The 144179-nt window shown below is 41.8% G+C and overlaps 1 protein-coding gene and 2 pseudogenes across 21 annotated transcripts; 2 read left to right on the forward strand and 1 right to left on the reverse strand.

Moving 5' to 3' along the window:
- The first annotated feature begins 33704 nt into the window (after positions 1-33704).
- Positions 33705-34547, forward strand: LOC110294912 (calponin-3 pseudogene; annotated as a pseudogene).
- A 6128-nt stretch (positions 34548-40675) lies between these two features.
- Znf644 (zinc finger protein 644) lies at positions 40676-120817 on the reverse strand. 21 transcript variants are annotated; one of them, XM_085836969.1, is made up of 10 exons: positions 120526-120816; positions 119121-119683; positions 114323-114513; positions 105382-105491; positions 60432-62650; positions 59625-60338; positions 58848-59453; positions 56955-57074; positions 43479-43581; positions 40676-42365 (listed from the first exon to the last, which is right to left on the reverse strand). In XM_085836969.1, exons 3-10 carry the CDS (start codon positions 114344-114346, stop codon positions 42173-42175), a joined length of 4089 nt encoding a protein of 1362 aa, XP_085693095.1. In that variant the 5' UTR covers positions 114347-114513; positions 119121-119683; positions 120526-120816; the 3' UTR covers positions 40676-42172. The 21 variants fall into 21 exon arrangements, with proteins under 21 accessions (XP_085693095.1, XP_085693093.1, XP_085693094.1 ...); XM_085836967.1 differs by lacking the exons at positions 114323-114513; positions 119121-119683 and adding exons at positions 90721-90781; positions 103882-103985 and having other exon boundaries at positions 59625-62650; positions 120526-120817; XM_085836968.1 differs by lacking the exons at positions 114323-114513; positions 119121-119683 and adding exons at positions 90721-90781; positions 103882-103988 and having other exon boundaries at positions 59625-62650; positions 120526-120817.
- LOC110294382 (interferon-induced transmembrane protein 2 pseudogene) lies at positions 73151-73641 on the forward strand (annotated as a pseudogene).
- Positions 120818-144179: the final 23362 nt, after the last annotated feature.

Consider the following 144179-nt stretch of genomic DNA (forward strand, 5'->3'; position numbering starts at 1 on the left):
AAGACCTTTTTAAATCCTTTATTTCTGTTTAATTTGTTCTTTGGAAATTTCACACACGTACAATGCATTCAGGGGAGACCTTTTGATGGGATCCCCTACCCCTTTTTTATTAAGTCTTAGGAAACATTTTTCAAGAAGCTGTCCTGACTTTACTCCCAGCTTTATCTGGAGTTGTGTCTCAAATCTATTCCTGAAGGTAGCTGCTGTCAGGTGAAAAATAAGTCTGACTTGGTTATTGAGTAAATCTCTACTCATCCTCTGGCAATAGACACATCCTCCCCAGAGTACACCATGCCTAAAGATCAACTACCTGGCGGGTCTCTGTGAACAAGGAAGAAGATGAGACACAGGAACTCAGAATAACTATGAGTTACAACAGCTCTTAGAAGATACTCCTCATCTAAGAAATTCAGGACACCATATGATAAGCAAGCCTGGGCCACATGAAGGACCAAGGTACCTGTTAACTGCCTTGAGACCTGACCTTCTCTCTCTGTTACAGATGGAAAGCCACACCAGTGGCCCACAAGAACGGACCAGAACTGCTCACTCCATCACTGCCAACACTTTAAACCAGAGAGTATTAAGAGAGAAGGCTGGGCACGGTGGTGCACACCTCTAATTCCAGGCAAGTGGTTAGTACACTAACGTCAGAGAAAAACAAACTCTCAATGAGCACCATGGTAAAAGAACAATGTCTCCACAACATTAAATGGGTTAGTTCATCAGAAAAACCTTACAACTGTGTATCAAAGTTAGAGTTTCAAATTACCTTATGGGATAGCTGTGAAAACTAAAGAGAAATAGAATATTTGGAATTTTAATTAGAGATTTAATGTCCTCTTACAAGTAGGCCTTGCCCAAGTCACTTAGAATACCGAAGACATGAATGGCACAATTGAGCCATGGCGGCGCTCAGGTAACAACAGTACCCGCTGAGGCAGAGTCAGCACTGCCTTCAAGGGCACTCACCATGGAAGACCAAATGCTAGAACATAAAAGATGTCTCAGTAAATCTGAATAGACTGAAATCATACAAAGTGAGTTTCCTGAGTAAAATAAGATATGTTGTAAAGGTGCCAAGATTTAGAAATCAACAGCCCGTCCTTTGTATTAGGGCTTGGAGTCAATCCACTGAGGTTAAAAAACATTTGAAAGAACACTGTATCTGTGCTGGACGTACACAGGGTGGAGCTAGGATGTAGCTCAGTCACTAAAGTCCTTGCTAAGCATCTGCGAAGTCACAGGTTCTGTCCTTAGCTTCCATGTACTGGGTGTGCTGGCACAGTGCACATCTACAGTACCAGCACCTGAAGAATGATCCGAAGTTCTGAGTAATCTTTACCTACAAGCGACCCAGTCTCAAAAAAAGCATATGGGATATGCAAAGACTGTATCAGCCTATATTTTGAGCAAATAACTGATGTGATATGACTTCTGCCTTTATAGGTTGATTTTGGTTTTATTTGTGTGTGTGCTTGTATTATACCACATGAGTACAGTTCCTTTAGAGCTGCAGAGGCATTGGCTCCCCTGGAGACATAGGTAGTGTGTGAGCGGCCTGAGGTGCTGGTGACTGAGCAGTGGGTGGGACTCTTAACCGCTGAGTCACCTTTCCAGCCCCTGTAACTTGTGTTTCAACAGTAGGCTGACTGAACTGTTGGGAATACGATGAAAGAAACAAGAAGACAGAGCAGGGCGCGCGGGACCTGAGACTGCATTAGTTAGGGAAGCAGAAACCGGCCTGAGTAGGGCCACAGGCCTCATCCGGCCGGATCAGCGCCAGGGTAGCTAGAGTGCAGGGTTGCCTGACACCCGCCAGCTACCCACGACCCCCGCCACAGGATTTTGGGACTGCTGGTGAGTGGAACACAGCTTCTGCTCCAGTCCAATCACGCGGGACCTGAGACTGCTCTGGTTGGGGAGAGAGAAATCCGGCCTACATAGGGCCACAAGCCTCTTCCGGTGAGAAAAGCACCAGGGCAGCTAGGGCGCAGGGTCAGCTGACACTCGCCAGCTACCCACAACACCCGCCACAGGATCTTAAGACTTCTGGTGAGTGGAACACAGCTTCTGCCCAAATCCAATTGCGCGCAGGACCTGAGACTGCATTAGTTAGGGAAGCAGAAACCGGCCTGAGTAGGGCCACAGGCCTCATCCGGCCGGACCAGCACAGGGGTAACTTGAGCGCAGGGTCGCCTGACACCCGCCAGCTACCCACGACCCCCGCCACAGGATTTTGAGACTGCTGGTGAGTGGAACACAGCTTCTGCTCCAGTCCAATCACGCGGGACCTGAGACTGCTTTGGTTGGGGAGGCAGAAATCCGGCCTACGTAGGGCCACAAGCCTCTTCCGGTCAGAAAAGCACCAGGGTAGCTAGGGCGCAGGGTCGGCTGACACTCGCCAACTACCCACAACACCCGCCACAGGATCTTAAGACTTCAGGTGAGTGGAACACAGCTTCTGCTCCAATCCAATTGCGCACGGGACCAGAGACTGCATTAGTTAGGGAAGCAGAAAACCGGCCTGAGTAGGACCACAGGCCTCTTCCGGCTGGACCAGCACCGGGATACCGCCAGCTACCCACGACCCCCGCCACAGGATATTGACACTGCTGGTGAGTGGAACACAGCTTCTGCTCCAATCTTTAAACAGTGACAACGATAACAACTAACCCCAGAGATTACCAGATGGCGAAAGGTAAACGTAATAATCTTACTAACAGAAACCAAGACCACTCACCATCATCAGAACCCAGCACCCCCACTTCGCCCAGTCCAGGGCACCCCAACACACCGGAAAAGCTAGACATGGATCTAAAAGCATATCTCATGATGATGGTAGAGGACATCAAGAAGGACTTTAATAACTCACTTAAAGAATTACAGGAGAACATGGCTAAAGAGTTACAAGTCCTTAAAGAAAAACAGGATAACACAATCAAACAGGTAGAAGTCCTTAAAGAAAAACAGGAAAACACAATCAAACAGGTAGAAGTCCTTAAAGAAAAACAGGAAAACACATCCAAACAGATGATGGAAATGAACAAAACCATACTAGACCTAAAAAGGGAAGTAGACACAATAAAGAAAACCCAAAATGAGGCAACACTGGAGATAGAAACCCTAGGAAAGAAATCTGGAACCATAGATACGATTATCAGCAACAGAATACAAGAGATGGAAGAGAGAATCTCAGGTGCAGAAGATTCCATAGAGAACATCGGCACAACAATCAAGGAAAATGTAAAATGCAAAAAGATCCTAACTCAAAACATCCAAGAAATACAGGACACAATGAGAAGACCAAACCTACGGATAATAGGAGTGGATGAGAATGAAGATTTTCAACTCAAAGGACCAGCAAACATCTTCAACAAAATTATAGAAGAAAACTTCCCAAATCTAAAGAAAGAGATGCCCATGAACATACAAGAAGCCTACAGAACTCCAAATAGACTGGACCAGAAAAGAAATACCTCCCGACACATAATAATCAGAACAACAAATGCTCTAAATAAAGACAGAATACTAAAAGCAGTAAGAGAAAAAGGCCAAGTAACATATAAAGGCAAGCCAATCAGAATTACACCAGATTTTTCACCAGAGACTATGAAAGCCAGAAGATCCTGGACGGATATTATACAGACACTAAAAGAACACAAATTCCAGCACAGGCTACTATACCCAGCCAAACTCTCAATTAACATAGATGGAGAAACCAAAGCATTCCACGACAAAACCAAATTCACACATTATCTCTCCACGAATCCAGCCCTTCAAAGGATAATAACAGAAAAAAACCAATACAAGGACAGGAACCACGCCCGAGAAACAACAAGAAGGTAATCCCTCAACAAACCTAAAAGAAGACAGCCACAAGAACAGAATGCCAACTTTAACAACAAAAATAACAGGAAACAACAATTACTTTTCCTTAATATCTCTTAATATCAATGGACTCAACTCCCCGATAAAAAGACATAGACTAACAAACTGGCTACACAAACAAGACCCAACATTTTGCTGCTTACAGGAAACTCATCTCAGAGAAAAAGATAGACACTACCTCAGAATGAAAGGCTGGAAAACAATTTTCCAAGCAAATGGTATGAAGAAACAAGCTGGAGTAGCCATTCTAATATCTGATAAGATTGACTTCCAACCCAAAGTCATTAAAAAAGACAGGGAGGGACACTTCATACTCATCAAAGGTAAAATCCTCCAAGAGGAACTATCAATCCTGAATATCTATGCTCCAAATACAAAGGCAGCCACATTCATTAAAGAAACTTTAGTAAATCTCAAAGCACACATTGCACCTCATACAATAATAGTGGGAGACTTCAACACACCACGTTCACCAATGGACAGATCATGGAAACAGAAACTAAACAGGGACACAGAGAAACTAAGAGAAATTATGAATCAAATGGATCTGGCAGATATCTACAGAACATTCTATCCTAAAACAAAAGGATATACCTTCTTCTCAGCACCTCATGGCACCTTCTCCAAAATTGACCACATAATTGGTCACAAAACAGGCCTCAACAGATACAAAAATATTGAAATTGTCCCATGCATCCTATCAGATCACCATGGACTAAAGCTGATCTTCAATAACAAAATAAATAATAGAAAGCCAACCTTCACATGGAAACTGAACAACACTCTTCTCAATGATACTTTGGTCAAGGAAGGAATAAAGAAAGAAATTAAGGACTTTTTAGAGTTCAATGAAAATGAAGCCACAACATACCCAAACTTATGGGACACAATGAAAGCATTTCTAAGAGGAAAACTCATAGCTCTGAGTGCCTCCAAAAGGAAACTAGAGAGAGCACACATTAGCAGCTTGACAACACACCTAAAAGCACTAGAACAAAAGGAAGCAAATTCACCCAAGAGGAGTAGACGGCAGGAAATAATCAAACTCAGGGGTGAAATCAACCAAGTGGAAACAAGAAAAACTATTCAAAGAATCAACCAATCAAGGAGCTGGTTCTTTGAGAAAATCAACAAGATAGATAAACCCTTAGCCAGACTCACTAGAGGGCACAGGGACAGCATCCTAATTAACAAAATCAGAAATGAAAAAGGAGACATAACAACAGATCCTGAAGACATCCAAAACACCATCAGATCCTTCTACCAAAGGCTATACTCAACAAAACTGGAGAACCTGGATGAAATGGAGAAGTTCCTAGACAGATACCAGGTACCAAAGTTGAATCAAGATCAGGTTAATGATCTAAACAGCCCTATATCCCCCAAAGAAATAGAAGCAGTCATTAATAGTCTCCCAACTAAAAAAAGCCCAGGACCAGATGGGTTTAGTGCAGAGTTCTATCAGACCTTCAAAAAAGATCTAATCCCAGTTCTTCACAAACTATTCCACAAAATAGAAACAGAAGGTACTCTACCCAGCTCATTCTATGAAGCCACAATTACTCTGATACCTAAACCACAAAAAGACCCAACAAAGATAGAAAACTTCAGACCAATATCCCTTATGAATATTGATGCAAAAATCCTCAATAAAGTTCTTGCTAACCGAATCCAAGAACACATCAAAACAATCATCCATCCTGACCAAGTAGGTTTCATCCCAGGGATGCAGGGATGGTTCAATATACTGAAATCCATCAACGTAATACAGTATATAAACAAACTCAAAGACAAAAACCACATGGTCATCTCGTTAGATGCGGAAAAAGCATTTGACAAGATCCAACACCCATTCATGATAAAAGTCTTGGAAAGATCAGGAATTCAAGGCCCATACCTAAACATGATAAAAGCAATCTACAGCAAACCAGTAGCCAACATCAAAGTAAATGGTGAGAAGCTTGAAGCAATCCCTCTAAAATCAGGGACTAGACAAGGCTGTCCACTTTCTCCATACCTATTCAACATTGTACTTGAAGTCCTAGCCAGAGCAATTCGACAACAAAAGGAGATCAAAGGGATACAAATTGGAAAAGATGAAGTCAAAATATCACTTTTTGCAGATGATATGATAGTATATATAAGTGACCCTAAAAATTCCACCAGAGAACTCCTAAGCCTGATAAACAGCTTTGGTGAAGTAGCTGGATATAAAATTAACTCAAACAAATCAATGGCCTTTCTCTACCCAAAGAATAAACAGGCTAAGAAAGAAATTAGGGAAACAACACCCTTCTCAATAGTCACAAATAATATAAAATATCTTGGCGTGACTCTAACTAAGGAAGTGAAAGATCTGTATGATAAAAACTTCAAGTCTCTGAAGAAAGAAATTATAGAAGATCTCAGAAGATGGAAAGATCTCCCATGCTCATGGATTGGCAGGATCAACATTGTAAAAATGGCTATCTTGCCAAAAGCAATCTACAGATTCAATGCAATCCCCATCAAAATTCCAAATCAATTCTTCAACGAATTAGAAAGTGCAATCTGCAAATTCATCTGGAATAACAAAAAACCTAGGATAGCAAAAACTCTTCTCAAGGATAAAAGAACCTCTGGTGGAATCACCATGCCGGACCTAAAGCTCTACTACAGAGCAATTGTGATAAAAACTGCATGGTACTGGTATAGTGACAGACAAATAGACCAATGGAATAGAATTGAAGACCCAGAAATGAACCCACACACCTATGGTCACTTGATCTTCGACAAGGGAGCTAAAAACATCCAGTGGAAGAAAGACAGCATTTTCAACAAATGGTGCTGGCACAACTGGTTGTTAACATGTAGAAGAATGCGAATCGATCCATTCCTATCTCCTTGTACTAAGGTCAAGTCTAAGTGGATCAAGGAACTTCACATAAAACCAGAGACACTGAAACTTATAGAGGAGAAAGTGGGGAAAAGCCTTGAAGATATGGGCACAGGGGAAAAATTCCTGAATAGAACAGTAATGGCTTGTGCTGTAAGATCGAGAATTGACAAGTGGGACCTCATGAAACTACAAAGCTTCTGCAAGGCTAAAGACACCATCAATAAGACAAAAAAACCACCAACAGATTGGGAAAGGATCTTCACCTATCCTAAATCAGATAAGGGACTAATATCCAATATATATAAAGAACTCAAGAAGGTGGACTCCAGAAAGTCAAATAACCCCATTAAAAAATGGGGCTCAGAACTGAACAAAGAATTCTCACCTGAGGAATACCGAATGGCAGAGAAACACCTGAAAAAATGTTCAACATCCTTAATCATCAGGGAAATGCAACTCAAAACAACCCTGAGATTCCACCTCACACCAGTCAGAATGGCTAAGATCAAAAATTCAGGTGACAGCAGATGCTGGCGAGGATGTGGAGAAAGAGGAACACTCCTCCATTGTTGGTGGGATTGCAAGCTTGTACAACCACTCTGGAAATCAGTCTGGCGGTTCCTCAGAAAATTGGACATAGTACTACCGGAGGATCCAGCAATACCTCTCCTGGGCATATATCCAGAAGATGTCCCAACCGGTAAAAAGGACACATGCTCCACTATGTTCATAGCAGCCCTATTTATAATAGCCAGAAGCTGGAAAGAACCCAGATGTCCCTCAACAGAGGAATGGATACAGAAATTATGGTACATTTACACAATGGAGTACTACTCAGCTATTAAAAAGAATGAATTTATGAAATTCCTAGCCAAATGGATGGACCTGGAGGGCATCATCTTGAGTGAAGTAACACAATCACAAAAGAACTCACACAATATGTATTCACTGATAAGTGGATATTAGCCCAAAACTTAGGATACCCAAGATATAAGATACAATTTGCTAAATGCATGAAACTCAAGAAGAATGAAGACCGAAGTGTGGACACGGTGCACCTTCTTAGAATTGGGAACAAAACACCCAGGGAAGGAGTTACAAAGTTCGTAGCTGTGATGAAAGGATGGACCATTTAGAGACTGCCGTATCCAGGGATCCGTCCCATAATCAGCTTCTAAACGCTGACACCATTGCATACACTAGCAAGATTTTGCTGAAAGGACCCAAATATAGCTGTCTCTTGTGAGACGATGCCGGGGCCTAGCAAACACAGGAGTGGATGTTCACAGTCAGCTATTGGATGTATCCCAGGGCTCCCTATGGAGAAGCTAGAGAAAGTACCCAAGGAGCTAAAGGGATCTGCAACCCTATTGTTGGAACAACATGATGTACTAACCAGAACCCCGGAGCTCTTGTCTCTAGCTGCATATGTATCGAAAGATGGCCTAGTCAGCCATCAATGGAAAGAGAGGCCCATTGGACTTGCAAACTTTATATGCCCCAATATAGGAGAATGCCAGGGCCAAAAGAATGGGAATGGGTGGGTAGGGAAGTGGGGGGCCCTATGGGGGACTTTTGGGATAGCATTGGAAATGTAATTGAGGAAAATATGTAATAAAAATATTAAAAATCAAAAAAAAAAAAAAAAAAAAAAGAAGAAGAAGACAGAGCAGCAGCTTGTAAGGAGCCCTGTCATTCAGGGCAGTGATGTTTAGCAAGAGGTTAAAGGTGAAGACAGCAGGGAAGAACTGGGGTCTGAAAGCCCCCTTCACTTCACTGAGGTGTAATTGATGCACGAAGCAATCCAGTCACCCGCATACAGGAGTTTCCGGATAAATCTGTGTCCCACTTTCATACTCAAGGTATGGAATGCTTGCCCCCCAAAACTTCCCTTTATCTCTCTGCAGTTGATGTGCTCATGCCGCCCTGGACATTCACATGCTTTATGCCATTAGGTTTCTCTATTCGGTACTGTTGAATAAACTGGAACTATAGCTTAGTGTGTGTGTGTGTGTGTGTGTGTGTGTAAGAATGTAAGTGTGCATGTATATGTAAGTATGTGTGTGTGAATCCGCATGTTTGTGACTGTGTATTGTATGAGTGTGTGTATGTGTGTAAGTGCAAATATGCTTTGTCTCTTTTTATATCTATGAACATGACTGTCAAGGAATGTCATGAATCATGGTCAGTTGTTTAAAATAAGCTGACAAAATGTTTTAGCAAGTGGCTGTGTTGTTTCACATTCTTGTCATCAGTGTGTGTGTGTGGGGGGGTGTTCATCTGGTCTGTACCTTGTTTATTTTAGTCATCCTGGCGAATGTGGTTTGGAAATACCTGCCCAGAACATTCTCTAACAGATCCATCTGCCCAGTTTCCTGCCTTTCAATGCCAGCTGCCTAAACGGACTTACTTTAAGTTTCATCTCCGCCATCTTTTACACACCCAGGATACTTGTGGATAGTATTTTGCTGTACAGACGCTGTTTATTAGGTGGTTCCTAGCTTGGGGCTATTATAAGAAATACTAATTGTAAAATTCATCTACAAAACTAATGGGGATTTGTGTTTTCAGTTCTTTCTTTTCTAGGAATTAACAGAGTTTCTCCTGCAGAGGAAGCTTTTTGTTTCACAGCAATATATGACATTTCCAGTTTTTCCACAACCTTGCCAACACTCTTTGCTGCCTTTTTTAATTTTTTGATTTTAAAAATTAAACCTGAGCTTGTGTGTGTGTGTGTGCACGCGTGCGCTGCCTCACTGCACAAATAGGACTTGCTTGCTGGGGAATTTGGGGAGTTGGTTCTCTCCTTCTACCATTTGGTCCTGGGGATTAAACTCAGGTGGCCAGGCTTGGCAGCCAGGGCCTTTCATCACTGAACCACTGCACATTGATTTTTAATATTTTTTAATCCACTTTCTGTCGAATTGTTTACTCTTCCTTATATATTGTTCAGTTTTGCAATATTTGGCTAAGATTTTCATGTATACAAAAGGTATTCGAGAGTAATTTTTATATTGTTTTTTGAATGAGTTATTAAGTCCTCCTCTTCCTCCTCCTCCTCTTCCAAGTCTCCTTACTAAGATTGAGGATCACCATCATTATTCTTCACATGTTTGGAAGAATTTACCAGTGAAGCCATCTGGCCCAGGACTTCTCTTGTTGCAACCTGTTTTGCTTACTAATTGTTAACATAAACAAATATACTTAATTTATTCAGAAGTGCAACTAGAAACGGGATTGTGACTGTCCTGGTAAATTGTGTTTTCAGGTATGCAACAGGAGGGGAGAGTTTTTAAGGTAAAATGAAGGAGGTGGCAGAAGCCATTGGGAGCAGTGACCCATCCAGCAAGGATGGGTATCTTGGATGACATCACTGAAGGACTGACAGGCAATCTCCAGGCAGACATTCTCACAGAAGCAACGATTGTGCAAGACCATGGTCTGTCAGTCTCCTGACAGTCACTGCCAGGCCCGTTCCCTAAGCCTTTGTGCAGGATCAGTACCAAGGATCTCTCTCTCGTCTCTGATGGCAGTAACTGAGCCTTCTTTACTCTCTTTTGACCAGATGTTGATTTAATTGTTAGGCATGTTGACTGAGTTTCTGTGAGTTACTAGAGCTATATTGATTTTCACATATTTGTGAATCTCTCCAATTTTGTATTGTTACTGACTTCTAATTTTATTGTAGGAGAATGTGCTTTGTATGATTTTAATGCACATATTTGTTGAGGCCTGTTTTCTGACCTAACATATGGTCTGACTATGCTGGAGCATGCTCTATGTGCACTTAAAAAGTGTACTCTATTGTTGAGCAAAGTAGCTTTTTTATTTTTGAGAGCAGTTCTCACTGTGTATCTATGGCTAGTCTAGAACTCTCTATGTAGACCAGGCTGGCTTCTAACTCACAGAGATCCACTTGTTTTTGCCTCCTGAGTCCTGGGATGAAAGGTGTGTGCCACCATGTTTGTCTTTTATGGAGCATTCTATAGACCTGTCAGATCTGATCAGCATTGCTCAGATCGCCTCTCCTCTCTGATGTTCTGTTTTGCTGTTTTGTTTATATTGGAATGTGATGTATTAAAAGTTTACAGACACTACTTTGAATTGTTTATCTCTCCCTTCAATTCTATTCAGTTTCTTCTTGAAATCTGAGATCCTGTTACATATACCATATGTTGTTTATATTCATAACTGTTGTTCTTGATAGCTTGATCTTTTTTCCTGCTTTGCCTCTAATAACAAGTTCCTGTCTTCAAATTTAACATGTCTGACTTTGGTGTATGCTCCCCGGTAGCTGCTGGGTTTTGCTACTTGGCTGGTTTCTTTTTTCTTCTACCCTCTTCACCACTTTCCTTCCACTGTTTCAAGCCCCTAACACAAGATAGGAAAGAAAAAAAAAATAGAGGGATAAGAAAGGAGATCCCTGACTAAAGTCAGGGATCAGAAAGGGGGCAACGTTATCGTTAGACTACTTCCTGCTCAGTTCTTTGAGGCAAGTTTGATCTTTGCCATCAAGATATGTAACAACAACATCATTTTCTCCTTCTCTTCCTCCTCCTCCTCCTTTGTGCTTGACTACTTAACAAACCACAACCACCAACAACCAACCAACTCCCACCTCTCAGGGGCCCTATCTTTATATACCTTCTGAAAAGTCCCAAGAATTCCAAACATCACACAAATTCGGAAACTATCTTCAGCTGGCAAAATCATGCTCCCACTAGAGCATAAGACAAATCATACTCAGCTGCACTCCCCAGATATATTTTAGTTATTGTTTATATAGTCTTTACTGTCCAACTATTTGTGAGTGTGTTGTGCACAGTACTGTAGTTGGAGTCTGTCTTCTCATCCATTTTGTTAAAATTTCCCCTTTAGAACTTCCTCTAGGGTCAGAAAGCAATAAAATCTGTTTTGCTTGTCCAACATTGTCTTGATTTCTCCTTTTATTACTTATTTGTATGTGTGTAGGCCTGTGTTAGTATGTGTGTATCACATGTGTGCAGGAGCCAAGAGAAGCCAAGAAAGGGTGACATCTTTTGGAAGTGGAGTTTCAGGTGGTTGGGAGCTGCCATGTGGGTGCCGAGAACTGAACCTGGTCCTCTGCAAGAGCAGAGAGTGCTCTTAACCACTGAGCCACCTTTCCAGCTCCTATTTACTTATTTATTGTATGTGTGTAAAGGCCTGTATGAATGTATGTGCACCCCATCCCAAGGAGACCGGAAGAGGAAGTTGGATCCCCTGGAACTGTCATTAGAGGCAGTTGTGAGCCATCTGATGGATTAGCCGGGAACCTAACCCATTTGCCAGTTACAGAATTCTTGGGTTTGGAACTTAGGCAGTATCTCCCACTGCCTCTGACTTCCACCGTTTCTAGGTAAAAATTCAATGTTAGTGTTTTGGGATCCCTGTGTGTAACACATCATACTAGATCCCAAACACTGATGTGTGTACCTGCTAATTTAAGACTGTTTGGCTTTTGCCTTGTGCACCCTGGTGAGAGTGTTCCAATGTTTCTGGCTGTATACGACTTGGAATTTATTTGAATTTTTAGATGCAGAGGTTAGACTTTTGGTATTAAATTTTCTTATATTATTTCTATCCTTTCTCTCTTTTCACAGATCTTTGGAATACCCATGACACTTTTAGTGGCATGCTCAATGCACCCCTCAGAGCAGTGGCATGCTCAACGGTGCCCCTCAGATCCATGGCACGTTCAGTTGTGCCCCTCAGATCAGTGGCACATTCAATGGCGCCCCTCAGATCAGTGGCCCGGTAAACGGCGACCCTCAGATTCGTGGCATGCTCAATGGCGTCCTTCAGATCTCCGAGGCTCCTTTCATTTTCTTCATTTTTTGATACAATTTTCTTCCTCAGGTTCCTCAACTGATCTTTTCACTGATTCTTTTCCTGCGACCTTAATTCAATGAAGTTTTTGTTTTGGCTACTGTACCTTTCAAGTATAGTATCTCTGTGTTTACTTTTAATTTATTCCCTTCATCCATGCACCATCTCTAAGACATTCTCACACCTTTAAAACGTCCTTTAGAAACGGTTGCCTGTGAACAAATTTAAAGTAGCTAATATGAAGTTTCTGTCCAGAGAGTCCATTGTCTGGGCTTCTTAGGACATTTTCCGTTGTTAGTTTTTTCCTAAGCATGAGTCATCTCTTGTTTCTTTGCCTGCTTTGAAATTTTGTTGCTGGGAAACGTAAGTTAGACAATCTAGGTCTCCCTTTTTTTTTTTTTTTGGAGTCTGTTGATTCTCTTTAGCAAAGTTCTGAATGAAGCCATGAAGCTGAGTTTCTGAGGTTGGAAAGAACTGTAGTATTTTCTTAGTGTGGTGCTCAGTGCTGAGACTCTGGAGCAAAAGCTCACCCGTCTTTGCTGAAGGAGTGTGATTGTGTTTGTGTCTATGTATACTTTATGTTTAGGCACAACTTCCAAGCTGTCAGGCAGTCACAAATTCTCCCTTAGTGGGCTGGAGCAGTTAAGAGCACTGGCTGCTTTCCCAGAGAACCAGGGTTCAGTTACCAACATGACATCAGGCAGCTCATAGTTTCTGTAACTCCAGTTCCATTTAATGAAATAAAACTTTTAGATTCCTCTTAGGCCAGGAGGTTGACGCAGAAACACGCAGCAGTTACTCTTCCTGTTGCCGTAATAAAGCATCTTGGCAAGGGAGAAGGGATATGTTTTGGCTTACAGTTCCAGGGTTACGTCCTTCGTGGCGCAGAAGACATGGTGAGGAACGTGAACAGCAGGTCACAAGACTCCACAGTCAGAAGTCAGAAGTAGGAAGTAGCAGGTCACATGACTCCACAGTCAGGAGTGTGATGCAGTGGGTCACATGGCACTATAGTCGGGTACAATCAGGAAACAGAGTGGATGTCAGTTCAGCTCAAGTTCTTGTTTTCATTCCTCTGGCAGGTAGGGTGGGTCTTCCCACCTTAATTAGTGTAATCTAGATAATCCCTCACTGGTGTCCATAGACACCTGCCTCATAGGTGATCCCAGAGCCTGTCGGGTTGACAATACTAACCATCACACTCACCTTCTCTTATGTGCAAGGAAAAATTAATCCTGAATTCAAGAAAAGATGACAAAGAGCCCAGGAGAAGCCAGGAACTTTAATAATTCTCACATAAAAACATTAAACTCTAATTTAGGGTATGGTAACAGGTTTGTGCTGGATTTCAGAGTGGATGGGACAATGGCTTTTGTGGTCTCCTGTTTTCTCTTTCTCAACAACGTATTCCAGGAGTGTCATCCAGACCCACAGCTGTATTGAGGTGAGGAGAGAGAATCAGTTTAGTTCATAGGTCTTCAGTTGACTTGTTTCTGTTTGGAGGGCACCCTCTGCGCCTGACTCAGACGATACATTCTTTGAGCCTGATCCTGATGTTGATATCTGTAGCGTCTTAGGGGAGGTGTAGGGGGCAATGCGTGTATTTGGGATGTAGTTGCTTTCAAGGCTTTGATATGAGCCCCTCCCTTCATATACGGACCAACCTCAATGACTGACTTCTAAAGCAGAATAAGACAGAACACCAGTGTTCTATAGGACAGGAGTGGAGCAGCTTCTAACTGGTCCTGACCCTTGGGATGCTGGAAGGGTGATGTGGAAGTGTTCAGTTTTAGCTATCATCCCAGCTAACATGTACCACCAACTGCCAAACAGAGCGAATGGGTCTGCAGACAGTCCCAGCCCTGAATCCAAGAGGGCTGAGCCAGTGCCAACCGAAGCAGAGGTGAGTTGTCCCTTAGGCCGTCCCAGTTGGCAGAGATACGTGTAGAAAACATATTGTCATTTTAAGCTACCACTTTTGAGGCTGGCTTGTCACATAACACTAGATAATTGGAACAAGATGGTAGTTTTAATTTGCATTTCCCTGGTGACTGATACTGTTACTTTTTCACATGCCAATTGGCCCTTTAAATCTTCTCTGGTAAAGTAGCTAGTCACGTTTTTGCACATTTTAATTAAACACTTTATTTTTCAGTAGTTGTAAGAATTCTTTATTATTCTGGATTCAAGTCATTTAAAATTGTCCAATTTTCTTCCTCCCTACCTGCCCTTTTTCTTTTTTCTTTCCTCCTCCTCCTTCTCCTCCTTCATGACAAGGTATCACTGTGTCACCTATGCTGGCTTCAAATTCCCAGTCCTCCTTCATTGTGCTGGGATTACAAAGCATTTTTCTAACTTGGCTTAGAAGATCTATTTATCATTTATCTGTCTGTCTACTGTCTATTTTTAACATTATCTTGCAAAATAACAGATTTTAATACAGGGTTGTACACATATTTCATTTTGTCTGATTCTCCCTGCCCCTGCTCTAGTCTTTCATCCACAAGCCCCTCTTCTACTTTGCCCTATTGTCCTCTAACCCAATGGTCTCCTTTCTCCAATCTCCTGGCCTCTTATGTGCTTTCTACCACCTGGCTATTTACAAGTTAGAGGCTGGGATCCACATGTAAGTGAGATCATTCATATAGTACTTGTGTTTCTAAGCACGTTACCTTGCTTAAAATAGTTTTCCAGTTCCATGTATTAGCCTCAAATCTTGATAATTTCATTTTTTATAGCTGAATAAAATTCCACTAAATATATTATCACCACATTTTCATTATCCACTCATCTCTTGATGGGCATCGGCTGATTTCACTTCCTTTCGTGAAAAGAATCATGTGATGTTTAGTTTTCAGACTGTTGGCACAAATGTAAAATCACTCAGAATCTCAATGTGGAACAGTCTAGATCAAGTCTGCCTTTGGGCATACCTGTGGAGGATTGTATGGATTATGTTAATCAGAGTAGGGAGACCTGCCCACTGTGGGTAGCTTCATTTCCTAGGCAGGGGATTCTGAATTGTATAGGAGCCAGTAAAGCATGCTGATGGTGAGCCCACATGCACTGCCATGTTCCTCTGTTTGTAGCTGTGATGTTCTCTTACATTTCCATTTCTTCAAGTTCTCTGCTATGACAGAATGTAACTTGGAACTGTGAACCAAAATAAAGACCTTCTCCCTTTTTGTCATGATACTAGATCATAGCAAGAGGAAATAAAATTAAGCATAGATAAACGTGGACATGGAACTGTCTTTATAGCGGAATGCAGAATCCTTCAGCTGTGTCCAAGAGAGTCATACAGCTGAGTTACATGGTAATTTGCTCTGTTTCTCTGTCTCTCTCTGTCTGTCTCTCTCTATCTCTCTGTCTCTTTCTCTGTCTCTCTCTCACACACACACACACACAACCAGTGACTTATTTCCGGCATATCCTTACCAGCATTGTTCCTTTAGTGGCCATCCTTACTGAGGGAAGATAGAATCTGAAAGCCATTATTTGCATTTCTCTGATGAGCAAAACTGTTGAAGACTTTTTAAAGCACATGTGGCCATTTGTATTCCTTCTTCTGAAAACTGTTCAGATCTTTGGCCCATTTGTCGACAGGAAACTTTGTTGCCTTGATGTTTATTGTCTGCAGTTCTTTATATATGGTAGATACTGGCCCATCTGAGGTATGTCTGGTGAAGATTCTCTCCCACTCTGCAGGCTGCCTGTTTATTCTGTTGATAGCTTCTGTTTCTGGGCAGGGACCTTTACATTTCACATAGTCTACTTGGGGCTGTTTCCTGCACTGGGTTTTGAGTCAGAAATCTGCCTATTCTTATGCCCTGTGTGTGGGGTTCATCGTGAATTGATGTTTGTGTTGGTGACAGCATGGGTGGAAGCCCCACTCTTCCGCAGGAGGGCCAGCTTGCCAGCAGCACTCATTTAAAAGGCCGTTTCCCCCGTGTTGTTTCTTGGTGCACAATCTTAATGTTGAGTCTACAAAGGCAGACATCTTAATGTTTTTATAAAGCACAATTTACCAACTTTTGAGCACTTAACGATGCCCCATGCATTTTTATTATGCATTCACAGAAGTGTTCCAAATGAAGGATTTTCGAGTGTAATGCAACTGAAGGTCAGCGGGATTGAACTGGTTCAGTGTTAAGAACTGAAGTAAGATTATAACAAGCAGCACTAGGCATCATCCAGGCATGCTTGACACCGGGGCACAGATTTCTTTTCCCATGGAATAAATTTCAACAAAACCCACATTTGAACCTTGACTCTTTAACTAGGACTCTGGAGATGGGACCGAACCTCTAGGTCTCTAGATCTCTTCCCTAAACACGGAACTGGGCCAGCAGCCTGAGCACAAACATGCAGGTTCTTTCTTGTGTTCTCTACACTTTAATTCAGATCCTCCCATTTGCAAGCACTTCTGCCCACTGACCGCTCTCCCCTGCCCATAAATGCTGTGATTTTATTTGGTATTCTTTTCAAACACTAAGCCTACTTTTTCGGTGTTTATAACCAAAAGTACTCTATTATTTTCTATGGCCTTTTAATATGTCAGTAAACATAGAAAACTGTTCACATGACCTTGCTGACATGAGAGAACAAGGGAAGGACAGACACAGGAAAGGGCAGACACATACTGAGAAGCTGTGAGCTCTGACGTGGACACACCAACACCAGCCAGAGTCCAGAAACTCAGCACACCCCCACCCCAGCCTCCCTGGAGTCCCGAGTCACACCGCCTCCACCATGAATTGCATCCTTAAACCATGAGACAGAATAAACCCTTCATCTATTAGAAGTTGCTTTTTAGTCAGTGATTTCATCAAAACAAGGAAATGAACGAATGAGTACTGGATTTACCAGCTTAATGTTTCCCATCCCAGTTTTCCCTGGACTCATTTCCCCACGGCAACTTAATGATTACTTCAGTTTCTCTTGGAAATCACTTAGACTATCACAGTTTCTAGAAGATCCAGCCATGTTCTGGGCCACCCTTGCCAACCCTACAGTGACTTTATCCACCATTCACCCTCAGGCTATTTAAAACAGCATCCTCTGTGGGCTTGGGAGATAGCTGTAGTGCATGCTTGCAAATGGGAAAGATATGGACCCCCCAAGATCTCACAGAAAAAGAGGGGTGGTATCTACCTGTAATCCAGCACTGAGGCACAGACAGCACCCCGGGGGAAAGCTTCAGGTTCAATGGGAGACACTGCCTCAATAAGGTGGAAAGAGATTGAAGAAGACCTCTGACAACCTGTGGGCTTCTACACACACACACACACACACACACAGAGAGAGAGAGAGAGAGAGAGAGAGAGAGAGAGAGAGAGAGAGAGAGGCGCCAAAAAGAAAGAAAAGAAAAGTAAAAGGAAAGGAAAACATCTTATGTGAACTAAGAAAAGGAACACCCACCATGCAGAGGGTATATGCTCTAATCTTCCACACATACTGCCATCTGGTGGTTCCACACCCAACCATGGCCTCCATTTGTAAAACTTAGATATTAGAAACAGAATTACAGCTCCAGATTTGGCTGCATCATGTTTGGAAACTATATACCTCTATACAACTACTTAACCCTGGCAGTGGCCCACCTGACCACACATTCTAAAATGGAGGGAAATTGCTTGTTCCAGAACACCTTCAGGGAAGCAATACCTTTGTGTGGCTTTTAAAATGCATATATTTATATGTGTTTGCCCACATGACTTTATGTGCACCGCATGCAAGAAAGAACCCTTAGAGACCAGGAAAGGGGCATCAGGCCCACTAGATATGGAGCAATAAGTATATGAGAATCTCTCTCTCTCTCTCTCTCTCTCTCTCTCTCTCTCTCTCTCTCTCTCTCTGTGTGTGTGTGTGTGTGTGTGTGTGTGTGTGTGTGTGTGTGCGTGCGCACAGATGCTAAGAACTGGTCTCGCGTACTCCACAAAGGCAGTAAGCCCTCTTAACTGCTTAGCCTTCTCTCTAGCCCATAGCTTGACGTGATAGAGCTCTTCATAAACAATATCCGCTAAGGATCAAGAGAGGACAAGCCCTCAGAACCGCCAAGATCGTCAATACAACCCTCAACACCAAGGAGGGCCAAAGAATGAATAAAATCACCCAACCCGAACATCAAAATTGCATGTGGATCACAGTGGTAATTTTATTTGCACATAAATTCTGTCCCAAGAAAAGACAGAATTTCATGTAGTCTAATGTGTGTTTCTAACTCCTGCCCTGCCCAAGTCAAATACACCTCTCCAACTGGACGCACTGGTCATTTACATATCACATAAAGACTTCTGAACATTGGCAGAGTCTGAGTCTGGGCGAGGCTGTGGTTACTCAGCCCTGTGCAGCAGTGGGTAGACCTATCTTTAGGAGTCAAAGAGTAAAATCCAGGATGAGTGGACACTGGGCTGGGTGGGACCTTTGCTCTCTTAGCCTCCCAAGCCTCTTTTCTTATCTGAAAATGTCACCTGAGGACTGTTCTCAAAATCAGTGCACAAAAGTGGAATGCAATACTATCAACGTTATCAGTAACTGAATGTACCAGTGTAGATATGCTGGTGACTGTGTTCTCAAAAATCCAATGCTGTCTCCTCTAAAGTTGGAGGTTTTCGCAGACACTGAATCATTTCGTCATTTAACTACAGAAAGCAGGATTTCAAATGTAAATGTGGCTAGTTTTGTCAACTTGAACACAGGATAGAATCATTTCAGAAGAGAGAATCTCAATCGAGACAACTCTCCTACCAGTTTAGCCTGAGGGGGAGCCTGGGATGCACTTTCTTAACTGATGATGTGGGTGGGTCCATCCCACAGTGGGTGCTTGGTTCTACGCCAGGCCCCAGGTCCTGGATGGCTTAAGAAAGATGACTGACTGAGCGAGCCATCAGCACAGTTGCATCAGTCGTTGCCTTGAGTTTCTGAGACTTCCCTGTGGACCACAAGCTGTGAGATGAAACAAACCCTCTCCTTTTGGGGACAACGGAAAAGCAACTGGAAATTCTACCATGCTAAACACAGACAAGCATTCCAGACCTGCCGCAGCTATTGTGTTTTCAGGCTGGCTTTTACTGGGGACATTGCTAATCAGTGTGTTATGGCTCTTTTAAACACCAGCATTTTAAAATCCGAATAAAGCATGCTTCTAAGCTTTTTGGTTTTGAAATGGGGTTTCCCTATGTTGTCTACATTGGCCTCATACTGGGGATCCAAGCAATTCCCCTGCCTCAGCATCTCATGCTTACTGCTCCTTACTGATCTTTTGATGTATAAGTCCATGGTTTCACTGGAAGGGCTTGGGTGACTTTACCACAAACAGCAATATGAAAGCAGATCTCTCAGAGGAGCCATGCTTTTGGCTTGTGTCTGCAGTTTTGTCATGAGGCACGAAGGAGAAGTTCCACTCGGTAAGGACAACAGCAGCTGCTGCCATTGATGCTGCCCAGATTGATGCTTCTGTGACAAAGGACGCCAGTGAGCTGTAGCAACAAGGTGACCTACACAACTTCCCAAGTCCCTGGTTTCATTTTCCTATCTTGTAATCTGACACAGTTTTGGGGGGGGGGTAGATTTTGGCAAATGCTACAGACAGGGTACCTGTAGCCACATCAGAGCACCAGATAGGAAACCACACATTAAATATTTATTGGCACACTGTGGCATGGGGCTGGTTTCCTGATATTGCTAGTCTCTAATTAATGATTCTTAAGGTAGAAGAGGGTAATCTATATTGCTTGCTTGACACCCAAAAGTTCTAACCTAACACACAGATCCCCTTGCATCCACAGCAGCAGAAACATTTAGCACATCAACCCAATGTCCTGAGGCCCCAAGGCCTCAAAGCCACATCCCTGGCACTGGCTCTAAGGCTCACAGTTCTTGGTCCTGAAGCCTGATTCAGTGGGCATGCTGGGAAAAGTATACAGTTTAGGGCAGGGTAGGGGTGGGACAGGGGAGGAATCTATTTTTTTAAAAAAAGAAGAAAGAAAGGAGAGAAAGAAACTTGTAGACAGGTAAGCACAGCTCTCATTCCTCATCAAAACAGCTTTATCCAGTGGGTGGAGACCATGACAGAAAGCCAGGACTGGTCAGAATGCAGAACTAGTCATGAGGTGCCCATTCCGCCAGCGGGTGCATCTATAACTCAGTCTGTGTACCCAAGCTCAGGGAACCTCGTGGAAATGGAGGATGAGGGTATCTTCCACAAGACGGTGTCTTCTAAGACTGGCAAGCCACACCCATGAAATCTAATGACCCGGCTGTCCTAAACAAGCCACTACCAGTTGACACAATGTGGATGGAGGAAATCTCACAGGGCCTGGTCTCTAAGGGAAGTGCCGTAGGCAGCCAATGACAGCTGAGGGAGAATCAGTTTTCCTCAGGGATGAGCCTCCTCCTTAGCTACCCAACACCACATGGTCATCCCTAAACATATATTCAAATGAGCAACACTAAGTGGGCCCAGCAGGTTGTATTTACATATTTATATGTGTGGGTCTAAGAAACAATTATCAAAATTTAGAGGTCATCAGTTTGAGAGGGAGTGGGGCACAGGAGAAGGAATTGGAAAAGGACGGGAAATGGTAATAATTCTCAAAACTGGATTCCACTGATGTCAAATGTTTGTTTAGAAATACCAGGCAGGAGGCAGCTGTTCAAAGCTGCACACATAGGAGATGCCAAAGAGAACTAGATTTAATTCAAAATTGTGTCAACCAAGAAAGCCAAAACAGAAGACTCTTGCGCGCTCCAAAAGCAGTTTCCTGGGAGGCTAATTAGCTAAATGCAAGTGGTGAGGCTAACCCTTGTTCCTGCTCCCTTCGCTCTTCCCTGGGTGTCTGTACAGCCGGCTGGTGCTACAGATTCCCCAGCATCCCTTCCATAGGGCTCCCCATGTCAACGTGAGGGAGAGAGTCCTTTTTAAAGACTTCCACAGAAATTTCAGTCACTAATACTCTCATTCTTGGACCAAATCCCTGATACTAAGCACACAAGCAGTCCTTATTGTTTGGAACTCAGGGGACATAGAGAACAGCTGGTCACCCTTCTCTGCCTAATGTCCTTCACATTTGTGGGGGTTACACTCAAGACAGAGGCCTAGGGGCTAAGATTTGTCTGGCCAAGGCTTTATTCAGAACTGCTATTACCCAGTCTCCTGCTCTTGAATTTCAAGTGTGTTATGAATTTTGCCCTACCCCCACCAAAGTCAATGGTTTTTCCATGGACAGGAAGTGACATTGCAGGAAGGACCCTCCTTTGCCATCTCCATCCACCCCATCAGCTTTGTTATCATTTGGCTCCAGGTATTTGGGATAATTCTGTGAATGTAGAAGATGAGGCAAGCTATCCATGCCTGTAGCTCAAAGTGGGCCAGCATAGGAAGGCTTTCTCAAGGATACTGGTCCATTGACTTCATTAGTCACGGGCTCTATTGACACTGTCTCCTAATCAGCGATTCGCATAAAGTAAATGGTAAACTTTGTTGAGTTGTTTTTCTCTTATTGTTTCTGGCCTCTTCTGTCAGTTTTATGTCTGCTGCACGTACAAAGATGTTGCTTCTGTTTTCCTTTGCTTTTATTAATTGCAGCTCAGCTCCCAAATATATTACAATAAAAGGTCACAGTTTCATACAGCAATATACCATAAAATGGTTCCTCTTTCCCCCCATGAGCACATATTACTATTTCTATGGCATCTATCTCATTGGGAAGAGCACGACAGACAGACAGACAGACAGAGCATGACTCAGAAGCGTTTTAAGGACTGACTAGGGATCTTTAGACTTGGGGTGCTTCCTAAATAATATTGATAATATAATTCCACTCCTTCCAGCAGCAAAGTCAGTAAGGTATTTAGCAGCTGAAGGAAGAGCATTTTCCACGCAGCAGATCACACTGTTGCTTCTCAAATGCAGAAGAAAGCCCAGAAGACTCCATCTCAGGGACTGCAGGAGTCTCCCGAGCTCATCTGAAGGTGTTTTGGGACAAGCTTGACGCCGTTCCCTGGAAGGTGTCACAGTGAACCAAAGACTGAGTTCTGGAGTTCTCTGTTTAACCTCTGGTGCTTGGATGGTCAGAACGCCTAGCCTGAAGTGGCTTTATAAACAATGTTCTCTATATTTGACCTCGTGAAGGACACATTTTAAAGCACATGTAAGACAAAGGGGTGCCTACAAGTTGACCAGAAGTCCCCCGTTGTCAGTGTTGTCTTGGTAATCCCCACAACAAAGCTCCCACAAAGCTGGGGTGATGCTCAGCCCCTGTAATGAGGGGAAGACAAGCCTATGTTTAAGCGAATTTGGTGCATCCCACTGGGGTCCAGCCACTCGGTGAGACGTGTTCCTTGAATGGGGGACAGATGGTGGCCGCGGTAGTCTTTTGCTGGAATATATCTCCATAGAGGATGATGTCGCATTCAACCCCATGATTGGGCTGACGCTGACTGCAACTCAGTCACGGTATCTAAATCACATTAAGGCCCTCTTCTGTCCCTGGCTTGCCTCGTGATTTGTCTGGCTTTTTAATATCTAACTGCCGACCTCCATGTGGGGGATTATGCTGTGCTATCAGCTCAGATTTTTATATTTTTGCCAAAATGAGTGTCTGCACATGTTTCAGAAGTGCCATGCCTCCCCCCCCCCATGAGTTACACAAACTAATTATAATTAAACGCAAACAATTACAATTAGGCCTGAGTTGAGTGAAGAGATACTTTGCTTTTCATAAGCCATTTTAAATACTCCTGATGCTGTTGTAATAGCCTAATTTGGAGGAGGAAGGGCAGGAGGACATCTCCAACAGTCCCAGTGTGAGAGAAACTAACAGCACTACAGATCTGGGACTTTGTTTGGCTAACACAGGAACGACACACGCCTATGAGCTAGGTTACGACACTTGGTTTAGTAACCTGCCTCTTTCTGCAGACTTACTCCCAGCAACCGCCATCAGACTTCAGACAGGCCTCCACCATCAGCATCGCAGTCAGCTTTTGTCATCTTCTCACCAGCAGCAGATCACAGCTGTGAGTACTAACAACTCTGCCTTATGCTGCTCATAACCTGCTTCACATAAGAAGGAATAAGATAACCAGAATAACTCTTTCCCTACTGATGAGTGCCCAGGAAGGGATGTGCCTGCTAATCTCCCTTGGTCTCAGAACTTCAACTCATAGCTGATTTTCAGAATTTACTATTTCAAATTTTCTGAATCAGTAATGGGAAGATAAAAAATGAAACAGAAAAGGTAGAAAAGAAGTGACCTGACAGAAGTGCTGGGAACTAAACCGGCGGTGGTTTGCAAGAGCAGCCAGGTAGAGTGGCTCACACCTTCCACCCCAGCACTTGGGAGGCAGAGGCAGGCAATCTCTATGAGTTGAAGGCTGGCCAGGGCTACATATAGGCCCTGTCTTGAAAACCAACCAACCAATCAACCAACCAACCACACAAAGCAGTGAGTGCTCTTGAGCAGTGAGCACCACTCCAGCTTTGGCAGGCAGGTCTCCAGGGAGGACATTTTATAGGGACCTAACTTAGGGCCTGAAGAATAACTTTAATCACATCACTAGTGGGTCTCTTTCTTTCTCCTCCCATATCTTTTGAAAGTACAATGTCTTGGAATTTATTTTTTCAAATTTCCTACTTATCGCTACCACCAAATTACCCAAGAATTGTACCAAGTAATAGATGATATGTAGGTAAACAGGCCCTGTGTACTGCTCATGCAGTGCATGTAATAATAAAAACAAAACAGACAGACACAGCCAAGGGGCAGTGGCCTGGATTATAGATCAAGGAGAAGTGTCTCCTCCGACTTGTCCCTCTATACGGTAAGGGTAGTTTCTGCTTCCACACACAGCCCACAGCCAGAACCTGCAAGTGGCATTCCTTGTGAGTAGTGAAGACTGAGGTCTGATAAAACGTGGAAATGGGAGTGTGCTGCTCAAGTGTGTAGGGCAGACAATCTGAATGCGCTCTGTGGCAGCGGAGTGAAGGGCCCTGGACCCGAATTCCAGCCTTACTGTTCATCAGCCCTTAGGCAGCTGAGCTTCATGTCTTACACTGAAAAGATGATACTTTCTAATTCAGAGGATTGCTATTTCTCATAGCAATAAGGTAGGATCAATACCCATAAGACATTTACAGCACTAACAGGCACAAGCCAGGTGTGCACCAGGCATGCACCACCAGCTAGGCAACAGATTATCCTGTCTGGAAGGAGGTACCCTGCGGTAACATGTTATCCTGTCTGACCACAAGAAGCTTTGCTTTAGAAAGAAGAGCAGAAATGGGTAATGGCAAGAAAAGACACTGAGAGCCCTCAGTGGGGAGAAGGATCCCTGCTCGTTTCAAGATGGGTGCACAGACCCCTGGAAGTGTGGTGGGTCGGTTAACTGGGGTTGGGATTTGGACGAAGCTCACAGGTGAGCAGGTGAGAGGTTTGGAGAGCATTCAGGAAGTATGTTGATACAGGACCCAGGGACAGTTTGGGTAAAGGGGGAAGGCACAGCGTGGAAGACCAGGGCCCAGTAGAAAGCTGGAAACAGCAACGCATTACAGGCCCCCATGAGGTTCAAGTTGTACTGGGTCAGGGCATCCGGGACTATACGTCTGGGAGAGAGCGAGCAGCAATTCAGAGTATGGTCACTGAGCTTAAGCTATAGATAAAAAGATTAGCATGGCCTTGAAAGTCCTGGGCCACTGCAGGGTGCAGAAACCTGTTAGAGCCTGATTGACCATCTCCCCCCTCCCGTGGCCTAAAGGCCTGAGCCTCAGCAGCTAAAATCCCTTTCTGCTCCTGGAGAGCGCCTGGGTTGGACCCCCAGGATCCACATCATTTTGTAACAAAATGAAATCTATTTCAGAAATAGCATTACTAAGGTTCTAGAAGTAGGGTGTGTGTGTGTGTGTGTGTGTGTGTGTGTGTGTGTATGTGTGTGAATTGCATGCATGTAGGTACCCACAGAGGCAGAAGATGACACTGAAACTGGAGTTACAGGCAGCTGTGAACCACCACATGGGTGCTGGGAGTCAAGCCTGGGCCCTCTACAGGAGCAGTGAGTACCCCTAAGTGTTGAGCCCTCTCTCCAGCCCCTGGGGTATAGTCTCAAATGCCAGCCTTAAAAGCAGATGTTCTCATAAGGACAGGAACGTCTCAAGTACAGAGTAGAATCAAGAGGGAAGATCTGAAAATTGATAAACACATAATGGGAGTCTTGGAGGGAGAAAGAGTAAGTGGGGGAAAGTTATTCACTGGGTTAAGGCAGAAAATTTTATCTGAATTAAGGATAAGCCTGGAGTCTGCTCATTCAATTTCAGGCTAGGTTGAATACACACACACACACACACACACACACACACACACACACACACATTGCACACAGATGGGGAGAGAGAATGTTTGGTAAAGTTCCTGAATGCTAGATTTATAGAAACTTGTAAATACCCAGGCAGAAAGACTAAATTACTTAAGGAAAAATGTCTACCTGGCAATGAACAACCACCCATATACCCTGAAGGAGGACTACCCACGGGAGTGCTCACACACCCTGAGGGAGGAGTCCTCTACTCAACTTGTTCTTCACCTTTTGAAGCAAAAGGAAAACAGGAACTAGGAAAGAAACCTTAACTCAGAATGAGACAGAGATACGGGAGAACTGGATAGAATTACATTTAAATGCAGGATTTTGCTGGGGCGTGGTCACACACACCATTAGTGCCAGCGCTCATGGTGGCAGAAGCAGATCCTGGCCTAAATAGCAAGTTCGAAGCCAGCCAGGAATACAGAGTAAGAAACCGACTCAAAGACACACGAATGAAGGAACGAACAGACAGCGATAGGATTTCTCAGGGTTATGAAAACGGGGTCTCAGGACTTTAAAACAGACGGGAGTGAAGTCACTGTCGAGACCGCACCATGAGCAGGTGCTGAAGGTATACTCAACAGAGGGTAGGAAAGTGGTTGAGCACATTTTAAAAAGAACAAAGTCTGTTTTGCAAGTTATGAAACTGTAACAAAATAAGCACTGCTCTGACTTAGAAAAGAGAGGCCAGGGGCACCCATTTCAGACCCGTCCCTAGGTAGCTAGAGTTCATTTACTGCCTGACGGGGTAAATGGGGGCAGCGCTACTGACCGCCCTGGGAAGGGGACAGATGTGGACTGCAGGCCACCAAGGATCCCAGGAACTTTAGAAAGCACGCATCTCAGATGAGACCAGAGGTGTTTCTAACAGTGCGGCAGGAGCAAGTACACCCAGCTAAGTCTCCACATGAACAGGGATGCGCTGTATTCGTCTCAGAGGGAGTGAGGTCGTAAAATCGACCTATGTGTTCACGACATAAGGCAAGCCTAGAAGGCACGCAACAGGAGGGGGGAAAAGACAGCTTTCTCTTTTGGTCTCTGAAATACCAAACAATCTACTAAGTAGATTAAATAGTTATCGACTTCTACACACTTAAAGTCTGGAAATGTAAGAAGCAAAGCTGAGGCTGGGGAGAAATGACCCAAGCTGCCCCAATACCAAGGCCCTAACCAATCTTTCAGGATCTAACAGGTAAAGCAAAAGCCGTAGGAATATAGTATGGACAATTTTAATGGCTCCGCTTAAATCCTGAATATGTATATTTCAGTAATCTAAAATCCAGAGTTTGTTTTCAAATATAATTATTACTAACATATACATTTGTATCTTAAACCCTGAGAAAATTTTTACGAACTCCCCTGTGTTGGTTATTTTTATGTCAACTTGACTCAAGCTATAGTCATTTGAGGAGGGAATGGCCATAAGATCCAACTGTAAGTCATTTTCTTAATTAGTGATTGATGGGGGAGACCTAGCCTATTGTGGGTGATACCATCCCTGGGCTATGGTCCTGGGTTCTACAAAAAAAGCAGGCTGACAGAGCCATGGGGAACAGGCCAGGAAGCCGCACCCTCGGTGGCCTCTGCATCAGCTCCTGCCTCCAGGGTCCTGCTCTGCTTCAGTTCCTGTCCTTGCTTCCTTCAGCGTCATACCGCAATGTGGAAGTGTGAGCCAAATAAACTCTTTCCTCCACAACTCACTTTTGGACATGGCATTTCACCCCAGCATCAGAAACCCTAACTAGGACACCCCAAGTAGAAATCGGTTAAAGATTAAATCAATGCTGAGCTAGTGTGTAATAAGTGAACCACGACATCTCTAATGCATCTAAGTCTGCAATAAGGTCAAATGGATGCCCACAGCAAACAACTCCCCTCGTGTTTACTAGACATACAAAACAAAACAAAACCAGAAATGATAAAAAAAGCTGAGCTAATGAAAGTAGAAAAAAAGTTTAATGAGCCATGATTGTAGAAGGAACAGTTCCTGGGTGAGAACCAAGTCCGTAGAGAGGCAGTAAGCTGCAGGATGTGAAGACTTTCAAAACGTGGATAAGGTCAAACCTCTCAACATCTTTTGAGGCGAGCCCAACTTAGTTTAACACAAAAGCCAGACAAGTAAAACAGAAGTACAGATCAAATTTACCCATAAACATCTATAAAAGTTTTCAATAAAATAGATGTAAATCAAGCTCACAATATTAAGGTAGGGAGAAATTTAGAGATGGGATTACTTGTATTTTATTAACATCAGCAAGTTAAAGAAAACCCACGCAGCAACCTAAAAAATGGTGGAGAAGCCCTTGCTGAAGCTGATATAGCTTTCTTCACCACAATGGGCAAAATCTCACCGAGAGAGAATCACTTGTAAACATCACCAGTCAATAAAAAAGGCCAATGGCCAATGAGCTGAGGCAGGAAGTAGGAGGTGGGACACTGACAGGAAGAGAGGATTCTGGGAAATAGTGAGTGGAGCTAGAGGTCAGACGCTGAGCAGAGGTAACCAGCTGCATGGATGAACTCAGGACAGAATGAAGGCAAGATTTGGCTGGAGGGCTGAAGAGACAGACAGATGCCAGCAGGGACCTGAACTCAGGACAGAGTAAAGAGGATTCGGCACTGATTTGGACACAAGAAGCTGAGAACAGGTAACTATAACCATGTTAAATAACAGAACAGGTAACTATAACCAGGTAAATAAGTTACTAACTTGTACAAGAGAACAAGCTATCTTAGGCTGCTTATGGCCAGGGCATTTATTACTAAATAATTAATCTCAGGGACGTCTTTCCTTGAGCAGGGGCTGGAGAGAAAAAAACAGATTTCTTTTTTAACAATCTTATCCCGTAAGAACCACCGTGAGGCACACGTTTGCCTATTAGAGTCACAAGCAAAAGAGGACGGGGCTGTCTCCTTGTACACACAAGACAACATGAAAACTGTAAACCAACAGGCACTGCTGCAATCTTCCCAATGATACCACTGACAAGTTTCAAGGGAATTAAGTGAAATATACAAGAGTTCAGCAAGATGAAAGCCATGGAAGCAGATACAGACAAATACTGGCACACAAGAGAATCATAGCCACACATCCTAGCAGCAAAACTAGGATAGCATTTAGGGAGGAAATCTTATTTACAATAGTAAGAAATCTAAAACATACACAGATAACTTCAAAGAAAACGTGCCATTTTCTGTAAAGAAAACAAGACTTTCCTGCCACACACAATCATAAAGCAAGATCCTACCAGGCTCTTCTGCAAGACTGTGCCATCACCATCCCTGGAGTACAGCGTCCTTCCCAGTGTTTCCTCTGGGCTCCATAGACATATGTCAAGAGCACAACAAGGAGAAATGAATTTTATTGGTCTTTAAATTTTCCTTTATGTTTCTGACTCACTTTGTCATTGGCTACGTGTTTTACTAGATGTAAACTCTATACCAGAAATCTTCAAAGAGAACAGAGGTGAAAAAAACATACAAAATCCCCACTTGGAAAAAATTATATAAGGATTTCCTAAAATGCTCGATGAATATGGGGCTGGAGAGGCAAGCATGTCCGTTCTTCCTGACCAGTTTCCAGAACCTAAAACTACGTATAACTCCAGCTCTGGGGGATCTGATGCCCTCTTCTGGTCTCTAAAGTTCACATAAACAAAAATAAAGCTTTTTAAAAATGTGAATTAATAAACAAATATTTCACATAAGCATTAAACAAGACAGTGAAGAAATGTTGAGCCAAAATCTAAAGACGAGAAACCTTTTCAGCCACTTGCAGTGAAACCTGTTTTTTTCTCAGGATAAGACCTAGAAAGAAAGCTTGGAAACTAGGTTGGAGCCCATGGTCACAGGGGACCAATCAAGACAAAACCAAAGAGCACACAAACTAGGTTTGCCACAATCGAGATCTTACTGCCTGTGGGCCATTTGATTAGGCCAAATAAACTCAAAAGGTGCCTTACCCTGTTCTAAAGCGTTAACACCCGAACACTTGGCAGAAGTGAGTAAAAATCTTAAAGGTAAAGATGCTCTTGGGGGGTGGGGACAGACGGATGGTTCATCGGTTAATGTTCTTATAGCTCTTGCAGAAGATGCAGGCTTGATACCCAGCGCTGACACGGTGGTTCCCACCCACCCATAACTCCAGTTCCAGGGATCTGCCACTCTCTTTTAACCTCCGCTGGTAGCAGGCACACTTGTGATACACATGCACGTATGCAGGCAAAGCATTCAAACATATAAGTCCTTCTTTAAAAGATAAACCAAAAAAGAAAAAAAAAAGAAAGAAAGAAAAAGAAAAAGAAAAAAAAAGATGCTATCTTAGGCTGCAAGATAGTTAAATGGTTTTCAAATCTAATGTCCAGCATATAGGCAAGCATTTGGGCACAGACAAGGAAGACCACAGCACATCGTGCACAGCTTGGACACAGGGCAGGAAAGGCAACTAGCTATAGAATCTGATCCACAGCTATTTCAGATTCCAGACTTATCTGGCCCAAAGGTGTGTGTGTATGGGGTGGGGGTGGGGGTGGGGGTGGGTACCTAAAACAGTAAAGTATATCTAAAGAGAGAACCAGACAATATTCTAGGCCTCCATTAACTGTACAAAATTAGGGCATCAGTGGGCAGGCTTAACTGGAGCTGTGAAATGAGGAAAGGTCAAGCGGTCAACAGACAAAATGTGGCTGACGTCGGCTGGCAGGCTGTCCTCTACAGTCTGAGTGCACCACACAAGTCACACATGTAAAAAAATTTAAAAGAAAGGCTATAAATATCCCACAGAGTGGAATGAGGACTTAGCATCTATTTAATTGGAATCTCAAAAGAACAAGAGGAAAAAAAAAGTTTAGCGATAAGAAATTTCCAGACTTCAAAAGAAATCCCAAACTTGACAATTAAAAAAAAATCCTCACATACATAGAGTGTATGAATTTAAAACAACTAGCATTAAGTATAAATACCTTAGGGCTGGCCAGGGAATTTAGGCAAGCTTGCAATTCTTCCTTTGTTTTTAGAGACGGGTGGTGGTGGGGAGTTTTCTGAGGGGCCGTGTCTCCGAATGTAGACCAAGAGGACCTCAGAGATCTGCTTGCCTCTGCCTCTTTGCGATGGGATCAAAGGCATGGGCCACCGCACCTAGACCTATATATAGCTTATTTTAAAATGAGCAACAGCTGTCTTAGGAGGGGCAGGTGGATAATGGTAGAGAAACAAGATCACTGCAGTGTGTCTGTTAATTGCCAATCTACAACTCCACACTCCAGGGTTAACTGGGTGATGGTGGTGTACACCCAGTGCTCAGGAGGCAAAGATAGGCAGACCTCTGTGAGTTCAATACCAGCCTGGTCTACACAGAGACCCAGTCTCAAACAAACAAAACCCCACACCAAACCACACCAAAAAAGAATGTGAAGGGGCTGGAGAGACGGCTCAGTGGTTAAGAGTGCATGCGGCTCTTGCAAGGGACCAGAGTTTGGATTCAAGCAGGGTCTTAGGGTTTTACTGCTGTGAGCAGACACCATGACCAAGGCAACTCTTATAAAGACAACATTCAATTCGGGCTGGTTTACAGATTCAGTCCATTATCATCAAGGCAGGAGCATGGCAGCGTTCAGGCAGGCATGGTGCAGGAGGAGCTGACAGCTCTACATTTTCATCTGAAGGCAAACAGGAGAAGACTGGCTTCCAGGCAGCTAGGATAAGGGTCATAAAGCCCATGCCCACAGTGACACACCTACTTCAACAGGGCCACGCCTCCTAATAATGTCACTCCCTGAGCCAGGCATATTCAAACCGCCAGAGTCTACCTGGAAAAGCCATGTGAAGTGTCTTAGAGGCTAACTCTAAAGTGCAGCTGACATTACAGCAAGCACCTTAACATGCAAAGTCATATACTGTTTCATCCATCTCTCAAAACTGAGCAAAACAGCAAGAATTAGAGCTGTTAAATAAGTGAATGTCAAGACCAGAGTCCCTTAACCCATCCTCCATCCGACACTGTAGGATGTGACGAGGTGTGCTTTCTGAACAACTGCCATTCCCGTGTAAAGCCTCCACTGTGTCAGCACACCAGCTCTTTGATGTACCACTTAGAGTACTAGGACTGTTCCCTAAAAAGCAGCCCAGGCTTTTCTAGCCTATTTACCTGTTCATGCTGCCGTGGACAACCCTGCATTTACGCACAGGTGGGCTGCACAGCTAAACTCAATGGGTTAAAAAAATGAAAGAAGAAAAGGAAAAAAAATGAAGACCTGAATTTGGGAGAAACATGTTAGAAGGATCAGGGAAGAGTTGAGGGGAAGGGAGTGGGGTGGATATCAGCTCCAACCTCTGGAGCCACGCATCATCTGTGGAATGCTGCACCCTCAACACTTTCAAGCTCTTCCACCTACCTGACCTCAGAACTGACTCCCTCCAGCAGTGACCAACATTTTGGAGGAACTTGAAAGTACAAAAAAGGCAGCCAGGCGAGGTAGCACACATCTTTAATCCCAGTGCCTAGGAGGCAGGGGCAGGTGAATCTTTGAGTTCAAGGCCAGCCTGGTCTACAGAGTGAGTTCCAGGATTAGACACTGCTACACAGAGAAGCCCTGGGGTGTGTGCGTGTGACTCTCAGTGTGAATAAGCAAGTGCAGAGGCTGCTTCTTACCCTCCCAATCAATTTGGAAGCTTCACTCCAACATCATCAATCAAAGCAGGGGATAAGGACTGGCGTGAGGACCTGCCCAGCTCCTCACAGACTGCCACGCTAAATATCACAAGCAATGTGGAAAACCCCCACAAAACTACTCAGGTGAAGTCAGATCTGGCAGATATCAACTTGTCTACTATGGACTCAAAATCAACGTTTAGGAAAGACAAAAATCTCCGAGATCAATGAAAAGCAGCAGGCTCCAATTTTCTCAGAGCCAGACCAATGGGTTACAGAAAGAGGAAAGGGAAACAATACAATGGACAAGCTGCATTAGGGTTGCCTGTTGAAAACAGGAGGTGGGGAGCCTGGTGGTAATGGTCAAGACACACTGTTGACATATATGGAACTGCCAAAGAATAAGCTATTCTATTAGAAGTCAAGGGACAGAAAAACTTCCAAATATATACAGAGAAATGGCTATCCAGATGCAACAGGAATTCAGATCGCCAGATGTAGCCAGAGCAGTCTGTCCATAGCACACTACATCAGAATGCCAACCTTAGGGCAAACACATCAGGTGACACACATCTCTTACTAGTAATCCTCACAGCCAGCAAACCTTGGAATGACCAGTTCAAGCCAGGAAGGAAGTAACTACCAAAAAAGACTGCAATGTCCAGCAAGTCTATCTTTTAAAGTTGACAGAGAAAAAGTCACTGCTAGACAAGTACAAACTAAGGCAGTTAGAAACCACCAAGTAGGTGACATTTATTGGAGTACCATATACATCGAAGATAGCTGCAGTCACAGTTAAGTTCCATAGGAACAGTGTATGTGTATGGACAGAGGCAGCCAGCCAGAGCAGATCTGAGCCTCCACATCCTTTCACCACATTTCGACTTCTCCCTTGCTGCTCTGCACTTTGCTATGCAGAGGAGCAAGCTCCTGCATCTCTCCCGGACATCTCCATCCCACCCTGGCCCCCCATGCCTCCACTAGGGCTGGGAGCAGGGACACCGAGGGCCACTAATCCTAATCCAGCCCCTACCCCCTCAGAGTAGGCATAGCCTCTTCCTGTCATCCCAACTGCCATGACACTTCAAAAGGAGCCCTTCCTACAGGGCCTCCACCGAGGTCAAGAACAAGATTGAATCCAAGTATTGACAGGCAGAGGAAAAATCTGTGCAACTGGCATAAAACTCTGCAAACTCCTACACAAGCTACAGCCAGGCTCTGTGAAGAAATTCAACAAATCTTCAATAAACTAGCCTCAGTTGGAGACTACTGGCAACCTTATTAAAGCTATTCAGGGTTAGCCCCATTGAGATATTTGAAGCAAATGATCTTTTTTAGAATAGCAACATAACCCAAGCTCAGACTATGTTGGTAGCTCTAGCAGATCTGGTGAAAACAAAGGATTCCATACAACCATTGACACTGGAACTAAGTACACAGAAAAACAAATATGTTTTGATGAAGGCAAATTAAAGGCTAGCCATAGTGTAATTGGTTTACAGATGGGAACCAGCAAATGTGCCAGCCAGGCTGGGATCTTATACCAGGTACCAAGAGAAACATCTACTTCTAGAGGCTAACATTACAGCCACTGGACAAGTCAACTCTTTCCCTACAGATGGGTACCAACAAGATTGTTTCCCAGACAGGAATGATTGTGTATAGCCTTGAGTGGCAAGTATATGTCCCCAAGTACTGTGCTGCCCTCACAGAACCTGTCCTTCAAAATGGAAGCCAGGGCATAGGGACAAATGGTCAGAAGTCAGTGACAGCAATTATCAGGCAGACTACCTGTATGAATATCATGGTGGGAAGTATGGCAGCATTTGGGCAGACAGGGTGCTAGAGGAGGAGCTGAGGGTTCTAGATGTTAACCCAAAGGCAGCCAAGAGGAGATTAGATTCGCAGCAAAGAGGAGACTAGATTCCACACTGGGCAGAGATTGAGCTTAGGAGACCTTCAAAGTCTACCTCTACAGTGACACACTTCCTTCAACAAGGCCCCACCTACCCCAACAAGGCCACACCTCCTAATTGTGCCACTCTCTATGGGTCAAGCATTCAAATACATGAATCTTTGGGGGCCATACCTATTCAAGACCCCACAGGCGTGCAGCCCTGACTTATGTACAATGCATTTAGTCCAACGTCACAAGTCCCCATAGTCCACCACAGTCTCAATGATGTTTAAAAGTCCAAAGTTTAAAGTCTCTTCTGAGATTTATGCAATCTAACTGTAATCACAAAGCAGGTCACATACTTCCAACATACAATGGCATAGGGTATACATTACCATTCCAAAACACAGGAAAGGGAGCATATAATACTGTCTTGCGCGCATCCGACTTGCCAGCAAGAACAACACTGCAACAGGATCCTTCTGCACACGTTTATTGGGAGAGCTTGATTGCAGAGGTGAAGAGACCCCAAGCCCAGAACTGGTGCTGCTTATATAGGCCTAGGAGAGGCGTGTCTCACACCCGGATTGGTTGTGCATTCTACCTCATTTGCATGTTCCTCATCTGATTGGTTATTCTCTCTCAGTACCTCACAAAACCTCATTAACATACCTCATTTGCATGCCTCACATCTGATTGGTTATCCTCTCAGTACCTCATTATCATACCTCATTTGCATGTCTCACATCTGATTAGTTAACTTTCTTAGTACTTTGCAGAGCCTCATTATCATGCCCAGGCCAAGCAGTGTTTTGGCGAAAAAACTTTACTGCATAAGTACGCATTGGTTGTTTGCCCAAACTTATGTGTGGTGGCCAGCAGTAGCCTGCACCACCCTGCAACGGCACATGTGGCTTCCCACAATACTGGGCCAAAGAAAGACTGAAACCCAGCAGAACAAACTCCAAAGTGCATCACCATGTCTGATGTCAATGTACCCTGCAGATCTCCAACTCCTTTCAGTCCTGTTGACTGCAGCACACTTCTTTCTCCCATGGGCTGGTTTCACTCCCAATTAGCAGCTTTCCTTGACAGGTATCCCATGACTCTGGCATCTCCAACATCTTGGAGTCTCTAAGGCAATCCAGGCTTCACCTTCATAGCTTCACACAACAGCCTTGTATAGTTTCACACAATGGTCTCTCTGGGCCTCTATACGGAACAACCCTGCCACATGCCTGGCCTCTGTGGCTTTTCTTAGTTGCAGTGAGAAATTCCATCCTTGATTCTAAAGCCAGAACCACACAGCCAGTTCTGCTGCTTGCTTGGGCTGGAAGATGGCCCTCTCATTCAATTCCATCTTGACCAGCATTGTTTTCCATGGTTTCCTTCACTGCCCAAGCTTTACTGTCATGGAACCTGCTCTGTAGACCAGGCTGGCCTTGAACTCAGAGGTCTGCATGCTTGTCTCCTGCCTGAGTGCTTAAAGCATTCCACTGTCGGGACTATCATAGCAATACCTAAGTTCCTGGTACCAACTTCGGACTCACTGTTGGCTTCTATGTCTGTAAAAAGACACCATGCCACAGCAACTCTTATAAAGGACATTTAATTGGGTCTGGCTTACAGTTTCAGAGGATCAGTCCATTGGGAAGCATGGCAGCATCCAAGTAGACATGGTGCTGGAGAAGTAGCTGATAATTCTACATCTTGTTCCAAAGGCAGCCAGAAGTCTGGATTCCACACTGGCCAGATCTTGAGCACAGGAGACCTCAAAGTCCACCCACACAGTGATATACTCCCTTCAACAAGGTCACACCTACTCCAGCAAGGCCACACCTTCCAATAGTGTCCCTCCCTACGGGGCCAACCATTTAAAACACGTAAATCTCTGGGGGTCACACATATTCAAACCACCACAGAGAGCTGGGAAGAAACCAAACATTCCCAGTATAGCAAACTAGCATACTCCTCAGACTAACAGGTAAGAAGGAAAAACGAGTAATAAAACCATCCAGAAAACAAACAGGAGAATCACAAAAAAATTAACCTCTCTCAGCAATAGTTTAAAATGTAGCAAAACAAAACCAATCCACAGAGAGATGCAGACAAACTGATGATTAAAAAGTGGAAACCAGTGGCCAAGGCAGTGACTCTGTGGGTAAGGCCACTGGCTGCCATACTGGATAAGCAGAGTGAGGCCCCTGGAATCTGCATGGTGGAAGGAGAGACCTGACACATAAGCTCTTCTTTTACCACGTGTGCCATGGCACACAATGCCCCCCCCCCAACAATTAGCAAAATACATCTAAAAAAGTTCAAATCCATCTGTTGTGTACAAGAAAACCCAACTGATAGATAATGAGCCTAGGACTCAAAGGGTAAAAGTCAATGAAGGAAACAGAAGCTAAAAATAAGATGTCGGACCTATTCTTATCTAGTAAAGACCAGTTAAAAAAAAAACTAGAAAAGGTCAGCACATCTGAATAAAGAGGACATACACACAGACAGACAGACAGACAGACAGACTGCTGAGGGTTATGCCTTCATAACACAAATATTAATAGGCTTGAAGGGTCCTGAAACACAATAGTGGGTACAGTGCTCTGAGGGAGAATGGCCCCACAGGCTCATGTTTGAATGCTTAGTCACTGGGGAGTGGAACTGTTTGGGAAGGAATAAGAGGTATGGTGGCCTTATTGGAGGTGTGTTACTGGGAGTGGCCTTTGAGGTTTAAAAAGCTCACACTCACACACACACACACACACACACACACACACACACACACACACCTCCATGCTGCTCGAGTGTCTGATCAACAGACTCTAGCAATCGGTCAACACTCTGATGCCAAAAGCCCTGGGCAATGACCTCAAACTCTGGGACAATGACAGACTCAGGAAATTAATCATCTGTCTCTGTCCCTCTCAATTACTTCTCCTAGCGCCTGCCTCCTGCTTGATCAGCATGTCTGCCTGCTTCCCACTGTGATCGGAGCTAACCCTCTGAAACTAGAAGTAAGCCCTTGGTTAAATGCTTTCTTTAATGCTGGACCACATGTTCTCTTCTCAGAAATACAAATGTAACTAAAATAGTGGGTGAGTTTAATGCCCTATATTTATCCTTAGACAGATCATCTAAACAAACAACAAAGAAACCTGAGGGTTAAGCTACACACTGATCAAATGGTCTAACGGGTCTACAGAATACGTCGCTCAACAGAAGTGGAGTGCATACTTGTCTTAGCAGCCTGAGAGCCGCATTCTGAGTCACAAAACTCTTAACAAATGCCAAAGTCAAATTATTCCTCTTTTCTCAGTAGGTCATAGTGGTATAAAGCAGAAATTAATAGCAAGTAAAACCACATAAATGCCTGGGAAACAATATATTCCTCTTATAAAAAGAGACTGTATGTGTGTGTATGCATGTCTCTGTGTGGGTGTCTGCACACGAAGGCCAGATGCACCTCATCTCTTCTGCAGCTGGAGTTAAGGTGGGTGTGCGTCAGAGAGTGGATCCGGAGAATCACATCCAGGCCTCCTACAGGCTTGCAAGCCATTTCTGCAGCCCTTGAACATACACTCTTGATTCATCAGAGGATCAGTGAAGTAATCAAGGAAGCTGTTTTAAAATTCGTAGAATCAAATGAAAATGAACACAATCTGCTAAAATGTAGGACACAGGTAGCTCAATTCTCAGGAAAAAAAAAAAAAAACCTCAACAAAACAAACAAAAATAGCCTTTGATGAGAATGCATAGTATCAATCAAATAAAAAGTTCATTTATTGAAAAGACAAACCAGACTGACAAGTTCCTAACCTAAACTAAGGAAGAGAGAAAATATTAAATTAAAATATAGAAAACAGGCTGTTACAACAAACGCCAATGAAATCCAGAGAGAAGATTATAAAAGAATTTGAAAACAAACTGGAAAAGCAAAACTAGAGAAATACAGAAAGAAAGAAAAAATGGACCCACTCCTAGACAAATGAAGATGAAAAAGTTAATTTCATCTTCTTACTCTCAGGTCAAACCCTTTTTCACTGAGGGCAGGAATTCAACCAGGGGGCAACTGAAACACAGAGCACAGAGGGACATTGGGCTTCCTGGCTTGCTTCCCCTGGCTTTCTTATACAAGCATAGGTTCGTCTGTTTAGAGATAGTACTACCCAGAGTGGGCTGGGTCCTCTAATATTAATCAATAAGACGCCCCCTGAGACGATGCCGGGGCCTAGCAAACACAGGAGTGGATGTTCACAGTCAGCTATTGGATGTATCACAGGGCTCCCAATGGAGAAGCTAGAGAAAGTACCCAAGGAGCTAAAGGGATCTGCAACCCTATTGTTGGAACAACATGATGTACTAACCAGAACCCTGGAGCTCTTGTCTCTAGCTGCATATGTATCGAAAGATGGCCTAGTCGGCCATCAATGGAAAGAGAGGCCCATTGGACTTGCAAACTTTATATGCCCCAATATAGGGGAATGCCAGGGCCAAAAGAATGGGAATGGGTGGGTAGGGAAGTGGGGGGCGCTATGGGGGACTTTTGGGATAGTATTGGAAATGTAATTGAGGAAAATATGTAATAAAAATATAAAAAAAAAAAAAAAAAAAAAGACGCCCCCAGACCAATCTGATGGAAGCAATCCAAGTTCCCTTTTTACAATGTGTCAAGCTGGCAATCAAGAGAGGCAACACAGCACAAAAATTCAATAAAATCCACACAAACCATTTGGTATTCAAGAACATAGCAGTAAGAACAAACACATGCCCTGACGATTTGATTCCACCACAGGTTTACACTGAAATGTTAAATACAATGTACAGACTTAAAGGCAGACAGCATACAACTGGAGAAATGGCCTTTCTCCACTTCAGAACTCCTGAAAAATAAGCCAGGCAGAGAGGAATGTAACAATGGATGTGAACACAAACCTATACCCAACATTATAAATACTGAGAACTGAGAGTGTTTCCTTTTGAAGCAGGAGTGAGGCAAATGTACCCACCCTAATCACTCTCACCCGATACAAGGTTCAAAACTCGGCTAGAGCAATAAACCGAGATCAAGAAACGGAGGAGTGTGGGCTGGCTCAGCAGAGAGTGCTTGTACAAGGCACACAAGCCACATCTGACCACTGAACCTGGGTGGTGCAAGGAGTAACTACAGCAAGCGTCTTCTGACTGCACTCATGTGTTGTGCCCTCCTGACAAAAATAAGTGAAGAGATGGTTCCTAAAAAGTAAATAATGGAAGGAAAGGAGATACGGAGGAAAAGAGAGAGGAGGGGGGCGGGGGGGACACGAAGTCCAAGCATCCTGATTTGCAAAGGACACGACTCTACACTATGTGGGAAGATCTTGGGTTTAATTCTGAACTATGTGGCTATACTAATTCTTCCTGCATTCCTATACATTGATAGCTGTCATGATTAGGAAAAAAAAATCATAATTAAATCTAAGAGGCTCTAAAAATTCCAAGTCTTCCAACTAGGAATCCTGTCAACTTTTTTTCTAAGCTTCTGAATTCTACTTGCTTTGTTTCCATATGGTTCAGTTTCAAAAATTATATTGAGCCAGGGATAGTGCACACTGGTGTAGTCAGACTCAGAAGGGCCAGGGGTTGAAATGGAGGATTTTGAGTTCAAAGCCAACCCAGGGAAATCGGTGAGACCCTCCCCAAACAAACAAACGGAGCGCACACACATATGGAAATACACATATGGAAATCCAGTGGGACATCCTCAGTAAGAGGTGATCAATATCAACAAGGACTTGGCATATCCTCAGTTAAGAGTAACAAAAGGTGATGTTTTAGTTACACCTCATAGTTTCAGACAAAAGCAAAGTTTCCCTCTGGCCTTTTCAAGAGTTCAAAAGTCCTTCCATTATCTCATTCCTTAGGGTTCGCAGGACCCTTGGCTCAGATAAAATAAAATACAACCTCCTGATTTTACACACTAATTAGCACCTAATTAAGATGTTCAATAACCATAACGGGAAAATATTTATTCACATGAAATATATTGACCAATGTAGTGTTTTTAGAGAACAAAAGTAACTTGGTAAATATAAACAATCTAACTAAATAAAACAACCTTATGGACTATTTCCCATGAAATAAAAAAATAACAAATGTTTCACATTAGAGGCACTGTAATTCTTGAAGTCTTTTTATTTAGTGATTTCTGGCAAGGAGATATACCATAGGAAAGTAATTTCACTGGCAGTGAGGTATATATACATATACCTCTACCAAACACTCCTTTAACTGTTTTAAACTTTATTTACAAATGATGAAAAGTATCAATGCATATCCTTGGTTCAACTATATTAGCAACACCATGAAATGAAGCGGAATGGTGCTTGCATACAAACTGCTGTTTGTAAACAACGCTCATTCAGGATGAAAGGAACTAAGTTGTTTTTGGAAAGTGTTTAAAAGAATCATCACAGTTTATCATGACCAAGACACCTGCACCGTACTGTCCATTCCTCACAGCACATTTATTTCGGTAATTCTGTTATGTCGGTTCTTAGCATGAGCATAGTGTTACACAATTTTCATACATAGAATCACATCCAAAAACAAGTTCTAAAATTGAAATTGTAAACATTCTCATATGTAGAAATATTTTGTGTATCAATAGTTTTCCTAAATGATCAAATTTGGAATATAAATGAGAAAGCCTATTCTAAATTGTGTAGTGAGCCTTGTTTATTAATTACATTTCTACAATGTTAAATAAAGAGACAACCCTGTCCTGTAAGCATGTCAAACGTATGGAAAACGTTACAAAGAAACAAATCTGTTAACAAAAGTATGTCTTGCAATAAAGAACATTAGATTTTTAAAATCTATTATGATACAAATGGAAAGGGTAAATAGCATCTTTGTTGACAAAGCAGGAGGTAGCATGGACGCACCACTTCATTGTCTGAGAAATGCAACTGGATTAAAGAATATTTCCTTACCACAAATAATTTCCAGGACTATGTACAATATTTCTTTTAGAAATACTTGTTTAAACAAATCTCGCTTCAACTTTTTAGTATATATATATGTATATATATATATAAAAAAAAACGTTCCATTATGATTTTAAAAAAACACTTAACACATCTAGATAGAATAATACTCTGCCCTATTTGGGGGAACAGTCTCAAACTATGAAGTACATGATATTTAATGCCCTAAGTTGAGTAAATTTAGTTAGCAGTTCCTGGTATTATACAAAACACTAAATACATACCAACAAAATATAATTTCTTATTTTTCTATGTAAGTGTGGGGAAAAACCAGAGCCTTGATTCTGGTAACACTGTAGAGAACATAATCTTTCAGTAAGTCTGTCTGTAAGGATTCATGTGCAACACTTTACAAATGGCTCTCAGATGTAGGACCTTCAGCTGAGTAAACTCAGCCAACAAAACTTAGTAAACCTTAAGAACACATCTCCACCCCATATAAAATATATCACTACTTACTGTCTTGTCTGAAGTATTGTTTGCTCCGATGCCACTCTAATTTACGGTCCCTCATTCTTCCTACTTTAGTATTTATAATGGATACTTTCATGTGGCTTACAAAAAAAGACACAAATTTTAAATTTACATCCAATTAAATTTGCTACTGAAAAGGATTCCTGGTTCTATGATGCTGCTTCTGCCATTAGTAAAGAAAACGACGTTTCTGTGATAGAGGCAGGCTTTTTAAGTAGTGATGTGACTTCCACCATGCCAGCTCCAGTCCGTGGAAGATTAGCGTTAACAATGTGACGCTGTAAGTGCTTAATCCAGTCTTCCTGAACAGACAATGGTCCCCGAAAGACTAGGCCACAAAACCTATAAGGGAAGTAGATAATAATAGTTTTCTTAACTAAACGAACTCTATTTAAAACTAACGTATATATAAAGCCCACAATGTAAGAAATACATCTCACCATATACCACATGGAACACACCTAAGTTTAAATCAATGGTTCTCAGCCTGTGGGTCGAAACCCCCTTGTAGTTCAAATGACCCTTTCACATGAGTCACCAAAGACCACCCTCCATATCAGATATTTACATTACAATTCATAACAGTGGCAAAATTACAGTTATGAAGTAGCAACAATAGTTTATAGCTAGGTCACTACAACAAAGGGGACTCTATTAAAGGGTCTCAACATAAGGAAGGGTGAGAACTACTGGTTTAAATTAACTTAAACCAATCAATTTACACCCTTGTTAATAGACTTAGGAAATGTCAATATTTTTAATAGACTGGAAATTATTTAAGATTAATAAGCTTCTAAAAATGTATGTGTATAATGGGTATTTTGCCTGCCTGTATTGTCTGTGCACCAAATGTGCATGCCTGTGTCCTTATAGGCCAGAAAAGGATGTAGGATCCTAAGACTGGAGAAGTTACAGATAGTGCAAGGCATCATGTGGGTGATGGAAGTCAAGCATGGGTTCTCTGAAAGAGCAGCCAGGGCTCTCAGCTACTGAGCCATCTCTCCTGCCCCAGTAATCTAAATTCATTCACAGGAATGATTCCTAAGTGCATCTCTTCAAAGACCCTTTTCTAGTTCAGAAGTACATGATGTCTGTGCTTATATCTGTAAGGTGCATGAAGGGGGGTATGTTAATGAAGGAAAAGAAAATGTGTAAATATGTTCTCAGTAAGCAGGAACAGTAGAAATAAACCAAACCAAATTCATCAAGTATATAAAGCACAACAATCAATACACCACTTCTACCAACTGCAGTATAACACAGCATTTGGCTAATGTACAGATGTAATTTTATTAGTTGTTGAAGCAAACATATGAATATAAGTTATGATTCTAAGCTGAAAAATCATTTATCACTTTATTGTTGAGCAAGCCACAAAATAAAAATGCCAATTACTGTGTCTCAAAGGACCCCGGGAAAAGGGACCGTAGCACACATAGCAACCGAGGCGTATACCTGCATCGGAGAATGTAAACCTCGTCAGCACCATGAGGCAACGTTAGCATTTTCTTCTTGCTTCCAGATCTTGACCTTGATTTCTTCTGCTTACAATCTATGGCTAAAAAGGGAAGAGAAAAACTTAATTCCTCATATATTTAAAACACACCTACGTAACAGAGAGGTCACAACAGCTCAACTACACCAGGAAAGTCTCTGTTCAGCTCCGTTTTCAGGGTATGCACTAAATTAGTGGCTTCCAGAGCAGCTTCTCCTGGAGTCGCTTTCTCCAAATACGACACTCAGGTACAACTGAGAAAATATGACTAAAGAACTGGGAGCTCAGTTAGTCAATAATTACAATACAGAGAATCTTTAACTTCTGAGCATACATAATTCTAGACATCTTATTTCTAGGAAAATCACAACTTTTTAATGTTACTTAATTAAATATGCACTTGATTATTATTCTATTAAGTAACCCTAGCAAACTGGGCAATGGAATATCAACAATGTAATACAAAGCTCAATGAAAAAACAATTTCCACTGAAATTCAAGACCAACATAGCTCAGTTTTCCTTTGTAAACAACCTGTTACATGTACAATCATGCAAACGTGTAAGCTTTATAAGTAACTATAAATTTGCATTATCTGAGTTCACAGCTGGATCCAGTGTTTGATGCCAACTATTCTTTCCATTTTTTCACACTATATTTTCTCCAGTGGTTTGTTTTTAAAATGTGATTTAAACAAAAAGCTTTTTTTAAGGGTAGACCAAATATTTTAGTGTTGGTTTTGACATTTTTCCCATTACTTTTCCCTTAATTATTTATTCCAATCTGTGAGTCACTGAAAGAAAACACTTTATCGTTGAACTAGTGGGTAGGACAGTGCTCTACAGTCCTTGGATCCTCTGGACATAGGGGTGGCAGTGACTGCAGATGCTGCTTGTCAGGGAGCAGGGAGAGAAGTAAGAGCGCATCCCTAGGGCTGCAAGTGAAGGATCCAAATACAACACCAGAATCCTTCAAATGGCTTCTCTCATCCATGAAATCCCCGGAAACAATTCCAAGGAAGAGAAGAGGGATGGGCCGCTCCTCATTGGACCTGTCATGTGGGCTGTTCCAAGTCCAGATTCCAAAAGAACAGGTGCTGCTGTTACAGAACCAGAGAGCACAGTTCCTCACAGCAGACAAGTGGGAAGGTAACAAATGCACGCAGCAAACTACAAACTGCGGTAAATGGAAGAGCTCAGTCCTGATGGCCAGCTTCTTGTCACCTGTTTATTTAAAAGTAAAAACTAAGACTCACCGGGTTTTGCTTTTTTGTTTTTTTCCTATTAATCATTAAAACAAGAGACTAACAGTAAGGTATTGAAGAATAACTAATTCAAAGATAAATAACCCAGCTCTGGAAAATTCTAATGTTGTCATTAGTTATGTCAGTCAAGAGCCTGGTACATAGAAGAGACTCAACAAATGCTTCTGGAGCAAAAATAAATAAATAAATAAAGTAAAACCTAATAATTTATCTATTAGCATTGTGATGGAGTGCGACCAGAAATCTCTGCTACCAAAATGCAATATGGGCAACACCCCTTCCTACCACGGCCAACATGTGCTTAAATGCACTGTTGAAACCACAAGTTCTGCATTATCTTGGCTATGTATCACAGAGCAGTCTAACTTACAGCAAGTAGGTTCTTCATCACACCTAATATGAACGACCAGACACCATACACTTCTTTTCCATAGTGGCTGCAGTGGGCAATTTAGAATGTGAATGACTTTTAAATGATTCGTACTCTGGAAAGAGTTCAGAGAAATGCTAGAGATCAGTTACTCCCTCCACCTCTGAGGTAAATCCACAGAATGTCTGCCTCTATGATGTAGGACACAGCAAGGGTTAGTGTTAGATCACAGATACAATCTTTCTTTGGAGAGCTAGAGAGCTTACGGGTTGTTAAACTTGCCACATTACAAAAAAAAAAAAAAAAAAAAAAAATCGTTGTAGAATGAAAGTAAATTCCTGTGAATACAAACAGAATGCACTGGCAGTCCTTATAAACGGTCTTCACATAATGCCACTGTCAGCAAATGGGGAGAGGAATAGTAAGAAGAGGTCAGTGATGTGTCTTATGCTACCAAACTCAGTTGAGGAGACATGCTGTGATGTCTGAAGTATGCACCTGGACAGCCTGCACTTATAAAGAGTATTTACATGAATGAGCAAGAACAGTATTTTCTGAATTCTGATGCTGTACGACTCTAAAAGCTGTTTATGAATGATCACATCAGAAACTGTAAATAAAGCCATCAAAATTCCAGTGTTATTATTTGAAGGTGTCATGACACCAGAAAATAGGGCAACTGTTATAATGTAGCTGATAAACTCTGTTAACTAGGTTTCCAAGTCATGTTACACAAGTTCTTAGAAATTCACCCCTTTACTAAGATTAAAATATTTCAAATCTCAGACTCCTGGGAATAAAACTTGAATGTCTAAGTGTCCACGTCTTCATTATTTTAAAATCCCTTGGTTCCCAAAACATTGTTTTGTAGGTGAAATGAGTCCGTTGAACAAGCTTAATTACCAGCATCCAGCCCATCTCTGTAATGCTGTCCATACATTTAGAAGAGACAGGTAAAAAACCTGAGTAACATACACATGCATGCAAGGAAGACATTCCTATGGCACCTGCTGCATCAGAGACAACTGTCACAAAAACGTTCCCTTGAATGCAAACAATAGTGTACCAACATGTCTGTCACAGCAGCATTCCAGATCAACCAATGTTCAGCATTTTAACTGCATGTTTGTTTTTGATGAGGGTTGGTTTCCTCACTCTTTAACTATGCCACTGCTGTGGGGCACAAGCAGGCCCAGGAGTGAGTCAGGCCCTCACACGCCACTTAGAATGCAGTGAACCAGGGACCCAAAGGACTTGGTTAAAAATTGGAAGACTTCACCCACTACTGCAAAATTACTGGCCGAGAGTGAATTGAGCTGCAGAGCCATATACAGAGGCTTTACAATCTTTTAGTAAAGCAGCTGTGTTTTACTAAATATGGAAGAACCTCAAAAGACCCCACAGTGTTGTGCTAAGCACTAACCAGGTGACAAGCATGCCATGAGATGATACAACACACCCAGAGTCAAGTCTCTTCTGAACAACTACTTCATTTTATATACAAGAAACACAGGTTACTTTCGGCACTGATGTCATCATGAGATATCTTCTGCATTTCCATCGTTCTGCTCGCTGTGTACCAGCAATTGCTTCCGCGAGGAGAGTGTTTCTTTTTGTTCTTCATTGTACAAATGACTTCGGAGGATGAGGACTTATTCAGTGTTACCTAAAACCTCTGTGATCAGGAAGTACACCAGGACTAAATTAAAACTCACCACTAACATTTTTAATTACTCTTGTTCATCCCTACCCAATTACTTAAGGGCTCCACTTCATCTTCTTCAACTGACTACTGGTATATTCTGTGTGCCTTCGTGTGCTGTCTGCTGCTGTAACAGAACACCATAGACTGAGTGAATAGAAATCACCAACGTGTATTTGGTTTACAGTCCGGAGGCTGGAAAGTCTGTGAGTGTGGTGCCATCTTCTCCTGCTCAGCAATAACATGGCATTAAGATGGGTATGCATACAGAAAACCAAAAGGCCACTGAACAAACTCATTCTTCTCATCACTCCTAAAATAACCAGTACATTTACACTGTAACAGCAGTAATCCCTTCATGAGGACAGAGCCCTGTAGCTCCAATGGTCTCTGAAGACTCTTTTTTAAAAAAGACAAAATTTTAATAATAAAAAACACCACTCACTGAAATAAACCAAAGACTGCACATCAGTTAAAACAGAGTTTTAGAGGGAACATTTAAAACCAGACTTAGACTTCTATCCTCCTAAATACTTTTATCTTCCTCAACACACCAGACACCTCCTCTCTCTAGGCTGAGAGCTTCAGAGCCAGCTCCATTCACATGAGTGGGTAAGACTGGAGCCATGACACACCTCCAGGCATCTCTCCAGAAGCAGTTCTGTGACCTTGCACAAGCATTCTACCACCCCCTGGACACACTGAAGAGCCTGGTCCCTCAGGCATCTGGACAGTGCAACACCTACAGCTCTGCTCTACTCTGAGCAAAGTTCCACTCTCGTCAGTGGAAGCCTCACACCTGGAGTTGTTTGTCCCAGGCACGTGTTCCAAAAGACCTAGGGTCTAGAGGATTCTCAGTCCAACAACTCGACGCTCTGTTAGGCTAAGTAGGTTCTTTGCAGCAGTTTGGTCCCTGTGGAAGCTGCTCCTGCAGTTCTCAGGTTCTGAGGGCCACTTGTGAACAGCAGAGCTTCCCACATGTATCCCATGTGGAGCAGTGAGTCTACCAGATCACATAGGACACTTTAGTGTGAGCTGTCACAGGCCCATGGGCTGTTACAGGCTTCACACTGTAAAACAACAGTGTCAGGATTCTTCCCATCTAAAACTCCTTCCAGCAAAGGGTCTCTTGGCACATTGAGTATTTTCTCCCAAACCTATCCGTACTCTGTACCTGCCATTCAGCCTCACTTTAATTACAAGGAGCTCTAGGCAGGATACTCCGCTGCCTAACACTGCTGTCAGGAACTATAAGGCACCAGACAGCCCAGTCCTCCGTTCTGTGTTCTACAGAGTCCAACAGCGCAGACTTCCAGCCAATTCTTCGCAGCAGTGTAACAAAGATGAGTTCTACACTTAGCTTCCAATACCTCCTTTCTCGTTTTTGTTTGAGCCTTCAACACAATGACTTTTTCTGTCCATATTTCTACCAATGTTCCAATCACAACCACTTAAGAACTCCGGCTTTCTTCTCATCCCTCATCAGAATCTCTCAGAGATTCCACACATAGCAACACAAGCTTTTTTGTAAGCAGGATTGCCTAAATCTTCCAGCCTCCTGGGGACATGTAGCTCTAAAGGTGTTTTCACATTTCCAGTTATTTGTAACAACAGCCTTACTTACTTCTTGGCAACAATTTAAATCTCCAAATAAACACACTTCTAGTTCTGGAGGGTAGGAAGTCCTCTGTTAACACCTGGTGAGGGCCTCTGTGTTGAAGTGCATCATGCTACAGGAACAAGTGAGCACATGGGAGGCATAGACAACTGGACAAAGTCATCCTTTCTATGAGACACTCCTTCAATAATAAAGGCCTCCACTAGCAAAAGCCTGCGTGCTCACGGCTTCCACCTCTCAACACCTACAACAGTAACTAAACTTCAACCCAAATTCTACAGGGGAATCTTCAAACCATACAGTGCTGGGTTACTATGAAGCATAATGGCCACATTAGATAGAGCGCCAATAGAATGTTATAGCCCAGCTAGGATTTTTTCCGATGCATTTGCATGTTTAAGTTGGGGAAGCAAAAGCAACTAGGAGTTTATTTGGAAAGAATAGCAGGAATTAAGTTATCAAAAGGAGGTAAACACCATTCTAGCACCATTGAGAAGCTGGTGGTGAAGGCCAATGCAGCAGCTGTGAGGTGGGGAAAGATACATGTCCCAAGATGTCCTCAAGTATGTGCTGGTGAACTCAGTTCTCATTGCTGCCAGTAATCCTCCAAGGTTCAAGACTAAAGCAAATAAAAGACTGTTCAAATAAGCACTTGATTTTTCTCCATTTCAACTTAAAAGCAAACAAAAATACCCTAGGTTTTGGGAGGGTAGTTATTTTTAAAGAAACATGTTAGCTGGCATAAGAATTAAGGGAAGGAGGGTTGTTTTCATTTAAGCTTTCTGTCTGCATAGAGTCCAGAAGACTAGCTCTAGTAGATGTGCAGCTGTAAAGGGCTCCACTTATGTATGTAATGCTCTGTTGCTGAAGCCTTCAAACATTTCATAACTTTCAAAAGCTGCTACATAATCATTTTGCACAGGACCATACAAATGTACCCAGTGCCATCTCTTGAGTACCTAGTCCCATAACAAGGAAATGAGGTGCGTCATGGAGCACCCATGCAAAAGGAGGCTGCTAAGAACAATGGTGCCTGCACCCCCTCCCATCACCAGCACAGATTCTTGGCATATTCCTCCACCACCACATTTCTCTTCTATCCAAGAACTAAACATAAAGACAGTTAGGAGATAGATAGATAGATAGATAGATAGATAGATAGACAGATAGATAGAAAGAATCATCTTTTGTTTGTTTTGTCTTTCCAGACATTGTTTCTCTGAGTAGCCCTGGCTGTGCTAGAGCTTAGAGGTCCCTTGCCTCTGCTCCTGAGTGCTGGCACTGAAGGGAAGGATGTGCCAGCACCACTTCCCCATGATATTTTCACTCTGAGATTGGGGAGATTTCTCCTTAGCATCCTAAATTGCACACAACAATTTTAACACTTTAGTCTCACTGACTTCAGAATAGTAACTGACCCCAAATCAAAAGAAATAATCAGGGACAAGTGTACCTAAAAACATTTTAATATTTCACCTGGAAAGGCTGATATGTAAATGACTTGGAAAGTAGCATTTTATTTACACTTAAAGTCAATGTGGTGGTGGTGGGGGGGAGCACAATTTGTAGATGTACACACACTGTTTCAAAGTACAAACATATCCAGATATATGAAGGATAACTAGACATAGATGACAAAAATAGGACAACAAACGTATTATTTCTTTGTGTTAATAAGAAACAAGTTAAATTTTTCTTTCTAAGATGAGTTGGAGCTACATGCAGTTTTATTCAATAGTATTGGCAAAGCAAGTATTTGCCAAGGAGTCTCACTACTTTTCTTAGACCAAGACACATACAAAATGTAGAACCACAAAACAATAATAATGAATCTGTTTGAGTCACCTTTTAAAAAAGAATTACTTAAAACATTTTAACCAAATCCCTGCCCTCTATAAGCTTCTGTATTTCTAAGACATCATTTTAGGAACAATTAAACAAGTGCTCAGTAAGAAAGTCAAATCTACCTCCTATGCAGTCACATTCAAATTCAATAGGCGGATAAATCTTAATGCAGCACATTTTTGGTTTCAATGAATTTGATTTGGCTTTTAATCATTTTTAAGACTTTACATATTCCAACAAAGTTCAAAAGTAAAGGCAGATATGGTATTTTCTTTATAAAGAATCTTCCAGCTAAGGCCACGTGCATGTTTGTGTGCGTGCGTGGGCATTAAGTATTACACTGAACTGAAAGAGTTAACATTATTCTTCAACCCCTACATAAATCAATCAATCAATAAAGTAAATCCTACTGTTGCACTTCTGAGTGAGTAGTGAAGTCTCCAACGAGCCATTGTGCTGGCCTGACCTCACATGAGGCGGTCCAAGTCCGTGTGTACGATACCTGTCTTAGGGTATCTGTTGCTGTGAGACGACACCGTGACCAAAACAACTTGGGGAGGAAAGGGTTCATTTCATCTTCCAACTCTCAGGTTATCACTGAGGGGATCTGGGGCAGGAACTCAAGGCAGGAATCTGGAACCAGGAACTGAAGCAGAAGCCAGAGAGGAACGCTTCTTCCTGTCTGGCTCCTCACAGTTTGTTTAGATGTCATACCATCAAGGCCCAGACCCTCCTACATCAATCGTTAATCAAAAATCGCCACACAGGCCAATCTAGTGAGGACATTTTCTCAACTGAGGTTCCATCTTCTCACACAGCTGTAGCTTGCCTCAAGCTGACAAAAAGTCCTAACTAGGGTAAGACTCAAAGTCAGCGTCAGCCAAACACCTACATTTAGTTCTCACTAACAATACATTCTATAAGCATACCTTAATCCAGATCACAAAAGCACTCAAGAATTCATGTTAGATGAGAAATCCCAGCACTCTAAAAAAAAAAACCTATAACATATAAGAAGTAAATACTAGAAAATCAACAAGTAATAAAAGACTGGAGTCAGACAGGGGTAGAGAAGAACACAATCACATAGAATTAAACTCTAACCGGAAACAAGCAAAAGCTGGCATCATAAAATTGAATTTCATCTGTGGTGCTCTGGTGGTCACAGAGCCACACTGTTCCTGTCACCGCCACTAGCTGTCTAACCGCTGATCCTACTTCACATTCCTATTGTCATTACTCTTAATGACTTATGTATTAAAATTATTCTTAATTTAAATCTTAAATGAATTTCTCCTTCTCCTAACCAAATCTTTTATTCAAAAAGTAGTTTCCAAAGCATCATGTAAGTCCTTTTAGGAAGGATTTAAAAGGGATTTTGAGCTTGGCATGGTAGCACATGCTTTTAATCCTAGTACTCAGGAGGCAGAGGCACACAGATCTCGAGTTACAGCTGCCTGGTCTACAGAATGGGTTCTAGGAGTAGAACTGCATAGTAGAGACCAAAGACACAAAAGGATTTTGCTTCATTACAAAGTAAGTTCCAGCATTTAATTATCCCTATGTCTTCTACTTGACTTACTTCACCATCTAACTTACTTAATTCCTACTCCTACCTCCCAGTATTCTTAGTAAACATTTCATTTTCCCACGATACTCCCTCCTTTTTCAAGTATGATTCCTTTCCTTTCTAGACCCTAACTTTCTGTTCCAGCCAGCTGACTTTGAGGTTCAAATCAAATGACACATGCTGGGATGGGGTATAGCTCCTTTTTGATTTTTAGCACACACACACACACACACACACACAAAGGATCAACTCAACCAAACACACAAACAACAGCAACAACAACCCAAAACCCCAATAGGTTAAAATTCCAGCATTTAGAGAGTCAATGACAACAAACCCATCCTTCTCTTCCTCTTCCTCCTCCTCCCCCTCTTCCTCCTCCTCCTCGGTGCATGCACTCTACCTGCCTGTCAGAGCCTTGCTAGTCTGGCTCAAGCCCACTGTGCATCCTTCTTCCCTCTCTCTCCCTCACCAGCGGCAGAGGGAGGAGTCCACAGAGCCCATCCATGGCCCTTGCCCAGCTGTCTTAGTACCACAGTCATGTTTACATACATGTGCTCCTACCACATGGAAAAGTCAACCTGCCCCTTAGCACTCAGCACAGTGCTTGGGCCACAGCAAGAGCTGTAGGAATGCCTGCTAACCAGTGAGTAATCTGCCAAACATCTCTGGGTGCCTTTCCTGGCATAATAAAACAATTACTGCATCCCCTTGTAGGTTATACTAAAGGGGATAAGGTTACATTTACCCATACATTTTACAAGGCAAAAATAACATTAAAAAAAAAAAAAAAGAATCAACATTGGCACTAAAGAACTTATCTTAGAAAATGCACTCAACCAGAACAACTCATTATGTTGCCCAAGTCTGAGTAAATGATACATTACTGCCACATAAACACAGACTTACTGAGTGAACTGTACTGAGGCAAGTTACAGCTAAGATACAGACACTACCACAGACAGCTTTTAAAAAAAAGTTGGACTGTACCACATGACCCTTTTTTCTGTGTATGTGAATCCATGTGCATGCTCATTTCCATGCAGGTATTTAACAAACAAGGTAAAAGGGAAGCAGGGCTAAACTCTGCTAGCCAATACTTCTTACTCATTTCAAAGCCAACCCAGTCAAGAATTATCAAGGTATCTGGCATTTTCTGTTTATTTCCAGAGGACACACAGCCTTCAGCACTTAGGAGTAGAAGACTCCGTGAACGCACAAACCAATGATGCATAATGAGGAGCTTCAACAATGTCCTGGCAGAAAGCTTGCCCACAGCATTTCTAGAGCACAAGAGTGACTATCCTAATGGTCTATGAGCCCACTCAGTACCTGGCTGGGGTCATTAGCACTTGTAAGAGTATTATATTATTAAAGCTGAAAACAGAAAACAAACAAGAAAACCCATCAGTAAGATCCAACCTATAATTACATTTTAAAAGTGGATGATTTGAAAAGTAAAGTATTCTTTTTAAAGCAGTCGTAATGTACTAGTGGCACTGACTAAGGACTAATACTCATTTCTAAGCCCTTTTCTTACTTCTCTAATTATGGCAGGCTGATCACTTTGGATAACTAGTATGCACTACTTCTAAAATGTTATGAAAAATGTGTTCTGCAGATGGACAAGAAAGACCCTTCCCCAACATACTTCTAGAATAAAAACAATTTCTTCCAGTAATTTTAAATAAGTAACTAGGAATTTCCACTTTACATTAGTATCTAACTTTAAAAGACAATAGCTGGTAGATTAAAAAAAAAAAAAAAAAGAACAGGTTAAAAGAAATAATGCAGCTGTTGCCACAAGAGTTAGGATTCTAAGATACTACTTCTAACCCATACCAGTCCCTAGACAGAAAGAAACTTAGGGCAGAGGATTCAAATGTAGGTAGCAGCTTTTCAGTGCTGAGTAGAACAACCTACTGGGTCATACTCCGCACTACTACCAGAGTGCATCAGATGAACAGATGAGCAGGGATAGGCTACAGGTATAAATGTGAATTTATACATGCAAGTCGAGATGTTAAAGTAAAGAAATCATTACAAGTATTTGAATCATCACCAAATTGATATTTTAGGAAGCAGACTTTTCAGTCTAAGGCTAACTGGAAAGACCTAAGTTAGAAAGGACTATTTCTATCTCTGGAATACCACTAGATCGAATGGAAGATGCCAGGAGCTGATGGCTTCTACAAAGGCTTAAAAGCTCATTCTACCTCAGGTTACCACAGAACTGTCAGTCTTGAGAATGTCTAAGCTTGAGTTTGTGTTGTGTGCATGTGTGTGCATTCGAGTCCATGCAATGTGGAGCCAGAGGCTGAGGTTAGATGTTTCTCTAAGTTGTATCTTCATCTTATTTACCAGTTTACTCTGAGATGTTCTCTCACTGAGCCTGAAGGCTGCAGCTTCAACTGCACAGAGTGGCCAGTATCTCTCTGCTTCCCACACTGGGGTTGCAAATGAGTGTTACCACACACACTCAGCTTATGTACTTGGATACCAGGATCCAATCTCTGGTCCTTGCATATGTAGAAAGCACCTTAAGCACTGAGCTACTTTCCCAGCCCCTACTGAAGCTTTTTCTTCAAGACTGGACCACACAAGTAAAACTATTCATGAATGAAAGCTGAACTAGGAAGAAGCACACTAGAGTCTTAGAGGCTTCATTCCTACCATTTTTTCGTTTTCATTGTTCCAACTGTGTGATATACTTGTGTGGATGTATGGTTTATAAATGAATGAGATCTCTCTCTCTCTCTCGTCTCTCCTCTCTCTTTTAAAAAGTTAAGCCTGTTACTCATATGAACCAATGAGTCCCTTACAATAATCTAGAACCCTCTAGGGCCCTTGTAATCCAAATACTGGGAAATAAATAGGCATGTGGAGTTTGTAGATACTAATAGGAGTCTCTGTCTGGGAAAGAAAAACATTAATAATGCTGGATAAAAATGTCTTAGGTTGGCAAGAGAAAGCGGGAAGTTAACTTGAAACTGGAACACATTCTTTCAGCGTGTCTAAGGAAGGGACGTGGCTATGAAGAGCACCACCCTAGACTGTCTACACAGTGGTGTTCTCCCTTCTTCATGCCTACAACTAACACACACTTGATTTTCCAGGACTTATGACATGGTAGTTAGGATTTAACTGCAGTGTCTTCTTTTTCTTTAATGGCCTAGACTTTACCCAGTTCATTTTATGCTCTTTTCTTTTTTTTTTTTTTTTTTTGGTTTTTCGAGACAGGGTTTCTCTGTGTAGCCCTGGCTGTCCTGGCACTCACTTTGTAGACCAGGCTGGCCTCGAACTCAGAAATCCGCCTGCCTCTGCCTCCCGAGTGCTGGGATTAAAGGCGTGCGCCACCACGCCCGGCTCTATGCTCTTTTCTTAATGAAGGGTTTTTGATTTGCCTTTGTTGTTTTCATGAAAGGTAGTATCAATTACCAATGCCTTAAACTATTATTGTTTTTTGAAAAGTTTTAAGGTTAGACAAAAATATTTTCTAATGAAGCAACAGTCAAGTGGAGGAACACTTCACCCATTAAATATCAGAGGAGAGTACGTTGTTAAGTACTCTGTGAGACACTCTCAAAAGCCCTCCAAAGTCTAAAGCAGGCCTGGTCAATTTCCTGGGCTCCTGCTGTCTCTAATTAGACTCACCAGAATGTTCCCCACTTTAAACCCACTTTCATTTTAGAATTATCCAACAGAAATTCAAGAATACACAATAGTAACTAGGGGGAGAAGCCAAGGTCAGATAAGTCTTGATTTGAACTCTAGCTTTGCTATGCAGGAACTCTCCAAGTGCAGACAAATGACCAAATTTCGGAGCACAACTTCCTTACGCGATGAGAAGGGAAGCCTAGACCTACAGCTCACAGCGCTGTCCGTAAGCACCATGCTTGTGGAAAGCAGAGCATGGTGCTCTCAGCGCTGATTTGCCAGTTCAGCAGCTTCTTTTGTTGCCTCCTGTCTTCCATGTCTACAACTGCATACCTAATCAAATACAGGTAAAATAAACTTAAAACCTTAGTTGAGCTCTATGCCAGTAAACTAAAACTGTTTTCCTCCTTTGTATATAAACAGTATCTCTGTCTCTGTCTCTGAATCCAAGAGACAAAGCGAAGAAGCAAAAGAAAGAGCCCAGTATGAACACAGTGTTTCTTTACCAGCAAGGACACAGTAGATATAAGTTGTATGCACAAGGAAGAACATAAAGGCCAGGTAAACAACCACTTGAGAAAACATACAGTCATGACTTCAAAAGAGCAAGAGAAATAAAAATACTACAAAGAGGATTTTAATGAAAAAAAAAAAAGATTTGCGCAATTCTATTTAGAAAAAGAAGTTTAAGATTCGCAGGGAATGGGATTCAGTAAAGCAGGCAGCTTGAAAGAGTACAAATCAAAGAGCAAAGCATTTTGCAAGGTGTCAGAAGCATATTACATGGATAAGCTGACAAACGGCCACAAAAGACGTGACCTGCAAAGCTGGACTAGCCAACCAAAGTAACACAGAAATGTGCACTCCGCATGCATGTGGAGGCTTAGGTTTATTAATCCTAAATGTAGGTTGGGGCATTAAAAGAAAACTCTGTACAGTGGTCAAAAGGGGGCATTATTAAGACCTGTCCCCCTCTGAAGATTCAACTTATAGACTAATGAATTATTCTATATATTGGAGGCCTTACTGTGGTTTCCTCTTGTAATAAAGCACCTTTTTCAAAAGCAGCATCACTGTAATCTTTCTCATGTTTGTTAACCAAGTAGGTGATTTTACTAGAATCTACGCATAGAAAAGTAAATTCAAAAATCAAAGATTGTATGCTTTTTAAAAAGTAGAATACAGACTCAAAAGGTCACCTCAAATAGGCTACTTTCCCCCAAATCAAATCAGTATGAACCAGATGGAAATAATCATTTATTGAAATGCTATCTAAAAGTTTACAAGTTGCTGAAATTTAATGTGCATTCAATTGCTGCTTACCAAAAGGAGCTATAGATATCATCTAACATTGCCACCACTGTGGTGAGGAGTTAAAACAGACTTGCTGTGACGTCTGCTCAGACATACCTGCACCAGTCAAAAGTCCAGCACTCTTCCTTCGTGCACAAGCGCGTGAGTGGTTGGACAGGCTAACAGCACTTGTAAACGCCGTATTGCAATGCACACATGTGAGCTTCACAGGCACACCTATCATTCAAAAGAAAACTATAATCCAGTTCTCACTTCAAAAAGGGAAACATTTTCTTAGCTTAGTGTGTGTAGAAAAGTACCTCAATAAAGATGGCTTTTATTTGCTCACTGAGTTAGCTCAGCTTGAATGAAGGAAAGGGAGTTAACTCTTAGTAGCTGGTGGTTAGTACGTAGAGCCAGCAGCTCCTCTAGGTTGAACCTTCTCTCACTTCCTTGCAGAGTTGTACAGATCCTTTCTTAGACATACTAAAATCCAGTTTTGTGATTTGAACAGCACAGTTCTGTTGGGAAGGTTCAAAGCGTTTTACCAATAAAGAGAATTAAAAAGTCTAGTTGAGAAAGTGGTAATTAAAGTGTTTTACCCACAAAACTGTAAAAGGCTGGATTCTAAATGAGGCTCTGCGATGAAGGCTGGAGAGGAGGTGGTGACACCACGGAGCAGCTGCTAGACACGCGTTTCATTCAGGGCGTTTTACCTTCATTACTCTGAATGCACCATCAATAATGAAAGCTAATGATTTCAACGTTTGTTTTTTTTCCCTAAAATCTTTGCACTAAATAAATGATCAACAAGCCAATACCATTACAGGAAAGGAAACACGTAGAAAAATAAACTCTAAACTTTTCCAACAACCCTCACTCTCAAAACATTTCAATCGGTGTCTCAACAGTATTATGATGGCCACTAGAAATACTGCATAGAAATCAACACATGATCACTCAACTTTGCCCTTCTTAAAAAGAAAAAAAGAGACTACTACTGACTTCAAAAGACCCGCTATAGGGAAGAGAGTGCCCTACTACCCAGAATCCTAAATCAGAGAAAGCACTTTCTTCAGACTACTAACATTCCCCGAAATCAAAATGGCAATAAATATAGAGATATTCTGTGCTTGCCAAGAAGCAAACCAGAATTACAGTAACTTCATCTTTTATTAATACACTGATCAATTTCTATTTGGCTAAGAACACAGTCAACATAAATACATAAATCCCCAACATTCTTAACCTCAAAACAAACAAACCAAAAAACAAACCCAACAAACCCTTCTAGTGTTTGAGTATAAACCAGACCTAAGAATACCAAAGTATTTCTCTACCTGCCACATTGTTTCCCAGGACATTCAAAACAGCCCTTCAACAGAAAGCAGCAGCACTAAGCCAAGCACCTGCTCTGTTGCAGTAGAGCACAACTGTGACACTCACAAGGCCAAATGAACATTCGTATTCACTACAGTTCTCTAAAGTCACACAATACAACACAACAAGGCTTCAGGGAGGAGACTCTTGTTTGGGTTAATAGTATCACACAACAGGTACCATCCTTTGGTCTAAAGCTGTTCTGAACTGCCTTGCCTTGCCTTGCCTTAGCAGAGGGACACCAGCAGCTCAGTTCTTGGTAGCACTGGCAGAAACACGTCAGAGGTCTTCCAATAACACTGCTGTGCTGCTAACCCTGAGCCTCCCGTACATACATACCTCAGCAGTGCTGACTTTTACAGGTCAGTTGGCTTAGTGTAGGGGTAGGGGAAGTGTGTGTGTTTGTGTGTTCATGTGCACACGCTTTGCTTTTGTTGTCAACTTACATTCAGACCAAGAATGAGGCAGAGACTCAGTACTGCTGGGCATCCTCTGATGAGCTACAGCAGAGCCAGTGTGCCCCGCCATGCAGCAGTTTGAACAGGAAGATGCTCAGAAGGCACTTCACATGGATGTTCTACCTCACAAAGCACAACTCAACTGTGTTGAAAGACTCACAAGTGTCCTTACCTGAGTGCATAGTCAAGTCCATTTTTTGTGGCTGATAGATCAACGGACTGTCTTCATTTAATGGAAGAACACATTTCTGAACAAATCTCTTTCTTGCTGTCTGGTTATGGGTCTTGTGAGGAGAAACAGCAGAATTCCTTTCTTCGCCTAGCCTTCTACTTTTAAGAAGTTCTATCAGTGTAAGAGACTGGTTCTTTCTCCCACTGGGCAGTTCAGGCTTTCTTTCACCACACTCACTTAAGAAATGCAGCCCTTCTTCCTCTGATGCAGACACTGAGAGAGCCTCTGTCTTTAGGCCATTGTGGTATTCATCAAGAGGTAAGACATTGTGAGATAGGAAGTCATCGCCTGAGGAGAGTTTCTGAGCTACAAACGGTCTGGGGATAATACGGCGACTGTTGAGCGCCTTCAGGATCTTTTCATACTTCTCTTCGTTTTGCATCATCTCATTCAGAACACAGATTGGAGATTTGTGAGCATCCCATTTAGTTTTCCCAAGTCTTTTCAGATGGCCTCTGACATGATTTGATAACCCAATCTTTGTGTCAAACCAACCACCACAGAGCTGACAAGTATGTTCGGAAGTAGTTTCAGACTTCTCTATAGCTAAAAAAAGATTTTCAAGAGTAGTATCAGACTCTTACAAATCACTGTAAATGATTATATTCATAAATGGAAACTGTGTGATTCTAAAAAGGACCAAACTCAAACAGTTTTCACCTCCTCTGAATCTGAACAGATTTATTAGGCCCCAACTATCTCCAACAGTGGACTTACCTTTTCTAACTCGTTTCACAGGCGTCCCGTTGCCAGTTCTTTTGAAGTGCTGCATCTTGTCACTTGTGGCTATTTGTTCTGGTGATACAACATGACGGGCTTCATAGCTCAATCCTGCTCTGTGAAGATGTCCTCGGACGTGATTTGACAACCCAACACCCGTTTCAAATGTTGCTGGGCAATAAGGACATGACTTCTTCTCAAGAGACAAGTCAGTCCAATGAAAAACAGAACTATGCTTTGACAAAGGCGTTTCTGGGCTTTCCAAATGCTGAGGATCCTGTATATCCTGTAAAAAGCTGTTAGTGCCACCGTCTTCATAATATTCAAAGTAGAAGCCATCATTCTGATCGTAACTCAGGGCAGCACTTTCTCCAGGGCCCTGGCCCTCTATCTTGCTTTTAAACAGGGGCAGTAAGTTTACATGTTCTTGACTAAGGTCACTGTAGGCTTCTTCTTCCATGGCCTGTGTAGTGTAGTCACCTAACTCAACGTTATCCCAGGAGCTGTCATCTTCTGTTTCGTAACTATCTTTCTTATCAGAATGAAGCTTTTGCAAAACAACAACAGTCATTTTATGCAGAAAGTCGGGATAGCTATCCAGGTCCTCTCCAGCAGAGCTGTCCTTCTTTGAGGCCTTAACTACTCTTTTCACAGCTACACGCTTGTGGTCTTTCCCGTTTTCTGGCCTTTTGGTGTCTGCATTAAGAGGGTCTGAAATAAAAGTATGAGAGTTACTGGATGAAAATAGATGTAAAGAGTTTAATGAATTAACCTCTTTTTTGAAAGGAAGTGGGTATGAGTCACCTGATTTTCTGATCGTCCGGTAGTTGTTATACTTGTGTCTATATAAATAACTGCTGTCTGCCCTGGCGTTAGGTTTTTCTCTCGGGGCCTGATGGAAATACTTTGGTTGTTGGTCAGTGCTGCTCTTAACCATAACGTTCTTATGAGGAGACTTGTTTTGACTGCACGCATTTACACCAGATTGGGCAATGCTTTTCCGAGCTTTTTGTATTCTATGTGGCCGCTTATGAAATTTTGAAAAATTACTTGACTGTGAGCTTGATCCAAATGTCCGTTTAGCATCCTGTTTTAAAGCAGAGTTCTTTGGAAATGTACTTGCCTGCTGCTTTGCTAATGACTTGGTGCTATCGGCATCTCCGGACTCCTCAAGGCTGTCACTTTTTCTTTTGTCAAGTCCCAGTGGATTACCAAAGGAGTCAGCACACGCCGAGGAATGCAAATAGTCCATGTGCTTCTTCAGAATACTTCTGGCTGACGTAGTGAAGGGGCACATCTTACATAGGTAAGTAGCAGGTTTTTTGGATGATCCTATAACAGAGTCTTTCACTGAAGTCTTCTTTTGTGTTTTTCTCTGAGTTACTTCTGAACTCACAACAGGACACTTCACTGCTGCTCCATGGGCGATGCCCCTATGACATTCCAGCTCATTCTCCGTCACTGCCATGAAGTTACACTCCTCACAGCAGTAGTACCGTTTGTCTTTCTCATGGGTTTTTGCATGTTGCACAAACGTCTTAGGGCAATTGGTACCAAACACACACTGAGGGCACTGGAGTCGAGCACTTCTGCCTTCATCCTGGAGCTCTTTCAACTCACGAATCTCTTCCATCAGCTTCTGCCGTCTTTCTTGGTGAATGATCATATGCTTTAGCAGTGAATTACGATCTCGAAATGTCCGTCCACATTCTCTACAAGCATATGGCCTGGGGACATTAAGGTGGCGAAAGTGACTATTCCCATCTAAATGATACATCATATGTCTGTGGAGATGCTTTTTCTCCCTAAAATTCACATTGCACTTTGTACAGGGGTAGAATGATGGCTCTTCAGTACTGAAAGCAACAGGTGACTCAGGATCACTCTCTTCACATTTCTTTTTTAAGGTATTTGAAATTAAAGTGCGAGTATGAACAGGTGAATTATCTTCTCCACATTTATCTGAGTTATAAACTAGATGCTGAAAAGTGTCCACAGACTCCAAGTGTCCATCAGCTGACTCAGGTTTCACTTTTGATAATGTGTAGTTCTGTGAGTCTATTGCTTGTATCTCCTCATTTTGCCCTAGAAAGTCAACCTGAAGAATTTTTGATTTTCCAGGTGCACGGCCTGAGTCACTGTAGCAGTCCTCTGTGTAGCGAGTGATCTTGCTCACATCCATTTTTCTCTTTCTCTTTTTTTCTAGACCTACTACTTTAGAATGAGCTGGGGATTTATCCACCGTCTCTTCACTAGTCATAAGAAACTGAATGAACTCTTTTTGGGGATCCCAGTTTGTATCATTTTCTGACCTAAATTCGTCTGTACCTGAGGAAATCACTGCTAACGCGCTGACACAGTCGTCTCTGACCACTGCGGAGGCGTCGCCCTGACCCACCTCTGCTTGACTTCGTAAAGTGCTCTCTGACTTCATGCTATTCCCTACTGAATTCTGAACATCACAACCGACTAAAGCAGAGGTAGGTGCTTTTTTAATGGAATGGGTTGGATTCTTAGTATGTGCTACATCTGATAACAAAAACAGAACTTGGTGTTGACTTGCTTTTTGTGGTGTAGACAGCTGATGATCAGCTGCTGCCTTCAAAGTGGAGCAAGACTCTGTTGCTAGTTGACCTGCAGGCTGTCCAGTGGTTAATAAAACACTACCTTCATTCATACTGGAAGTCTTTGTGGAAGAGGAGCATGAGACTGGTCCATTAACAACAGCTCCTGTGGGCAAGGTAAAGTTCTCACTAGGAACAGCAGGAGTGCTGGCAGGGATAAACAAAGCAGACTGGCCTCCACTTAAGGCTTTTTCTGATCGATCCTCTGACGATTCTTCAGATAGAGTCAACGAACTGTTTTTCTGAACTGATGTCTGACAATCTTTTGGTTTATGAACTCCACTGTCTTTCTCAGAGATAAAATTGCTGTCATCTTGGAGTTCTTCTTTAGCACCAGTAATGTCGGTGTTTATCTTCAAATCATCCATATTGTTGGCAAGATCATTTAACACATTTAGTCTAGAAAATGGAAAACAAAAATTTAGATTTGCATCAAAAAAGTACTATTGGAATGTATGGAAAATTGGAAGTATACATTTTCATTGGTTTAATTTTCTACTCTTTATATATTGAGATATTAATAACTTTATAGGAATTAGAAAACACTTCAAACAATGAACCACTTTAAAAATATTTTCAAAGCAAATATTGCTATTTCTGCTTCCTAGAAATTAAGTATTATACATACACAAACGACCAAGGAAAGGCAGCATACGCTTACATACAATACAAATGAATGCATTACACACGGAAAAAAGTTTAAAATATCATGCATAATTTTATAATAAAAACAATTCCCTGGCTTGAACAGATTCCCCAAGGACAGTTACAGTAGAAGAACTGGAATCATCAAATGGAAAGAACTATTTTATCACCTGAAGCTCGTTTCTGGAAGAAGGTAACAAAACACTTCAGGGTAAACAATGTGGGTCAAATATAGTAATTGCAATCAACATCACTGGCTTACTTATATATAAATAGTAATTCTTATTTCTAAAATATTTAAAACTGTTTTGCTCAAGATAGTGTTCTGTCAAAATTCTACAAAACTGTCTTACTCATAAGGTTCTAGTCATTCTTTATCCAAGTTATTCTTAATTATAAGTTACTAATGTTAAAATTAGTGAAGTTTTATGTCAAAATTTCATACTCTGAGATCCCAAATTCTAGGCATTTCCAAAAAGCAATTATATCACTTATAATCTAACAGTAGTGTAGAGGCCTAGAATTTTCTTATGAGATGTTATAAATAGTGTATTTCATACATAATGTAGATTTAACATGGCAAAGTGCTTTTGATCATATATTGAGCTGTTATAAGAAGACAAAAGAAACTTAAAAGAAAGGAGCCGTATGAGGCTGCCCGGAGAGGTGAAGATCACTCCCCTACATCACAGGGCGCTTGCTCTTCCACATGGCTCTTTGGAAAAGTGGACACACTGCACTACAACTGCTTGTCCTTAACTCATTAAGGGCAGGGACACAACCTGGTCACCATCATGTTTCCCTGAACCACCAGGCAAGGGTGCAAGGCAGCGCTTGTTGAATAAAGGAGTTAAGTGTTGAATAAGTAAAAATGCAACTGCAAAATCAAAAGAAAAAAGAAAACAAACAGCTTTATATCTATGAGATGTACACACAGCCGCTCACTCAAGTAACCAGGGCAGACTTGGTTTCTGCTTTGCAGACAAAAATATATCCTTCGCATTATCTTTGCAGTTTTTGTTTTTAATTTGTATAGTGAACAATACTATTTTAAGACAGCAAGAGTCTAAAGTTCAATTCAGAAATTAAGATATTTTAAATAATTTTCACTTGGAGTAGAAATTTCATGTTTTGTAAATCATTAACTCTAGCACAAAAAAGGATTTGAATAACTGTCTCATTTCATAAGTTACAGAAACACATTCTTCTTTCAACAAAATGCTTAATAAACACATCAAAGATTACAAACAAGTTATCATAAAGATCTTTCCTTGGCATTATTTATACCAACAGTCATTATTCCTTCCCTCACACAGTTTAGAATTCTGCTTTGAAGCTGGCAAACTTCCACAGTAATAAAAATAGACTTCCAATAAGATCATATTCAACGGTATCACCCCAAAGTGGTGCTAATGCAGCACCCAGCAGGAGTCGACATCACAAACACAAGTTAAAAATGGGCAGCACATAAACATGTGTGAAGAGAGTGGGGCTGATGCTGTCCTGGTACCAAACCCTGGGATTTCAGGCCAAGTTCAGGAAACAGTCAACTGCCTCAGTACTAACATCCGCACAATGCTGGGATGAATGACAGGTTTTTAACTAGCCTGAAAGACACTTTCTGTTTCTATTTATTATAATCACAGAGGTAGTCAAATATATGCTCAGTCAATTTGAAGCCTGTATTAGCTTTTCTCAACAGGAAGCAACGTTGCTAACGAAGTGGTAAATTCAGTGTTAATGAGTGGCTTCACTGTTACCACCTCAGAGGTAAAGCCTTCCATGTTCTGTGTTCTACCCATCTGTTCTGGTGTTAGAGGTTGAAGGATGAACAGACGCCTTCCATTTAAAGCAACTTCACTGGTGCCCCCTGAACAGCAGGGTGACAAACTAGGGGAATATCATGTTGATTTGAAGGCTGCATCCTTGTTACCAGAATGGCTTAATAAGATCTAACTTCACGTTCTGAAGATATCAAGCCATTTTGCTCAAAAACATATTTAAAATACATGTATAAAAACATATTTGGTCCACAAAACATATCTAGTAAACAAAAGAAACTAAATCACACTGCTGAAACATGAAAGCAGGTCTTTACCAGTCAGTTTTTCTTCATGTCCACATGATGAAATGCGACTTAACTATCTACTAATTCATAATTGTCTCTACTCAGGAGAAATTAGAAGGCTTTCTTAGGCCACTCAAAAGAGCAATTTATTTCATCAACTGGAAAACATGATGTAAGAAATGGAGTCTGAAGTTGGTGTTTACACACAGCTAACATTTTTCTGGGTTTAATTTTCCTAATACATTCTGACTATAAAATGCTTAAAGCATTTTATACAAATTTCAGGGCACAATGAAAAACAATGCATCATTACATTCTGAAGGATCTTTATCATTACATTCTGAAAAATCTGTAATTTTTATCTACTTCCTTGGATTAAAAGAGGACTGTATTCATCCAGATAAAACAACATTTGACTTATACACTAATTTAACACTTCTCCAAACAGTTTTCAACTACTCTATATGGACAAGTACATAGAGCTGAAGAACTGACACCAGTCTGTTGATGTAACAAAAGAAACATACTTGTAGATAAGCATTACTCACTCAATTTAAGGACGCTAACCAGGGCTAGAGGGGTAGTTCAATAAGCTTTATTCCAGAGGACCCAGGTGCAATTCCCAGCACCTATATGGCAGCTTACAACTATCTGTAACTCCAGTTCCAAAGGATCCAATGCCTTCACACAGAGAAACATTCAAGCAAAAACCAAAGTACATAAAATAAAAATAAATCATTAAAAATATATTTAAAAAATAAATATAAAGGAAGCTAACAAATTTAAAACATACTAAAATGGTATGATGTTTAAAAGATTTCAATGTTTAAGAGAACTTGAATTTGATTAATTCAAAGTACCACTTAAGATTCTTTAAAAACTGTTTAGATAGCACTACTAAAATCCTTCTATAATCATAGAATCACAGAATCTTCCTCTTAACTGAATTTAAACATGTTCTTTAAAAAATGCATACTTTTTTTAAAGCTGCAAATGGGGGTTTAAAATCTACATAAAGCGTACTTCAGCTTCTAGAAACATAATGAGTTCTGCAGCTATAGCTGCCTCTAGTCATACACGGTGAGCACTGCACAGCACAGAGGTCAGGCCTGTCTTCAAGATGACAGATCATCACTTACACGCCTCAAGCTAGTCTTATTGTCTCAGAAATCTCAAACATCAGTATTTTTGCAAACTATCAGCACTTGCTATAACACCCTCACTACACTGCATCTTGAGGTTACTACAGAAGAAATGAGGTGATAATTGCATATTAACATAATTATTCTGTAATCCCTCTGAGCAAGCTTCCTAGGTCACTCAGTAATTCAGATTAGATACAACCTTCTTGTCATCAAATCTATGCTGTCCACTTTCTGTTCATGAATAATTCTTTTTTGATAAAAATTATCTTAATTTCATTCTTTTATGTACATTATTAATTGTATTTATTGCAAGTAGGTTAACATTTTATGAGTACTTATTACATAATGCCAACCTTTGTTATATAGTATAATTTCACAAAAAAAAAGTAGTATAATTTTGCCCTCATTTTAAGTTAGTTCATTAGTAACTGTATTACATAGCTATAAATAAATTATAACGTTGCCCACTAGCTGAGTTCTAGTCAGGTTTTCAGAAACCCTATGTTCATTTACATTATCCTTAGAACAGATGACAACTTCAGCTAGTAAGGTATAAGACTGGGTCAAAGAGAGAAAACCATTCACAAACTGTCATCTTAACTGCAAAATAAATCCCAATGAACTACATTTAAATCACTTTAGCATTTAAGCCTATAAGTACTACACACACTGTAATGACATACAAACCTAATTCTCACCCAGATTCTACTACAAGACAAAGTGTATTACATAATCCTATCAACTGGGTAGTATCTTAATGTGGATGGGGTGTCACGCTGACTGGAAATACTATAAAAAATAAACAACTTACAAAAATAGAGGCTAATACTAACCACCATGCCATATAATATAGCAAAGAAGCACGTTAGTCTGCTTAGCGTCACAACCCACAGGGTTAATAATCTATAAACTACTGAAAGCCTGTCACAGAAAGCAGAACATGTAGTCAATATGCTCAAATTATAATGGCAGAATTTCACCTTAAAATTAAGAAAAGCCAGGAAGAGGAACCCTTGACACAAAAGACGGCTGTCTTATCTAACGACCAACTCAAATGGCTCAGCAGGTAGCTATTTGCCAGAAACACTTAAGAACAGAACTAGAGGTTGAAGATCAAATAAGATGATCTGTAACTAAGGTCCTTTCTAATATGTACGATCATGTTAATTTAATTGCATCACTAACCAGCAACACTATTTGAAACTAAGAGGAGAATTTAACTACAGGACCTTAAACACTCTAATTTGAACTACTGGAAACAATCTTTTAATGACAACTGGAATACACTACTGATGACCCTCAGGCAATGAAAACACCGTGCTAAGTGAGGAACACAGGAGAACCATAAAGCTGTCTGCCTCTGACCATGTACACTTTAAGAAGCCTAAGGCCAAATGGCGAACACATGTAGGTAACTACACAACCGTCGAGGTGTGATGGGGCACAGCATGAAACATAAACAAATATTGTACACAGGCAACTTAGACAGAGTCTTGCTTTCATTCAAAATAGCTCAAGGTGAGATTTCAAGGTGTGTCTCCATCTCTTGTGCTGTTCTCAGCACACATGTGCAGGTGACAGAACTCCCAGGAGTCTTATCTGTCTTTCCACCATGCGGGCCTGGGGACAGAAGTCAGGTCTGTTAGCTGGTAGCAAGTGCCTTTACTCACTGAGCCACCTCACCAACTCCTTCCCTATACAGTTATCTTACTACTTCCTGGTCTGAGATTCAGAAATTAGGAATTCAGCAGGACTAAATCTTCTAGAAAATGCTCATCTGGCTTGCAAATCTGACCAAGAACTCATGGTGAGGGGAGATCCTAACTACTGTCATTTTGCCAGGTGGACACTTAACTGTCCTCTTAAGTACCCACAGTAAGAGCAGATCTCAGAGCCACCCAGAGAAGCTCCTGTGTGCAGTGGACGAGGTTAGCATGCACACTCAGCCAGACAGAACACCTGCACCCCCACCAGTCCTTCCGAGAGTCAGGAAGAGAGGAACAGTCCAGGAGCTGGGCATCAGGAAGCACCACCAGAGTCAAGCACTGGATTCTGGTCAGGACGGCTGTGCTCATCAACTCTCAGCAGCTGGCTGTCCGAGCACGGCCAGTACAGAGGAGCCAGGCAGCACTGGAGCTGAGGTGCCCCTGACAGATGATGGCTTCTGTGAGGACAGTCAAGTTTTCTTTAAGCAGGTGGCCTCACACTCTTCAATTTATGGACAGCACAAACCAAACTCACTAAGGGTAGATCTAGGAGTTGGGAGGAGGTCACTATGATCAAAATACATTACATCAATGTATGAAATCAAGTAACTAATAAAAATATTTTGTAAATTTAAAAATCCTAAGGTTTTGTAGAAATGTTCCCCTTTCAACTCATCTTCAATTCATGTAAACTTTCAAAAAGCCCCTAGATAGCAAAACTAGTATTAAAAAAGACAAGGCAAGTCGTGCTAATTTCAAGTTGCTACGAAGCTACAGTAGTTAAGTGGCAGTGGCAGAGGCAGGGATACAGACTGATGGGATCTATTTCAGAGTCCAGAAATCAACCAATCCATCAGTCATCCATGGCAAACTAATTTTCACCAAGGTATTAAAAAAAAAAAACTGAACATGAGAAGAACTGCCTTTTGAGCCAGATCAGATATTAAAACAAAACTGATCAACATTCTGAATACCTGGCACTCAGAGAAGAGGCAGGAGGATCTCTGTGAGTCTAAGGCCAGCCTGGTCTACACAGTGAGTTTCAGGCCACAGGTATTCAATGAGCCCATGTCTCTAAAACTAAAAACCAAAAAATAAGCAAACAAAACAAAACAAAAAAGCAATCTGAATGTAGGAGTCCAATTTGCAAAATTCTTAGAAGATGTCATGGAATATGGATGCTTCAGCATCAAAAGCACAGGTGGGGTAAAAACTAACATGGACTTTATCAAAATAAAGGACCTATGTAGGGCATAGTGGTGCTCACCTTTAATCCCAACACTTAGGAGGCAGAGGCAGATAGATCTGTGTTCAAGTCTAGCCTAGACTATAGAGCGAGTTCCAGGACAGCTACACAGAGAAACCCTGTCTTGAATGAATGAATAAATGAATGAAAGAAAGGCCTGTTTATCAAAGGGCATTATTTAAATGTATTAGATAAATGTTAAATAACCAAGATATATAAAAAGGTCAACGAGGAGGACAACCAGTAGACTTGATCAAATTGTCTGTTTAAAGAAGATCTACAAATAGCCAACAAGCCAATGAATATATGTTTCATTTTATGGTCATTAAAAATCAAAGCCTCAAGAAGATAAATTCTTCATACCCATAAGATCCTTAGCTTTAGCGAACAGTATACTAGAAACAACCAGAATAGAGACAAATGTGAATCAGAGACTCTCACACACAGATGATGAGAAAGTGAAGTGCCCATGTGCAGAAAAAACGTTAGGTGATTCCGAAAGGGCTAAATGGAAGCATGTGACCTAGCTGGTCAACATCTAGATAGTTAATAATATTAGATAATCTCTGCAAAAATGAGAGTTTGTGTTCAGAGAGATTTGTTTTCCAGTGCTTACAGTAAACCTGGAGCCAGTGCTCATCAGTGCCATATCCTCAGTCCTCGTTTTTACTGTGAGGAGTACCCACAAAGTTGCCTGCCAAGTCCAGGCAGGCCTTTAACTTTCAATCCAAACTTCAGTTTCAAAAGTAGCTAAGAGCAGTAAGCCTGACTCACAGGGGAAACTTACATTAAAATATATGTACAGCTTGTATTTACAAAACCCAAAAGATACAACAGAATGCTATTCAACCACAAGTAAGTAGCTAATCCTAAAAGGTCATCAGAGACAGAGGTAACACACCAAGTGAAGATGGAAACAGGGGAAATGGAAATGGTTATATAATAGGCTATGTATTTTATGGAGTGACCAAATGACTCAGCTATGCGAGCTGATGGTTGCCTCCGAATGCAAATACACCATACATCACAGAACCACACTCTAAAAACTGTTAATTGTATGTCGTGTGAATTATTTCAATTTTTAAAGAGAACAATCATACAATGTGGTACATTCTGTCAATATCTAATGATGTAGAAGAAATTTTTGCTTCCTAGATCTGCCCAAAACCACCCAAACTCTAAGTCACATAATGGCTTCTTTGTAATATTAAATTAACAAGGTGTCCCATAGTGCATGGTCTTTCTAGTTGGAACATGGGAAAAACTTTTTCAGTTGTATTTTGCCAGGCCTTTCTGGCTGGGAAGCATGCAACAGCAATAGCAAAAGCCAGGACAAAGGACTAGTAGCATCCTAGTACAAACAATGCCAGCAACAGTAGGCGTGATGGGCAGAGAGCTCAGGGGCAAAGTATGTCCTCAGTTCCTGTGCCAGACCACAGCACTGGGAGGCAGGCATGAACAGACAATGAAGCTGTAAGGAGAGCTGTCTGGGGATGGGTGGGTCAGAGAGGGCAGGGCTCTGCTCTCCCTAGTGCCCTGTGAGGCTTCAGCTGCACTTCAAGGCGGCACTCAAGGGAGCAAGCACCTCAGTTTTGGCCATCCTTGTCTATGGTGTTATAAAGGAACCAATCTGAGTATTCTGTTAAAGCAGCACAAAACTGGATGAAGAAAAATGAGTAAGAGGGGAGAGAATACAAGTGGTATTCAAGTATTCTAGATCTCTGCATTTCTCTAAAAAGATTAAAATGACATAATTAAATTAAAATTTTATAGGCAAGAATGCAATTGTAATCCTCAAGGGTAAGTCTCAAAAGTGTGCTCTAAGAAGCACTGGGGATCCCCAAAGCTCTGCACAGGAGTCCTCAAAATTAAAGCAATTTTCATACTAACACCTTCCCTGCCAGTTTTGCTCTCCTTCTCTCCTAAGTGTATAATGAAATTTTCCAGAGGCTGTATGATTTGGGATAGCCCAACATATTAAAAAAAAAAAAAAAAAAAAAAAGACAGGTAGACGAATACAAGAAAGGTCTTCAATTAAGACATTTAAAAAAGTTTCTTAAATGTAAAGTAATGCTAGACTCACTAAATTTCTACTAGAAATTATATTTTATAAAACTGCATTACTTATGCAAACATGTTTTGAAATATTTATATAGTATCTATGTAGCTTAAGTATTTATATAGCTTCTGCTCACATTCAAATAAAATAGCTATCCTTCTCAAATACCTAGGGACACCCTGGACTGCCTGACACACTGGGTAGGCAAGGTAAGGGCAGCTATGCCACCAAGCATCTGTGAGGCAAATCCCTCGTGATACCTGGCCTGCGCCTAGATAACTGCACTGAGGTGGAGACACTGATAGAACCATTGAGACAAATCAGAGTTTTATAAAGGGTCAACAAATAATTTGAGACTCACTGACTTAAATAGAGGTAACATTCATAAAAATTGAAAAACTTAAGACCATAGCATGAAAATATGATTCTACTTCACAGTAATAAATACATTCAATTTTATAAAACCTAAAATATAACAAACATTGATGGAAGTGTAAACAACAAAGAGAGCTTGTACTTCTTGTATATAAAGACTTACGTGTCACATAAATCAAGGCATGGTGGCACTGAAACCAGAGTAAGCTGACCAAAGATAAAGCACAGAAAGAGAAACAAGTCCATGTGTGTGTGTGTGTGTACAATCACCTTATTTATGACAAAGTAATATATATCAACAGCAAGTCTTTTTAATACATATAAAATGTATAGTCATATGAAATAGTGACAGTTTGTAAAAATCGATTCTAGCCAAATAGTAAAGCTACTAGGATAGTTTCCCAACTGTACTGCCAATACTGTACTCCTGGTAGCACCCCTAACCCAATGTATAGAATGCCACAGTACCCTATCCATTTGCTTGTGAAAGCATTGCCAAAGCAGAGATGTGGGATCAAAGAGAAGAGAACTGCCTGCCGCTGAGAACCACTGTTATACAAGAGACTATAGACAGTCACATCCTTAGAACAGGAAATAAACAGAACACAACAAACACTACCTAGAAAGCAAAATGACGACCTACTAGACTACACTAAAATGAAAGTCTCTGTTTCACAAGGCAACAAGACAGTGAAAGTCTGGCCTAAGTAGGCCTAAGGTATGTTTCTGAGCAGTTTCTATCTAGAAGTAATTAAGCAAGCTCATAAAAGGGGTGGAGGATCCTAATGAGGAGAAGAGAGAAGATTAATTGTAACTAACACAAGCAAAGAGGCCTGGAGAAATGTCTCAGCAGTTAGGAGCATAGAGTGCTCTTGCCGAGTATCCGAACCTAGTTCCCAGCACCTACAACTGCTTACTAACTCCAGATCAATCACTTCTTTTGGCCACCCTGGGTATTTGTACAGTATCCAGAGTACCCAGAGAATATATTTGTGTATACACTAGTGTATATACTAGAACTGAAGAGACAGAGGAACTGGGGAGTCACTATAGACATCTGGTAAGACCATACTGGGAAACAGTTCTTGTGTTATGTCCAATTCCAGCCTATATACACCAACGATCCAACAAACATGTTACACTCTGAAGCATGTTCAACAGTGTAACTCAATCCAAAGGTTCTCTAGTAAAAAATCAAACCATTAAGAAGTAAATGTGGACCATGGCTACACCTGACAAGATTCAGACTTCCCCAACATGCTATTGAGACAAAATACTATATAATTCTACTTGCATGAAAGTTGTACTGCAAGCCTGCAAGGCTACTCTGAAAGAAAGGCCTAGTGACTGGCAAGGTAAACATGGGGTGCCCCAGGCTGGTGGCATCTGTCCCATGACCTGTAGTCATGAGGTGATTACTGTGTGGTATCCAATGAGCTGTGCCTTACACTTTGTGCACTGTATACACTGTGTGTGATACTTTATTAGAGCTGTGCAAGTCTTTTGATGGGAGTAAAAGTGCATCTGGAAACACAATTCACTTCTCACGCTTCAACTACATGACAAATAAAAATGCATGAAATATTTTAGAAATAATTGCTGGAGCCCTCAATATGATGTAGGAAGACTTAATTAAGAATATTTAATTCTGGCGATTGTTCCAGAGTCAGTACCATGAGCCACAATTCTCAAGCCTTCTTGCCTATCAATGCCGGACTTCCTCCAAGCTATGAGACAATCAAAGAGGAGTACGGGCTGACTGAGCTGGGTGAACCCAACAACTCAGCTGTTGTGAGGACCACCGTGATCAACATGCCCAGAGAGTTCTGTGCCTGACCATGTGGTCTGGTCCCTGTTCAATACACTTCAACGCCTGCTGCCTGGGCTTCATTGCCTATGCCTACTCTGTGAAGTCTAGGGACAGGAAGATGGTGGGCGATATGATTGGAGCCCAGGCCTACACCTCCACTGCCAAGTGCCTGAATATCAGCTCCCTGATCTTCAGCATCCTTATGGTCATTATCTGCATCATCATTTTCTCTACCACCTCTATGGTAGACTTTCAGTCGTTTGCACAAAGAACACCCCATTCTGGATTCTAGCTGCTCTGTGCTCCACGGTCCACATCTGCCCCGCCCCCCGCCCCGCCCCCAGGCTCCAGTCTCGACCCTTCACCCTACGCATAAGCAAATGTTACCTTCACCTATCTGTCCACAGTGGATTCAATAAAGTGCACGGGGTGGAAAAAAAAAAAAAAGAATATTTAATTCTCTCTATTTTCCAAATGTGTACCTTGATTACCTAAACATAACTGATCCTTAGCTTCATAAGAAAATATAAAATGTTCACCTTGAAAAATACTGCTAATAAAGAAAACTTGAAAGAGCTTTCTAGTACTAAAGTCATTTTTCACGTTTAGACTAAGAAAGACTTCAGGCCAGATGACAGGCAGTATCTGAACTAATGGAGGTCTCCTGCAGAAGACTGCACACTTCCCTACCCATTAAACTAAGCCTTGGCTTAGACTTTATATAGTTTATGGCATTTTTATAAACCCTACTTTAGGGTATCAGTAATTATTAATAAATCAGAATCAAATACAACATCAAGTTTCTCATCTTAGTTTCTTCCCTGAATGTATCATGTGTAGCAGAGTACAGTTAACATAACAACAATCTAACTCATTTTTAAGCCATGTAGTGCCACCAAGTGGCAACAGTTATTTTTTTTTTCTAAAAATACTTCAAGTAATTGAAAGTTAACTACAATATTTTATCAAAATGGAGGAGGGGATCAATCTTACAATTCTAGTCAAAGTTGAGAAATCAACTGTCTTTTATCTCTAAAGAAGCACATAGCACCATCTAAGAGTTATAAAGTTACAACTCTCCTGGAAGGCAAGTCCTACTTAATGTGTCAGCCCTGATCTCACTTGCTATGCTCTAACCAGCAGTTCCATAACCTGCTTTACAGACTAACAACACACAATAAAACAATGGGAAGCTTCCCTACCACCCTATTACCCTTGTTAAGTCTGGGGAAAGAATCAGGAGAAACAGGGTAAAGTAACTTCTGGCATTAGCAACCTAGGACTGCTTCAACCAAGTCTTATATACTAGGTAGCTTAAAACAAACAATCAACAACAACAACAACCTGTATCACAGATCTCCTTGGCTCATAAACAACCATCCTTCCCCTCTGACTTCACATCCTGTCGCTGAGTCTTCATATCCAAACTTCCTCACTTCAAAACCCACCAGCCACAACTTATCACATCTACTCTAATAATCTACTTTAATTTGATTACAACTGTAAAGGCCTATCTCTCAATAAGGCCATACTCTGGGGTATAGGAGACTTGGAGTTTAATGTGTAGCCTTTAAAGAAAAACCACAATTCAATCCAAAACACTACACCTTCTGTATTTGACTGGGTTGGTTTTTTTTTTTTTTTTTTTTTTTTTTATGTTTTCTTACTTGAAAGAACAAAAACTAATTTAAATCACAGAATCCTATTTTAAATTATTAAATTTTACTAACTTATTAATTGAATTGAAAATCTGTACATAAAAATCATAGGAAATATCACAGCAGTGACTATCACGAAGCTCATGTTCTGTTTACTTCTAGTATCCTTCATCATAAACTCCACACCACTTTACTCATTACTCACTTTACTTGAGCCTTTCTGCTGTTCTTTAGCCATGCGCCAAGTATTCTGCCCTCAAGTTCTGCCTCCAAATACTTGTATGGATCACCCTTGTGCCTAGCTATCTCCAGCTTTTCCTAGAGCATCCTATATAAAGTGCAACAGCACTCTTAGTAACTACTGTCTCTGCTAACACACGGTGCTCTAAGACTGGACATATCATGTCCTTATACCTGATCGCATGTTATTCTCCTGACTACAAAGCAAGTTTCTGGAGAACAGGTTTTTCTTCACAGATGGATAGATGCTCCAACGATTTAGAAATATCAGAGACTATCCAGGCAATCAGCTGACTCTACAAACTAAATAAGATATGGAAGCTATGTCTTTGTATTTCCTACATATTCAGGTAATTCCTTCTCAGATCTCTGATGGGGCTGAAGACTATAGTCTCATAATTGAAATTAGATTTTCTAACATTAAGGAAGATATTTCAGATTTGAAGGGACGGTTTTCAATTGGTAATACAAGCTAAAAATCAAACATGTTAAGTACAGAATTGGAAACTTTTTAGGTTAGATGACAGAATACTTGCCAAATATGATGGACTGGATAAGTGTATATCATACCTTACAATTTACATACTCGTTATAATTATGTTCAATATATATATCTAAGAGATTCTGAGCCCTTTTTAATTGGACAAAAAGGAGGAAATGTAGCTGCTTATATTACAAATGCTAATTATGCTTCCCCAAAAAACTGTACCTCCATGAAACTTCTGGGAAACCTGTCCCATTGGTTCTGATTGGTAGATAAAGATGCTAACAGCCAATAGCTAGGGAGTACAGACAGAAGTGGGATTTCAGGATTCCCAGGCTTGGGACCAGGAGAAGAGAGAGGAGAAGATCAGGAGAAGATCCGCCCACCATGCCAGGAAAGTGTGGTAGAGAGGAAAGATGCCATCCATGCCTGAGAAGAGTGCAGGCCAGAGAGGTACAGCCGCCACGTGAAGGATCTGGAAGAGCCCGGCCGAGAGGGCAGCCAAGGTAGAACACAGAATTAGTAAATAATAACTCGGGATTAACAACATGGAGGTTAGGAAATGGTTCAGCTATTCTGCTGTCTAAGGCATATTAAAATATAAAGGCTGTGTATATGTCTTTCATTTGGGAACTTTTAAAGCATTGAAGCGGTTAGCAAACCTGCCACCAAGATTTATTATTTAATTATTACAACAACAACTACCTTTCATGTGTGTTTAATGGAAAAGAAAGAAATCCAAACAGCATCTCAGACTTTAAATGGAACCCACTAGTAGTCCTCTCTTTGAGAGACTCTCTCCTCAGGTGTCTGTCTGACTCCTCGGTGCGGAGATGGCAGGCAGCCCCACCAAGCTCAGCCCTTCTCCAACCATTTTCTACTTGGTAAGCACAATGGACCTTTGTCCTTCTTCACACTTTCCTCTCAGAGCGTCATTCAAATTCTTAACCCAGCTGAATCAGTTGGACTAGGTCCTCTTCCCGGTGTCCCTTCCGGTCACAGGCCATGGACATGCACTTCACTTGGTCTAGAGTCCTCTTCTTTCCTCAGCTCAGCTCTCACTCACACAAAGCCGGTTACCCTTAACTCACAATGTTCCTCAAATCAGCTCAAGGCTGCTTACCACAGAAGCCTGTGTGCTCCTGAGCTCCTCTGTTATATGTTCACGCACAACAGTTTCTTCCAGCTGTCTTTCAAACATCTGATTGACGGATCCTCAATCCTCTCCTCTAACTTACCTGTAAAATCAAGAAAAAGCTTCTCCATGGCTCACAAGGACAGAGCCAACAGCCTCTGCTATAGTCACTGCATTGTGAGCGGTCAGGTGACGTGGGACACACAGAACACAGTGAAGGTGACTATATAGGCCTGTAACCTGAGAGGGATTCATGTTTTCTTTATTCATGTCAGCTGGTTTAGTCAAGTATGATGAATGTTTCTGTCAAGTGTCTAGCTACCAGTGTGTTCAAAGATCACACTCATCTGACACAGTTATGCAACTCTATGGAAATGTGGTGAACGTGCACATCTCTATCAGGCAAATACTAAGTACATACCCAAAGTCGGGACTTCACTCACAAGCTTCAAAATTCATACGTAGGAAATTAATCCACTTTGAAAGCTATGTATGTAATATAATTTTCAGCAGTATAAAATAAAGACAAAAGACTGTATTGAGGGGAAAAAATTTACTTCAAGCCCCCAAACTAAAATTTCATTAACTGTCTTAATTTCTCTTTTGGTAAAATGTTCTCTAATGTATATCAATTTGAGCAATGAGTCTCTCATTTTAATATAATTTATGAGAAATGAGTAGACTGTAATAGAGGTTCTAATGGTAACCATTCCGATCTCCTGAGAAAGTCAGAACTCTGTAGTACTCATGTTCTATCCACAGCCTGATAAACAATGACTATCTCTGCTTTAAGCTGTCATTTTGATAAATACTGTAAGTCTTTATCTTTTCTTTCCAGTCAGTGTCATTAGAATTAAAAAAGCTCTGAGTGAATGTGTAGGGTTAGGAATGTACCTCAGTGGCAGCCAGAGGACATGCTCCGCACCCTGCATCCAATCCCATAGCAACTCCTCCATTACCATAGATAGTACAAAATAAAGCGGTCCTAGAGCTCTCCTCAGAGGGATGGCTCTTCTCACTCTGTGAGAATGCCTCCCAGATATCGACAAGTAGACACATACTTTATCGAACACAATAAAACACAAGTCACAAATCTAGTCACTGTGTTGCATCTGTCATCTCATTCTAGGGGATTGGTTAAATATATATTCATTACAAAATAAAAGTTACCCTCTTTGGCAGACGTTCCTCAGTAAGCAGTGTCTGATAAACCACCCTGAATAGTCACTTCAGCACATGCAACCATTCGGTTGCGCAAGAGAAAGTTCCTTACAAATCAGTGCCCATCCCAAATCTACACGTTGAAACCCTAACCTCCAATACCTCAAAAAGACAGGATCTAGAAAAGGCTCTGAACGGCTGATGTTGAAGGAAACTGATAGGCAGGCCCTAACCCAGTCTGATGTATCTCTTTAGGGGCAGACTAGTACACATGAGAGGATACCAGAAATCTTCCAAAAAACAAAGACAGACAGCGACTATCTACAAGTGAAGGTGACAGGCCTGGGGAAAAGCTACACCTGCAAATACCACACTCTCAGATTACCTGTTTCTAGAAATGTGGGAAGGCAGCTGAGGGATCCCATGTGGAATGCTCTGTGGCAGCCCAGTTATACAAGCACACTAAAAAATGTTTTCAACCAAACTTTATATGAACATTCAACTGCAACGTAACACATTAGTGATTTATCCCCTTGTTTTTCCTTGTTTCTCTGTGAAGTTCCTGGTTGCCTTAGAACTCCTTCTGTACACCAGGCTGGTCTCAAACTCAGAGATTCCCCTGCCTCTCTGCCTCCTGGGTGCTGGGATTAAAGGCAGGCGACATCATGCTTCACCCAACACATTAGTGATCTCTACTCTCTAAAAATACCAAACTAAAATCACCAACCTCTACCACACTAATGTTGATATCAACAGAGTACCCGCTAAACCATGAAAAGTGATGATCCTTGTTTACACATTATGTCTACAAACCCAAGAGCAATGAAATGGACCCCAGCTTAGACAGGCATCCATGTCAATTTCCTTAATTGCAAGAATAGCTTAACTTCTAAATATCTGATATAGAAATACGTGAATATCCACTTGATCCACGTTATAGAAAACTTAGACCTAGACCCCTACTAAAGGTCCTTTCTTGTGCCTGAAACAATTCTAGGTCAGTATTAAAAATCCTAGATGTGACTGGGCAGTGGTGGCTCACGCCTTTAATCCCAGCACTCGGGAGGCAGAGGCAGGCAGATTTCTGAGTTCGAGGCCAGCCTGGTCTACAAAGTGAGTTCCAGGACAGCCAGCTCTATACAGAGAAACCCTGTCTTCAAAAGACAAAAAAAAAAAAAACAACAACAACAAGATTGTATAATAATCCCCTGCCCTGAAATTATATTCTATGCCATTAAAGCCTTAGGCAGCCCACTCTAGCCTCAAACTCTTGTGCTGACATTACCAGTATAAACCATGGTCTTAGTCAGGGTCTGCATTGCTGTGAAGAGACACCATGACCAAGGCAACTCTTATAAGGATAACATTTAATTGGGGCTGGCTTACAATTTCAGAGGTTCAGTCCATTATCATCATGGTGTGAGCATGGCAGCATCCAGGCAGGCATAGTGCAGGAGGGGCTGAGAGTTCTACATCTTCATCTGGAGGCTGCTAGGAGAAATGTGACTTCCAGGCGCTCAGATGAGAGTCTTAGAGCCCATGTCCACAGTGACACACCTACTCCAAGGCCATACCTTCTAATAGTGCCATTCCCTGGGCTGAGCATATACAAACCATCACAACCACCATTCCCAGCTCCATTTTTATAATTAGATAGCCAGGATCTCTTAGGTCACATTCTCAAGTATGTTTGTACTTAAAACCTTTTAAGTACTGATACTCAGTCCTTCTCTAAATCACTCTTTTGTTTTGTTTACTGAGACAGGATCTCTTTGTAAAGCCTTGGCTGTTCTAGAACTAGTTCATGATCAACAAACTCAGAAATAAACCAATAAAGAGACCACAGCTAATTCCATACTCAATGGTGACAATGATAAGCTTTCTCTCAAAGACTAGGGATAAAGCACACAGCCATTTGTTTGTCTCTTGTACTTTAGCTGGAGAGGGAAGGAGGAGTGGACCAGGACAACAGGAAGGATGGGGAGGGCTGAAAGGAAAGGCAGCCAATGGGCAAAGTCACAAGGAAAATTATGTTTGCACACATGATACTATCGTACATGCAGAAAACTAAAACATATTCAAAACCTGTTAGAATAAAGAGTTTAACAAAGCTACTACACAAAAATCAATATAGGAAGACAAGCTGTTTCTATTAGAAACTAACAATGAGGGGCTGGAGAGATGACTCAGTGGTTAAGAGCACTGACTGCTCTTCTGAAGGTCCTGAGTTCAAATCCCAGCAACCACACGGTGGCTCACAACCATCTGTAATGAGATCTTATTACCTCTTCTGGTGTGTCTGAAGACAGCTACAGTGTACTTATTTATAATAATAAATAAATCTAAAAAAAAAAAAAAAGAAACTAACAATGAACAAACTAAAAAGAAAATTAATTAAACAATTCTGCTTCCTATAAGTATTCCAGAGACAGAAATACTCAGGAATAAACCTAACCAAGACTGGCAGCTTGCAGACTGAAAACTACAGAACAGTCCTAAAAGAAATTAAAGACAAATGAAAACAGAGGTTGTAAGACTTATTGAGAAGCTGTATTACTTAGGGTTCTCTACAGAAACACAATTTATAAAGTGAGTATATACATGAGTATATGTCAGAAGATATATGAATATATATGAATAAAATTTATTACAGTAGCTTACAGGCTGTGATCCAGCCAGTCCAACAATGGCTGTCTATCAGTACAAAGTCCAAGAATCCAGTGGTTGTTCAGTTCACAAAACTGGATGTCTCAGCTGGTCTTCAGTATGTCAAAATCCCAAAGAAGTGGGCTCCAATGCCAGTGAAGGAATGAACTTTGCAGAGAGTGAGGGCAAGCAGGCAGTGAGCAGGAACTTCCTTCTTCTGTGTCCCTTATATAGGCTGTCAGCAGAAGGTGTGGCCCAGGAATGAGGTGGATCTTCCCATATCAAAAATGGGATCTTCCCATTTCAAATAATTTGATCAAGAACAATCCCTCATGGGTTTATCCTGGTTTAGTTAATTCTACATGTAGTTAATTTGACAAAAATTAATCATGACAGAAGTCAACATTGTATAAAGAAACCTACAGATTCAATGCCATTCCCCTCATCAGAATCCCAATGACATTTATGTCAGAATATAAGAACCCATTCTGAAATTCACATAAAAATCTCGATGGGCAGGGTCTGGAGAGAAGGCTCAGTGATTGAGAACACTGGCTGCTCTTCCAGAGGATCTGGGTTCCATTCTCAACATCCACATGGCAGCTCGCAATTGTAACTCCAGTTCCAGGGAATCTGACACCTTCACAAAGACACACATGCACACAAAACACCAATGCACATAAAATAAAACTAAATTATAAATTGTTTGGACAGCAAACAACTGAAACAACATTAAAATGAATAAGATCAAACATACAAAAACTACAAATAGGGCTGAGGACCTGCATCAAGTAGCAGAAGGATCAAAGCCTTGGTTCAATCACAAATGCTGCATAAACCAAGTATGGTGATACCAGGTGAGAAGCAGATGGAGCCATCGCAAGGTCAACATAAACCTCAGCTACATTACAAGTTCAGGACCACCCTAAGGCAAAACTACCAAATTCTTAGAGGAAAATAAAGGGAAAGCATCATGACATGTGTTTCCTGGATCATGGCAATGATTCCCTGGATGTGATCCCAAAAGCAAGACAGATGTGAGTAGAGAGAGTACAGCAACTGTCACCCTTTTCCTCAAAACAGTCCATAGTGAGGTGATCTTTGTGGAGAGAAAACATTTTCAAGTCATATACGTAATAAGAAGTTTACACTCACAACATAATGAGCAAGGAATCTGAATAGACATTTCTCTAATACTGATATACAAGTGCCAGCAAGCACATGAAAAGATGCTCAGCATCAGCATCATCAAAAGACCCAGCTTGGCAGCTCAACACTACAGAGGCTAAAGCAGAAAACTCTCTTGAACCCAGGAGTCTGAGGCCAGCTTGAAATTACAAGACTCCTTCTCAAATAAACAAAAGTACAGTGAGGCACCACCTCACACACACACACACACACACACACACACACGCACACACGCACACGAGAACATAAGGGATGAGCAAAGACACAGGAAAAGAATCATCTGCCCAGTGTTGGAGGCAACATTAAATGGTGCAGCTCTCACAGAAAACTGAAAGCAGATTATACACTCACAGCATGTGTATCATTCACAAGATGAAGACTGAGGGCAACCTACATGCCCACTGGCAAATAAGCTTGATAAAACATAGTTCATACACACAACCGCCTTAAAAAGGAGGTTGGCAAAACATCACAATATGGAAAACCTTAAGCACAAAGTGAAACAGGTCAATTATAAAAAGGAAAATATTTAATGGTTCTATTTAAATGATAATTAAAACCAGTTTAAAAACATAATGCCAGTTTATATTAGTGGGGACCAATACCATGTCTGTGCTTTCCAGAATATCCTGGGGAAGGTGCATAAGCATGCGGATGGAGTTAACAATTTTAATTGTGCATAGTTTTTGTGGGGTTTTGTTTGTTTGTTTGGCTGTTTGTGTTTCTGAGACAGGGTCTTCCTACGCAGTTCTGGCTCTCCTAAAACTCACAATGTAGACCAGACTGTCCTTGAACTCAGAGATCCACCTGCCTGTGTCTCCCAAATGCTGGGATTAAAGGTGAGTACCATCAAGCCCACAGTGATGGCTATTCCTGGTTGTCACCTTGACTACATTTGGAATGAGTTACAGTCCAGAGATGGAAGGCTGTGATCCAGATCTTGAGGCAGAGCGGTCATGGGCTTAGGCCCAGGGCAAGGTAGTTCATGCCTTCAATCCCAGGAGGCAGAGGCAAGCAGATCTCTGAGTTCAAGGCCAGCCTGGGACAGAGCAAGTTCCAAATCCAGGCCTGGAGATACACACCTCTACTCTGGGCCATACCTTCTGCTGGAGACCTACATAAGGACATTGGAAGGAAGGCTCGCTCTTCTTTGCCTGCTTGCACTTTTACTGCCAGCACCTCTGTTGGAACCTACTTCTTCAGGATTCCAGCTTATACAGAAGACCAGCTGAAACAGTTAGGTTCATGGGGCTGAGCAGCTACTAGGTTCTTGGACGTTCCGTTCACAGCTGCCCATTGTTGCATTAGTTAGACTGCAGACTGTAAGTCATTCCAATAAATTCCCTTACTATAGAGACATCCCATAAGTTTTGTGACTCCAGGGAACCCTAATATAACCCCTCCATTTTAAAAACTTTATTTCCTATTTAATTTACTGCCATAAGAGTGGTATAACAATTATAATCTTGTTAATTATAAAACAAAGAATAAATTATTAATCTTTATAAAATATTAGTAACAATGGTACCGATACAATCTGGTACTGAATAAATGTTAAATAAAGTAAGCCTGAATATCATGGTTTTGCTAAACCAGGAAAAAAAGTCTAAAAGCTTCTCAAGTATAAAAAACAAGAAAAAAAAAAAAAAACCACACAATAATTCCTGTTAAACACGTAAAATGTAAATCTGGGGACATGATAACACATTGCTGTTGGGTGGGGAGTGGGAAATAGCAGAGTGTGGGACACTGTCTGTGGTTCCCCATCTCCTGGGCACCCAGGGGCCACTGACACAGCGTTGGGAGTTGGGAATGGGGGTCCCCATCCACAGGCCTGCCGGGAAGGGGGAGGCAGAGCCCCGTTTGACTCCAAGTGAGTGCTCAGAGTAAGGAGCGGCTGGAAAAGAGAAAGCCTCTACAAGAGATTTAGGCACAGCTCTTTAGGATGTAGCAACTTGAGGCTAGCCAGGGTTACAGACTGAGATGCTGTCTCAGAAATATAAAATGAAAATTAAAAAAAATATCTAAAAGCTGAAGACATAGCACAGCAATTAAGAGCCCTGGCTGGCTCTTGCAGGGACAAAGCACCCACAGGGTGGCTCGCAACCATGCATAACTGTAGTGAGAAGTTTTGGTTTCTTTTAAAAACAGGCTATGCTATATGAACGTGTTTTTGTTTTAAACCCAGGTGTGGGATGTGGCTCTGCATCAGACTGTCCACAGCGGCTGACTATGATTTGTCTTGTGCTCTGGCACAGGTGTGGTTATGCCAGCTGAAGATAGTTTACTCTAGAATTCTGGGGACTCTTGAGGGGTATAAAAAGGCCAGGGCCCTGAGAGAGGTGGTGGCGGCTGCTCCTCTGCTCCTGATGGTTCCTACTGCTGCACTCGCAGTTTTGCTGCTTTTGCTAAATTCCTGGTTTGCTGGTTAGATATCCTGACAATGGACAGTGCACTTGCCCTAGGAATAACGGCTCTAATCAGCAGGAAGTAGTCTAAGGAGATGGACACCCCCTTTCCCCTCTAACCTTCTTTCTCAGCCTAATGTTGTGGGCTTGGAAGGGATTGGGGTAGAGAAGGATAGTAGGTAAAAGAATCCAATAAAGTCACCAAAAGGTGACTTACACATAAATCTTGTTCCAGAGGATCCCATGCCCTGTTCTGGCCTCTCTGCCCTACAGAGGCAGGCACTAGGCATACATATGTGGTATACAAACATAAACATGCAAAATCATTATATACATAAAATAAAATCTTTTAAGAAATAGTAATTCTGAGCTTACCACAATCTTACATTTTAATCGGAGAATGCAAACTATAAGCATCTGGGAAGCTACAGAGGGTGCTGCCAGGAGGTATCAATATTTTGTACTTTTTCTTCTTGCCACGTGTCCTCTGGTCACTGCTCTGTTGCTGTGCAGAGACTCACCATGACCACAGCAACCCTATAAAGGAAACTCTTAACTAGGAGGTTTATTGGTCCATTACATTACAGCAGGAAGAGAGACACCAGGCCTCGCTTGGGCTTCTGAAACCTCCAAGTCCACTCTCAGTGGCACACTTCCTCCAACGAGACCACACCTCTCAATGTGTCTCAAGTAGTGCCACTAACTAATGACTACATATTCAAATATATGAGCCTCTGGGGCCCATTCTTATTCAAACCACCATCCCAAGGTTTTAAGTCATTTAGTTCATCAGAGGCTTGGTACATGTACCCAGGATGAGCAATAGGCCCTGATACACGGGAAGGTCATTCTTTGACTTTCTCCTGTCTTCCCGAAAGAACTTTTTATGACAGGTACCTTACTTTATAAAGATATCAAAAGAAACAACATCTAGCCAAAAGGGGACGGGGGGGGGGGGGTGATGTCTGCACAGAGGTTTAACCAAAACAGAAGTAAATCCATTTTCAACAATCTTTAGGTCAAATACTAATGAACAAAAATGAGTGTATGAGAAATAAAGGCACGGATAACTCCTGGGTCTCTCTTAGAGCTCAATGCCACCTTCCACTTAGGCTCACCTGGCTCTCAGGCTGTTTCAAGTTCAATTAACTTAGTTCTTGTCTGTTCCAAACACTCATCACCCCCACGGTTCCATTTATGAATGCAGTCCCACTGCCAAAGCTAGAAGCACAAAGCATCCTAACTGCTACCTTAACCTCCCCAGCCCCGACTCCACTGTAAGGAAATGCCAAAGCTGCGGCCGCATGTTCATAACTGCACTTTACTGCTGTCAAGTCAGTCTAGACATCTATCCTCTTATGACTGTTCCTCCTGAACATCCCTAGCATCCCTGTGATGTGTTCTCTAGTTTTTCACTGAGATGTTTAAGGTAGAATTTAGCATAAGAGCCTGGGATCAAATCCAAAACAGCAGCCCCTCAGATGTATTCCCATCACTTCCACATAAGCGCCTTCAACGGCTTATTATTATTCTGTTAATATAAACTCTTTAAATGGTTACTATGACCCGTAATAAAATGGCCCCAGCCTTCTTCTCTACTCTATTCCCTGGTACCAAGCACTACACCCCCTCCTTCTTACCTCATGATGAGCAAGCGCTACACTGAAAGTAATGTGGGTCTCTGGGTCCCACCAAGTCTCCCTTTTCTTATCTCACTTCTTAGTTGGGCTGTCTCTTCTGCCATAGGTCCTCTAGTGTATCTAGATAAGTCACAAAGCTTTTCTTCTATGGGAGACCCTGAAGTGAGCAGAATTCAGACTAATTCCAGAACTTCCAAAGCTTGCATGTTAGGTCAGCCTGGGATATATAGTGAAGTTCTAGGCCAGCCCGGATTTTGGGGCAAGATCATCTCAAACAAACAAACAAACAAACAAACAAAAAACCCAAACTTCTACTATGAGTAAGGTACTATATATATATATATATATATATATATATATATATTAAATGCTCGAATATAGATTAATGTATGTTATAAAGCCCATTGCCTTTGGCTTTCAGGAATTCAAGACTGTAGTACATATCCAATCATCCTTCTCCCTAAGTCTAAGAACTATTATCAAGGATAGATTAAAAACAACTTAACTACAATAATAAATTCAGATGCCATTAAATGAATTAACCGATATTTAAAAACATGTGGTAGGAAGGCTCCACAATCCTCAGACTAGCTAGAAGCTTTACTGGTTTTCTCAAAAGAATAGTATGGAAGAAGTCAAAAGACCTAGGTTCTTGCTTTGCAATTATCCACCTGGCCTTAAGCTAGTCATTACTACTTCTGAACTTCATGACAGTTAGGATTTCACAGTGGAAGAATACCTTGGTGGATGGGAGCCAAGGAATGCCACAAAGATCACAGCAGACAACAGACCTCACACAAGAGACTTATGGGGGGAGGAGGTAGTAAAAGGTTACATTTGAGTAAGGACAAAAGCGGAGAGGGAGACAGACAGACAGACAGGGAGATAGACATGGTATGTGTGATTATGGGAGATTTATAAAGACCACGTAAATCGTGAGCACAGTGAACATGTGTCACATTTAGCAATAGTAATGATGTGGCTCTGGCTCTCAACTGCGGAAGGCAGGCTCGAGGAGCAATGGCTCCCTAGCAATGACATTAGCTATAAACTGAAGTAATTATGTATCAAGATGAAGACAATCACTACATTATTTTTTGATGAGTTCAAACTCAGACTTGTTTAAACAATCTGAAACAAATTAACAATTCAAATAATTCCTAAGTTTAGTACAATATAACCATAACATCTGAGAATGTGTCAGTGAGCCAGGTCTGCCGACACGCCTGCCATACTAAGCACTTAGGCAGCTGAGGCAGGAAGACTGCACGCAGCAAGTCTGAGACCATCCTAGGCTACACAGTGAGACCTTATCTCAAAACCATGAAAAAATAAAATGCCAATAAACTTGGCAACATGAATATCTAATTAAATGAAATCTTTATAAAGTAACTTTTGACATTAAAATTTTACTGCAAGCTTCCCTCTGCGCATAATTTCCATCCAACCAATGAAACAGTTCTTTTATTCAAGGCCATATTCAAACAGGAAAAATCTGAAACTGAGGTACATCTAAAGACCTCTGAAGAGGAAATCTAGTCTAAACTCTCTAGACATGCAAATCAAGCAGTCTACCACCACCACACACTTTATACCCAGAAGGAAACACAAGTTAAGGTGATATATATTCAACAATAACAACAAAAATCCTTCAAGAAGACAGAACAGTACGAGAGAGGGTCTGTATCGAACTCTGTATTTGGCCTTTATTGCCAAAGCTGCAATGAAGAAAAGACACAAATTGATCCCAGTGGGGAAGATCCTCTTCTTGCTTTGGACTTGCCACAAGGCAGTCTAGTTTCTAGCATAAAAACCCCAGGTGACTGCTGTGATAGCCAACTCAACTAGCCAAGTTTCAAATATTAAGAGAAAAAAACTGTCAAAATACTTTAACTTTTTAAACAAGTCATTCATTAATAAGTTATGTATATGTATGTAATGTGTTTACAATGATAAAACACAAGTGCCCACAGCTCTGGGTCACGGGGCTCTGGTCTTTACTCATCCCCACCTTCAGGGGCACGAGGGAGCTCCCTTCACTCTGACTTTTATGGCCAACCTCCCTCTCTCTTCACTTACATTAGTAACACATTGTTTTAAATTTTCAACTTAAAGATATAACCAGTAAAGCAACCCGGGAATACTCTACTAGAAAATAATACTTCAATTTTTATAAAACAGATTAACACCTCTGCATGGAAACTGTAATCAAAAATCAATGCTATTCATGTTAGCTTAAATCTAAAAGTAAGATTATTTACTTCAACTGAATCAAAAGACTGAAGGCACATCCTCATTCCAAGCGGTCTCCATGCTGTCCTCACTGGCTCTTTCCTACGGCCAAATGACAGCTGAAACGCCGCCCAGCCCGTCATGGACACAATTCTGAAATCCTATTTGAGAAAGAACTGTTACTGACCTAAGCTGAACAAACATTCACTGGGCTATTTAAGATGAATGCAACAGGGTTGGTGTCTACCTTCAACTGGATCTCGGTCAGGTAAGAGGATCACTGTGGTGGTTTAAATAAGAGTGACCTCCACAGGCTCATATTTTTGAATGCTTGGTCCACAGTTGGTGGGACTGTTTAGGAAGGACTGGTTGTGGCCTTGTTGGCGGAGGGTGGGCTTTGAGGTTTAAAAAGCTGTGTCTCAACATGTAAGCTCTCAGACACTGCTCCTACAACATGCCTGCTGCCTCCTGCCATGCTCCCCGCCATGATGGTTACAGACTCTCTCTCTGGAATTGTGTGCCCCAAATTAAATGCTTAATTTCATGTGTTGCCTTGACATGGTGTCATTTCACAGCAACAGAAACAATGACTCAAACAACATACTGCAGAAGGCCAGGCCTGGCTCCAGGTTTAGGAAACAACACAAGAAATAATGAATGACCACTACAGAAGAAAAGCTGTAACTAGAAAGGATCCTGGCAGGGCCTCTAACCCAAGCATGTGGGCACAGATAAGTACTCACATGCCACAGCACTTTACATCTTCTTCTGCTATTAATGGGGCAAAACAGAAAGGAGTCTAGGAGGGGGCGCTAGAAGGGATAAGAACTGGAACTGAGAAAAATGTTTACAGAACACACAAGATAAATAATGGTATTCTAATAACATGAATGAAACAAAAATATCAAAATAAAACTTTAAAAAAAAGCATGAACTATATCATTCTATGTTCATGAAGTTCAAAAACAGCTAAAACTGGGCTGGAGAGATGGTTCAGCGGTTAAGAGCATTGACTGTTCTTCCAAAGGTCCTGAGTCTAATTTCCAGCAACCACATGGTGGCTCACATCTGTAATAGGATCCAAATGCCCTCTTCTGGTGTCTCTGAAGACTACTACAGTGTGCTCACATAAAAACAATAAATCTTAAAAAACAAAACAAAGCAAAAAAACCCAGCTAAACTAAACCAAGCTAAATGAAATTTAATAAGACTATTAGATTCAGATTGAAAAGAGTTAAGGAACTTTGAGATAATGAAATTTTCTATATATACATGAGTGGCTCAATGTAAATTACAATATAGTTATTCATTTCTGTCCTTTAAAGTTCACACATCACTAAAAGTTAATTATAATATGACAAAAAGAACGGCTCGCCGGGCGTGGTGGCGCACGCCTTTAATCCCAGCACTCGGGAGGCAGAGGCAGGCGGATTTCTGAGTTCGAGGCCAGCCTGGTCTACAAAGTGAGTGCCAGGACAGCCAGGGCTACACAGAGAAACCCTGTCTCGAAAAACCAAAAAAAAAAAAAAAAAAAAAAAAAGAACGGCTCACATCCAATGCTGCATAATCCCAAATAAGCCAGATGTATGTCCTTGCAGACGTGTAAGCACAGGGGAAGGTTCTTCTAGGCACTGCATATTTAACAAGCTACTGAGACACCCGCAAGACCTGAAAGTCCAGTGTAAGCCTCTTCTCTACTTCAAGACACTCAGCAGCTTCACTGTATGTTGTCCTGTTACTCTATATTCTAAGGCCATGTTTATTGACTCCTGTATTTTTATCATTTCAAAAGCTTTACATTTCTAAAAAGCATTCTTTCGCATATCAGACACAAAACATCAGCAAAATTAAGTTTTTAAAAGCAACGGTCCTTAGAAGGCCAGTCAGAATGTTCCATGAGAAAAGTCACGACAGAGCTGAGGAGAAGGTTGGTGGACGAAGTGCTTGCTGTGCAAATGTGCAAGTCTGAGGACCCTGGCTCAGATCCCTAGCCTGCGCAACAGCTGCCATGGTGGCCTCCCTGTAATCCCAGTGCTCACAAGGCAGAGACAGCCGTCCCTTTAGTGAGCTGTCCTCCCTAAACAAAATGCAAAGTAACTGAGGAAGACACCTCACATCAAACTCTGGCCTCCACACACATATCCACATATGACTAAACATGCCAGTTCTCAACATTACAGTAACAGAAAGAAGTTATGGCTTAATTTTTTTGTTAAGGAAATAAAGTAAAATCAACAAAAGGATACTATATTCTCTTTACTACAGAAAAACAAAAATCAAAAACAAACAAACAAAAGTCAACACATCCTGTACTACCTAGTGGGAGATCACTAGCAGTGGCTAAGGCAACACCAACTACATTTTCTGACACGCTACAACGCTCGGGCCCTGTAAGCATCAGGAGACCTCAGTACTAAGGAAAGAACCCTAAGACTGCTTCTCCGCTCGCACCTGCTTACTCCTATTAAATCAACTGAACCAAAGCGGTCAAAGAGGTAAGAGCATATTGCAAAAGTTTATTGAAATTCTTTAATCCTAGACTTGTAGACACATTTTTAAGTTATAAAAACTTTTTTATTATTCCTACTTTGATATGTAACATTTAATAAAGTATTCTACTTACCTAAATTTTGGCTTATTAACATCTTGATGCAAGAATAATCTCATCCAAATTTAAATCAAGCCTGAAACAATACATATAAAAAACAATCGCTTAGTTTTCTTTGGTTCATTTCAGGTAGGAAAAAAAAACCACTGTATAATACACTATTTTAAATTTAAAACTATAATTTCTTTTTTCATAAAATATCTAAAGTGTTCAACAATTAACATGACTAATATAATGCTCAATAAATTGTTAAGTACCCTTTCAAGGGGAGCAATAATCTATCCCAGCAAGAAACTTAAAAGTTTAGGGGGCAGAAGTGGCTCAGTAATTCCAGGCAGTTGCTGTTCGTGCAGGGGACCAAGGTTCGGGTCCCAGCACCCATAGGGCAGCAACAACTGTTATCTGTAACTCCAGGACCTCTGATGCCCTCTTCTGACCTTTGTGGGCACTGCACACACGTGGTGCACATACATACTTGCAAAAGGAACACTTGTACATATAAAATGTTTTTAAAAGAAATATAATTTGCAGTTCTTAAAAATATTTATATTAATTATTTTAATTAATTTTAACAACATTATTGATAATATTTATATATTTTTAATAAATGCATGTTTATTAAATATTAAATATACCCATAGATATTTAGATGATATATTATTTATATATTTAGTATATACTATTAATAGTATTATCTTTTTTAGTAATAAAATAGCAATGGTAATACTGGACTTAAGGCTATGAGCCATCAGTTCTGCACCTACATGGGTATTAAGGTCTGCAGATGGTCAGATCCCTTATATATAATGGCATAGTCTTTATGGGCAACCTATGCACACTCTTCCTCTTCCATGTACTTTATACCATTGCTTCAGTACTTCTAAAAATGAGTACCATGTAAATGCTACAGACATGTTGTTGCATTTAGAGACAAACGTTAGGAAAGACAACTCTGTACCTAATAGGTACAAACTCTACGTACTTGGTACAAACACAACCTTCCCCTGCCCCCACAAATATTTTTAATATAGGGTTTGTTAATCCATGGATACAGAGCCCAGGTATGAGGAGAGTTGAGTGTTTATGAATAAAACATACTTCTGAGCCATTTCAGTGTTAATCTAATATTGTGTCCACACCAAAAAAGAATTGTGATAGCAGCTAACAGCAACTAAGCATAAAATGTATGGAATGTACCATTAGAAACTCTGAGACTTCAAGCTAATATTTAACACTTTTACTCTTAATAATCCACTAAAAGTACATTTACCAAAAACTTTTTCTACCAATTTTGAAAACTGAGTTTTGTGTTACCGAAAATCCTATAATCTCCTACTACTACCAAAAGGCAACCTGTTAAGTTTAGTATTCTCAGAGGTTGGAGGACACCACACATATTTCAACTGTCAGCCTAGATTACTCCAACAGTTCCATTCTAAGACTTACTAGCCTCTAATTGTGAACTCAATAGTCACTTTAAGAGGTCATCCTACACAGACATCACGTTCTCAACAGCCCATGCACATACCATTCTAGACATTTCCAGTTTCTAGGACAGACCAAATGCTCAGCTATCAGGCTTTTTCACATATTGATCTAAAATTCTCGGGCATCACCTACCTTCTACTATCTTTAACTTTGCAAATGCCTTTCCTGGCAGTAATCCTGACAGACTAGATTTTAATCCCATCAATTCTATCAAAAAGGGTTAGATCAATTGATTCACTGAATTGTGAAACCTGTGTAAATTCTAAAATAGTGACTACTTTTTTGCTTGTGCATTTCTTGACCTCCAGTGTGAACAGATTAGAGACATAAACTCTCTTATTTCAGTTTAGTACCTCAACTAGCTGGTATACTTATTGGGTTTTTGGTTTGGTTTAGTTTAATACAGTTTATTTATTTATTTATTTATTTATTGACAGGGTCTCTCTAAGTAGCCCTGGCTGTCCTCAAACTCAGAGATCCACCTACCTCTGCCTCCCACAGGCTGAGATTAAAGGTGTGCATGTGCCATCGTGCCCTATTGACACACTTTTAAAACCATAGCAATGTAGACTGATTAAGAGATTCACATTTTCAAATTCTAACATGTATTTGATATAAAATAATTAAGTAAAACTCGGGGTAATAAATTCAGTTCACATTCTCAAGAAATAAAGGAAAGTTTACTTCTATTTCTGGATATATGAGCACTAAGAAATAACCACATTAACTCACAATGAAGCTGATAACAGCCCAGAGGTATCTTCTACTGAATCAGTCTATTCGTTAGGACCAGGAATTAGTTATTAAGGGGTTCTATCTCTATAGAAGTTTGTGAACCAGAAATCCTAAACTCATGTTAGTATCTTGTAGGAAAGCCTGGAGACCAACAAATACAAGATGCCAGTACTTTAGAAAAAAGGTTCTAAATGTGCAGAGAAAGACAACCTGGAGGCTTTCTGTACAGCCTGCTCTGCCACTGTCTTTCTATTTCTGCAGGGTCTACACTAAGACCTGCAGGTTTGCCCTTCTGAGAAGTGGTGTGTGTGTGTCCTGAGGTAATGCTGTTCTGGAGATTACACTGAGGACCCACAGACCTCCATTTCCCTGTGCTGTCTGCATGAGAGCACTCTCTCCTCCCCAGTGCCAGGGCTACTCCACTCGCCTGGAACTGCATACCATGACCTGTCAAAAAACAAACAATGCTCTTCAAGGTCCACTATAAATTTCTGTGTGATAGGCTAAAGCATGTCTCCATAAAAGACACCATCCTCATCTCTTCAACCTGTGCATGCTGTCTCCCATAGGAAAAAAAGTCTTTGCAGAGAAGACTGATAAATGGTTTGGAATATTACACGAAGAAGTTAGTAGACCCTGACAAAGATGGAAGGAGTCCTTGGGCCTGACAACACACACAGTTAAAGTGTTGCCACCTGCCCAGTGCCATCCCATAGTAAGCTTTTACTTACTGTTGTGGCCTGAGAATGTTGATTTGAAGATGGGAAGCAAAGACTGCAACACATCTACAGACCCAGATGCACAAACTCATGGGAATGATTGCTTTTTTTTTTTTTAGAGAATTATTTATTTCATGTCTATGAATACATTGTTGCTGTCTTCAGACACACCAGAAGGGGGCATCAGATCCCATTACAGATGGTTGTGAGCCACCATATGGTTGCTGGGAATTGAACGCAGGTCCTCTGGAAGAGCAGCCAGTGCTCTTAACCACTAAGCCATCTCTCCAGTCCCCATGGGAATGATTTCTATGCAGAAATCATTGGTGTACTGTGTAACCAGTGCATCTGGTTATGGAGAGGGGAGGGGGACAGCTGGATTATCTGTTGCATCCTGAGTGAGAATGCACATAACTGTGTGAGGAGGCTGGAGGAAAACAGAATACACACAGGCAAGGAGAATACATGATGGCCTTGATGACTGGGGAGTACGGCCACACGCAGGAGTACCACCAACAGCCTCATGAAGAAGCAAGAGATGGGTACAACTTCAGCCCTCTTCTCTCTGCTAGGCTATGAACACACAAGCAGACACCACCCCTTCCCCCCACCCACCCCCTGCACAGGACCTACAACCTCACACATACAAATGCTTGTATGAGCATTTTTTGATTCTCCGCACCTCCACCCCAGGCTTTTCATTTTGTAGCTCAGCCGGGCCTTGAACTTGCCATCTTGCCCCAGCCTCCTGAAAAGCTGTAACACCTGACTCCTAGCCTCCACAACTGGCCATCCATTTGTTCCTTCAAATATCCTACATGGAAGCCCCAACCCCTGACTATGTGTGGAAGAAGAGCACTTTAGGAGGCAAATAATGAGCCGGAGCCCAAGAATGAATCCATAATCTAGTACTGGGAGTGACAGCATGAGAACAAACACCAGTTGTGCACACAAGGAAAGGCTCCCTGCAAATGCCTCAGCAGAGAGAGCTTATACTCATCAGCTTCCAGCCTCCATCACCATGAGGCATTGTTATCACAGCAGGCCAAGTAGACTAATACACATAAAAGGACACTTATGGTTAGAAAAGATTGTAAATCTGCCTAACAATAAGTAAAAATTATTAAAACATTAGATTGTGCTAAGTACAGGTACCCCAAGAGGACACAAAACCACAGTACAAATGAAGGAGCTCCTGCTGCCCTCTCACTGCTCTGCTCACAGTCACAGCACGAGTGAAATAACTCCTGCTGCCCTCTCACTCTTCTCCTCACAATCAGGGGAGAAGAACAAACTTTTCCAATGTATGTTCACCCAAAGTCACACACTGCAGAAACATTTATGCTTTAAAACTTATTTTTAGCTAACAAATAATAATTGTTACTATATATGTTATATAAAGGGGTGGTAGTGCACACCTTTGATCCCAGCATATGGGAGACAGAGGCAGGCAGATCTGGAGTGAGGCCAGCCTCGTTTATAGAGCAAATTCAGTGACTGTCAAAGCTACATAGGAAAACTCTGTTTCAAAAAAACCAAAACCAAACAAACAAACAAACAAACAAAATCTGACACATTACTGAAGGGGTAAATGCCATGCTTTGACCTAGGTTTACACTGACAGATAACTTAAGTTTTAGTGGTAAAACATTTTCCTCTACTCTTAGAAACTCTGAAATACACAAGGCGTTATCACTCACCATTCTGTGTAATACATTTTATCTCTTATTCTAACAAAATATTGTGTTCTTTGATCAATATTTAATGCTTTCCCATACATATCTACATCCGGCTTAAAGCAAACCATTATTGTCCTCTGAGTTCAACTTCCTGCAGCTTCCCATAGGAACACATGGGAAGCCATGTGCTGCTGTCTTTTCTTTGGCTCCTTTCTTTCCCTCAGCATAAGGTCCACCGTGTTCATCCACGTAGTCTCAGCTGAAGGCTGAACAGCAAGCAGTCCATTCGGTCTGTACACACTTCCTTCCTCACTCTTGTATGAGACGATGGACAACTGGCCTTCGTCCATGTATCTAACTATCATAATTACTACTACAGCTGCTTGGGAGCACAGACAGCTCTGTGCATGCATACTTCAATTCCTGTGGAAATAAACACAAGCACAAGTGGGGCTGCTGGACTGCACTGACCAATCTGTTCCCACTCCTGCTCTCCATAAAGGCTCTATTAAATTACATTCCACTGCAGTCCACAGGTGTCCTCTTTTCTCTGCACTCTTACCAAAACCAGCACCTTCAACTTCTCCTGTTGTTTTGAAAGGAACACTTTCAAGGTAGTACCTAACTGGAAATAGAAGAGGAATATTTCTACATAAGCAGTAGGGAAGGGACACAGGAAAAGAGAAAGCAACAGCGGGCAGCATGGCTACTGTAGCTCAGCACGGCTACTGTAGCTCAGCACGGCTACTGTACCTCAGCAGGGTTTGGGAGAGGACTGGAAACTGTCAAATACATCTTCCTAACACAACACACTATATTCTAATCAATGGAAAAACAAATTCCAACAGAGATCTTCTAATGTAGCTAACCAATACATCTCAAAGTGTTAAAGCCATTAAAAATGTCATGAGAAATCTACAGAAAAATGAGGGGCACATGTTAGGTGCTACACTGAACAGAAAGGAACTAATAGGGAAGAAAGGTCTTTAGTTAGTAGTATGTGACAAGATCTGCTCAGTAATGATAACAAAACTGCCATAATAACATCTGCTGTGAAAAGGGAAAATATGCTGTACAGACATATATATTTTAGAAATCAACATACTTCAGAAAAGTAATCAGACATTCAGATACACATAAACTACCAAACAAGTGTCAGGAATTTAAGGATATAAAAGCATCTATCTGACTTTAATACAATGAAACTAAAGCCAATAGCAGAAGGGAAGCAGAAAATTTATACATCAGTGGAAAAGTTAGCATCTTGTTCTCTCAGTAAATCTATGAAATGTACCTCTGAGACAAGTCCTGAATAAAAATGTAGCCCAGGCTACCTCAAGTCCTACAATTCATAGGCATTTGCTGTACCACTGACCTAAAACCTCACTCTTAACCAATCACTGTATCTAAATAGACATCACTAGGGAATTTAGAAACTATGCCAAGGAACTAGAAAAAGAACTAAACTAAAACAAATTAGAAAGAAGGACAGGAAAAAAATTAAGACATTGATAAATGAAAAAGGCCTGCAAAACTAAAAACCATGAAGACTCTACTAGAAACAAAAACGAAAGAGGACACTGCAAAAAAGCTGATGTTGGGAGGTCATACTCAAAGGCTGTGAACAACAGTGACCAACAGATCAGAACACCCAGCAATGAATATATAAAGACACAACTACTAGGGATAAGAAATAGCAGTTAACAGAATGTGTTGCCTTTCCAGCAGACCCAAGTTTAGCTCCTGGTACCCAGTTTGTGTGACTCACAACCTGTAACTCCAGCTCCAGGGGATACAATGTCCTCTTCTAGACTCTGTAGGCCCCTATACTCAAATGTTCATATCCACACACAGACACAGTATATATGCATACACACACACACACACACACATATATATACACACACACTAAAACTTAAGTCACAAGAAAAGTAAAACCTCTGAATAATCCATAACTATTGAAAGGATTAGATGCTATTATGGTTTGAATCTGAAACACCTCCCAAACACTTGTGCTTTGAAAACTTGGTCCCTCAGCTAGTGATACAATTTTTAAAGGCTGTGGGACCTTCATGATGTAGGGCCTAACTGTCCGATGTAGGTCAGCTGGGGTGAGCCTCTGAAAGCTTACAGGTTCCTGTCACAAACTGCACTGCCAAGACCTGAGCCGCCAGACTGGCAAGCTCTACAATCACGTGCCATAAGAAACCTGCCTCCCCTAAAGTTGGTCTTGTCAAGCACTTCAGTCCACAGAGACATGAGTAACAAGATGCAGAAATTAAACATTTCCAACCAAGGGGCTAGAGAGAGGGCTCAGTGATTCAAAACACTTGGTACTCTTGCAGAGGACCCAGGCTCAATTCCTAGCACACACACAGTGGCTCACAACTATCTAGCTCCAATTCCAGGGGATCTGACACCCTCATCTAGTCTCTGTGATGCACACATACACATTCAAGCAAAACTCCTTTTTAGAAAATTTCCAACTAAAAAAAGCCTCTAGAGAATTCTACCAAACACTTAAAAAGAATTAACATAAGGTTAACATTATCTTGAAACTAAATGAAGACAAAGGCACAAGAAGAAAACTCATCTAATATCTGTAAAGGAGGATGCAAATAACTTGACCAAAGTATTGTGAAAACAATCCACCAGCACAGTAAACAAGTCTGCACCATCACCAAGTGAGTCATGTTCCTGGGCTGCAAGGGCAGCTCAACATAAGAACAATCAACGTCGGCAACAGTAATGGGGGAGGAGGGGTGTTTAACAGCTTACTCAGTTGTATCCAACCTTCTTACACCATAGCATGATGCTGTGATCTACAAACATGGCAACATTCACAGCTATCCTGGACACCTGATGTGCACAGACCACAAACTGGAAGGATTATATGTGTGAAAAGCCCACAAGTAACACACACAAGAGTCAAAGACTGAACATGTTTCCGTTAAGATCAGGAAGAAAACACAACTTCCTATTCTTCCCATCCCCATCCAGCCCAGCACCAGAAATTCCTATGTAGTCATTAGGAAAGGACTAAAGTGCATCCAATTCAGGAAAGGGAAAATTTTCTCTATCAATGATATGATACTAAATGAAAAACACTCTAAAGAGTGCAAAATAAAATCCTGTTGCTACTAATTAAGAAACTGAGCAACATAGCAAAATACAAAGTCAACACATTAAAAACACCCATTACTTATATATACAACAATGACCAATCAAAAAAACTGAAAAAGCAACTTCATCTATAATAGCACCAAAAATACTTAGGAATTAACCAAGAAAGTATACTATGAAAATTGTAATAATGATATTAGAGACATGAATAAACACATAAAGTTAAACTAGCAAAATCACCTAAAGCAATCTACAGTCAATGCAATCCCTATCAAAACCTCATGACAGTTTTGTAGTAATAGAAAGAGTCCAAAGAGCCAAGACAATCGATCTTGAATAAAAGCAATGCAGTTGGAGACTTGACTCTTCCTGATTTCAAGCCATAGTAAAAAATCAGTATTATCAACAGAGTAGTATAATGGCTTAAAGGAGACTTGACTCTTCCTGATTTCAAACCATAGTAAAAAATCAGTATTATCAACAGAGCAGTATAATGACTTAAAGACAAACCCAAGGAACAAAACAACCCAGAAAGATACCCAGCATAAGGCTAAATGGTTTTTCATAAGAATACCAAGAATAGACAGTGGGGAAAAACATCTCTTCAAAAATGATTTTGGTAAAACCCAATAGCCACATACAAAACAAAGACAATTCACATCATATGCAAAAATTAACTCAAAAATGGATAAAAATCAAGACACACGGTATAAAAAGATGAAATGCCTAAAAGAAAAACTAGGGGGAAAGTTTCAGGTCGTTGTCCTGAAACTGTCCATAGCTGCAGTTCCTTGATTCAACAAGAAAGGCAGACAGGATTCCAAACTCAATTGGAAACAGTAATATTTGTGTGGGGGGGTGAGGGTGGGGATGGGGAAAGATAGGGTGCGAGTAAAGGCTTTGAAAAACATTCTCCAAAGACAAGTAAAAAATAAGCCTACAATAAAATATTCACCATCATTTATTACAGAGCATTACAGATCAAAACCATATTGAGACATTACCCCACAGTCAGTAGGACAGCTACTATAAAACAGAAACAGAAAGCAACATTGGTGAGGATGCAAAAACACTTGAACACATGGTACACTGTCACCCATATAAGAAGATGTGACCATTCTGGACAACGATAGCAATACCTAAAAGAATTTAATAAACTAGCATGTGCTTAGCAAGTGTATAAGAAAAAAAAAAAAAAAAAAAAACTCACAGCAGAACTTCATGTATTTACATAGCCATAGCCACAATGTTCATATCATGAAAACAACTCAACGGTCCATTAAAGGACAAATAAAGATTATATAGTTATATGTAATAAAACACTATATAGTCTTCAAAGAGTTAATTATGTATATGTCATATATAAGAATATGGATGAAACTTGGCATTATTCTTACTCAAATAAGATGATTAGAAGTGTTAATACTATCTGGTTCTATTCCTATGAAATATCTAGTCAAAACTAGTAACAGAATAGTAACAGAAAGATGGTTAACAAAATCCAAATGGAGAATGGACACAAAAAAAGCCAAAACTTACTGGGAACCGAATTTCAGACTTTAGTACTAAAAGCTGAAGAGATCTGCTGCATAGGTGATTAGATTAAGCCTAGCCAACTGCACCCTTGAGAATGGTTAGGGTGGGTGTGCCTTAACTCTATGCTCCTGGAGCTCAGGAGAGTACTGAAGAGTACTGGAGCTCAGTAGTGAAGAGTGTTCTTGCAGAGGACTCAGATTTGATTCCCAGCACCTACCCCCTGTAAATCCAGTCCCAGAGGATTCAATACCCTCCTGTGGTCTCCTTGGGCGCCAAATATGCACATGGCACACAGATATGCATACAAGCAAACATAGAATAAATTTTTTAAAAACTTGTTTAATGTTACATTACTTAACCAAATAAAAACATAAGGGGAAAGAGTACATATAATGCTCTTCTGCTGAAGCAGCCTAACAACCACCCCCAAAAAGTGCAGCACAACGGTCTTCAGGGTGAACCTACAAGGGAAATAAAGGAAGCAGCAACATAATACCTGAAAAAGACACAGCCCCAACTCACAGAACACACAGCCAGAGAATGTGGTAGTCTCTGACAAGAGACTCAGCTGCAACCACACAACCAGCAACTTAAGGGCAAAGTACGGAAGAATCGACTAGAGAAAGAACACCTGTGTCGAGCCGTGAGCTAGTGATGTAACCCACAGAGAAACGAGTCAAACCTGGAAATCATCCCCAAAGAAGACAACAAAGATTGCCCTTGACTCAAACAAGCCAGAAATAATGCCTGTTTCCTTCAGAGAGCGTAGAAAACATCCATAATTTAGTTAACACTCGGTATAAAAGGAGACCTTGACTCAGTAAAAACAGAAGGTAATAGTAAATAAATGACAGGCTGTTTAAAAAAACACAATAAAAGGGGAGGGAAAGAGAAGGAAAGCGGCTCACACAACTTCCCAGCACACACTTTGGAGAGCACTCAGCTGGTGCCAGGGATTAAACAATAGAGGAGGGTATGTTAAAGTTAAATGTCAATGCGAAACCATTTCATAGAACTTTTGAACATCATCTATTCTGGAGACTTTCAGGGTCTTGTAACTAACACTCCATGGACTTAAAACAGGCTACAAATAAGTGCCTGCTTTATTGCCTGTTGGTACACTTTCAATAACAAAACAACTACTGTAAAATAGGCAGAAGATTTTGAGATTTTTTTACTTGATTCATGAGTGACTTATTTGAAAAGATACATGGCATCTTTATCACTAGCCACAGTAAGATATTATACAACTGTTAAGATCAATCATACTAAGTGTCAGTGAAGTGGATGTCTGAATCTCAAAATTATGCTGTGTGAGAAACTCCACACAAAAGAATTCTGATTTCATCTAATAATAACATTTAATAAAACTTTGAATATGCAAACTGTCCCAAAAATGCCAAAATGCAATCAAGTCAATTCCTGGACACAGAGAAGTACAGTAACAAAGGATTACTTTGATGGGACACAAGAATTCTGAAAGTAAAGGACACGTTCATTAGCATGACATAGTGCTAATTACATGGGTGTCTATAGCTACCAAATCTGTTCAAGTTGTAATTTTAAATGTATGATTTGACAGCTACTTCTCAATACTTGAAATATTCACATTATGCCATTTAAGAAAAATCCAATTTCAAATAGAAAACTTGAAAAATGGTAATAAATTAACTCAAAAAGAATAATGCAATTGACAACCAGAAGGGTCAAGTACAAATGAGTTATCGCTCATAATCTGTAATTTGCCAACATTTCAACAATTGGAGAGATTGTAATCCAATATATAAACAAAATCTTCCAAAGTCTCATTACATACTCTATTAAACAAACATAGTGAAATCACCTGTACTATTAAATGGACAACATAAAATTCCTGTTAAATTGCAATAAAAATTAACCTACTTTAATAGGCAGAATCAAAACAGAATTCAGGAGCTGAAGAAATGGCTTATCAATTAAAACTAGACTGGCCACCCTAGGAAACCCTGTAGCTGGAGCTGACCTGAACACCCCCCTTTGAGGACTGGCTCTCGTGGTACTAGAAGGCACCATTCGAGCTTCCAGAGGAGGGAGACAACCAACAAGCATACACAGCTAAGGGGCCTCTGAACCCCATCAACAGCAGCAGGGTACAGTCACACTAGGGAGCAGCAGAGGCCTGCGAACCTTGGCAGTAACCAGCGACTCTCTAATAGAAGTTAAGACCATTCAACAAGAGGGAAACACGTCTGGAAACCTAGCTAACTGTCCAGTGCTAGGGAACTCAATTACTGGAGGAGAACCTCCCATCACTATTAAATCAGTATAATCACTAACTACTTTCTGAACATTTGTCCTTAAATCCACAGATAAGTGTGGTCCTTATCCTTCATCAAGTAAACTTCTGTTTGCATCAGGCAGAGACCACTACAGGAAATCACAACCAATCAAAATGTAGAGCTGTGGAGTCTAGCCCCAGTGGACATATCTACAGAACATTTCAGAGAGGAGGCAGAAAGATGTTAAGGGCCAGAGGATCAGGGAGTTTACTGTGAGACTGTGTCTCCCAGTGATGTCAGAAGCTGCACCCACAAGCCTCACCAACACGACTGCCAGAACATGAGCTGACTCAGGATGATATCGATGGACACACCACAGCAGATGGAGAAAGAAAAGCCCACGGGGCCTCAACTCTACAAAAAGAACTCTAGGCAGCAGAGGAAAGCTGGGAGTGAGAGTCTTCCCTAGAGAAAAGCACACCGACTGGTTGTCCAGTCCCAATGGTCAGCTCTGAAGACACAACATACAATGTATGGACTGTATAGAATATATTTAGGAATATATAACATGTATGCAATAACAATTAGTGGAAAAAGGAAGTCATGAATTAGAAGAGCTGGAGAGGGTATACTGGAAGGTTTGACCAAGGGAGAAATCTAAATATAATCTCAAAAGTAAGATTTTAAAAAACAACAACAACAAAAAGGCTGTCTACTCTTCCAGAGGACTTGGGTTCTGTTCCCATCACCTACAGTCACACCCACCTGTAACTTCAGTCTTGGTGACCCAACCAACAGGCCAGCCAAGCACCCATACACTACACATATAAATAGAATAAAATCACTAATGTATTCTGTTATCACCCATCAAGACTCCGTCAATGAAACCCACCCCAAACCCACCAGGAGGTAGTAGGTGGTCTTTTCTCCAACCTCAACGGTTCTTGAGCTGACCCACCCTGTAAGGAATGGTAGTAGAGTCTGTCACGGGGGTGCAGCATGTCACAGGCATACAGACTTCAGCAGGAGGTCACAGGGCACATAGACCACTTCTCTTTTTCAGAATCCTGCCACCACCATTCAAACACTCTACTCAGCTGGAGTCTGACAAGCTGTCTCGCTGCCTCACCCACTGTAGAGCAGCTCTAGCCAAGGAACGTCCTTAGTCATGGGAAGGAGGCTAGTCAGGATCCACAGAGACAGTCACCTTCCTGACATGCTGCTGAATGAGACTTAAGGCCACAAACACTGCTGGCCAGCTCAGCTCAGCCACTCATTCTAATAGCACATTAATTCAATCTTCTCAGCCACCAAGGTACTTTACAGTAATACCTCACCTAAACTTCTTCATATTAACATGGCCTACATGCAAATCGTAAAATTCCCTATTTAAAACAAGCATATACCGCGCAGTGGTAACATACGCCTTTAATCCCAGCACCAAGAGGCAGAGGCAGGTAGATCTCTTTGAGTTTTGAGGCCAGCATAGTCTACAGAGTGAGTTCCAACATAGCCAAGGCTACACAGAGAAACTGTCTCTCAAAAAACAAAACAAAACAAAACAAAAAAACAAAACATAAAATAAGAACACAGACTGCCAAAATTGACTCAAGATATAAGGACTCTAAATAGACCTACCAGGAAGAGGTTCAGCTGACATCTCTGAGGTTGACATCTATGCCAGAATCTGAAGAATGAGCATCACTCTTCAAAGTTTCAAAAAACTAGAATATTCCCGAACTCTGCTAGGAAGTCACACGCCAAAAGCAACCATTTAAATATATATATATATATATATTTAATACCCCTTACAAATATAACCCATAAAATTTCACTCTATAAACACCCCTAATCCAAAAATCTGAAATCTAAAGCTCCTAAATCCAAAACTTTAGGGGCATCTGATGTCAACTGGTATTTTCCACTTAAATATTCAAAACAAAAAAAGCACCTCTGAAACCTACAACAGTTCTGGTTCCAGGGGTTGGAAAGGGCTCAACCAGGGTTTTGTTTTCCCCAAAACCACGTAGAACTGTTTATCCCCCGCCCCAATCTGAACCGGCTACTTGGCTACACATTCGGTCCTTGGTTCCCCCTCTGCCTCCACTGCAAACATTCTATGCACTCCTGTCTAGAATGGGATCGTTCCTCTCTGCATTTATCCCATCATTTATTTAATGTGTGCATTTCAGTGACCTCCTGAGGCATACTGCATCTGAACTAAAAATTCCAACCAGGTTTTAGCTTTATACCTGCTCCCACACTTGACAAGTTAGTAGAGTACAAAAGGAGGAATGGAGTAACTTTCCTGCAGAGTCCTAAAAGCATTATCCCATCACCAACTACTTCCCAATGCTAATTTGTAATCCTTTCATGACTAAGGAAAAGCACTTCCCTTTATTTCTGTTGTCTACAACTTCAACATGGTCATGTTTTCAAACACTATACTAAACACTCTGTAAGGCATCTGTGTTTTCCTGGGGAATGAATCCAAAGCCTTGCACACACTAGGCAAGTGCTCTATCACTGCGCTACAGCCCAGCTCGACCACACCCTCACTCCTTTTTTTTGGAGACATTGTCTTGCTACACCACCCAAGTTGAACCTCAACTAGTTCCATACCCCACACATTTCTCAAAACTGCAATCCTGCTTCAGGTACAAGTGTACCATCATCCGGCTCCAGTGAACCCCACCGTTATGTAAAACTCAACTCTTGCTCAACCACTTAGTTCTTCCATCCATTTCTCCTAGTCTGTAATTGGTTTTCCCATGTTAAACCTCCAAAGTGTTCTAATTTTACCTTCTCCGCTGTGCACCCCTTTTTACTTTTTGTGAAGACTTGACTTTATCATTCAACCTTCTATTAAGATTTTGAACTCCCAACTCTTTTCTTAGGTGTGTAGTGTTTTCAAATTCCCATCCTGTTACTCCACATTTCTATGACTCTTCCTTAATTTCTAGACATTTTACTGTGTTCTTGCAGCATTTCTATGTCTACTTTCTTCTCTACCATTCTTGGCCTATTCTCAAATATTGGGCGATCCTCAGTTCTGAGAGTAAATACTTCTTTTAAAAGCTGCTCAGAAGCTGTGTGTGCGTAGGTACCACTACAGTGCAGCCAATCTGAACCATTTACCTGGGTCTTCTGTTATCAACTGAGATTTGTTTTTTCTTTATCACATCAGTGTGCTGGAGGAGGAGGAATTTTCCAGTCTTGCATCTGGGATAGGATCCTGACAGCCAAAACTGAAAAGAGAAAATGGGCTGGTATTGATTCCTAGCGCAGCGTGTAGCTATCTGGTCTACCCTCTCTGAGTTCAGGTATGATATCCTTTCCCTGAGCTTTGCCTAGTTATTCTCATCTACACCGATCTTCCAATTCAGAGTAAGAAAAGAAATTTGAAGGGAAAAGATCCGTGAGTGTTGCCTGTTCACAGACTTACTAGTCCCTGCACCCACCAACTCACAACCAACTCCAGGCCCCTTCCACTGAGCATTAGCAGGTCTCTCTACAAGGGTAGTCACCACTTGCTGCCAGGGTGTGCTTTAGCGATCACTCTCTCAATCCCGTATTATAAGTCTGGTGGAATGCTGATGCTAAATGGCTCTTTGACCGACCATGTTCACATAAAGGATGCTATTGTTTTCATGTCCGAGCAAAGCACAGTGGTTACTTTGATTATTATCACTTAACACTGAGTTTTACTACACTACAGTAAAATAACAGTTCATAGAATGTCTCTTCTATAAAATTAAAACCCTCTTTGAGGCCAATATACAACCTTCTTTAAAAGATTTCTATGAAGGAACAACAAGTGCTCAAAGTCCACAAGTCATTTCTCCAACCCCTAGTATAAAACTTTCCAAAACATCTTTTAATAAAACAGAAGGAATCACAGGAATTTGAGAAAATACATTTATATTCAAATTGGCCCAGTCTTTAGTTATGGTTTACTTGACTTATAAAATTCGAAAGGCAAATTAAAATCCAACCTTAGGGTGGTTATCAACTTGAGAAATATTGTTTATGTCTCAAAGCTATTTTTTAATCACAAATTTAAGCCTAGTACTGTGTTTAATGGACTGAATAATTAAACAATTAAATTCTTCTTTCACTCAATCGGTTTAGCACAGAGGTATCATCCATTTGCTTTTGTGTTTTAGTATGGTTTTTCCATTTTTTCTTTTCATCATTAGTTATCACTTGTTAAAAACACAGCAAGGCCAGGCAGAGTGGCACAAGCCTTTAATTCCAGCTCGAGGCAGGTGGATCACTGAGTTTGCAGCCAGGCCAGCTTAGTTTACAGAGTGAGATCCTGCCTTAAACAGAGAGGTGGGGAGGGGAAAGGAAGAGGGGGAGGGGAAGGAAAAGGGAAAGGAAACGAAAGAAAAAAACAAAACAAAATCCAGCAAATTTTTAATGGATAAGGAGTAGAAATCAATTCTGATTGAGTCTCAGGTAATTACATTTGAAAAGAAAATTGGTGAATCAGGCTTAGAAAACAAGATAACCAGGAGGCAGCCAGAAAAGCAATTCCCCTAGCAAATGGTGTCTACCTAGAGTGCCACCTTTATAACAGCAGAGCAAGCCTAAGGTATTCACCAGATCACACATGACTTCTGAGATTGCCTCTAGGTCCTCCACCACTCCTAGGCTAAGTGCTTCCACAGTTTCTGACAGTCACGTCATGTCCTGGTGCCCTTCACAGGGTGCCGACTGCTCCTGTGGGTACCCATTTTTCATTACTACTCCACTGACAAGGACCCAAGGCCACAGCGAGAATGCCAGTGGTCTGCTACTCCCACAGCTCAGGAGCCACAAAGGCAGGAGTGAGACCTGAGGAAAGCTTTGCCTCCTGTGCCCACACACATTCAGAGAGGTTGTCTGCTGCCTCTCCTCACCCATCCAATCTACAGAACTCCCAGGTTGAAAATACAGATGAAACCTCTAGTTTCCACTTGACAGCAAGGGAAATGTCTTTCCTTTAGTTAATTTGGGGGACAACAGGTAATTCAGACAGTCAAATTTAACTATTTTCCCATGTTTCTAAAAGCTTCTGTAAGCTAATACTATTATGGCTAAAATGTAAGTTTATTTCAAAACTACCATGTTACCAACTTAAAGCTGTTAAGACTCCATTTACTCCAATATTTTTGAACTCTTTAAAAAGCAAAATATTTAAATGTTGTTATGGCTGTAACTTTCATGTTTCTCCTAATTCTATTCCAAGAATAATATTCTACACATACACATTCAATTAAGCTTTTAAAAATTCTAGTAAAGATAAATGATCTGAACTATAAAAACACGTACCAGTCATGGAAGTAAATGTGTAAGTATCTCCGCCTAATGCTGAGCACAGGCATAGCTCAGAGGCAGAGCACCTGACCAAGCGTGAGACCTGATTTCTTCCCACCTCTAGTGCAGGGCTAAGTGTCTCCAAGTGCTCTAAGTTTTCAAAATAGGTACCTATTTAATAATGATGGTCCAGATCATTAACTTTAACTATTGCCTGGTTTTCTATCAGCTCTTATATCAACTATCTCTTACACTATGACTAACGTGCTTTTTTAATTAAAATTCAGCATCACATTCCATTGAACTCAAATATTTCATTCAAAATTCAATCATTACAGTACAACTTTCTTGGGTATTAATGTGGGTTTTGTTTTTGGAGCAAGGTCTGTGTAGCCCTGTCTTGGAGCTCACTATGTAGACCAGGCTAGTCTCAAGTGTTCTTACACCAAACTTAACAAAAACTCAAGTCACTGAGTCTTTTATGGAAAAAGACCATGAATTCTAAAATTTATAACTAAGGGCTAGAAAGATGGCTCAGTGCTCTTCCAAAGGTCCCAAGTTCAATTCCCAGCATCTGCATGGCAGCTTACAATGCCTGATGCTATCTTCTGGTGTGCAGATATACATGCAGAAAAGTACCCATATCTATATAAATGTATAAATTTTAAAAATTTATAGCTCAAATGTAAACTCTATCACCAACTAAATAGTTGAATAGCAGAAAATAGTAACATTGTTCCACTTTGTGAATAGTACCCTGGTATGTATATGTTCCTGTGAGTGCATGTGTTCTGTCTGGTCATTTATTCACAGGTGTGCCTGCCTATAGAGGCTGGAGATGTCCTGAATCTTGTCATTTCAGCTAGACTGACACTGGCCTGGAAAGGAGGTCCACAGACCCACCTGTCTCCTCAACCACCACCCCACTCCACCCACACCCACACCTCTCTCCTTCACACACACACCTCTCCTTCACACACACACACCTCTCCTTCACACACACACGCCCCTCCCCCCTCTTTTCTTCTCCTCCCCCACAGGAACTTGAAACTACAAATGCACAAATCTGTACTCAGCATTTATTAAATTCAAGTCCTCACCCTTGTGTTACTCACCAAGCCACTTCTCCAGCACCAAGTGGCTTAGTTTTAATTTAGCTCTGGACTACATGATTAGGAGCCTCACCAGTTCATATTATCAATTGGGCTTTGTTGTTATTGTTTTGTTTTGTGGTGGTGACACACAGCTTTAATCCCAGCACTTGGGAAGTAGAGGCAAGTACATATCTGTGCATGTAAAGTTGACTTCGTCTACACCAGGTGAGATTAAGGCAGCATCTGGAAAACTGGTCTCAGAAGCATGCGTATCACCCATCCTCCCTCTCAGTGTCTCCTCTGCTCTGCCTAGCCCTTCAGCTTCACTCACCTCCCCAAGCATATTCTCCCTACCTTTTTTTTTTTTTCATAGAATTCTGGTCAATCAATGATCAGTGAAACCTTTTACTTCAATTCTCCAAGGAAAATTTCAGATCCCTCCAGTTCAGGCTACAATGTATCAAGTTTATTTGTGTTACCTTTGTTTTAAAATTAATTCTAGTAAAGAAAAATTACTACATCTTATAATTCCTACCTCCGACTTTCTCTGAACTACCATTTCTCCCTGCTAAGTCCTTGTATCTCATAGCACTTCTTCAAAATGTAGGTACTACAACATTATTTTACAAAGCAGCTTTACTAAACAATCCACACACATTTACACAGCTCTGCAGAGCACCCTCAGCAGACACTGAATCAACTACACAACCACCCCCTAGATGAAGACAGTGCAGGGCAGCTGCAGCATAGCTGTGTTTTCTGGGTTTGGTAATTACTTCGGGTCTTTAACAAATAGTTGGTTGAAGAAGCTGTTAGAGTTTGGATTCCCATAGAGAAAATTACTTTTTAGTCCGGATTTCTGCCCTGCCTCTATTTTTTAAAAGTATAAGCACAGATTGCCAATTCCAACTGATGTAAACAAAACTTTTAAAACATAATAAATAACATAAATAACTTATTCTATCACTCCAGGTTCAAATACATGTGGTAGGCAGATTTCCCCTGTAAACCATATCACTTTTACTGATATTGTAATTTTTTAAAGAATTATTATTATTATATCTAAGTACACTGTAGCTGTCTTCAGATGCACCAGAAGATGGCATCATTACAGATGGTTTTGAGCCACCATTTGGTTGCTGGGATTTGAACTCAGGACCTTCGGAAGAGCAGTCGTGCTCTTAACCACTGAGCCATCTCTCCAGCCCCCCTGATATTGTAATTTTTAACTCTGTAATGTTTACAGATTTGTTCTGCATTTAATCTCCCTGGCTCTGACTTTGATTTTTGTTGCATCTCCTGCTTGTTTGTCAAGGTAGGCTGCTCAGGCTCAGGTACAATTTAAAGTGTGACATACTGACCTTCAACTAAAAAATGCAACAAAACACATACTGCAGTAAAAACTATTTTTTGCAATAAAAAGTTTCAAACAGTTAAAAAAAAATAAGGCTATGAAAAGTGGAGCATGCCATAATACAAACAATGTTTCTGAAAACAAAATCAACTTTCTCAAAACCAAACTCACAAATGGTTATCACACAACACAGTGACATAAAACACTTCTCTTCAGGTTTTCTACACAAAAGCTTCAATGGCATCCGAATTATTTTGTGAATTCCTAAATCCAGTACAAAAAGACCCCCACCTTTATAAAAATCTTAACATTTTGAAGTCAAAGCATGTACTTTAATGTCTGGTCTACCCAACTGTACATTAGCCCTAGTTGCCTACCCTAAGAACATACAGCAGATACAGTTAGCCTTCTCTTCAAGACAACTATGCAAATTCTCAAGAGCAGCAACATATTAAATACATTTATTCAAAGCAAAAGACAAAAAAAAACAAAAACAAAAACAAAAATTTTCACATGGAATACAAATTTTTATTCATTAGCTCAAACACATTCATAATCTAAATATTAATAATAAAATATTTTATGGCAATTTCTACAGAATATACAAAACATCCATTCTTCAAAACTAAGTATAATAAAATATAAAGATGCATATTTTCTTTATCATATACCTTTACAATTCTAAGTCTTCTAGATTTCAGGGAAAAAGAAATTTTCTCCAAAGCACCAGCTTAATATTATACCATTATAAGACTTCTACTGCTTAGCATTAATGAGTAACAGTCATGTAATTACTGCTTCCAACTGAAGAGAAAATTCAAACAGTGTATGCAAAAATCATGATAAACAATTACATTTCTCCATTTCTTCCTTCTTTCTGTGGAGATGAGGGGTGGGGAGGAGGGTTGAGACAGGCTAGCGTGGCTCAAGATGGCCTCATTAACCTTGCAGCCAGAAGTTGACCTTCAATTCCCAATCCCAAGTGCTAGGGTAACAGGCCAACATCATCCTGGCCAGCGGTCCCATCACAATGTCTAGTTGGTAAAGCCTCCTTTATAGGTTTTAACTATTTATACTCATATGCAACAGCCTATAAAGTTAGGCTCCAGTTATTCATAGGATAACAAATGCCATAATCCTTTTATTTAAGAGGTAGATATTTAAATTGTAAAACAAGTACAATTTGTTACTACCTCCACAATTACAGTAAGAAATCGTCAAATACCTTATTAAGCTCCCTCAAAAACCTCACAGTTCATCTAGAAGTGACTATTAAAAAGGGTCCAAGAGGCATCAATTAAAGGGACAATCCACATACTTCTTGTCTACATGCATAAATAATACTATAATGAAAAGACAGCTGTTATCTGTAGGGGAAATTCGAATCTCTAAATTCTAAATAAACTTCCAGCTCATAACACTAACCACTAAAGGATTACTGCCAGTAAAAAAGCTGAGACGCTCCTCTCCAACATAAACCACAATGGGGGTAAAAAGCCATCTTACCAAGTGTCATCTGACGTCCATCTAAAGTCATACAATGGCAAGCAAGGACATAAGACTCATTCATTAACTCTTCCCACCCTTCGTAAGAAAGCTAGGTATGCCATCAATAAGTTCAGAAACAAAGCCAACCTAGGTGATAAAAGGTCAGAACACTGGCTCTGTCTGACAGGGAATTACGACAAGGCAATACACAACACCTTTTTTAGTGCAGAAATGTTATTAAGTTTTGAAATACAGAGTATAGGCTAGCCTTGAACCCACAGAGATCTGCCTGCCTCTATAAAAGTGCTAGAATTAGAAAAAAAAATTTTTAAAGATTGTGTGTGTATGTGTATGTGTGTATACACACATGTACCCAGAGAGTACTCTGGAGCCTCAGGTTAGGTAGTTGTGAATCTCCTGATATGGGTACTGGGAACTGAACCCAGATTTTCTGGAAGAATGGCAAGTGCTCTTAGCCATTAAATCACCGCCCCAGCCCCTGCAAAAAATGTCCCATTCTCATGATCTAGATTTTAGGGAAAAAGCTACCTGTGTATATTCTTTGGTATTTAATAGACTTGGATTAAGCTTTGCCTAAATAAAGCATTTAAAAACAAATCACTGTAAATCACTAAAATCTATTCCTTATTTTTCAATCTTCTTGATCAGTTGCCATCACACAACATTATCCCCACAAGCCTTTGGTATTTTTTCAGCATTTTACTTATTCTGCTCTGGTATTAATTCTCCTAAATACCAGCCTAATATTCATAAAGTAACTAATAGATTATGCACATGCCACTATATAATTATTAGCCTGTGTCTCTATACCTTACATATCCTAACCCAGAATTCCAATCTATCAGTTGGGTACAACACTTTAAATTTCATCCATATTTTTAAGTGACATTCTTCTCAGGCATTCCTTTTTCTCAACCGCCATTTAATTAAATTTCAACTTGACACTTTCTCCAGACCCTAGAAACGACTTTCTATACCCACACAGTCCAATTCAGTAACAGTATGTGTCTAAATAGAAATATGTGCTTTATGTCTGTAGTAACATGTGATTTTAAAGATTTGATATGGATAGCGAATGTAAATATTTCAGTTATATATTGGAACAGCATTTTGGATATACTGGACTGAAATATATTTACATTTTGGCCAATTTCTTATTTCAGTGTGACTACAATTTAAACTCTTATAACCTCTATTGTGCAGTACTGACCTGTACTGAGAGTCGCGTGGAGACCAGAAGCTGGAGTGTCCCCTCAACTGCTCTACCCTTTACTCTTTGAAAACAAGGTCTCTCACTAACCAGGAGCTTACAGACTTGACTAGACTGGCTGCTCGCAAGCCCCGAGAATTAACCTGTCTACACCACCCCAGCCCTAGAATTATGGGTGCACATTGTCATGCCTTTTCTTTTTCAAATTGACAGAAATTGCCTCTGTGTGTGGGGGGGAAGGGGGGTTTATACACACATACATATATATATGAAATATATATATATATTGTAGAATAGCTAAACTAAACTTAAAGTATATAATAGCTCACACATTTATAACAGTAAGAGCATCTAAAATGTACAACATCCAGGAATAAAATACTAACCCACATTTGTGATACCCCACAGATTATCTTTGAATATGTAAAATTTTTCCTCCAAAAGAGAGGGTAAAAGTAGATATAGCTATTGTTTGTAAAACAATTCCTTAAAAATAAAATAATCTAATGTACCTCTGATTTTTAAAATTACAGCTATTTGCTACTTTGTTGTTTTTGAGATAAAGGTTCATTCACTGTGTAACCCAGGATAGCCTAGAGCTTACTACATAACCAAACACTTAGCCTTGACTTACTAAGCTCTGGAATTAGAGGCACAGGCCTATACTTGCCTATTTTTAATATTATCTTAATGATTTTTAACAAAGATTATGGCATTTTAGAGTATAAAGATACAAGAGGGCTGGAGAGATGGCTCAGTGGTTAAGAGCACTGACTGCTCTTCTGAAGATCCTGAGTTCAAATCCCAGCAACCACATGGTGGCTCACAACCATCCCTAACAAGATCTGACTCCCTCTTCTGGTGTGTCTGAAGACAGCTACAGTGTACTTACATATAATAAATAAATAAATATTAAAAAAAAAAAAAGATACAAGAGAGCCAGGCATGGTGGTGCACGCCTTTAATCCCAGCACTCGGGAGGCAGAGGCAGGCGCATTTCTGAGTTCGAGGCCAGCCTGGTCTACAAAGTGAGTTCCAGGACAGCCAGGGCTACACAGAGAAACCCTGTCTCGAAAAACCAAAAAAAAACAAACAAAAAAAGAAGATACAAGAGGAACTAATTTCAGATGGCTACATTCAGTTTGCCATGCACACTTTACCTGTATCTAATGTTGAATTAAATGTCCTCCACAGAGCATGAAAGCATGATTAAACTTGTAGCAATCCTAGTCCACTGAGATTCTGTTATAATGAATTTTGTACATCTTAAGTCACTCAGCAAAGAAAAAGTAGCTTCAATTTTGGCCAATATCATCACACCAATATCCAGCTATTGAGACAATGGTCATAATTAACCACAATGGTCATAATTAACCATAATGGGCATCACGATACTACTTAAAATAAGAATAGGCAGAAAATGCTTCTTATACTGCAGTTTTAGAACCAGGAGATAAGCACTATACAAGAGGGTAAAGGGATGGACAGACACACACAAGCTGAGAAGATAAAAGCGTCCCATCTCTGGGATCAAATTCAAACCTGGTGATCTGTTAACTAGAATGCTTTAACTCTGAGTTATTTCCTTATATGTAAAGTGGAGATATATACCTCATTAGCATCATAGAAACACATAATAGATGAATGTCATTACTAGATGATGGTGCTAGGATCAAAGGCAACATTTCAGGCCAGGAGTGATGGAAGACTTGTTCCCAGCACATGGGAGGCAGCAGGAAGGTCAAGGTCGCCCTCAGCTATATGATGAAGTGGGCTCCAGCATGGACGACATGAGACCCTGTCTGGAAAAAAGATTATTCGAGACTTTCCCTTATTCTTTAAATTGCCAAAAACAACTTATAAATAAAACATATTTCATCTTCACATACCTCCTTGTATAAAATAAAAAATTTACTAGCTTGTACAAGATTGTTTAGCTTAAGAATTTGTGTCTGTGATGGGGAAAAAGAATATTAAAAGGGGGAAAAGATAGCATCATATTAAATAGGGGTGGGGGGGACAGAAAAAAAAAAAAAGAGGAAAATGGGCAAAGAAATGCTCTATTCAGAGAAATTAAAAATCCCACTCTGGAAAGATCTCATTTCTTGCCTCACCTGTTTTTGTGTGTGTGTTTCTAGGTGGTGAGTGTATACATGTTTATGGAGGCGAGAGGTTAGCATCTGGTCTTCAATAGCTCTCCATCTTTACTTTTTTGAGACAGGGTCTCTCCTGACCCTGAAACTCAAGATCCAGTTTCTGGGAATATGTCTTCAATGGCCTATTACTGGGGTGACTCACAGGCACATACCTTAGCTGGCTTTTACATGGGTACTGAGAATGTCATTCAGGGTCCCCACGCTTGCACAGCAGGGACCAAATGAGCCACCTCCCTAGGGTGTTTGTGTGTGCTCGTGCACGTGTTTGTGTGTTACACTGAAACACACATAACCAACTTACCCTCTTTCCTCTAATGGTCACAGCCACATGATCAAAATGTTAAAGGGGAGTAATGAAGTTCAGAATGGTGTAAACAGAGGCATTGACTCTAAAAAGTAGTCACTCCCGAGTCTCTGCTCATCCACTTTCAGTAAGTGGAGTATCATGAATTTTAACCTGGTTACAGGTTTTACTCTATCATCAGAGGAGGTACACTTTTATGCCTGCTCTAAGATGCTTTTAACATTCTCATTTTTGTAAATATAGCCTAAAAACAGGACATTTACAAAAGCCAGCAATTCTAACACTACCACAGTAAGAACTGAGTTCCTCTGGGAATGAACAATGACAGTTAACTACTGTTGATTAGGAAAGCTAACTTTACTTGACTTCTACAATTGATGGTGATGTTAGATCTACTCAGTGCTTGCAGTGTGAGTGTGAACATTGCCAGTTTCACCTGAAGGTTCACATTGCTAAACTTTTCTCTCTCCCTGCCTCAGCTGATTCTGTACGCGCATGCTTACACACTTTAAATCTATCAATATTAGCAAATGCAATCAGTTCCAACTCCAGCAAGATTTTCCTCTAAACCTTCATAAACCATGTGCAAATAAATTGGGAACCATCTCCCTCTCCAGTAATGGTGGTCTGATACTAAAAAACAGAAAGCATGTGTATGTGTGTCCGCAAGTAAACACCATGGAGGAAGAGAGTCAAAGACTGAAATAACTGAGCAAGGAGTGGTACAGTATTGGGTCCCAGCACCCGTGTTACACACCTTTAACCCCACGCAGAGGCAAGAGGATCTCTGAGTTCTAGGCAAGCCTGGTACATACAGAGGTACAGGACAGCCAGAGCTACGTGGAGAGACAAAACAAAACAAAAACTTTTAAGTTCAATACCTGATAGAATACAGGTAAGCACGTCTGGTAAAAGGTGCTTTAGTCCCAAGACTCGCCCACCCTGGGTTTCTCTAACGCTGCACAGGAAGAGAGTGGTGTGCATGCTAAGAAAGGCACACTCCATAAAGTCTGTCGGACCTCAACTCTACACACTCTATGTTAATAGAACCAAGTGCCATAGAATGAATCACTTATCTACACTTTTACTTATGAAACTACAGACCCAAGAATCCTCAACAATTCCCTACAGATAGAAAAGTCTGTCAAAGATTAGCAGAGGCAATTTCTCAAGACAATCTAGCCTAATCTAGCCTCCTTCCCCAACCTCAAGAAAGTCACTCTTTTTCCTCTTGAAATCTCATCGTTTCTTCTAAGAGAGCAACCGTTATATCACAGGACTTCTTGTTAATATTGACCAACTGGGGGTGGGGGGGGGAGACCAAGAAGATGGGACTGTAGGGGCCATGGAACTTTATAACCCAGGTAGGCCTCAAATTCACAATCCTGCCTTAGCTACACCAGTGAGAGAACTACTAGTGTGGGCTTCCAAGCCTGGCAAGTCTCAAATCTCAAGAGATCTACAATTTAAAAACACAGATGCATACAAACCCCATCATCACCTAAGAGTTCCAAGTTAAGTTCAAACACGAAACCCCACAGGTCAACTACGGAGGGCTGAGAAAAACCAAGGAGCAGAGAAACTGAGACCTTCAAACACCAGAAAAGATCCTTTCACACAGACTCCATGCCCTGATGAAACACTCAACTAAATGTGGTATTCCACCCTCCATATCTAATGAGGTACTTGTTTGTGTAAGAGAAGAGAGATACTCCAGCCAACCAGCAGGGTGAGCTATCGCTAGAATCAGTCATTTTCAAATTCTCCAAAATTCAATGACATAAATGGCAGTACTAAAAGCAGCTATCTCCCTCTAGTCACAAACAGCACCGTTAGGACTACAACTCATACATAAACTGTCCGATGTTTACACATACAAAATACATCTATACCAGATAAATGCAGAAAAACAATGACCTCATAAATATCCAAATTACAAAATCCACCATTAACCCCATTGTTAATTTTAAATCTTTTTTTTTTTATATTTCTAACAGGGCTGTAAAACACTCAGAATGCTCTATAAACTCAGACTGGACAACTCGACAAGCCAACTTCTACACACCAAGTCTCTACTGTGTGGCTGGTACACTTAGCAAGTAACCCTTTTCCTCCCAGTCACACTGTGAGAAGAGTCCAGACTCTTAATCCTACACAATAACAGTGCCTTTGGTATAACAGACCTTCCACCATTTGTGTCTCTCAAGCTTTTCTTCTGCTACCCAAGCTCTCCTAGAACCTGAACAAACTCAAAACCCTGGAAGGCAATTAAGGCATGCAGGTGACACTCACTCTATAATTACAAAATAACTCAAAGTAACCCTAATACGTGAAAGACTAAGTGTAATCAAATACACACAGGGTTGAAAATTGTGAACTAGCCTTTCAGCCCTCTTAGAGTAAATTAAAAAGCACTGTAAATGACCCACACGAGCCTCACACCAAGCAGCACTGTGAACTCCACCATGCGTGATCTCACCACTTGTTGCATTTCCTAAGACTTACACTAGCAGTAGCTGGTCTTAAAAAGTCACTTAACGCCGGGCGTGGTGGCGCACGCCTTTAATCCCAGCACTCGGGAGGCAGAGGCAGGCGGATTTCTGAGTTCGAGGCCAGCCTGGTCTACAAAGTGAGTTCCAGGACAGCCAGGGCTATACAGAGAAACCCTGTCTCGAAAAACCAAAAAAAAAAAAAAAAAAAAAAAAGTCACTTAAGGGCTGGAGAGATGGCTCAGAGGTTAAGAGCACTGACTGCTCTTCTGAAGGTCCTGAGTTCAAATCCCAGCAACCACATGGTGGCTCACAACCATCCTTAATGAGATCTGATGCCCTCTTCTGGTGTGTCTGAAGACAGCTACAGTGTACTTACACATAATAAATAAATAAATCTAAAAAAAAAAAAAAAAAAAAAAAAGTCACTTAAATAGTAGTGTGAGAGGCCTGTGTGTTTATCCAACAAAATGACATTACCAAGTGAGAGATACTAGCATGGCCTTCAACATTCCTTGGCCTTTCGTAGCAGTAACAGCAATTATCTCCAACTTTCCAAGATTAGTTATCAAGCATGTTCTTTGTTTTTAACTTTTACATTTCTGGGTCATGTCAGTGTTGGAAAGTCCTCAAAATCTACATAAGCAGCACTGCTAAAAATTACATGACACTTTAATTAACCGGTATGCTCACTAATGCCCCTTGTTTTTAAAACCACTACCAGGTGCTAACAAAACTAGAACTAGGGTAGGAGTTAGAGACCATCTTCCACCCCAGCATTAACTCACTCACTACAGGGCTAAGGCAATGAGTAAGAACAGTAGCTCTTGGCCATCTTCCTTTCTAATACTGTATGATCCAGGGGACACATCTGATTGTTAGCATATCTCCTGCCTCCTAATACAAAACTTCGCTGTATTTGAAAGAAAGCTAAAAAACGAGGAAAACTAAAATTTTAAGTAATGTTAAAAAGTTTAAAGATCTAGCCGGGCCGTGGTGGCACACGCCTTTGATCCCAGCACTTAGGAGGCAGAGACAGGCGGAACTCTTGAGTTCCTGGGCCTGATCTACAAAGTGAGTTCCAGGTCAGCCAGGGCTATACAGAGAAACCCTGTCTCAGGGAAAAAAAAAAAGTTCAAAGATCTAAAGGTGTTTTAATATTCCTTCATGTGATTAATGGCACATACAAGGCACCAGCTCTTTTGGAATTCACACTTCAGTATTACTTGAAATACAATGCATGATGCAAACACAGTATAAAGTACTTAAAACTTTTTACAGCCATATTTTCAACAGCAACATACAAACTGCATTAGTACCAATCAAGCACTCAGATTTCACCAATTTAAAGGTCTACACTGAGTTATAACGTCAGTATAGAATCTCCATTTCTTTCTTACCAAACCTACTGGAAATAAGGTACAGCTGTAGAGCTGACACCTAGTTCCCTAGATACTTACACATGGCCCTGAAGCAGGTTTTCTTGATCTGGGGAACTTTAGTTGTTTAGGTTCTGAAACACTTTCCTTCGTGGGGCCAAAATTAACTAAACTACAACACGATTAAGGCAAATCCAACACATCTCCCAGATGCAGTAAACTTGGCATCAGTCAGGACTGGCCACGACACGTGATGGTGTTTGGGTACTTCTGTGGAAATTAACTTGTGCACACAACAGGACCATCATCATTTCAGGGCCACAAGCCGTGGGCATCCCCTCGTTGAGTTTTATCACATAAAATTTGAAAACTAATACGAAAGTTTTATAACAACTACATTTAAGTCAGTATTATTTAAACAGTTGAAGAGAACTTTTCCACTAATGTCGCTAAACCATGGATGGATCCCAACACGAGAGTCGTCTGTGGAAGTCTCGCAACAAGAAACCACCTAAGTTTCCAATCACGGGGAAGGGTCTGGGACAACTCATCTTCATGTTCTCGGGAAGAGTGGATGGAGCACACACCTGCTTTCCTCTGGCAGAGATTAAGCTCCCAGGGACACAAAGGCCAGGGAATCAGACCTGGAGAGGCAAAAAGCTTTAGCTAGATACCCACCAAGCCCCTTGGCCACCCAAACACTTCGAGTGATTTTTTTTTTCTTTTTCTTTTTTTTTTTTTTTTTTTACCTCTTGGAGTTACTTCTCAGGCACTTAGCGGCACAAGATGTTGCAGACCAGTGGGAAGAAGGGGAAGGCTATGCGCTCTGGTCCCAAAGTCAGGGGAGGGGTGTGGACAGTTACCGCCAGGGCCGGGGCTCCAGGCCGGGACGGAGTAGTCTAGCCGCGCACGGGGCGCCGCCTGACTGTTCTCGGACCGCCCCCGTTACTCGGGGCGTTACAATGGCGACCGCAGGGCTCCCCGGACCTCCGGGTCTCGGCCCCCTTCCCCCTACCGCTCACTGGCTGCTCCGCTACATGTGACTAAACAAAACCCCCCGAGTCCGGAGCCCGGCTCGGCCCCTTTGTGTCCGCCACCGGATCCGCCGCCGCCGCCGCGGCGGAAAGGCACCCCCCGCCCCGCGCGCCCGCCTCTGAGTCCCGCCCCGCGGCGGCCGCCGCCGCTCACCTAAGGTTCCGCGGCCCCCCGCGGCCGCCGCCTCCCGGACCCCGCGGCCCGGGCTTCTTGTGCAGCAGCAACTCCGCCTCCTCGGCAGCAGCCGCCATCTTAGCCTGTGCGGCAAAACGCGTCCTTTCCGAGGGTTGGGAGCCAGCCTAGGGCGTAGCTCCCCGGGCCCGAGCGCCGCGGGCCGGGTCCCCCCACAACTTCTTCCGCCACCCTCAGTCCCGCCACCGCTTCAGCCCGGACGTCCGAAACGCGGCCGGGGCCGGGGCTAATCCGACCGAATAAGACCCCCGAAACTCACAGTTTGGTGCCGTGTGCGTCAAACCGGGGCGACGTTGGGAGCGCGCGGCGTCCCCGCGTCACACGCCGCTCTGTACGCTACTCGGCTCCAACGGCCCCCTCCGCTCCCCGCTTCTCGCCTCCGGCCTCGGTTCCCACGGCGCAGGCGCGCGGCTTTCCCGCCTCTGCCTGGCCGCCGGCCGCCGGGAGAAGCCAGCGAGGCGCGCCCGTGCGCTCGGGCCGCCGGAGCTCCCGTGCCAATCAGACCCACGGGGGGCGGCAGCAACGCTGCACCGCTGCTCTCCCGTGCCAAAACCAAACAAGGTCACCTCCCCCAGCGGTGACCTAACCACTCCGGAGGAGGTTCCCGCCCCAAAGTAGGCACGCTCCAAATATGGTGGCGACCAAACTCTGCAAGACCCAAGTACCAGGAATGCCTAGGCCCTTTAAGGTGGAATAGGCCCATCTCTAAACCCGTTCCCTTTTCCTAGTGTTGAAAGAACCAGCAACATATATCAGGCCTACCTTGGAGAACTGGCACAGACAGGTTTTATGATGTTAAACAGGCCAGGTGGCAAAAGCATCAGGTATAGAAATTCAGTTACCCAGACAAGACACCCAAAAAGAAGGCCCGGATTCGGGTTCCTTGGACTCTGCGAGCGCAGATTCTACACTAAAGAACATGCCTTGATTGTCCAAATTGGAGTCATGAAAAGAGACGTCAGAAATGCTGGTTAACTCTTGAGGTAATCAATAGATTTCCCAGAGGGTCTTCTAAATCTCCCTTTTAACAAGCGTTCAGCCATGGGCTTCTGAGGGAAGCGGCACACTAATTAGAGGTATTCACTTTGCTTTTGAAGCGAGTCAACAAGTTCCTAACCTGTTGAAGGTGAGCTAAACGTTCTAGAATACTCTGATGGGCCTGCCTTACTAAATTCTTTGGTTTCGCTGAACTTTTTCTCATGAAAAACTTTAAAAAGTTTTTTAGTAGTTAAGCAGTAATCATGAACTGTGCACCTCCAAACCTTCGAGATATTATTAACATTTACAGGAATACACCATAATTGCATTTATTTGTCAAGAATGGGAGTATCTTTCCTGAAAAACGGTGCCTTCAGAAGCAGCAAATGTATCCCAAAGAATGAACATTTTACTATCCACTCTAACTATTTCGCTTGCTAGTAACTCCTGACAACTAGAGTTCATGCTGTGTGTGTGTCAGGCATTCTTGTCACCTGTTCAAGTTCATTACAACCTAAAGTGGCAAAGAGAGATTAGACTGTTGAGCTGTTTCAAAATGAAAGCTTGCCTTCATATACACGAATAGATAGATACACAACAAATAAATGTGTGTCCATTTTTAGCCAATTGCTTGGGGAAGATGCACTTTAGAGACTTATTCTCATCTCATGAGTTTGGGTTTTGCTTGAATGTGTGGCTGTGCACCACATGCTTCATGCCTGGTACCACAGAGTCCAAATGAACCTCAGGAAGAACCTGAAACTGGAGCTGCAAATGACAGGCCATCATGTGGAAGGTGGGACCTGATCCTGAGTCCCCAGCAAGCACACAAGGTACTCAGCCAGTGAGCCATGTCTCCTGACCCACCAGATCTGTTAACCTGCAGAACTCAAAGGCCTATTACCTGGAACCAAGCCTTGTATACTTCAGGGCACATTTCTGATATATAAAATATATCGATGTATAGGATCTCCAGATATTGTGTGTGTGTGTATTCAGATTATATAAAGTGTTGAATAAATGAGTTTCCATAGTTCTAAGAAAAGAATCTACTTTCAACTTAGTAGGGAGTGGGGAGGTTAAAAACATAAAGCTTTTAAAATTATAAACAGAGCCGGGCGTGGTGGCGCACGCCTTTAATCCCAGCACTCGGGAGGCAGAGGCAGGCGGATTTCTGAGTTCGAGGCCAGCCTGGTCTACAAAGTGAGTTCCAGGACAGCCAGGGCTATACAGAGAAACCCTGTCTCGAAAAACCAAAAAAAAAAAAAAATAAAAAAAAATAAAATTATAAACAAAATCTCTCATGAGAGTCAGGCATGGCGGTGAGTACCTTTATTCCCAGCACTATGGAGGCAGGGGTGGGGTGGAATCTCTAATTTGAGGCTAGCCTAGTCTATAAAGAGACTTCCAGAATCGCTAGGGCTACACAAAGAAATCCTGTTGAGAAAAATAAATAAATAACCCCATAAAACAGAAAATAGACTCAGTATACAAATACTTTCCTATAAAATATATCTAAAGTTTAATTGAACTGGGGAGATGGCCCAGGGGGCAAAGCGCACTGTTCAGTGTGAAGACTAGATGGAGTTCAGATTCCAGAACTCTTGTAAGAGCTCGATGGCCATGACATCAGGTCTGTAACTGTAGCCTGTGAGGCTCAGAGACAGGGATCCTTACAGCAAGCTGGCTAGCCAGACTCACTAAATCTTCATGCTCTTGGTTCAGCAAGAGACACTGCTGAATACATGAGATAGAAAGCAATCAAGGGGGCTGGAGAGATGGCTCAGCGGTTAAGAGCACTGACTACTCTTCCAGAGGTCCTGAGTTCAAATCCTAGCAAACACATGATGACTCACAACCGTCTGTAATGGGATCTGATACCCTCTTCTGGTGTGTCTGAAGACAGCTCCAGTGTAGTTATACATAATAAATAAATCTTTAAAAAAAGAAAAAGAAAAAAGAAAGCAATCAAGATGTCATATCAACCTCAGGACTCCACAAGCATGATCAATCCAGCACATAGACATCGTACCACCCTCGAGACTCTAGACATGCATGTATGCAGGTGCACCCCTCCACATATGTGTAATTACTCACTCAAAAAAAAAGGGGGGAGCATGTTTACTGTCGTTCTCTTTAGCATCTCAAACTCGGATGCTGAGAGAAAGGAATACTGAGCCAGGGAACCTTACACGTGGAACGTTGAAGCAGTGCACACAGAAGGACCTGTTAGTTTTGTTAATTTCAAAATACCATAAGGAAACGATTTAAGAGAGAAGAGAACTGTTCTTAGCTCACAGTGTTAGTCCATGGTTAACTGGCTCCACTGCCAGATCAGAGAATGGCAGAAACACGGTGCAAAGTCACCAGTCACTGTCAGAAAAACTAGCCATCGTGTCAGAGCCAGAAGGCAGAAAGAATGGAAAGATGGGGTCAGAGTCAAGATCCACTCTTCCAAGGAACACCTCAGTGACCTAATTCACCCAAATAGACCCCATCACTATCAATAATGTCTTCAAATTGTGAATTCATCAATGGGTTGATCTACTACCGATGTTAATCCTCATGATCAAATCACGTCCCAAAGGCCTATCGGCTGGGGACCAAGCCTCTCCTGCATGAGCCATCAGGGAGAATTCAGATTTAAACCATAACAAAGCACAAGAAAACAAATGAAAGGACTGAAGAGAAAAAAAGAGATGAAGCAAGAGAGTAATACCGCAGTAGCAAAGGAAGTACTGGTAACAGCTTCGTGTTATGACAACTGGCCCCAAATTTCAGTGGTATAACAACAGTAAGCATGTTTGTACAATACTCCTCTGCAGTAGGTTGGAGAGGAGGCCACGGAGCATAATCAGGGCATAATAATCAACATTATTATGCCCTGTTATTCAGGGCATAATGTATACATCAGACACGGACAGAAAACACTTCTCAGTTTCAGTAGTTAGCCATCCAGGCACGTGACCCTCTCACTGAAAGACAGACTCCAGAATGTAGTTTATTCTATTCCACTGAGGTAAGTGAGAAAAGTAGAGTTCCTAAGTAAATGTATCGAAAGGCTCCTGAGAGATAGGGATGTCCAAAGCTGGGCGGGGGCGGCGGCGCATGCCTTATATCCCAGCCAGCACTTGGGAGGCAGAGGCAGGTGGATTTCTGAGTTCGAGCCCAATCTGGTCTGCAGAGTGAGTTCCAGGACAGCCAGGGCTACACAGAGAAACCCTGTCTCGGAAAAACAAAACAAAAGATAGGGGAGTCAACAGTATGTACAAGGTCAAGGAGGTAAGTTCCAAAACATGAACGATTCCAATGGTTCTTGGTAATAAATAAAAGGCAAAGAGACAGACAGACAGACACACACACACACACACACACACACACACAGAGAGAGAGAGAGAGAGAGAGAGAGAGAGAGAGAGAGAGACTACTAGTTATAGAAAGCTGATGTGGTGGTTTGAATAAGAGTGAGCCCCAAAGCTCATATATTTGAATGCTTGGTCATCAAGAAGTGTCACTGCCTGAGAGGGATTGAGAGGTATGGCCTTGTTGAAGTAGGCATGGCCTTGTTAGAGGGAGTATGTCACTGGGTGTGGGCTTTGGATTTACAAAAACCTAAGCCAGTCACAGTATCGCTCTCTTCCTGCTGCCTATGGACAGATCTAGAAGTAGATCTCTCAGCTACTTCTCTAGCACGGTGTCTACCAGCACACGGCCGTGCTTCTCGCCATGACTGTAATGAACTAAAACTTGGAAACTGTAAGCAAGACCCAGTTAAGTGTGTTGCTTTATAAGAGCTGCCGTGGTCATGGTGTCCCTTCACAGCCATAGAACATTGGCTAAGACAGCTGATAAGATCAAGCCATTGGCTTACACAACTGAGAGAAATAGAAAGTTAAAGGTAAATACCCAGAGGTTCTCTACATCAAAGCAGCCAGGCTTCTCCTGGATAAGAGCACCTCCAGAACACTTTCACCAAATTTCCACACACAGAGAACTTGACACATGACTTTGTTTCCTTTTTGTTTCTTCTTATTATTATTTTATTTATTTTTATTAGATATTTTCTTTATATACATTTCAAATGCTATCCTGAAAGTTATCTATACACTCCCTCTGCCCTCCTCCCCTACCCACCCACTCCCGCTTCTTGGCCCTGGTGTTCCCCTGTACTGGGGCATATAAAGTTTGCAAGACTAAGGGATCTCTCTTCCCAGTGATGGCCGACTAGGCCATCTTCTGCTACATATGCAGCTAGAGATACGAGCTCTGGGGGTACTGGTTAGTTCATATTGTTGTTCCACTTATAGGGTTGCAGACCCTTTCAGCTCCTTGGGTACTTTCTCTAGTTCCTCCATTGGTGGCCCTGTGTTCCATCTTATAGCTGACTGTGAGCATCCATGTTTTCTTTTTTCAGTCAAAGATTCCAAATATTCTATAATATTTTCTTGACATCCGTGAAAGGGAAAAAAAAAAAGGTACCTGTAATTTCAGCTATCCCATCTGCTTTATTAAGAAAAAGTGTAGAGCCGGGCCTGGTGGCACACGCCTTTGATCCCAGCACTTGGGAGGCAGAGGCAGGCAGATTTCTGAGTTCGAGGCCAGCCTGGTCTACAAAGTGAGTTCCAGGACACTAATTAGGAAAGTGACTTACAGCCTGATCTTACAGCTGCATTTTTTTCAATTGAGACTCCCTCCCCGAGAAGGACTTTATTATGTTAAAGCTGACCTAAACCAGCCAGCACGACTGGCCCCTTGTCAACATGATGTGCAAACACATCACTGTTAAGCCGCAATCTTTCCTCTCTTACTCATTCCCCAGAAATCACACATTAGGACTAGAGAGATGGTTAAGAGCACTGACTGCTCTTCCAGAGGTCCTGAGTTCAATTCCCAGAAACCACATGGTGGCTCACAACCATCTGTAATGGGATCTGATGCTCTCTTCTTGTGTGTCTGAAGACAGCTACAGTGTACTCATTCATACACATAAAATAAGTAAATAATTCTCTTTTTAAACAAATACATTAATAAAGACATCACAATATAAAACATTTGGCAAACGTAAAACATCCCTCAGCCTTCAAAAATTCAAACATTTAAAAATGTAAACATTTAAGCCGGGGGCGTGGTGGCGCACGCCTTTAATCCCAGCACTCGGGAGGCAGAGGCAGGTGGATTTCTGAGTTCGAGGCCAGCCTGGTCTACAAAGTGAGTGCCAGGACAGCCAGGGCTACACAGAGAAACCCTGTCTCGAAAAACCAAAAAAAAAAAAAAAAAAAAAGTAAACATTTAAAAATTCAGTCTCTTTTAAAATCCAAAGTCTCTAACCATATAATCTCTCTCAGCAATGGGCACCTATAAAATAAAAAATATGCTAAATGCTTTTCTTCAAGAGAGAAGAACTAGGCACAGTAACAATACAATAAAAGCAAAACCAAACTCCAGCCGGGCAGTGATGGCACACGCCTTCAATCCCAGCACTTGAGAGGCAGAGGCAGGCAGATTTTTGAGTTCAAGGCCAGCCTGGTCTACAGAGTGAGTTCCAGGACAGCCAGGGCTACACAGAGAAACCCTGCCTTGAAAAACCAAAAAATAAAAAAATAAAAATAAAAACAAACAACAAAAAACCAAACTCCAATAACTCAAAGGCCAATGTCTAGGACCCACTCACGATCTTCTGGTCATCTAAAGGGCACAGGTCACTTCTCTGTCCCCGCCCTCTGCAGCACACACAGCTTGGCTTCTATACCCCAGTTGGCTCCACTCCACCACAGCTGCTGTTCCTGGTGGCCATACCTTAGTACTGCATCTCCACAATGCTGGGATCTCTGTTGCAACTGGGCTGCACTTTCACCAATAGCTTCTCCTGGAATCTCTTCAGGGACTCCAGCCCAGCCATACACAGTGCCAAGCCACAGCTGCTTTCCATGATGCCTTCAAAGTCAGTATTACCTGGGTTACTCTTACTCTACCAAGTATGGCTGCCAGCACAAGGTACAACCTTGACTATTTCTGGAACACAGCTTCTGAGTGCTGACCCTGAGGAAAACATTCCAGAAGATTTACCTCAATGATTTTCTCTTCTCTTAATCACCATCAATTTCACAACTCCAGCCGAACAGCATCCATTGACCCAGTAACTCAAAGGTTTTGGTCTCTTCCCTTTGAAATTTCACAAGCTAAGCCTCTGTTGTCTGCACTGATCTCAGCTGTCTTTCTTTCTTTCTTTCTTTCTTTCTTTCTTTCTTTCTTTCTTTCTTTCTTTCTTTCTTTTAGATTTATTTATTTATTTAATGTATATGAGTGCACAGTAGCTGTCTTCAGACACACCAGAAGAAAGCATCAGATCCCATTACAGATGGTTGTGAGCCACCATGTGGTTGCTGGGAATTAAACTCAGGACCTCTGGAAGAGCAGTCAGTGCTCTTAACCGCTGAGCCATCTCTCCAGCCCCGTCTTTTCTTCCAAGCTCCTACAGAACACCCAACTAAGCTCTCAACACTCAATGGCTTTTCTAGCCTAAAGTTCCAAAGTCCTTCCATAATCCTCCCAAAACATGGTCAGGTCTATCAATCAAAACCCTATTTCTGGTATCAAAATCTGTATTATTCTGGGTTCTCGAGAGTAACAGAACTAACTATATATATTAGAGAGACATAATGCATATATTTGTATATATTTACTTATAGAATATATATTTACATATTTATATTATACATATTTATTAGAATGACTTACAGTTTGTGGTCCAGCTAATCCAACAATGACCACCTATGAATGGAAGTTCCAAGAATCCAGTGGTTGTTTCACAAGGCTGGATGTCTCAGCTGGTCTTCAGTAAGTGCTGGGATCTGGAAGAAGTAGGCTCTAATGCCAGTGAAGGAACAATTCATCAGGCATTCATAACCTAGGTAAGTCCCAAAAGGACGCAGGACATCAGGGTTACTTCAGCCACAAGTGTATTCCAGAGGCACATACCACCACACCTACACAGTGCTGAAGATCCCACCCAGGACTTCATGAATGCCAGGACAGTACTCTGCCAGCTGAGCCACAACCTCAGTCCCAGGACGATTTATTTTTGCCCTAAGAAATAAGTCTTCCACATGACAAATTCATAAAGGGAGTCTCATTAATTAAGAACCTTTCCCAAAGTTTTACAATGTAGCCTCAAGCTAAGGAATTCTGACATAGCAGGTCCTTTCTCTTCAGGCATTTTATCTTCAGGACTCTTTATAAATATCCATAAAGACAAGTGATGAGGCCCAGGCAAAGTGGGGCCAAGGATAATCAGGCTAAGAAGTCCAGGCAAGCTGAGGACTTCATCGGGACACTCTGGAGGCATAAGGGGATCAGAAACACAGAGCATGACATCAGAGAAGGGGGAAGAAGATAAGTTGCACAGGGCATTGGGCCAAGGAGACAAACCACTGACCTTCGCCAGCTGCCTAGGATAAGTTCTAATCAGAGGCCAATGCCCCAACAACACAGAGGTGACGTAGACATCACTGTCTTCAGGGAAGAAGGAGCCAACAGGGCCACACTCTTGCTTTGTCTGTTTTAAAAACACTCCTTACCTCCTCTCGGGTAGCTATCTGTCACTGTCTGCTGGCAGCATTACCAGACTGAATGATTATACCGGTTATTCATCACAGGTATGGTAGGTATGTGAAATGTGCTGATGACAGCCTGTCTGCTTCCCAAATCATGGGCTTTGTACCATCTGGATTGCTGGAGAAAGCAGCCTGCCTACCAACTGATGTAAGCACACACTCTGATTTCTTGGTGTGCTCAGTACTTTATCTGTCTGTCTGTCTATCATCTAGCTGTTGGTCAGTCAATCCATCTGTCTATTGTATGTCTGTCTGTGTGTCTGTCTATGTGTCTGCCTGTCTGTACTCTCTCTCTCTCTCTCTCTCTCTCTCTCTCTCTCCTCTCAGGACCTCAGGCAAACGTTTTATCACTGAGGTACATCCTACCCTTTAATGTTTAAATGACATGTGAAAAAATGACATGGGAAATGACATGTAAATGACATGTTTAAATGACATGTGGAAAACTTAAAAACTATACATAGTAATAGAGTGCCATGTGATGTTTTGATATATGAATGCATCATGGAATGCTTATATCAAATTAATCATCTCAGGAGTGGTGAGATGGCTTAGCAGTTAAGAGTGCTTGCTTCTCAATCATGAGGACCAGAGGTCAGATACCAGCACCCTTGTCACAAGCTGGGCATCTGACATGTGCATTTAATAGTAGCTCCTATGACTCCAGAGGAATTGCTGGCAGTAGCTAGCTTAGCTGAGAAAACTGTGAACTCCAGGGTCACAGAGAAGAGACTCTGACTCAAAGGACTGAATGGAAAGTGATTGACAGGGACAGTTGACACCCACTTCTGGTCTCTGTGGGCATAGGCACACATGTGTGCACATACTGTCACACAGAGACCTATGCAGAACATGATAATTAATAAGTAAATCCCATATCTATCTTCTTATTCATTTATCATTTCTTACAGGTTTTTGAAATACACAGCATATTAGTACCTACAATCATTTTACTGTGCACAGCAGAGCTTCTGATTCCTAAGTTAGTGTCTCTACATCAACCTTCCGCCATGGCTTCCTATCTCACTACTCCATCTCAGATAACCACCTAGACAGCACTGGTCTCCTAACATCTTCGACATTTGTTTTTGCCATATCAGTTAGACTGTGCAATGCTTGTCTTTCTGAGCCTGGCTGCAATATGAGAGTACAGATGTTTCTTCAATATTTTGAATGTCTCTTTGTTGTACTGCAGACCTGAGAGGTTGTGGAAACATTAGGAGGTGGGGCTTTTCAAAAGACGCAGCTTACTGGGGGTATGCACTTGAGGGCTATCTTGGGACCCCAGGATGGGTGTTTGCTGTCTTTGCATCATGAGTCTCCATCCACTTACTCCTGCCTCTGACATGCTATGTTCACAACTAAGTAGAGCCATCGTGGACTGAGAACTCTGAAGCCATCAACCAAAACAAGTCTTTCTTCATTTCTCCTCTGTGTTTAGTCTCTGTTGTTTTGTTTATGGACAGTTTATTGAATACACTAAGTAAGGGTGAGGGACTGGGCAGCAGTTCAGACACTGCCTGCAGCCAGTCCTTTTTCTCTTTTAAAGATGGCTTCCTTAGGCATTTGTCACAGCAATAGGAACCTAACGAAATGGCCTTTGGACCAACACACACGGAGGTTTTTTTTTTGTGGCTCCATACAAATGTTAGGACATTTTACTAGTTCTTGTGAAAGCTTGGTGTTTTAGTGGGGATCCCATAGTAAGTGCTGAAATTGCTGGTCATCAATCCTACCTTCTCCCAAGAGCACAGTCTACCGTGCCTGCTTTCTGTTGGTCTTCATTTTTGCTTTGTTTAGCTTTTCTTTGTTTTATGATAGGGAATCACTATATAACCCTCGCTGACCAGGAAATTACAGAGATTCCTGTGCCTCTCCCTCCTGAGTCCTGGGGTGAAAGGTGAGCGCTGCCATGCCCAACCTCTGTTGGTGTGTGTGTGTGTCTGTGTGTCTGTGTCTGTGTGTATGTGTTTGTTTGTTTGAGACAGGGTTTCTCTGTGTAGCCCTGGCTGTCCTGGAACTCACTTTGTAGACCAGGCTGTCCTCGAACTCAGAAATCTGCCTACCTCTGCCTCCGAGTGCTGGGATTAAAGGCGTGTCTCAGTCTCTCAGTCTCTTAAGACACAATAGAAACAGATCCTGTTAATTATCTTACCTCACCCCTGCAGGCACTATACAGTAGCCACTGTGACCCTTCGCTGGAACTCCCCTGCATCACTAGAACAGTACCATCACTGTTTGCCAGGAACCTGCACAGCCTCAGCTCATGGCCCAAGCTAGAGCTGAGCCCTTATTCTGAGCATTTCTTTTCATACACTATTCTATAAATGTTTGTCTATGAAGCATTAGGGCCCACCATTTCAACGGAACATCCCTCCCTCAGAGAGGCTTTCCTCGGCCTCTCTCACCCTCACACTGCATGCTGTGCTTCTCGTTACATTTATTCTCCTCATGTGACACTCAGTCCCACAGTACTTGAAAAATAAAAAGGGCTCCAGGAATTCAATTTCAGAAAGTATGAAGTCATTCTGCTGTGAGATTAGTGACGTGGCTGGAGCAGGCCTGCAAGCTGCAAAGTGAATTCTAAATACTACACTTACATCCATAGACAAAAGCAGCCCCCAGCCCCAGTCAGCAAAACCTCTTCTAACAGTTACAGTGGCCAATTCGGAGACCCATGGCTTCCCAGGATACAGAAACTGCCAAACTCTGCCAAACAGAGTGATGGATGTGGACCCCAAAAGAGTAACTTAAGCCACCTCCTCCAAGGCTCAGGGAGTGTGGTGGGAGAGAGGGCAGAAGTATGTAAGGGTCAGAGAGAGGCTGAAGGCTTTGCAGTACTACTGTCTGGATTTCACAGACGTACTGAAATCATTACCTCACATCAACTGTAGTTGTCTGTCTACGCCAACACAAGACAGTTGGGTAGCTGGGGGTTGCTACAACCGAACTATTAGCAATTGATAAATCCTAGGAGTGGAAGAATCAATCTTTAGTTGTGTGTTCTCTGGGGCACACCAGGCTGCAACAGATGGCTCCAAAGCCCCCAATTACACAAATGGACCTGGTTAATCTTCAGGGAGGAGAGTCACAGAATGAAACATACAAACATGAATGTGCTAGAGAGTGTTGGGCAGGGAGAAGGTCAACATGTGCTCAGTACGTAGGATGTATAGATGTGAAATTGTTACATATATATATATATATATATATATATATATCCATAGACAAAAGATATATATGGGCCTTGAACTCCCGAGCAGGCATGCCTGGTTATGTGGGTTGAATCCAGGGATCTATGCATGCCACACAAGCACTTTACCAACTGAGCTACATCCCTAACCTTTGGTTAAAGATGGATGCTAGGGCTGGAGAGATGGCTCAGTGGTCAGGAACTCAGATTGTTCCTGCAGAGGATCAGAATTCAATTACTAGTACCTGTGTTAGGTGACTCACAACCACTTGTAACTCCAGTACCTGGGGATCCAATCCCTTCTTCTGGCTTCTTTACCTACTGCACTTGCATGTGCAAGCTAGCTCTCAGACAAACACATATGCAAATAGCTTTTTAAATGCTAATTTTAATTTCAGCCACAGTTTGGATAACAGATTGTTAGAAAGCCTGCATATCACATAATTAATTATTATGCATCAAATGGAAGTGACAGGTTAATGTATCCCTTTATCTTCTCAAAAGAGGGATGTCAGGGGCTGAAACTATAGCTTAATGGTACTCAGCTATTGAAGTTCCTGGGTTCAATCCCAGCAATCCCAGCAACAGAGACAGAGAACAAATACAAGCATGTTTGGAGCTCTGTAGGAAATCCTACACAAGATGACTCTGGGTGAGAATCTAGTCAATTTGCTGTCTACAAAGGCACAGTGGAAGTGAATTAGAAGCCATCACATAAGGACAAAGATGTGTGTTCATACTCCACAGGCCTGTCCTCCCGGGAGCAGGGCAACCTCCATCTTCATGCCTGCTTGCAAATGAGCGCCACAGCTGAACTTGTTCACTGTGAGCTCTTATAAGCAGGGTCAGCGTAATTCTGCCCCAATTCCTGGGTGGCCTGGGCTTTAGGGAAGGGCGAGAGTATATGGTAGGGAACTCTCTCTCTCTCTGCACCTATGGGAGGAAGCCACCCTGCTGGGCGCTGATGTCCTTGTATAGCTACTTAGATAAGCACGTGCTCCGCCCACAACCTCTCACCAAGAGAGCTTCTCACTGGCTCCCAAAGGGGAACTGTTTGGTTTCGACAAGGGGACAAGAAACTGAGGGGCATATTTTACATACCAAAGCAGTCCTGGCGTCCAGGGTCTCCCAACATCCTCCACTCCGTACCTGGCACACCCTGCCCCCAACCCTAAACTTTCCAGCCCAGCGGCTGGGCTGCCCTTCCCCCAGAGGCTCTTCCCTATATAACCAGACATTTTGCTCTCCTCTTTTTCTCTTCTCCGACGCTCCCCTTTCTCTCTCTCTTCCTCTCCGACCCCCTTCCCTTTCCCCATGACGACTTCCCGGGCCTTGGTCCTTGGGCCAGTGAATCTGGAGAGCAGCTTCCCAATAAACCTGCCTTTAATATAATCTAATCTGGTTTAAATTGGCTCACGTCACCGGTAACCTATCTGGAACTTTGGCGGAATCAAACAGTGTTTTGTTGTTAGGATCTTACATGTGGGAGATAGTGCCTCTCCTCCTACCACACCCCTACTCTGAGGAAGATTCTTGAAACAATACTCTTTCCTCTTCAGTTTTAAGAGGAAAAAAAGAAAAAGAAAGGAAGGAAGGAAGAAAGAAAGAAAGAAAGAAAGAAAGAAGAAAGGTAAGAAAAAAAAGAAAAGAAAAAGAAAGGAAAGAACAAAGGAAAAAGAGAAGATGCTTAAACACATAAAAACACATACAGGATGACTCTGTTAGTAAGGAGGAAACTAAGGCATAGCCCTAAGGGTTGGGAAGAGAAATTGATGAGTTTGGCAGCCTGCTTTGGAAATGAGCAGCGGAGGCCGATCTAGCTAATATGAGAAGAATGTTGGAAGGAACTTAGAAAAGCAACATAGTTTTTGAATTGCTTAGGAGTGAAGAGGTCTTGTGACAGCCCTATCCCAAGCTTTGACTAAGGAACAGCACAGAAGGAGGAGATAAAGGGCTGGTTCTCAACCCTCCCAAGGCTGCCACCCTTTGATACAGTTCCTCGTGCAGTGTTGACTCCCGACCTTAAACTTATTTCATTGCTACTTCAGAACGTCCACTCCTGTTATGAATCCTAACGTAAATATCTGTGCTTTCTGATGGTCTTAGGCCACCCCCGTGAAAGAGTCCTTAGACTCTTAAAGGGGTCTCGACCCATAGGTTGACGCTGAAATAAACTCAGTCTCTCTAGGCAGCAACACTGACTGCTGTTTGATAGTAAATGTATCAGGTAGCTGCCTGCGGTGGGCCTGTGCATATATTCTCCATTTTGTCATGAAAAGTCGTCCGGTCAAAACTTCCAGGCTGCTCACCATCCAGAACTAAGTGTTAAGTGTGAACTCTAGCCAAAGTTACCCAGCACGCAGGTAGATGTACCAGGAGAAATCGCTGAAATACTGACGGAAAATAAGCAAGGGCCAGTGAAACGCCCTTTAAAAGTCGAGAAGGTTTGTGCTGGGATTCATGCTTTCCTCCGACTATTCGGAACTTTTTGTTTTTTTTAAGAGATGAGACCTAGGACTGGGGCTGTTGCTCGGTGTCAGAGAGCCTGCCTTGCATGCATGAGGCCCTGGATTCAACCCTAGCACAGAAGGAAGGGAGAGAGGGTTGGGGGAGGGAAGGAAAGGAGGAAACAGGGAGGAGGGATCAGGGAGGGGTGAGTCTCACACTAGGCCTCTTGATGGCCTGCCTCCAGAGTAGCTGGGACTACAGCCTTGTGCCACTACACCCAGCTGGGACCTTACCTAAGACAGGAAGTATTTGCCATGTTCTAAGCACGCTCTCGGTGGTTTTCTGCTTAGATACTAGAGCACGTACTTACACAAACGGCTAAATTCCTCAAGACGTTTGTCACCCCACCCCCGGTGGCACCGTGGCTTCTTCTCTTCACAGGAGGGAGGGTTGATGTCTTGAAGGGCTGACCTGCCAGGTATTTCAGGCTAACCTTCATAAAAAAGGAGTTTCTCTGCCGAGCTTTTGTCTGGTTAGCAAGGGTTTAGGCGTTTACTTTCCCCGGAGCAGCCTGAGTGCAGAGCTCTCAGGGAGAGCCACGCCGTCCCTGATGGAGCCTACAAGCCAGCTTGTTGATGGTGTAACACCACACTAGGTGCAGGTAAAACTACTATGAGTACTTGGAATTAAAGGAGCCAGAATCTCCAGGGGCAGGCAGGCTGAGGGGAGGGGATGAAGGGGAGAGGGGGGAAGGCTGCTCAGAAGGGGCCTGGCTCAGAACAAAGCATTCTTGGAATGAAAGCAGGCTGCTCTTCCCGTGCTATAATTTGAGATAAATTAGGAAAGCTGCCAGTTTAAAAAAAAAAAAGTCTCCACAGATGTCTGGAAGTGTGAGCATTTCCTTCTTTGGGGAGGTGTGGTGGCTGAAAGCCTGGATTCTGGGATCTGGAAGGCCTGCCTGTCAATCACCTCCCTGCAGTTTATTGTGTCTTTGGAAGACCCAACTGCTTTATTGGCTTCAGTTGCATTGTCTATGGAATTAATTATGCCCTTCAGTTTCTGTTTTTGTTTTAAAGGTTTATATCAGAGGCCGAAGTGATGGCTCAGTAGCTCCTTCCAGAAGACCGAGGTTCAACCCCCAGCACCCACATAAGTGGCTCACAGCCATCTCTAACTCTTGTTCCAGTAGATCCAGTGCCCTCTTTGGGCCTCCTTGGGAAATGTACCCACAATGTGCATGTAGACAGAACACCCATACACATAAAGTAAGAATAAGTAAATCAAAAGAAGAAGGAAGAGGAGGAGGAGGAGCAGGAGTTGGAGGAGGAGGAGGAAGAGGAGGAGGAGGAGGAGGAGGAGGAGGAGAAGGAGAAGGAGAAGGAGAAGGAGAAGGAGAAGGAGAAGGAGAAGGAGAAGGAGAAGGAGAAGGAGAAGGAGAAGGAGAAGAAGAAGAAGAAGAAGAAGAAGAAGAAGAAGAAGAAGAAGAAGAAGAAGAAGAAGAAGAAGACAATGACAGCGAGCGAGGCCTATCAGGAACTGGGGAGTTAGCTTAGTGTTTGCTGCTTGGGCAGGAGGAGCTGAGTCTGAGCCTCAGCACTTACAGAAAAGCCTGTGGCAGCATCCCACAAGGGTAACCCCAGCACTGGAAAGTGGAGACAGCAGTCCCCAGGGCTCACTGGCCAGTCAGTCTGGCCAAAGCCAGGTTCTAGGTTAAGTGAGGAGACCTTGCCTCAAAAAATAAAAGTGTCTCACTGAAAGGGATGGTTCAGCAGGTCAGAGCACTTGACATGAGCCTAATGCGTTCAGTTCAAGCCCAGTAACTGCAGTGAGAAGAGAGAACCCTTGAAGGTTATCCTCTGCTGCCCGGCATGTATACTGTGTGTGCATATGTGTGTGTGTGTGTGTGTGTGTGTGTATGTATGTATGCATATGTATACACACACACACACATGGTGGACTGGCTGAAGAACAGGCTGCTCTTCCAGAGGACCCAAGTTCAGTTCCCAGCACCCATATGGCCACTCACAACTGTCTATTACTCCAGTTTCAAGGGATCTAGTGTCCCCTGTAAGAGGACAAAGCCCCCTGAACTCATGCATGGCACCACCTTGTCCTGCTTTTCTTGTCTCCTGCAGTGGGTCCTTCTTACCCATCAGTATATGCTGGGACTCCTCAGGACCAGCCGAGGGGCTTTCCCTCCTCCATGAGTTCTCCTTTACACACTCATCTAATATCTGCTTCGCAGGGCAGCAAGGGCCATTTATATAACCCACAACTTCTATCTCCTTCGCAGACCTCTGGTATGAATTATTTCTGTTTTCAGTTGACTCAAATTTCCAGTTGTTTAGGGAGTGGACTTCCCTTTGATTGTCTTGTGAATACCTCAAAATTAGGATCTTTAAACGCCACTTTTCCCCTTGTCAAGCCCCCATCTGGCACCTGAAATCTCAATAAAGCCAGCAAGATCCACCCCAGTGCTGGATGCCTGATTCCATGCCCCCCACCCCCACCCCCAGATATCTCATTTAACCTGTCACCTGGATTGTCCCTTGTACCACTTCAGTATGGATAACCAAAGTCCGTTCCTTTCTCTATCCTTGCAGCCAACACCAGACTCCATGTAGACCCCTGCGATGCTATCCTACATTCAAACCTCCCCCCCCCCCCCCCGCCAGCAGCCAGATGTCAATCTGACCGTGGTGATTGAAAGCTTTTAAAAATTCCTTCCTAGAGTGCTGGGAGTGTGTTAATGATGGAGGGTTTGTCCAGCCTGAGTGAAGCCCTCCAAGTGATTTCCAATGAAGGAAACAAGCAAACCCTTCAGAGGCTCCATCATTGCCCTTCAGATAAATTCCAAGCTCTTTACGGAGCTGAGTCCCTAATTCTCCCAGCTCCAGCCATTCTGATGCTTTGTTCCATGGGGCACACAAATGACCTGGGGATCACCTTTCAAGTTGCCCGCACATTTGTTGTTCCTTCTGTGGAGAACCTCACATTTTAACCTGCTTCTCATCTAGACTACGCCTTAAAGGACCTTGCCTCTGTGGAACCTTCAGCATTCCTCAGTTACAATGTAACAGATGGTTATCAAGAACCTGCAGCTAGTTGTGATGTCTGGAAACAGAGATCTAGCTTAGTTAGGCGCTGAGGACAAATGCTTCCACTCATGTAGCTCAGAGCCTAATAGCAGAGACAGAAATCATCAAATGATCAACACATAAAAATGCACGTTAGGGTCAGTGAACTGGTGGGTAAAGGCATCAGCTGCCAAGCCCGATGGCCTAAGGCCTAGTTCTGGGATTCAGTGGGAGGAGAAAACAGACTCTTGCAAGTGGCCCTCATGATGTCTACATTTACTACATAAATAAGTACATTTTTTTTATTTAAAAATTTGAACTTTACCACGAAATGGAAGTAAGTGATGCTTTGAAGGGCTCGAATAGCACAGGAGATAATGAGTAGCCTAGACCTACAGACTGATCCTGAATTAACACTAAGAGTTGCAAGCAGAGGCAGGCCCGTGAGTTCAAGGCAGGCTCTGTGAGTTCGAGGCCAGTCTGGTCTACAAAAGGAGTTCTAGGACAGCCAGGGCTGTTACATAAAGAAATCCTATCTCAAAAACCAAAAAAAAAAAAAAAAAAAAAAAAAATCAAAACAAACCAAGGCTGAAAAGGGATGGCAAGGGTGGAATAAAAAAGAACCTACAAAGTTGCCAATGTGCAGCTACCAAGGTCTTATTTTCTTCTCATTTCTTTTTCAGATGGACTAACTGGAACTCACATGTTCAGTCCTGGGCAAGTTGAATTTGAGATAACGTTAAGATCTGATGTGGAGGTACAGAGCTAAACAAAGAATTCTCAACTGAGGAATACCGAATGGCTGAGAAGCACCTGAAAAAATGTTCAACATCCTTAATCATCAGGGAAATGCAAATCAAAACAACCCTGAGATTCCATCTCAGACCAGTCAGAATGGCTAAGATCAAAAATTCAGGTGACAGCAGATGCTGGCGAGGATGTCGAGAAAGAGGAACACTCCTCCATTGTTGGTGGAATTGCAAGCTTGTACAACCACTCTGGAAATCAGTCTGGCAGTTCCTCAGAAAACTGGATATAGTACTACCAGAGGATCCCACAATATCTCTCCTGGGAGTATATCCAGAAGATGTTCCAACTGTTAATAAGATCACATGCTCCACTATGTTTATAGCAGCCTTATTTATAATAGCCAGAAGCTGGAAAGAACCCAGTTGTCCCTCAACAGAGGAATGGATACAGAAAATGTGGTACATTTACACAATGGAGTACTACTCAGCTATTAAAAAGAATGAATTTATGAAATTCCTAGGCAAATGGATGGACCTGGAGGGCATCACCCTAGTGAGGTAACCCAATCACAAAAGAACTCACATGATATGCACTCACTGATAAGTGGATATTAGCCCAGAAACTTAGAATACCCAAGATACAACTTGCAAAACATATGAAACTCAAGAAGAACGAAGACCAAAGTGTGACATTTTGCCCCTTCTTAGAATTGGGAACAAAACACCCATGGAAGGAGTTACAGAGACAAAGTTTGGAGCTGAGATGAAAGGATGGACCATCCAGAGACTACCCCACCCGGGGGTTCATCCCATGATCAGCCACCAAATGCAGACACTATTGCATACGCCAGCAAGATTTTGCTGAAAGGACCCTGATATAGCTGTGGAACAACAATATGAACTAACCAGTACCCCCAGAGCTCATGTTTCTAGCTGCATATGTAGCAGAAGATGGCCTAGTGGACCATCATTGGGAAGAGAGGCCCTTGGTCTTGCAAATTTTATATGCCCCAGTACAGGAGAACACCAGGGCCAAGAAGTGAGAGTGGGTGTGTAGGGGAGCGAGGGTGGAAGGAGGGTATGGGGGACTTTTAAGATAGCATTTGAAATGTAAATGAAGTAAATACTTAATAAAAAATTGGGAAAAATATCTGATGTGGAAATGTCAAGTGGGCAATTGTGTACACAGGTCTGTGACTCTAGGGATGGAGACAGAATTTGGGAGCTATCAGCCCATAGATTGTACCCACAGGCATGTCTTATGGTACTCAGGAGGGACTGTAGGGAGAGGCAGGGAGCTAGGTCTGACCTTACAAGGTACATTGTTCATCAGGAGGGTGATCTGTGAATGAAGGCCAGTCTGCTGAGGGAGAAGTAGTTATAGAGGTCAAAGAGGAGGGGTTTAGAAGATGCGCAGAAGAAAGGCTGAACTGAAGAAGTAGGGAAATAAAGTGTGTTGTAAGGAGGGTGGGGAGCAGCAGAGCCCATGTCAAATGCCAAGAAGGGGCTAATACTTTGAAACTGACTAATGAGAATGTATTCAAATAAGATCTCCAAGCTTTTAACTACTCAATGATTTGTCATTGTTTATTTATTGCCTCTTTTCCCCTCCAGAAAAGACTATGTAAGATGTCCCTTCTTGTCACACTAACCCCCCAACCATTCCTTAGACAGAGTACAGACTCAACTGTATTGATTTGTTCAGATAGGTCTCCTGTGTTCCAGGCTGGCTTCCAAATCACTAGGCAGCCAAGGACAGTCGTGAACTCCTCATCTTCCTGAGAGCTGAGGTTATAGGCACAGGCGGCCAGGCCTGCTCTACACAGTGCTGGGGACCATAGCCAGGCCATGCGCACAATACTGACCTACATCCCAGCTGAGACTCAGTTTTCAAGATTTCTTGTCTAACTGAACTGTAAAGAGACCAGAGAAAAAGAAGCCTGGCAGCATTTTTTAGGTTAGTACTAATTATAGACTCACAGATAAGAAACTGGCGGCAAGGGGAGACGGTTGTTTCCCTCAACCATTGTTCAAGCTAGAACTCTTGTTTGGTGTTATAGTTTAAAATCTGATTTCATGGACTTCTTATCAAACAATTGAAAACATCCTCCAGCCCCCTAAAACATATCTGGCTTTTAAAAATCCATCATCCAACTCTGTTAAAATATGCATTAAAGCAAGTGTGTGAGGGAGTTGAGAGCACGCTAGCGTGAGGAAGGTCCCCTTTTACCTAGTTTCTACGTGTTTAGTTATTCTATTCATTTTAACGGAGTTTATAGATTTGCGGGATATTAATCTTTTGTTGATAGTAGATCATAGATACTTTCTCACAGCATTTATCTTTTTTTTTTTTTTTTTGGTTTTTCGAGACAGGGTTTCTCTGTATAGCCCTGGCTGTCCTGGAACTCACTTTGTGGACCAGGCTGGCCTGGAACTCAGAAATCCTCCTGCCTCTGCCTCCCGAGTGCTGGGATTAAAGGCGTGCGCCACCACACCCAGCTAGCATTTATCTTTTTAACTGTGTTTATTTAAAAACAACTTTATGGTAGTGTAATTTACATAGCACAAAACTTACTGAGCATAGTAAATTTACATGTCTTCTGTATTGTTTTGGGGGGGTTGCTTTGAGACAGTTCTCTTGTATCCTAGGCTGCTCTAACTCCTTTTGTAGCCATCGATAGTCTTGAGTTCCTGATCTTCCTGCCTCTTCCCCACGAGAGCTGAGATCACAGGCATGTACCACTGTGCCCAGAAAATACACGGTTGTGCAAACTATGGTACAATCAAGTTTCAGAGCACCTTTCTCATCCTACATGTTCCCTCATGTCTGTTTGCCCTGATCTCTTCTACCCAAGGAATGTGTGCTCCATCTTCTGTCTTTGTGCCTTGCCCAGGCCAACAGCATCCTTCAAGTTGAGCCTTCTGTGCACAGCCTTGCTCACTGAGCATGGGGGTTGTGCGATCTGCCTATGGGGGTGCATTGTAAGATCGTTGCTTCTTTCCTTTATTCATTATATGGATGCAGCCACAATACTTCTCACGGACAAGGTCTCGGGCACTGATTTGATTGCTCCAACTTTCTTCTGTTACTAGTGACGCTATTGTGAAGGGGTTTGTAGATGCATTTTAATTTCTTCTGGGTAAGTATAGAGGAACAGATTGCCTGTTCTGCACAGTAGTTCTAAGTGATTAGTTAATTATTTGTATACATGCATGCTTGTGGTACACACATGTTCATGTGGATGTGAGGGAACAATGGCAGGCTTGTGTGTCATTCCATGGCCATTAACCTCTTCTGGTTTTTGTTTTTGGCTTTGGTAGGGTCCTCACTGGCTTCGAACTCACTAATCAGGCCAGGCTGGTCAGCAAGCCACCAGGATCTACCAGTCTCCTCTCCTGGGCTGGCATCACACAGGTATCCTGTTTGCAAGGTAAACCCTTTGTGGACTGAGCCAGCCTCCGGTTTTCTCCTGGTTAAAAGTTGTTTGGGAGGCTGGAGAATGATTTACTGGTTAAGAGCTCCTGCTGCTCTTTAAGAGGACCCAAGTCTGATGCTCAGCACCAATGTCAGCTGGCTCACAACTGCCTGAATCTCCAAGTCCCGGAGACAAACCATCCTCTTCAGAACTCCCCTGGCACTTTTGTTTTATACACACACACATGCACACTTTTTTCTATTTTTGTCTAGCTGTATTTGTAAATTTTATAATGAGCTTCTCTTTCCTATTGGAAACCCGTGAAACAAAAAAAAGTAGAATACCACTGTATTAGTTAGGGTTCTCTAGAGTCACTTATGGGTAATCTCTATATAGTAAGGGAATTTGTTGATGACTTATAGTCTGTAGTCCAACTCCCAACAATGGTCAGCAGCAGCTGTGAATGGAAGTCCAAGGATCTAGCAGTTGCTCAGTCCCACAAAGCAAACAGTCGAAGAAGAGAGAGAGTAAATCTTCCTTCTTCCAATGTCCTTATGTAGGTCTCCAGCAGAAGATGTGGTCCAGATTAAAGGTGTGTGTCTTAAACTTCTGGAATTCATAGCCACAATGCCTCAAGATCTCCATGCCAGGATCCAGGTCAGAAACTTGTATCTATCTCCCAGCCTCCAGATTAGGATCACTGGTGAGCCTTCCAATTCTGGATTGTAGTTCATTCCAGATATAGTCAAGTTGACAACCAGGAATAGCCACTACAACCACTATCGCAAGAACACAAACAACAGAGGCTTATTCATTATTTTTGTTGTTATAGTTGTTTTTTTTTTTTTTGGTTTTTTTTTTTTTTTTTTTTTTTTGGTTTTTTCGAGACAGGGTTTCTCTGTGTAGCCCTGGCTGTCCTGGCACTCACTTTGTAGACCAGGCTGGCCTCGAACTCAGAAATCCACCTGCCTCTGCCTCCCGAGTGCTGGGATTAAAGGCGTGCGCCACCACGCCCGGCAGTTGTTTGTTTTTGAGATTGTAATTTAATTACATTTTCCCCTACCCTTTTCTTCCTCCAAACATTCACATATACCCTCTCCCTGCTCTCTTGCAAATTCATGGCCCCTTTCTCCCTCCTCCCTTCGTCCCCCCCCATACTAATGTACACATAGATATTCCTAAATAAAACCTGTTATGTCCATATAGTGCAGCAGTTCTATGGCTTATGACCAGTTTAGGGGTCACATATCAGATATTTACATTACAGTTCAAAACAGTAGCAAAATTACAATTATAAAGGAGCAATGAAATAATTTTATAGTAGGGGCAGGTCACCACAACATGAGGAACTATATATTAAAGGGCCCCAACATTAGGAAGGTTGTGACCCACTGATACAGTGTTACTTGTATGTATGTATTCAGGTCTGAGGATTTGGCACTGGACAGGCAGTTGGCGTGCTCGTCTATGAGGAGAGCCACCTCTCCGGCCTTACTCAGTTGCCTGAGGATCTGTTTTCATGGTAACAGAAGGTGCCATGCGGGGGCTGGAGAGGAGGCTCAACGGGTAAGAACACTGACTTTTCTTTTTTTTTTGGTTTTTTCGAGACAGGGTTTCTCTGTGTAGCCTTGGCTGTCCTGGAACTCACTCTGTAGACCAGGCTGGCCTCGAACTCAGAAATCCTCCTGCCTCTGCCTCCCGAGTGCTGGGATTAAAGGCGTGCGCCACCACGCCCGGCCTGACTTTTCTTTAGAGGACCTGAGTTCAAATCCCTGCAACCACATGGTGGCTCACAACTATCTGTAATGATATCTGATGCCCTCTTCTAGTGTGTCTTAAGACAGCTACAGTATACTTACATATGATAATAAATAAAAAAAAAAAAAAGAAGGTGCCATGCAAGCTTCCAGAGGAGGTGGGAGACAGCCTTCAGTCCTACACATCAACAGCCAGGAGGGAGTAATAACCCTAAGGGTACCGTGGTGACACACAAACCTTGGAGGTAACCAACAGCTCTCTAGTTGGACTTGAAGATGAGCTGAACAACAGAGATACTGTGCCTGGAACTGGATACCTAGCTAAACATGAGTGCCAGTGAAATTATAGTTATCTACATGAAAATCTACAACCTCTAATTTACTGACCCAGCAGAGTGCCTGACAACATTCTACAAGCATTTTCCTTATACCAACAAGATACCCCACCCATCACTTATTTTAAAAAGGTGTTTAGAGTAATCTAGATTTTTTTTTTTCTTTGATTCTTCTATGTAGTGCTGGCTGTCTTGGAACTTGCTTTGTAAACCAGGCTGGCCTCAAACTCAGAGATCCACCTGCCTCTGCCTCCCAAGTGCTGAGATTAAAGGCATGTGCCACTACCTCCTGGTTGGTATTTTCAATGTTAATATACACTTTAAAATTAGATTCTGGCCGGACATAA

Source organism: Mus caroli, unplaced genomic scaffold, assembly GCF_978045245.1.
Source record: "Mus caroli unplaced genomic scaffold, Mus_caroli_1 scaffold_4, whole genome shotgun sequence".
Classification (NCBI taxonomy): Eukaryota; Metazoa; Chordata; class Mammalia; order Rodentia; family Muridae; genus Mus; species Mus caroli.

Excerpts from the sequence above, each read along its gene's own strand:
- Znf644 (XM_085836965.1), bottom strand. The coding sequence starts at position 114,346 with ATGTGTTTCTATGATGCTAATGAG. Across the intron at positions 105,492-114,322 it reads GTTTCTATGATGCTAATGAG|TTTTGGCTGTCAGGATCCTA; the intron begins GTATATATCTCC and ends TTCTCTTTTCAG. Across the intron at positions 57,075-58,847 it reads GGACTTGACTATGCACTCAG|GTGTGCCTGTGAAGCTCACA; the intron begins GTAAGGACACTT and ends TTTGAATGATAG.